Consider the following 144179-nt stretch of genomic DNA (forward strand, 5'->3'; position numbering starts at 1 on the left):
AGGTAAAGAAGGAGGGATCAGGACCATTAGGCCAAAACACACCCAGCTGTGGCTGTACTAAGGTGGAGGAAAGCAGAAGATATTTGGGACTCCTGCTGTGAGTGTTGCAGCCAACGTGGGGCATTGGTTTGTCTTTCTGTTGTTTCTCATGGCTAAAGATCCGTGATGCCAGGCAAGGCAAACAGCACTGGGCATTTTGCTGTGAGAAAATAAGCTTGAAAGTACCTGTTGAGTTCCCTGATAGGTGCAGCACTACTTATGGTGGAAATAATTCTGCCATTTACAGCCTGGAGCTTTGCTCACTTACACAACTTTGATATGCAATGGCTGAAGATGCTTTAAGAGAGTGAGAGAAAGGGACTTTTAATGTTGTATTTCCTATACTCACACTGCTTGTTCTGCACAGAGGCAGCTTTGCCAGCCCACCCATGGAGTCCCTGGAAGTGCCATCTTCTAGATAGATGGAACTGCTGGAATATCATGACTGCAAAAATTGCTTGGAAATTAGATTCAGATAATGTTGCCAGTGCTCAGAGATCAGATTCAAACAGAGGAAAACAACAGACAGGCTAATGCCCTGACATTCACAAGACTATCAGTTTTTACTGCGAAGGTATCATCTTGTTTGTTTCCTTATGATGGTCTAATCAATACTAGCTATGAAAAGCAGCATGGAGATTAATAGCCAACATGACAGTTTTCCAGGATTTTCTTCCATAATAAATTTCAACATGAATTTTGCTTTGTTTTTGTTTTGCTTGTGGAAGACAAAACAAAACAGCAAACATACCACTGAAATGGAAATGAACTTCTCTCCCAGCTTAGAACCCTTTGCTGTTCCCTGAGGAAAATGCCCCCAGCATAAGTCATAACAGTTCAGCTGTGCACAGTAATTCCATCTTCAGGACAGAATACACTCAGGCAAAACATCTGTTTGAGGCTGAAATCTCCCTTCTCGCAGGCAATGCAAAGGTTTATTTCTTCTCTGCTCTTGTTTTCTTTAGAAGACTCACAACATCTCCACTACTGAAGTCTTCAGTGGATAGCAAAGGCAGTGTTTAACAACCTAGATCTCTCAGAAATGGTTGTCTTCTCCCACCAGCATCATCTTCCAACTCCCATGAATTTAAATACATGAAGTGTATCTATTTGGATTCAGAGATCGTAAAGTTTCAGATATATCAGCAATTTAGTGTCTGCCTGTTGCTAGCAGAGTTTTAGCAATCCAGTGCTTTATTTTGGAGTCATAATTTTAGAAAATTACTTTGTAGGGGTAAAAAAGAAAAAGGAAAAGAAAAAAGAGAGAAAGAGAGGAAAAGGAAATAAGTAGGTAGTACAGTGCCACCCAGTACCAGATATTGGTGCAATGGAGAGATTCCCATGAATGACAACCAGGACAACCAGGGGTTGGTGCAGGTGATGGATAAGAACACACTGAGAAGTGGATTCTCTCTGTCTTAGAAGGGAAGGCTGAAGGGACATCTTCCTGTTTTTTTCAGTTGTCTAATGAAAAGTCTTAGAGAAGATGAAAACATGCTGCTCTCAGAGCTGCACAGGGAAAGGAAAAGAGGCAACAGCCGCAAGCTAAAGAAGGGGAAAGGTTAGCTGGTTGCACACAAGTAAAAGAACTCACCACTAGGGTGGTCAAGAGCTGGAACAGATCGTCCAACAGCTGTGGACTCTCCATCTCTGATGGCATCCAAAGGCCAACTAGACACATGCTGGGCAACTGTGATCCTGTTTTGAAGTAGGGCATTGAAGGGATGGCCACCCTTTCTACATGATTCTGTGCTTTTTAAAACCACTGAAAGAAAGGTTTGCCTTTTGCCTAATGCATTCTGATACCCAGCAAAAGGCTTTTAATGTTATGAAAACAACATCAGGTAAATCGACCTTCCCTGGCTTCTCAGATGCTTATTCAACAACAATAAATCTATTAAATGCTATTTTTTCATTGGAAATCCATGAATCAGTGTCTTTTAAAATAACCTATCCATTTTGTCAACCAACTTTAGTCCATCTGGTTTGTGTTAGGCATGCTGCTTTTATTAAATAAACCCTTGGATATGCTATCTATCCAGCAACAAAGAAAAACATTGCTAAAGACAATTGGCCTGGTCTGATCTCGCTGTCTGTGTGTGCAAAGAGCAACTTGACAGAAGTCAAATGAATTTGTGCTGGCATAATAGTGGTTCCTGGGGGAGCAGAATGTATCTTGGTTGCCCAAGGCAGTTTGACCATAGAGGAGAGCAGCTCAGCAGAAGCTAATGATTTTAAAGTGTTTACTTCCATAATCCCTGGGAGGGCTGAATATCTCTGCAGATCAGGATTTCATGCATAGCTACACTGGATCAGCAGCACAAAATCATTTCTGGCAAGAGAAAGACCTGTTCACCAGGTGAAAGTGGGAATAGCTGTTATGAACAGGCAAAGTTTTCAGGGTGTTTGGTGTAAGAAACAATCTTCAACTTAGCTACCTTTCTTTTTTTTTTCATTTCTTATGTCTGCACTAAAATGAGTTAGCTTTACCATTACCTGAGCCAACAGAGATGTCTAAATACAGCCCATACCTGAGGGCACTGCAGTGACCTTGCATGGAGGTAAGGAGAAAAGAAGTCTTTGTGGGATTGTTCCATTCTGCAGGCAGCATAATGAAGAGTCTCCTTGCAGGCTGTTAGTTTACATTATGCAGATTGTGGGTGCTTTACTTTTAGTGAGGTGGCAACAGGAGAGAAGGTAAGAACAATAGCTTGTGATATGTTTCTGGATTGCTTTGAGTTTTCTGCAAAGATTAGGTCTGGTTTTAGTCTATGCGGTCATCGTAGTCATTAGAAATCTAATCAGCTCACTGGAATTGATGAGGGGAAAGACAATGTAAGGACACAGGTTTTTTTTTCTGGTAAATGAGAGCTGAAGCAGAATACAAAGTGCCTTTGCAGGTTGATAGAAGCAGAAGTTTAAGACTAGAACACTTGGACCGTGCATGCAGCCTTGGGAAAGCAGCAGAAAAAGCCGTCACTGTAGGAAATCAAAGAACTTCTCCATATATTAAGGTCTGAAATGTAAAACCTTTACATCAGTTTAAGTTCAAGAAATGTACCGCTTTGAAATTCTGAAAGTCTTCATAAGGAAAAGAAAATGTGTAATGGCATCAGAAAACAGGACTGAAAAACACCATTTTGAAGATCTGTAAGATCTCCTGGGGAGGAGGGAAGAGAGCAGTAAAAGGTTGCCTCCATGAAAATCAGCCTCATCAAAAATCTGCATTTTTTAAACTAAATCAGAGGAAGTTTTGTGTGCCTTTCAGAAAAGACTCCAAACCCTATCTTTATTTTTAATATATGCATTTTTTCAGGCATGTTCAGAGTAATTTATATTACAAAAGGTCCTTTCTGGTTGAACAGCAGCTTTCAGTCTCAAACGGCACCTTTGTTACAACATACAATTCAGGTCTTTTTAGCAGGGGGTCCAGAACAAGCTCGGATCATCCCTAGGTCTTGCACCATGGATCAAGACACAGTATAGAAAATATATATAAATATATATGTACAGTCTTTCTGGTTCTCGTGATAGTTTTTTCCTCACATTCCACCTGCTCTTTTCCTGATGCTGCTCTCCAGCATTCAGTGCCTGGGAGGAGTTTGATCATCACCATGAATGTGTGAATGTGGTGGTGGCTGATGGAAGGGGTCAGGCCCATGCAATGCTGCCTGGTTCTTGTCAGGATATGTATCAAGGACATTACTTTTGTAGCTGGGAGCTACTTGTGTCAACGTCTACAGCTGAAAGCACCCCCTGCCACAGACACAAAGGACTTATCATCATGTGAACAGTGGTTAAGATAGCAAAGCACTGGTTATCCTTGTACAAAACAATCCTAATAAAAGCCAAAGCTGAAAGGCAGCATTTGCATAGAACACCTCAGCTCTCTTGCTAACAATAAGACGTTTTAGAAAAACAATAGCACCTTTGATGTACTTCTTGAGTGCTCTAACAATGCACAGGAAAGAGTGCAATTAAAGTATGGATCCATTTGAGGCTGAGTAATACACCATGTGCTGCTGACAGTGTCAGCCAGCTGTGAAGAGTGCTGAAATGGTGCACTGAAATGGTTGTATGTCTCCACTAGGAATAGACAACAGAACACTGATTTCCACAAATAAAAGGCAAATTATTGGTACCAAGTGCTAACATGGGATTATTAACCAAAATCATTTCTGTTCACCTCAGACCTATTGTTGTAGCAGATAGAAACTGGCCTTTGAGGTTCTCCAACACCCCCCATTTTAAGAGTTTAGCTTCTGTCATCAGCATTTTAACCAACCAGTTTCACCTAATAGATTGCAAGGTTTTTGCACAGAAGGAGGAGGGAAGACGTAAGAATGAAAATCAGATGTCCATTTCTGAGAACTTGATTGCCTATTCTGAGAATTCAGGCAACTTGCTTTGTAGGATATTGTTGGGTTTTGTACCCTACCATCTCAGCTCTCCTGCTGCAGATCCGCTAACAGATCTCTTCAGGTTCAGCCACCGTTGAAAAGCTTCAGCTGACAGAAAGCATGACAAATGAAGAGCTGAGTGTGACCTTGTAATTTAAAATTACACAGAGTGCATATCCAAACAGGAGCCAGTTTCTGCTGAGAAGAGCTGTGGCAGGATGGCACCATGCCCCTTGAGGCTCCTTCTGAGGCCCAGCTCAGCCTGGGTCTGTGGCGCACAGTTGCATATCTGGGTTGAGGCTCAAACTCAGAGCTCTGAAATGTACTTGGTAACTCTTCCTCGGCTTTTGAAAGAGTGAAGATCATCTCTGAGCTGACACCAGTCAGGAAAATGTTGGTCTCAAAGCAGACGTTTTTCTTCACAAGACGTAAAGCCCCAGGATGAGAGAAGAGCTGTTGTTTTGTATGCAGTCCTATGCTCTGTGAATGCAGTTATAGCTAGCAACAATCCTGCACAGCCAATAAAATAAGACACTAATTGTTGTATTTATTCCCCCATGAAGGTATGCTGTGCCACTATTAATTGTACTTAGTCACAATCTGTGCATCACCTACTTGCTCTCCACAGAGCTGAAGAGAACCAAATATTTACCCACATGAATTTATTAACACCAAGTCATGAATCATAGTTCTACTGTATATGTGTTTTTTTAAAGCAAGAAGAAACTGCAGAGAAGGGGATGTAGAATAGCATTGGGGTGTTGGGGTGCAGGCTGGCTGGGGGAAGCCCGTGGGCTTCCTTGAGTGTATGAGTGCAAAGACTCATAGCCTGAGACTATTCCCCAGCTCTGAACCATGGGCATAGCCTCAGCCCTGAGCATAGCAGTGGGTGCTGTGGTCATTGAGCAAGTGGCCTGTTCACACCACCAGTGGTGGCTGGCAGCCTTCTCTGAGGAGGAGAGCATGAAGTTGTCTCCATGCTTTTGTTTCAGCCTGTCTGAGTGCTTAGGGTGGTGTTTCTACTGTATTTATCTTTTGTGCAGATGGGGCTTTTCATTGGCACCGCTGGGGACGCACATTCTTTAAGACTACCCTAAACTAAGCACATGAGCTGGCATTCCACTAATTACCTAGTAGGATTAATTGAGTTTCCCAGCATGTCCTACAGGAAATGTACCAAAAATACTTTCCTAATAATACAAGAGGTAGTAAACTCTGCAGGCAGAGTCCTTGAGTCTCCCAGATAATTACCCTCACCACAAGGCTGTGGGATGGGCTGGAGGATCACATTAATCCCCATTTCCTCCAGATAGATATGTCCCTTTATGCCATGTGACAGATGACTGGATCTTCTGGCAGGGAGAAAAAATCATCTCTTCTCCTTCAGTGGGAAAGGCCACTTACCTTTTAATATGCTGCAAAATGTGTAAAAGCAATGCGCTTCTGTTCATTTATTTTGAAGGACTAGAAAATTCAATTTCATTACAAGTTTTGGGCTTTTACATCTTTCAAGTAAGTTAAAAATAGTGCAAGTCCTTTCTGTAGGTGAGCAGCAGTCAAATTTACAGTCAGAAAGTTGGTATAGGTGCTATTCCTCTGTATTGCAAAGCAAGCTTTGCCCAGGGGCATGTACACTGCAGCCACAAGATGGGATTCTCACTTTGATTCAAACACAGGTTTCATAAGAGACCTGAAATGACACCTACAATTCGGAGTGTCGCTAAGAGGCGTTAGGATCCATGGCGATCTCCTTGCGATCCTGAATTAGCAGCGTTCGTGTTCAAGGAGGGTTGCATCACACAATTTGGCTGCGTTATAGCAGTGTTATTTCCACCTTTGAACTGGAATGACTGGAGCTTTCAACACGTTTAAGGATACTTTTTTTCTTGTTGCTACAGTTTCTGAATACAAATGTATAATTTTCAGTAGAACACTTAACCTCTGGATTGGGGTGTAATGAATTTTGAGAGGATGGTCTAAAATATTTGGCATGAAACCAAGGAGTTCTACTCCTCTTCAGTAATGCTTAATGGCTAGGCTAAGTCTCATGGACCAGTCAGGCGGGCTTGGCACTGAATTACTCTTTCAGAAAGTAAACCAGACTTAATGAACATACAATAAATACCACTTACCGTTATTTCTGCCACTTAGTGAAATTTTTCACTATCTTTCAGGAGAATATTATCATCACTGAAGGTGACTTCTAAAATATAGTTCTTATAGCTGTATTTATTAGAGGATCATTCTTCATTTGCAAAACCCATGGCATATTTTACAAAATAAAAAAGCATTCCTGCACACAGAGAGGCATAAAAACATCCTGTGTGAGCTTACATTTGGTAATTCAACCTCTTTCTTATTCACTTGGAATATATTTAGCTATGAAGGCTCTAGAATACAGAGTATGGAGTACTCTGGTAATCTAGAAATACAGATCTAATATGTATCTAGGAATATTTTTTTTTTCCTATAAATCAGAGTAAAATGCATTTGCTTAAATTACTTAAAACACAAAACACTGTACAACCAAATGTGAATATGGCAGAAGTCCAGGAGATGAAGTGCCTTGCTTCAGAAGTTTAAAAAGATGAAAGGTAGCAGCTTTATATTCTGGTGGTACCTCAGCGCAGTAGCCTCCCCAGAAGCAGGTGAGCTCCAAAAAACAAGTCATTATTTGTAAATACTGTGGGTTGAACTCATTAATAAGGTACTACTCAATAAATTATCTCAATATATCACTAAATTATGTTGAAATACAGTTTTCTTTCATCTCTGGTTGTGCACACCTGTGTAGTATCTTTGGATAGATTACCACCATGTTTCAATTGGCAGTGAAAATATATCACCAAAGTAAAGTTTTCCGGAAGAAAAACTCCCTGGAACAAAAAATAAATAAATAAATAAAATAAAGTCATTACCTCAACAAGTGTCACTTTGTAAAAAGGGGGAAGAAACATGATGGGAACTTTGAGGATATTTTGGTTTTTACTATAAAACCAAGATGCTAGCACATCCAAGTCATTATACAGCTAGTTCACTGAGCATCTTTTGTTTCACAGTCATTGCTCTGGTTCTAGAAAACTTGACTGACTTCTCCAGCAAACAGAACAAATTGTACTATTCCACAGAATCATGGAAAATAGCCTCACAAAGCCTTCAGCATGCCATCAGTTCCCATTTCCCAACACTATGGAACAGAGGTTCTGCTATCACACTGGCATTTCTGACATGATGTTCCCTCCCTCGGTTGACCTACAAATCTTGTCGATGCTGTTATCTTCAGTCTTTGATCGACCACTTTCCTGTTAACAAAGACTGATTTTCTCTCTAAATCTCCACGAGGTATTTTGTTCTGAACAATGTTGAGCTGAACTGAGAGCCAATAACCAGAATTTGTCTTCCCAGCCCTCCAGGTGAGACTTGGAATCAGATCTTTGGATTAACTCAGTGCATCCTAATGGTGCCATCTTTCTCCTCCTTGCTTTTCTTTGACATTTTTGGTTGGTTGTTTAGTGTTTTGTTTTGTTTTCAAAAAAACAAATGGATTGTTCAAGAATTTATTGAAAAATATTATTTTGTGTAGATAAATCCTCTGCTGCTGCCACCAAACACTGATCCAATCACTGCTCTCTAATTCAATGTTGACATCCATTTGCGTACACGATAAGGAAGTTAGGAGATGAATGGGAATTTTTGTTAACTTGCATTATTAAGTCAATTCCATTAAGTCTTGCATCTTTTACTTCAGGGATGTCAATTAGATTTTTCTGAAATGCAAATAATCCTCCTTCAAGACAGGAGCCATTTAAATGTGAAAAATGTTTACTGCTGAGAGAAAGCGGAGACAGTGAAGAATACGAGTCATCATAGCACATGGCACAGACAAATCCTTTGGAAAATTTCTCTGCATTGCCCTTGTCTGGATCAAAGCAACACAAGTTCTTGAGACATCTCTGCATTGTACTAAAATAACACAGTATCTGGTAACAAAAAATATTCCCTAAGCACTCCTAATAATGAGAAGGCATTTGAAAAGTACAAGCGATGTGTGTTTGAAAAAGTGAACAAAACCAGCAACGCGTATTTAGTTTCTAGGTACGTAGTTGTGAAAGAGAGCAAAATGTAGCAGTTCTTACCATGAATAGCAACACCCCAGTTTTTCTGCCCTGGGAAAATAATCCTGAATCTGGTCTATATTGTTGGATCTATTGTCTGGGTTATTCTTTTATTGGTGTTGTTTAAGAACTGCTGAGATGAGCTGTGCAGTCAGAGCATTGGTGACTCTGGGCAGCAGTCTGAATGGAGACTGGGAGCTGAGAGCCAGACTGTCCAGAACTGGCAGCGTAATGAATCCGATCTCGTCCTTAGTCTCCTCATGCACATTTACATTGAAATAATGTGAGTTACCTCAATAAATAAATAAATAATAATGATAATAAACTTAGAACTAAAACTTTTATGTTTGCTGCTTCTTTTTTTTTTTTTTTTTTTTTTTTTTCCATGATACTGTATATTACAGTACTCTCTGTGGCTTACAATTAATTCAGTGTGCACTTGGTACCCTCAGACCCAGGCAGGCAGATTGGTCAGTAAGAAGCATTTCTAACGAGATCAGCTTCTGTCTAGACTCTTGACACTGTTCCTACTGTAGCAGCCAAATCTTGATTTATAGTAACATGAATAATCACTGTGCATTTAACACTGTTCGTTTTTTTTTCTGCCATAGTCACAAAATGCCTTGTCCTGTGGACTTTTTTTGGCATTTCCTTTTTCACTGGGGATTTTCAGTGCCAAATGAATTGCAGTTTTCCAGTAGGTCCCGTAGTATCAGTCTCATTCAATCCTGTAGAGAGGTGAGTTTAACAAGGTTTCAAAGGTGGCAGAAGAGAACAAAGAATTCCTGAGATGACAAGTAAAGCTGATTTTTTTTTATTTTTTTTTTTTTTCTGAATACCTTGTGAAACTATAAGCTCCTGGAAATTGCCATCTCTATTTATTTGAAAAACTGACATACAATTAATAGTTGGGTGCACAATCCTATACCCAAACTTGGCACAAAGCTACAGAGTACCAGAGTTGCACAGCAGCAGCACATACTCTGGGAAGGAAATTAGAGGGCATTAGTAGAAAGCCACATTCTCAGGAATATTGCCCTGGATCAGGCTATTTGGTATCATGACCCATATGGGTGATTCCTACAGTAAAACACAGGAAATAAGAGATAACTGAGAATGCCATGCAAGGCCAAGCTAACTCCTAAACTCTTCTGATCCCATCTGCCTTGTCTGTAATATTTCTTCTTTCTAAGCATCACACTGCCACAAAACTCTTAAAATATTCTAACATGGAAGCTGAACTCCATCAACTCGAGAGCACCGCCACAACTGTAGCGACACATACAGCAGTGGTGGTACCTTTGCCACAGGTATAGAACTCTGGCCATGATATCCCAATGGATCAGGGAGATCCTGCCCCTCCCAGAGCTCTCAGACTGCACTGCTCCCAGGGCCATGGAAACGAATGGTGAAGAGCCAGCATCCAGCACCAGTTTCATAATGACTGACATTTTCCAGATCAAGCTCTGTTATGAGTTATTAGGAGATGGCAATGAACTGCAAAGATGAGATTTCCCATTGCCATGATAGTCCCTCCCACAAAAGGGTAGTAATTGAAATGAGGACTATTTATTAAGATGCTTGGCTCTACTCAGGGTCTCCCTTACAGGAGAGGACTGCTGTCAAATATATATGTGTATATATGTGTGTGTGTGTGTGTTTACCCTCACCTCTTTCCAGCTGCAATGATTTAGGGTATTTATTCCTCCAGAAAGTCCTGAAGATCTGAGGTTCTTCAAGCACACAGCTGGTTATGGGTGTCTGAGAAGGTACCTCTCAGTCTGATAGTTCTATGAAAGGAGGAGGACAAAGTGCTAGAAGTCAAAAAAATTATGACTGATTCATAGTTATTAGGGAAGCTTACTGATCTGCAGCTGGCTTGGGAAACATTTGTGGAATTTCCTTAAGAAAGTGAGAAACGAGGGTGGTCTCACTGGAAGATATGGGCTCACTCAGCTCATGGGAGGTGTCTATTCATGATTACACCACTGCTTTCAAGAGATGAGAACCACTTGTTGGGGCAGCAGGTAAAGCCACACACACCTCTTGCAACTATCTCTGGCCCAGAATTTGACCCTAAAAACCACAGTTCCACAACAGGCATCCATCTGCCAGCAATGAGTGTGGTAAGACCACCCTGATTCATGTACAAAATACATCAGGACCAGAATCCAGCATCCTTCCTCTGGGCCTCGCTCACCCAGCCACAGGAGGCAAGAGAGGAAACCCAACCCACCACAAAACTCTCCTCTCCATGTTTCTCTGGGCTAATTTTACACCTTGCTAGTAGGCAGATACTGTAGCCTCATGACCACTTTTCGTTTTTAGGCAAAAACTATGTTCAGAAAAAAATAGGGGGGGAACAGAAAAAATAGTCAGAACGTTTCTGTGGTTTTGTTCCTTAAAAAAATCATGCTACCACAATGATAGCAGTCCTTCCAAAATCTCTGTGCAACTGGGTAAGGGGAGACATCACCATACCCCATAGCTGAGTGGGATGTGTCCATTAGATAAATTTCAATAACTCTACCAAACCACAGACAATGGCAGAAAGGCCATGTGCATCTTCATGATCTGTTCTTCACTTCCCTGTTGTTCTCTGCAGATCCTGCTCCTTTGGAGCTTATGTCAGTCAGGGAGATGATATTATTCCTGGCGCGCACATAATGCTGGAGTTTCCATCTTTTAAAGCACTTTGTGGAAGTTTAATGCAGTCTTACTCATTTGTATTAAAGAAAATCCTCAGTGCTTTCTCAAAGAAAGTAAGGTACTCATGAAGAATGACTTCGACCTGCTTTATAAAAGAAGGGAAAACAAAAGTGTAAAGTTAAGGATGAAAAAAGCTGATGAAAGCTGCTCTAAACCCTGGTCCCATTGATGTCCAGAATGGACCTGACCCACCCAATTCACTTCACTGATCCAGGTTGTGCTCGTGAGAACACAAGAAATGTCAAATCTGATGGGGGTAATGAATACCTTGAACAGTTTTTGTGATATCTTATTAAGCAACATATGACTCTGTTAATGACTTTGCCGCTCTTTTTCTTTCCTTTACCCCTTTGTTAAGGCTTACATAATAAGATTTGATGCTGGGCATGTATGAAATTGTTGTCATTGTTAGGTCCATAAGGCTACAATTGTCTCTTTTTGTAAAGATGATTTTTCAGTGTGAAACAGCAGCCTATAGCACGTGTTTTGCTACTGGGCTTGTGTTCTTCAAGCCATTTCCTTCTTTTTGTGGGTGTCTCATCACCTTGTAAATGGAAAAAAATGTTCTTGCAACTCAATCCATTGTTGAGATGCAGTTGGTGTGGCACAGGGAGTCCTGCAACCATCTGAAAAACACAAGGATAAGACAGTGAAAAGCAGCATTTGCAGCAGGACTTAATAAGTGATGAGGGTTTAGAGGTTTTGAAGCCCACAGCCAAACAAACACAAGAATAAACAGCAAAGAAAACTTCTTTGTCCAAAGAGTGCCAGCAACCTGTTGATGGAGTTCAAGACTTTACTGTGGAGATTGGATTCTGAGATGAAAACTTTTGTTATTTTCCATTCTGATAAGTAATTTGGGCACTGATTAATATTGAGTGGCATTATACCAGAGGCATAGATAGATAGATAGATGATAGATAGATAGATAGATAGATAGATAGATAGATAGATAGATAGATATAGATAGATAGATATTTCTGTTAACTCTCTGCCTTTTTACATGCCGAAGGTCAGCTGCCAGCTTTGATCATCCAGTCCATGGCTTTGCCTCCCCATCTCAAGGGCCCTAAATCCTACCAGGCTGGTTTGTGCCATATCAGAGCAGTGCCTCAGCTGCCAGGACGTGTTCCTTAGGCATGGTCTCCCACTGGAACACGGCAAAGGGCAATCTTGAGTATTCCCTTCCCTTTGAGTCATGCCAGGCTTGCATCTAATTAAGGGCTATTTGCAGTTGTGCACTTTCAATCTAACCACTTGCATTTTTGTGTGTGTTCAAAGATGCTGTGCAACACTTCAACAGAGAAGAATCCAGTAGAGAAGTACTATCCAGTCACTAAAACTGCTTTTATCAACATGGTGACCATCTCCAGCTGGAATACGGTCACATATTTATTAGTTATGCAAACCCAACTAAAATATCTAAAATGTTTCCCACTTTCAAAATAACCCCAATAAAGAAGTTCACGTATCAATGACAGTTTGGGGTTTTCTTTTGCATTGTTCACTCTGCTTTCTTCCTCCACCAAAAAAAAAAAAAAAATAGGTTGTGGCAGATGGTTCCATTTCTCATGTCCGTCAAGGCAAGAAAGGGAAACAGACATGACAATGAAAGTTGTACAGAAGGCAAGTGTTTCGTATTTTACAACTGAATATATTTTATGGAAGACATTTATGGTGTAGGAGAAGTAAGACTCTCCCATTTATAAAGGAAATGAAGTCATAAACATTTCCAAGTCAGTACAGAGAACCCAGACTACTTTATTCTTTGTTTAAATCGTGAAGAATGAGAAGCTATCAAGAGAGATTGATGTTAAATATAAGGAACTATCTATATACCTTGATTAAATCTGACCTTTAACTAATGGAGAAAGAGAAACAAATTGGAAACACATTTCAAAGGAGACATCCTTAGTCAGGCTTTTCCTTTCACCTAGGGGCTTCATCTACAAAACTTTGAAGGCACACAAGTCTTAATTCTTTGCCTTTATGGAACACAACAACTTAAGAGTCATGAAGACAAATAATGAGTCACTGTGTGACTTAGGAGAAACTTTTTTTTGCTTAATATCAAGTTGGAGTGTTTAACTATGTTTTCTTCAAAGAAAGGATGGCACAGTGCTGAACAATTCGTATCATAGCCTAAATAGTTGGATATCTTTTTTTCTCCCTGATTTATATAACTCGCTGTAGTTCTCCCTAACCTTTCTGAAGATAGAAGACTTTCACCAAGTTTTTGGTTTTGTTCTTTTAAATTTGGGTGACAACTGTAAGATTTAAAAGACATGACCTTGTCACACTGTGTAGCAGCTCTGATATTGCACTGAATGCAATTATCAGGACTTGTGGGAACCAAAGCTCAGCCCACCCTATGGAAATTTCCAATGTCTTCCAGCTTTGGCACAGTCTTGTTTCTGCTTTTCCACAGAATGCTCATGTTTTAGTGCTTCCTGGCACTAAATGTGCCAGATGTTTGTCAGTGTCTTGGCTAACTGGTACTACTGCTGCAAAGAAAGCAGTGCGCACCAGGTGGAAGAGTGTCTGTTTCAGACTATCAGGTAGGCAGAAATGCTTAGGAAAGCCTTATTACATCACTCAGTGTTGTAATTACATCTCTTGTTAATGTTGCCTGTGTGTCCTATGACTGAAATCACAGTGATGACTGATCTGTGTTAACTGGGAGTTTACATGGTATGTGACATATTTATATAATTTCAGTGTACAGCACTAAGAAAACAAATTAATTTGCCCACACACAATATAACAAGGCTTATTAGCTGTAATCACAACCGCTTATGAACACAAACTTTAGTGTATAATGAATACTAAGAGAAAACACCAAAAGCCAAACAATATGCTGTGACAGAAACATCTTATTTAACAGCTAAGCCTTGAGAGTTGAGAGTGAGATACAGCTGATGAAGCTGCAAAAGATGCTCTTTTATATTAGGATAGTCCCACAAAGATGTGAAAGACTTCATTAAAAAAAATAATTATTATTATTATCCACTCGTTTTAATATATATACATATGATTTTTCCTTGAACTGAGAAAAAGAAGACAGGAATGCTTCATACTACTTTAACTATAATTTGAGTGTAACATTCCATTGTGTACAAGTGGAGCTCTGGTTGTCTCAGAGCTAGAGGTTTCACCTTGGAGCCTTACGATGTTTCTGTTGCCTATTCATACAGAAGTCAAACTCATCACCTGCTGTCACATCACTGGTGATACTGTTTGATTTCTTCTCTCTGCTCCTCTGTACCTTGCAAAGTTATAGTTACAGGCATCTCTTCTGTGAGTCCCAGTCTTCGAGGGCTTTCCTCCTAAAGGCAGTCCTGTTCCCATGAAGTTTCTTGTTCCTTACTATAATAAAAGCTCCCTGCTACTACGTGGGGGAGAAAAGTGAAGGCTGCTTGTAAATGCGTGAAGATCTGCCCTAAAATTTGTTCATACCTCTAAGTTTGCAATGTAAGTATGTTCCACAGACTGTACATTAGGCCTTTCCGTAGAACTTGTTTCCACATTCTTCAAGGCAGTTGAATTTGCTGCTTTGAAAAAAAAATCTTTAACAATAATTCTTCTGAAAAACTCGAATTGGTGCTTGGCCAGAGACAAAAGATCTGGAAAACTGCTGATTCAGAAGAGCTCATGTCATCTGTACAGGTACAGCAGGAGCTTGGCCAGGTTGGTGACAGAGAGATGATACACAGCGGCTCCAAGCGCCAATGGAAGTAAGCAAATTGGAGATGGGTGAACCACAAAATCCATAGTTGTCTTGAGGTACCTTTTTTTTTCTCACAGTCTTTTTATACATTTATATGTAAATTTATACAAATAGTTATTGTGCATAAGAAGAAACAGTAAAAAGAGTTTCAGAAACCAGACTGAAGAATTCTAAGGAATAATCCACTACAAAAATAGATTTAAATAGGGTTCCAAAGTTGAGAGAACTGCTTCCAGCAAGAACAAATTATACATTAGTTCTACAGTTATACTCATGGGAGATACCTAAGGATGGGCTGCAGTCCATCCCTGTTCAGTTGTAAACATATCTTTCCATGAGACACAGATTTTAATCCCACTTAATTCAGTAGGTCTTTAGCTGAATAACATCTTATATTTAGAAAATTGCCATTTCCATCAATTCATATACAGAGTTTATTGATATCATCAATTAATAATCCTAATACATAGCAGTATCCTGCCCATGTCTATTAACAACTAAGACAAGATGATCTCTCATGATCATATAAGCCATTACTTCCCATTGAAAATGTAGGTGAAAGAGGTTGGGTGAAGGAACAACAACAAAATATCAGAAAGATTAGGTAAATAAGGTCCAGGTTATTTCAAAGGCTTTTTTATATTATTGTTATTTTAAAGAAGGCCCGTCTCTTCAAAGGATTTTTTTAATTATTATTTTAAATAAGGCCCATATCACTTTGTTTTTATATCAATTATATTGCACCCTTTGGCAGTAGAAAACACTTTTCTGTTGTAATGTATTTAGATGCATTAGGTTGAAAGGATGTGTTCCCTTTTCAATAGCTACCATTTGTTTAGAAATTGAATAAAGAAATCATTTTAATATCTGTTCTTTACTCAAGAGTAACCTCTCATAAATGGTCTATTATTTATTCCTTCAGAGTTTATTAAATATACAACATTGCTTGCATCCTGCAGGTTACTTACTTCAAGTCATTATTAGAGACAAATGCAATTACCTTAAAACAAATTTGATACATACATACATTTTTGAGGACATAATCATTGTCACTGTGCTGGAAAACAGAATTCAGCCCTGGTTCTTCAAAACAGAAACTTCCCAGAGAGAATCACCTCAAAAACTGATGGCAGCTTGGCTTCGTGTAGTGACTTTCAGCAAGTAAGCTAGAGCTGTCTAAGTGCAGCTTTGGGCAGTGGGCATGAACATCCACATTGCAAAGGCACTGGTATTTTTGGCCTCTTATTCTTATCTAACCAAGGAAAGAAAAAAAGACTTCAAGAATGTTTTATCAAACTACCACAGCAAAATAATGATGATGATGATAAAAATAATAATAATAGTGTAAGGATTTCTAAATGATCGATGTGTAGTACTTCAGATAACTGACTCATCTCTCTAAATCAATGCAAGGCTGTTCTGGAGCAGCTCTGTTCTGGTACCCAGTGCCTGGGCATCAACATCCCAACGACCACTGGGTCACAAGTAGTGACAGCCTGCCACTGTCACAAGTAATTTACACAGTGGGATAAGTTTTTTCACTGTTCCATCAGTTTCATCAGTGACATATTTCCTGAAATATCTCTTCCCATAAAACTTTAATTTAGTGAAGTCATTCATCAGTGACAGTACTCTAGCTGAACTTGGAGCCAGCACACTGCAGTTCACCAAAGGTAATCAAGACTTTCCTCTTGCTTCAGGGCAAAGTATCTATATCAGACTTTGCTACAAGCACGTTTCCCCACACGCATTCATCTTTCAGCTTTACTGCATGCAATTTAAATTAGAGTAGCTGTAGCCATTCCACCCAGACCAAGGTAAACCCCAGTACCTCTCACCTCATTGCTTCTGCATTGGCTCAAAAGCTCAGCAGATTTCCCCCTTCTTTGCAGTTATATATTCAGCTAAAAAAACCACAGTTTGGCCCTGCAGAACTTTGGATTTTTAGCAGTGAGAGGAAGACAGACAGACCAGTGGTGACACAAAGACTATACAGAAAAGCTGTGTGAATCATTTTGGAACTGACTCCCTCTAAATGTGTATTACACCTAGAACAAATGCTTAACACCATAAGGTATCATAGCAGTTGTAGCATCTGAAAGTGGCAGTTACATTAAAAATCATCCAGGGAGTGTTTGCATTAAGAAAAGCTTGATAATACTTTCTCTATCCTTCCTGGCTTAGTGCTATCATGTGGCTGTCAGAGAGATTCCCGTCATCTCCAACCCTATAACGCCATTCAGTACAGTCTTTGCCTAGTAAAGGCTCCCCTAAAAAGCACAACAACCCACATAAGTGAAAAAACTAGAAAAGTGAAATATCTTTGTAGACATTTTAATATTTCATTTGCTGATGCATTCTAGGTTTCCACACTAAGATGCAATGAAGCAAGTAAAAATCTATTTTATATCCAGAAAATGAACATTTAAATGATATATATCTTGTAACTCCTTGAGTAATCTTCTTGACAATCAGGATTGCTATAATTAAGGTATCTGGCTAAAACCGAGTGGTTCTGTTTAATTAATCTCATGTACTCTGCGAGCTCACACCAGTAGATTTATTTCACATGATACTTACACTGACATTTATATGTGATGTTAATTTCCTTGTGTCGTGTTAAATTACCTGTGAAATATTGTTTTACAGAATCTGATAAAAATAATGTGATTGGTTAATTTGAAATGAATAAATTGACTTTGTTTTTATGAACTGTTAGCATGACCTGCAAACAGTCCCATCTCATCTGCATCTCATTTGCAGTGCTGCTCTTCACTCTGAGGCCTGTGCACAGCAATGGGAGTCAGAGCAGGTCTTTCCTATGTTATGTTCCCCAGCATGATTGTCTTGTGTAACCTGGGTGAACTAGAGCAGACACATCATAAGATATCCAGAGCAAGTTTTTCACTTAGAGGGTGGTGATGCACTGGAACAGGTTGCCCAAGGAGGTTGTGGATGCCCCACTCCTGAAGACATTCAAGGCCAGGCTGGATGTGGCTCTGGCAGCCTGATCCAGTGGCTGGCAACCCTGCACAGGGCAGGGAGGTTGAAACTGGATGATCTTCAAGGCCTTATTCAACCCACAATTCTATAAAATATCATACCTAAAATCAGACGTTAGAGAGGTGGCTTACAAGCATTTGTCTAGCCTGCCACTATAAAAAACAGCCAGGTCTGGCACAGTGTATTAAGTATCTCCATTATGTACTCAGTTCTTTGTTCACTGGTTGAAATGGAAAAAAAAGCAAAACCAAAACCTGGTGTTTTCTTTGACTCAAAAATGAAATGGTCTGCTTAATTTTCAGGTAGGACTACCATATAAACTTGTAAGCTAACTATTAAATGAAAGTCTGAATAGAAACATAGAATCATAAAGGTTGAAAAAGACCACTGAGATCATTTAGTCCAACCCCAACCCAACCCCACCATGCCCACTGACCATGGCCCTCAGTGCAACATCTGCACGTATCTCAAACACCTCCAGGGATGGTGACTCCACCACCTACCTGAGCAGCCTATGCCAACGTATCATCACTTTCTCTGAGAAGGAATTTTTCCAAACACCTAACCCAAACATCCTCCAGGGGGCTTCTTATCAAAGAAGTCATCAGAATTACTTAAACATAGGATACTTTGCATAGCAGCTTCCTTCAAAGCAGCTGCCAAAAAAGCAAACCATCAGAAAATTAGGTGGAGTCTCTTTACATGAGAAATTCAAATACCATGAGGCACCATCTCTTCTATACTCCTTTATTTTCTTGAAAACCCAGAGATCAAAATCAATTTGCAGATCAAAGTTCGCTGCAAGACCCAAAAGCTGCAGTGTGCAGAGGGAAGCCCATGCACTGGTGGGAATGCAAATGAACTCAAGCTCAATAAAAATCCAGGCTGACTTCAAAAGGTATAAGTGATGGAAGGCTGGAGCAGGGAGTGGCGGGGGATGTTCGGGAAATTCATTCCAAGTTCTACCTGGGGTTTGCAGTGTGTTAAGCTGTAAGGGGCAATGAAGGGAGTTATAACACATCCCTGCTCTTTGTTCCAGAGCTTCTGTTTTACTGACAGACAGCAGGTAAAACTGTGGGTAAGAGCGCTGCAAACAGTAGGTATATGATGAAGTGTACTGAAGAGCTACAGAAAGCACTAACATGACAACTATATAATTAGCAGATTTCCAGAGTTTCTGAACCACAGACTGAAAACAGAAATATGAGAGTCATCAGAGCTGCTCCTGGACTGGGCATGAATGAGAACAGTGGTTTCAGCCATGAAAAACTAGTGTGTGTGCAAGCAAAAAAGTGATTAACAAAACACACCAAGTGCATTCATCCATACGAACAAATTAATCTGAAATTTGGAGACAGACATAATGTACCCCATTTCGGTACATCTCAGTACCCCACCAGCATCAGGTTCCTCACCCACAGGGCTGGTGCCTTCTGGGCAGGAGAACACTTCCCAAAAGCAGTGAAGCTGCCATGAGTCACTGTGATGAACAGCAAAGGGCAGCAGCTCATCCTGTGAAGGACGGTTCTAAAAACGTTTTCCTTTTTCATCAGTAAAATATTGTCCCATTGGAAAGCATTGAATTTTTCTAATAAAAAAAAAAAAGTTTCATGAGCTTGGGGTTGTAGAACACAGTGAGGGCTGTGAACCTGTTTTTAAATGAGCTAACTGATAGGAAACCAAGGTGAGCGTGTTTTCCAAGGGCATGAGGAGTAATGTGATTTCACAACAGAATTTAGGTCAAATCCATCAGAGCTGGTATCTGGTTACCAGGGATCTATTCAAAACAGATAAACCATTGCCATACATTTCATGATTAAAGCAGATTTTGAAGAACAGATAGGAAAAATGCAACACGGAGAATGGGTTGTATTTGATATGGATCAAGGACAGGGAAGAAAATATCCAGCGTCACCCCCCCAAAAAGTTGTGTAGATCTGGTTTTGTGCAGAAATCTCAAAGGTATCTTTTAAATAAGAGGGAGAGGAGAGGAGAGGAGAGGAGAGGAGAGGAGAGGAGAGGAGAGGAGAGGAGAGGAGAGGAGAGGAGAGGAGAGGAGAGGAGAGGAGAGGAGAGGAGAGGAGAGGAGAGGAGAGGAGAGGAGAGGAGAGGAGAGGAGAGGAGAGGAGAGGAGAGGAGAGGAGAGGAGAGGAGAGGAGAGGAGAGGAGAGGAGAGGAGAGGAGAGGAGAGGAGAGGAGAAAAGGAGTTCAGACAGGCCATTGATACTTTAGCTGTGCAGCACCAACAGGAGTCTGAATCTGGGTCTGCTGCATTTCAGCCCTCAGCTCCTTCCCTCCTTTTCCCTGACCTCACCAAACAAAAGCAGAGTGTTTAATCTAAAAGGATTTCCTTCTGCAGGGATCATCATCTTTAATCAATCTACATTTTGTGATGGTAAAGTGCTTCATGTACCAAACCTTCAGCTAACCATATCATTTGAGGAAAATCAAGCTTTTTATAAACTGAAAACCATTCTGAATCAAGCTGAAGACTTATTTTTTCCCAAAGAATATATTTTTAAATTATTTATTTGAATTTCAGCACTGATACATTAACTTATCAGTGATAATAGGGAGCATGTTGCTTCTCATGTTACCATGCTAATGTATAGCAGTTGTCAGATTTGGTAATTTTCTGTTTACAGGAAGCCAACATTTATCAGTCATTAGTCTCTCTTCTTTTCATCCCTTTGCAGCAAGGAGTGATCTGTATTTTCTCCAGTGGAGTCACTGAGGTTTGCAAGCCACGTAGCCTTGAATCTGATATTATTCACAATGGGAACGCTCTCTCAAATTAACTTATTGAAGAGAAATGTAAATCAATTACATTTACAGCTCTCAACAAACAGAATTAAAATCTTCCACCAGTCTGATTCCAGCTTCTAATCATCTGAGTGATTAACCCAGGGCCTGGGATTTGTAAGGGAGTATGAGATGAATTGGCTTGTCTTCATTATTGGACATGGTTCCATTATTCCCAAGGTGTCCTAGGCAAGCAAAAACTCCCCCTTAAAATAATTGTCCTTTAAACAATGGATAACACCCATCACTGCAGCTTAGGGCCCTTGCACAGGGTGCGTGCCAGTCAAAAGGTCACTCTCTGGAAGCTGCTGATGAGGAAAACTCCAGGCCAAGAACGTGCGTATGGTCAGAGCAGCTCTGCTAGTGTGCTCGCAGGAGTCATGGGTGGAGGTGTGATAGATAGAAGTGCAGTTCTTGGAAACAAGGAGAGATGGCCAAAGGGGAAAGCTCACAGTGCTACTACCTCCCCATTACAACATTTTAATATTGACCCAGCATGATCCATCCATCAAGCCCATGGCGGCTGTGCAGCTCACCTCCTCCACTTCCTTACTCAAACCTTTGCTCATTCAGGAGCTCGGAAAACATACAGGCAGGACTGATATCTGTAAACACGGCATTTGCTGGCTTGTCACACTGATAGAATGTCACCCCTTATTTATTTCAACCTTATAATCAGAAAGTCAGAATTACAGTAAGTGGAATCTTTTCTATCCTCTGTTTTAAAAGGTCTAATTATTTTATTACTCGTTGTATGTACATGCAGATAAGTAATAATTATTCTGAGTATTATCCTGCATAGTAGAGGCAGTTAATGCTCAGAGATAATAGCACACAGACAGCTCGTTATGCCAATTTGTACTAAAATAACAGGGAATTATTAATTCTTCTGAAGAAAAAAAAACCTCAGTTGAGTTGGATAATAGCAATTTTCAATCACTTCTTTATTTGCTGGAAAATTAAACCCTGAGCAGCGATGATTTCTGTGATTTCTACATACTTTCATGCTGGATTCAGAGCAGAATTAGCTACCCAAGTGGTATGAGGACAAATTCATATAAAGTTATGCTAAAATAAGGACGACCCTGTTTACAAACGTCCCGCTTACAGCAAAGATCATTTACTATTTTGTGCTGCTGACAACTGGAAAACTGATGAGTGGGGAGGGCAAAGTTTCCCAGCACCACAGAGCCGCTCAAGGTCGAGGTGCAGAAAGCCAGTTGAGTACTGGGCAGGTTTGGCTTCTCCAAGACTGAGGTTATGCCACAAAGCAGGAGAACAGCAACTTGACAAAAATACACCAGCTTTATTCCTTGATAATCCCAAAGGTCTCTGTGCTCCCTGGAGCACCAACAGGGAGTGTGTAAGGGACTCCGGGCTGCACGCTTACATCCAAGGAAGGAAAATAACTCACAGAGGAAGAACCAAAATAAATCCTCCATGGTCAAGGAAGAATTCATTTCAAGACTTTTTGCCTTGGATCCCTTGGAGTCTCATTCTGCAGTGAAAAGAGAAAATCATCACAGTAACAAGCAGTTTCATAGCTCACTTTTGCTCTTGACAAAAACTCATTCGTGTCTTTTTTCTGCACCAGCATCCATCTGTATGCCCAGAGAATGGCACGGTTCCCTTTAAACAGATGAAATACTGTTCCTACCACCAGGCAGGCATTTGCACTTCCAGTCTCCTAACACAGAGGAATGTGAAGTAATTTGCCGTTGGCTTTGCTTTGTTCCTACACCTGCCACTGCAGACCCACAGTTCTGACCCATTTCTTCACACCAACCCGGCTCTGTGTGCATAGGTGAACAGTGCCACCACCCCCACCATACAGGGGATTTATTGGAGGAAAGATGTTTTCCAATTTCCTGGGCTCCAGATAGATGTTGGCAGTGCTGGTTGCAAATCTTATTTCCATACCACTGATGAGTCTCTTTTCTATAGATTACAAAGGACATTTTTATCATCTGAGTTGCAGGAGCCAGCAACATAACTCCCTGGAATACAGTACCTCTATAAATATTTCACTGGAAGATGCCAACCACTATAAATTGTTCATACGGCTACTTCCAAATTCTTCTGAAGCATGTTGCACATCAAATGAATTGTAAGGCCTTTGCTCTGAAGCCACAAAAAAGGAGCTCTCTGTCCCTTATGTTGGCAAAGAGAACACCATCAAGCTTTGCTTAGGTGCACTCCTCAGCAGCACATCATCCTCAGGCTCTGGAGCACCCTTGGATTTTGGTGACTTGCCATCCAGGCAGAGCACCATGGAGAGAGAAGAGCAAACACCAGCCTATGGCAAAGGCTGTGTCCCTTGTGATGAGCTCCCTTCCTTAAACTTGATCCTGCTCCCCCGTGCTACCCAAAGGAATCAGAGCAGGGATGACAGGGAGCAGAAGAGCAGCGGGAAACAGCAGCAGGCCGGCACATCCCACTGCAGCCTGCAGGGCAGATGTGCTCCAAGATACATAATGCATCTTTACATCAACACGGGGATTGAGAATTGCTTCTAAAAAATAGAATAACCCCTCTGTCTGGGGGCTTGTCCAATTTCTTTAAAAATAGTGCATATTTTATGTAAATATGTGAATTTTTAGGGCTATTTTCTTTTAATAGCTGATATTGGATGCCTTACCTGTTGCCCCGCCTTACCTGTTGAAGAAGCCCAACTTAGAAATGCTTTGATCTCAGATCTGTAGGTGCCTGAGAAGAGGCAGCAGTAACACACACTGTCTTACCACATGGGCAAGATTAGAAGAACAGTTCATAGGAAAGGGAAATCTGAGCATACCCACACCAAAGGTAATTTCCAAGAGACTCGCTGGCTACCCATGACAGAGAGATGGGACAGTCATTTCTAACAAACACCTATAGAATATGTTAAAGATATAGGAAAGCTCACAGCTTCCTTGCAGTGACACTGGAGACTCCTACTTATCTGGGCAATGTTGATCATAGAGCCATAGAATCCTTTGAGTAGGAAGAGGCCCTTGAAGACCATCTAATCCAACCCCTCTGCAATGAGCAGGGACACCTACAGCTAGATCAGGTTGCTCAGAGCCCCATTCAGCCTGACTTTGATTGACTCCAGGGCTGGGGCATCCACCACCTCTTTGGGAAACCTGTGCCAGTGCTTCACCACCCTTATCGTAAAAAACTTCTAACCAATCTAAATCTCCCCTGTTTTAGTCTGAAACCATTTCCCCTTGTCCTGCCGCAACAGACCCTGCTAAAAAGTCCATCTCTTCCTTTCTTCTCCCCTCTTCCACATGGGATGGATGCTTCCCAGTCCCCACCACCACATCCTTTGAGCCATGAAGGATGTAGCAGGGCTGTGATCTTCCAGTGATGTTTAAAAAGAAACCAAATGGAACCTAGAGCATATGGTTCAGCTTTTAATGACAACTAAGCATTATGCCTTCTATTCTCAAAGCATCCATACTGAGAAATACACTGCATGGCATGCTGTTAATCATAACAGATATTGCAAAACAGCAGTTGAATTCCACAGGTAGCACTGATATTTCATGTTTATAGGTCTTCCCAATTCCCTTTAGGCAGGAAACAAAGTTCTGCTCTTACAAATTACTACACCATAACTAATCACATAGTAATCTGTCTTATTAGAAGGGTATACGTGGCAGCGATTAGACCAAGCAGTGACTGTACATCACATAATTCACGTGACGCATCCACAGAACTGTACACACATCTCAGTCCACATATTCTCTTCAGGATTAAGCATAACATTATTCTTTGTTCAAATCTTTCTTTCTCAGTGTGGCATAGCCCAGGCATTCTTAGATTTGCAGCATCTCATTTACTTCTAAGAACTTTGTACAGGTGCCTTAAGAACCTCAGTGGTGTTGGTTGGCCATGGGCAGGTGCACCAAGCCACACCACCAGCTACCACCAGAAGCACAGCAGAGTCAGCATGGGGAAGATGAGTGCAATGTGTTGCCAACTGATATAAGAGAAGAGCAGTGAGAAATGAAAGGAAATAAAGCCTGTTGGATATTGGTTTTGAGAGAAATATCCACACTGTATGATTTCAATAGCATATAACCAGCTTTTACAAGGGTTCCTCTAACATCACATGGCCTTAGGCATTCCAGGTCAATACCCCTTGCTTTAGCTCACTGTGTAGGTTTTAATGAGCTATGCAATGAGCTCAGAAATGAGCTTTTATACTGACAGCTTGCAAAACCACTGTCACAGATTGAGAGTAGGAATTTAACCACTAAATTCCTGTAACATGTCTCCTGGCAATTGCTGCTGTTTATTTTTAATTCAGAGAGCTGTTTGCCATACTCCAAATGAGTGCTAGCCAGCACAAAAGGCAGCACATCCGCAGCCCAGCTGCTTTTACTGCACAGAGACCATTGGAACTGCTACCAAATAGCCAGGAGGGCAGCATGTGCTTTGGGAGCCAGCTGGCACCTGACAGAGCCAGTGTGAACTGAGGAAAAGAGAAAACCAAGAGCTTAGCTCCATATGGCTCACTGATCCTGGAGCACCTCCATTTGGTGAAATGCTGCTTCTCAACTAATGCACAAGTACTGGTGGGCAAGAACAATGATTTGGGCATGACCTGCAACAGACACATATGGCCACTGTGATATCAAGAAAACAAAATCTATCAGCCAAGCAGACACAACTAATCAAAATGCAAACTTAAATGTGTTGCACCTGGGTTGAGGCAACCCCCATTACCAATACAAGCAGGGGGATGAAAGGGTTGAGCACAGACCTGCCAAATGGTTTCAAACTAAAAAGGGAGAGATATAGATTGGCTATATGAAAAAAGTTGTTTACAGTGAGGGTGATGAGGCACTGGAACAGGTTGCCCAATTATGTGATTGATTCCTGGACACTTTCAAGTCAAGGCTGGATAAGGTCCTGGGCAACCTGACCTGACTATGGATGTCCCTGTTCATAGCAGAGGAGTTGGACTAGATGAATTCAAAGGCTCCTTTCAACTCTAAAGATTTTATGATTCCACAGAAACTCAAAGCCAATGCAGAGAACATGATAGGTAAAAAATAATATTACCTTCTTATAAAGTTAACATCCTCTAAGGAGATTGTAGAGAAGTGGATGTTGGTCTCCATTCTCAGCTGACAAGTGATAGGAACAGGCTGCCCAGAGATGCAGTGTAGTTGCCATTCCTGGAGACACTTAAGAGATGTGGAAGTGGCAGTAAGGGTCATCATTTTGTGGTGGGCTTTGTAGTGTTTAGATTGATAGTTGGACTTGATTTTAAGTCTTTTCCAACCTAAATGGCTCCATGGCTCTGTGACAAGCAGAAGGAGCTGCTGATGGATCTGGCTAGTTGGAATGCAGCCTTATCACGTGTTCCTCCAGCACAGGGCCTTGATGCTCATAAACCCAAAAGGGATATTTCTCCACAAAGTTCTGGCACCTCTTTGATCTCACTGTGTTAGGGATGTCTTCTGCCACTGCTCCAGGTTTTAAATCCTGTGTCACATAGTAGTTTTAGTCTGGCAGAGTCTCACTCTTTGGTACAGATGCAGCATTTATTGAAAGGGAAAGCTGTTGTGATTAAGACACACCATTTTTTGAAGTCTTAGAGCTGCTTTTTTAAGTCTATTCCTATTCCTAAGCAAACACTTCAGCAATCTACTTATTGTAGGAATATGATCGGGCACACTTCATGCTCTGATCAGCAGTACAGAAGAGCACAGACTTCATGCAGCATCCCTGTATCCATACTAATCACATACCCAAAAAGAAAAGACAACGTGCTTGTGTTTTTTTATACAGCCGTGCAGTTTTTGCAGTAGATTTTGCCTTGGGTAGCAGACTAGCAAGGAAAGACTCTCCCACAGCTATTTAGAAGACTGATCCTCAGAATTCATATCCACGTTGTCTTTAAAAACTGATAATAGAGAAAGTACAGGTAGGTCTTATATTAGAACACATCACGCTGTTCTTTGCAGACACCTGATGATGACATGCATGAGCTGAGAGCCTTGGAGCAGAGGCTCTGGACAGGGAGCTCTGGATCCTCCCATGCCCTGCAGCAAGTGGTTGCTCCTGTGCCCAGTCATGTCCCAGGTCCCCCTCCAGCCCCCTTCCCATCTCTGCAAAGAGCTGTGCTGCCTTTTTTTCCTACCATCTGTGTCCTCTGAGATACTGCTGATAGGACACTCAAATTATAATCTCATGTACCGGAGGCTTTTGTCTGCTTGTTTTTTTGGTTTTTGTTTTGTGGGGTGAGGGGTGGGAGGTGAGGAGCATGGAGATGATACAGATAGAGCAGACACAGAACACCGGAATAGCTGGATGGACTCAGCCCTGTCAAGGCTGCATCCAGAGCAAAGCTGTGGCCATCGATACCACAGCAAACACTCCTACTAAAGCTATGGTTTTAAAGCAGAAGATACGTAGCCTCCGTGAATGTGAGTAAATCATTCTCAGGTATCATCATTCTCACTTCCAACACCATCCATGTGGAATACATGAGCTGAAAAACAAATTCAACTTCTGGTAGCTGTAAACACAAATCATCTGGGCAAAACGGTGATGTATGAAATTACTGTATTATCTTAATGGGTTGTTTGAAAGCACTGTGAATCAACAGCTTTGATGATACTTTCAATTGTATGAGAAGGGTTATGTTCCCCTGAGAGGCTGCGTCTTTGAAAGCATTTCTGGTACTTAGATTACATCTTCAGGTGAATGTAAATGGAATGTTGATTATATAAACATAAAGCCCCTTACCTGTCCGGGAACTGAAAATGGCCTTCTTTTACAAGCATACAATCAGTGAAAAAGAGCCTTTCTGTTTATATACATATCACTGAACTACTTTTTTTTTAACGGAACTGAGTTCTTCTGTGCTTTTAAATTAGGTAATGTCTTCTCTCTATTCTGTAATAATCTGTAATTTGTCAAAACTGTTACAGCTCAATGAGAAGCTGTAATTGTTCAGGTATTTACCTGAGACATAACTGCATGTCAAGGCAGCCACAGCCTCAGAGAAGCTTGATCTTTGCAACACATCATTCACAGCAATCCATAAAATACATCTTTCTCCATGGCAATCACAGCTCTTTCTCTGAAAGAAGCAGACAGCAAAGCATGCATCAAATATAAGCTGAAATGGATGACCCCAGGATGTCTACAGCCATTAAAACTGTAGTCCCCAAGATGTGTTACAAGCAACATAATGCCTGTGAGATCTTCCACTATTGCTTTGTCTACAGAATACACAATAATGGGACAAGGAGTAATGGCCTGAAACTTAAACATAGGAAGTTCAGTGCTAACATGGAAGAACTTTATGGTAAGAGTGACAGAGCACTGGAGAGAACATGGAGTCTCCTTGTATGGAGATATCCAAGACCTGCCTGAACACTCTCCTGTGTGAACTGCATAGAGTACCTTCTTTAGCAGGGGGTTGGATTTGATGTTCTCTTAAGGTCCCTTCAAACCCCTGTGACTCTGTGCTTCTGTGAATAAAGTATATTACTATAGCCAGGGAAGGCCTAACATTGCTCCTACACTGACTGTTCAACGCTGCTATTTGAGAGCCAGTTCTGGCTACTGAATCATCAGTGAATAACCAGCTGCTCATAAATACAGATCCAAGAAAAAACTAGGAAGCCCACTAGTAATTTAAAAAGATTAAAGCAACTCAAAATAGCTGAGAAATGTAACTCCTTCATAAATTCTGTTATCATTACGCTATTTATTTTTAAGAAAGAAAGAAAATTAATAGCTTCTGCTAGACAGTCAGTTAAAAGAAAAAAAAGAAGACAAATTTGCAACACTGGAGTAATAAAACACTGGAGGAATGACTATTTTGTTGTTCTTGTTGAGATCTATAGCTGTGTTTTGCATACCCAAAGTGTGATAATTTTCAGACATATTTCTCAAAGCCGTTTGCTTGCTGATACAACCTCAGCCCACGTGTCTTGCTGAGCCACCACAACCTTCCACTCATTTCCGCACCCTCATGGATGCGAAGCAATCAGTCAAGGAGTCAGCATAGACAAGGTCCTGCCAAGTCAGCCAATGAACTTTGTCACTCACTTTTAGCTCTCAATGGCCAACGAATGAAGGATCACCCAAAACACAAAGGGTCATCCTTAATGGATGAGCTGAACGGAATGAATGAGTTCTTGAACGGGTGGTAGTGGCTTTTCAATCATCATCTGCATAAGAGCAAATGTTTTATACAAAACATAAAAGCACAGTTTAAAACTTCGTACTAATTTCTGATGCAGTTGTAATTATCTTTCATTGTGGATTTTTTTTATTATAATTCATTATATTTTTTATAAGGTAATTAGTATCTTTTCCCTAAGCAAGTATTTTGCCACTTCAAATCAGCAACTGCTTGCAGTTCTGAAGTAATTTTGATGGATGTTTTCCTTTGTTAGTTATCCATCTAATACTGTGCAAAATTCCCCATAAAAAGTATATCATGCCTTCAAAATAAAAGTGCCTGTCACTCCCTGCCTTCTTCAACTAATGGCCATTAATAAATGCATACGTTCACTTGCTGCCGGGATCACAGTATGTCTTACTGCTTGCACTGTCTGTGTTGGAGTCAGCCACCTTTAAAGACACTTTGCTCATTCATGCGGAATTTTGGCTTTTCTCGGGGTTGATTTAAACAGAAAGAACACAAATGCAGTACAGAACACTGGGAATGAAAGAAAAAAGTTAATAGCGAATGGTGAGTGTGCAGATGTTTACTTAATCTCCAACTCACTCAGGACTCATTTCAAGCTTGAATTTTTCATACCAAAGAGCAATTTTTCATTATGAATTCATTTAGCCTCCAGAAATGTGTGTGATCTACATACATACGAGCAGATACAGAAGTATTAGTTTCTAGTATTGTATTTCCTAACTAGATTAATTAAACTCACAAATTGCCTAAAATATGTTAATCGTGGTGCCACATCATAGTATTACAAAGAAATTTGAAACAATGTGGATGCTGAAATTAGTCAAGTGTATTTATAGTCAAGGAGCGGGACCAAACTGCTGCAAAACACCTGAATTGAGTTTTTGAATTGAGTTCATTTCCAGTGAGGAAAGTGCTGGTTACTGTAAATCTGAAGGTAAGTGCAACACAATATATTCTTCTGCCTTGAATTCCAGAGTTGGATTAGATCTTTATAGCCTTTGAAGTATGAAAAGCTTTAGTTACATGTGAACAACAGCATAGGAGAGAGTTTTCAGGCTTTCTGCACACATCGCATCTGATTCTCACATTGTTACTGAGGTGAGGCCAAGGAAAGCAGTAGGTCAGAAGGGAGCTGCCATTCTCTCCAACCATGTCCTTGAAGTGTCAAGACCCAACATTTGGAAACCCCAGCCCTGCAGCCTGGATATCATCTCTGCCCTCTAATCTTGGTTAGGACTAGGCACTCTGCAATCATCCCTTGATGCTAAAGGATGCTCCTATAGCACAAACAGCAGAGCTGCCAGAGGAAGATGTACCTTACACTGGAGTCTTGAAGTTGACCTTTCAATAGAAATGAGCAACCTGCAACCTAAAAACCCAGCAAAGGCTTCAGAAATGGGAAGACAGGTATGGGAGGGATAAGCAGTCTGTCCCCCAGATTTGCCCTGATAAGAACCAAGCATGTAGCTCTGGCAAACGGCATATTGTTACAACTTCAGCCACATGGAAATGTGCTTACTTGTCAGAGCTGTTATTCCCAAAGTGGAAAGAAATTGTGTTGTCTCGAACACTCCACGAGTAATAGACAGCAAAAGGGCCAGAAATAGAACAAAACTAATAATATAAAACTCAGTTTGGAATATGAAATGAAAGCTGTCTTTTTCACAGTAAGAGAGGTGTTACTTTCTTAGCAGATAAAGTAGGATTGTTTTTTTTTCAGTTGCAACAGAGTATTACAATAGGCAAGTATGGTCCTGATGAAGGCTGACCCAGTACCAAAAATCACTGATGTTTGTTACACTGCATTATGAAATGGATAACTTCAATAATTGAGGTGCTCATAAATTCTGCCCTACATATAATGAGTTGTATGGGACACAAAGCTTTTAAAGATTACTTGAACTCTAACTATTACAGAACAAAATAATGAATAGTTTTTTTAAAAGCTTATATGTGAATCACAACTGTGAAGCAAATAAAGAATTTCCTTCATACACCAATTATTTCTTCAAAATCAATTTAGTGATGAATTGCATCTTTTATTTTAAAGTACATTTCACAATGAAACTGAAGAAGAATTAACAACAGTAAGTTTCTAATACTGCCCATTTCTTTCAGTTGAAATGAGTGCACTTTGGCACCATACTTTTGTTCTTTGTCTATTGAACCCACATCAGTAAAAACAAACGTTAATGTACCTTCTCCATCACAGCAGAGTATGATGTTAAAATGGACAGAAGTTTTGCTCTGTGAGTCCTTAGATTAAAATTAAAACCTTCTATTTTTAAAACATCAAATTAACGTTACCAAATTCTTCAAGTCTCCACCTTCCATCAGGAAAACAAAAACATTGCAATTGACATAAAATTGTCACGATGATTCCATTTTACCAGTCATGATTGCATAAGGAGTGAGAGGTACCACCTTCAGAAAGGTTATGGCATCAGCAGCAGCCATCATTCCACAGAAATTACATTCTAGCCCAGTTGGAAAAGGAAGTTTCAAAATGCTTCTGTATGCATTAAAACAAATCTTCAAAATCTTTCAGCTTTTGTGTTCTGAGTCTTCAGAAATGGTGGTTTTTTGCTTAGGTTTGGTAGCCTCATCCATCAGCTCCTTCAGCTGCCCAATCTGTTCATCACGGAAGTCATTAAGCTTTTCTTCTGTGAGTTGGATTCCAAAGACAGTCTTTTTTCTAGAGCTCTGTTTGTCCTCATTAATTTGTTGCCATATCAGCTCTGCATAGTTCTAGGAAGAGAGAATAAAAAGGTCACAAAAATAATATGTGCAGGAATCAACTTCTTTTAATACCATTTTACTGTGCAATTGTGCTCTTACACAACCTATGAAAATGCACTAACAAAATGACAAAAAGAACATTTATTTCAGAAAGAACCACCTCAACGAACCACAGAAGACACAAAGACCAGAGGGTCTTCTGAACATGAGAACTTCTCTTGGCCGTGGTCCTTTAGGATGGGCTTAACTACATTTTCCCAAGCGAACCTCCCCACTGATCTCCCATAGGGAAGCACACACACCAGTCAGTGGGATCTTACCTGCTGCAGCAAGAGATATATGGCTACTGAAAGAAAACAGATAAAACAGATACACAGTGTATCTCAAATTGTTACTGATACAGAAAAGCCATCAGTGTTAAAACATCTCTGCCTTGGAAGCAGTGCTCTCAGCAAAGCACTCCATCATGTGCTGGTATGTAGTCCTGTCATTTAAGATCCAGCTTCTATGCAGAAAATGCACCACCTTCTAACTGCGCATGAACTGTAACGCGGTATTTCAGATGAAGTTTAGAAATAAGTTTAAAAACACAACAGGGGAGAGGGAGGAAGATTATGTCTGCTCTTTTAGGAATATACCACAAAATCTGGTGATCATAATCTGTTGCAGGCAACAAGAAGGAGCAGCATCTTTGTTTTTTCTATGCTTTCCTTAGAACTTACAGACAGAGTGAAAACACAGAGTGTAACTATTTATTGCCAATATTGCCTCCTCTAACAGCGGAGCCAAAACAAACCCCTGCTCAGCCTTCTCAAACAAGGAAAATCACTTCTTCCTTTCTTTTTTGTTTTACTATTTGCTAAAAGCTATATCTTCCAAATACAACAAACCTCCTCTGGCAACTGTGATCCAAACCTATGACAGCTTTTCCAAGGGCATCTTATTCCAGTTACAGTTCACACTCTACTCACAGTACGTGAGAGAGAAGACACAAAGCTGGAGACAAAGCAGCCTGCAGGCACAGCAGAGCCATGCTCAGAGTACATGAGGCAGCAGATGAGAGCAGGAGAGCAGCTGAGCCCAACCATCGGGCTGCCTCAATACTGCAGCTGAGATGAGTGACGTAGATTCTGTAGCTGTCTGCTACAGAAACCCATTAAGGAAAGGGTGTCAGCTTGTTGCTTACAAGACATCAAATGCAAAAATAGAAGCCCCAACTGCCCAAACAAAAGCTCTGCTCCCTGACAGCCAGAGGAACAGACTGCCATCCTGCCCAGTACATGCTGGCAGGCGTTCACCTGATATGCTGATATGAAATGCTGAACAAAATGTATGATTTAATTATAAGCTTAAATAAAAATTAAATTCCCATCTGCACTGGGAAGAATGGCAACCATGTTCTCTGTCTTCTTCAGAGTCCTCCTCAAAGGCAGGCTTAACATATAGAACATTACCTAGAGCCAATGCCTTCATCTCTTCCAAATGACCATCTTCACTTGCAGCCAAATTAATGACAACATTGACCAAACAACAACATCACTGGGCCAGGGCAGAGGCAGCTGCTCAGTGCCTTGTTCAACATCTCAGCCAGTGAGAAGTGGTATCAGATGATTTTAAACCCATTCCTCAGAGTGATATCAGTAAAAATAAGCCTGGCCTGGCAGGCCACCCACATCACTCATTGGAAGTTAACTCCAAATTGCAGCCTTTCACATTCTCGTTCTGTTGCAAAATGTTACACCTGCTGCCAGGGCTGTAGTGTGAAGAAACAATAATGTGAACGGACAGCACAGCAAGCAATGGCCTCAGCTTGGTTTACAGAGATGTTGGATCTATGTTTCTATACACATTCAGACACATTTCTGTAGCTGGCTTACTCTAATGTTTTAATTTTTTTCCCCCCCAAAAAATCTCACTTTGTTTTGCTTTACTTTCTGTTCAGCCAATTAAGCATCAGTTACAGATAAAATATTCAGCAAAGTAGTGTTTAAATGGGGGATACAGCTCATGAAATTCCAGAGCATTAGGACTGTAGCCAGATCTGGAGTCCTCAGCACAGGAGAGATGTGGACTTGTTGGAGTGTGTCAAGAGGAGGGCTACAGACACTCATGTCACTGGTGTAGCACTGCTCCTGCTGGGAGATACTACATCAGATTCCACATGTAGCCATGGACACCATCAACAACTCAGTGGCAGGAGACCAAACACTTACATTCAGAAGCTACAAGGCCCCTGCAGGAACATCATGTTGCATTTAAATAGAGCACTGGAAACAAGCTACCTTCATAAAACTATGGCTAAGCTATAAATTTAGTGCTTATATACAAGAAAAAAAAATAATGACAAGCTGATTTATGATAGAAGTCAACGTTTTTTCTTATGTTTTCTTGATCTAGCATCTCCTTCAATACCAGTGCCATAGTATAGAATCCATTAATAAAATGCCTAGTATTGAATAGAACAGGCAGAGCTGTGCAGAATTACAACAGCAAAGGTAAGCAAACAAACCTTCTTTATGTCCTGTGTCCACACAGTTTTGCTAGAGGTGCAGCTTAAATAAAATCATAATTCCCCCTGTATGCACATGCAAACCTCTACTGCTCAAATAAAGCAAAACATGAACTCCAGCTCTTGGGTAGTGCGAGGAGATGGAGCGGAATCCCAGCACTGCTCATGCAGGCGATGCCAGATTCATTCATCTGCCTCATGAATTACATTCCAGGAGAGCAATTTGGCTAAAAATACTTGGAGATCTACCTACCACCTTCAGAAAGCTTCTACAAGCCAGAAGATCTGCTGTTTCTTTCACATTTCAAATTTCAGACATTCTTGGTCTTTTAATAATAGAGAAGCTAAAGATAGAAAGTTACACTGAAGGCAGTGTGTTAAATATCTAAGTTTTATTCAGAGGTTTGCTGTGTACAGAAACGTGAACACTTATAAAACAGACCAGGTACCTTATAAGACCAAGTCCAAGACGAGCCCAAGAGCACGGAACAGCTGAGAACCCATCCCACCACTGAAGACATCTCATGCCCAAAGGAAGATGTAGGTTGAACAGTATCCTATCTTTTCTAATTAACAGACCAAACCGTATTTAATGAGGAGCTCTAACCACAAGCTGCATGAACAACAAATTCTACCACTTTCAATGGGATTTTGTAAAACTGATGAATGTTACATGTCTAAGAGAAACTAAACATGCAGACCTGGGCTGTGAGGGGTGACATGCTTCTTCTTCAACACATAATGTTGAACCCTAGAGATTCAGGATGGATGCTAAGCCAACCCAAACTTCAGGGCAGTGACCGTGGTTACACAGAGATGCACACACTGCACCCAGACTGAACTGGTACCACATGAGGTTGGTTTTCTTGGTTGCTTGCTCGTTTGCAGCTTGGAAGGAGAGAATGAAAAATTGTACAGCTAAAATGGAGCCAGGGAATGCAATTATGTACTACTTAGTAATCAGCACGGAGAATTATTATTTGATCAGGAAGGTACAAATGGAGTCCTTTTTTAACACAGTTTACTAATATTGTTAAACTGGAAGAAATGACATTTATTTAGAGAAATGTGAAAGAAGTTCAAGAACCAATTCAGCTTCGCTTACGGCTTAAATGATATGCTATTTTAATTTCCTTTTTCATATAAGACTTATGAGATTGCAACCTGAGGTAAGAGTGGAAAGTTTGTGGCTTGACCATCAAGGTAAACATACATCAATTACCCCATTAGAGTACATCAGAGTGATTTAGCTGTCATTTGTGGAAAAACAAGCTGTGATTAATCATTTCTTTCTAGATGTACAATACCAACGTAAGTTTTATGTATCAAAGCCAAAATTTAGCTCTCTAAAAGCATTTTGCATTGTCTGATAGCAGCTACGGCCTTTAAGATCATCTCCACTTACATTAATAAGCTTCAACTCAGGTCTTAAAGAGAAAACGAGCTCATTCAAGTAAAGAAGAACAGAATATTCAGCACACAAGGACCATGAGGATGAGCAAAGGGCTGGAGCATCTCTCCTATGAAGATCAGCTGAAGGAACTGGGCTTGTTCAGTCTGCAAAAGAGAAGCTGCATGGAAACCTCACTGCAGCCTTCCAATACTGAAAAAGAGTTTATAAACAGGAGGGAAATAAACATCTTACACAGTTAAATAGTGATCGCATGAGGGAGAATGGTTTTAAACTAAAGGAGGGGAGATTTAGATTAGATGCAATGGGGAAGTTTTTAACTGAGAGAATGGTGAGGTGCTGGAACTGGCTGCCCAGAGAGGCTGAGGATGCCTCCTCCCTGGAGGTGTTTAAGGACAGGCTGGATGGGGCCCTGGGCAATCTGATCTAGCACTTGATCTAGCAGCTGGCAGCCCTGCTTGTAACAGGCGGGGGCTGGAACTTGATGATGCTTGAGGTCCCTTCCAACCCAAGCCATTCTATTATTCTATGATTTTGTGAGACGCTGGATAGAAAAGCTCCTAAGAAGAAATAAATTCAATTCTGAAAAAAGATCAAACTGAAATGTAAATACAGCACAGAAAATGGAACAGGAGCAACGGACTGGAAGTAAGACCAAAGAGATGGTCAGAAAACTGAGTTCCAGTGGTTCACTGAGCTCCTATGATGCTCCTCTTCCTGTGGACAAGCTGCAAAATTCAAGCTGTAAATTCCCCTTAAAATAATCCATAAAAGAATGAAAGAGGAAGAAAAAGAAAAAAAAAAATCCAACAAAAACCTTCTCTGAAGCACATAGCAGTGTTTAGAAGGCTCTTTAAATTGGTACTAGACACAAAAATACTTGGAAGAGAAATACATGAAAGCCCCACTGTACTTAATAACATAAGAACCAAAGAACAGAAAACACACACACAATAAATCAGTCTAGCCCTTATCTGTAAGAATTATGATGAAATTATACTGTTACTATTGACAAACCCTAAGGCTGCTGTGATGGGACAAATAAGCAAAGGAAAAGAGAAGTCACACTTCTTTGAAGAACACCGTCCCACATTTCTATACAAATCCTACTAAATCCTCAGCAACGTGAAAGATGCTTATTTATCAGCCCAGGTTTGATTTCACACTTCACACAATGCATGGCAGCTCTCTCACTTGTCTCTACTTCTGGTATTTTGTTTGGCAACTCTTGTTCTACAGCCTCACGGAAGAGTCAAGGATTCCTCAAATGCTGTTCATTTAAAGCAGGGCAAGGGATAAGACCTGAAATGATAGCATCAGTACATTGTTTTTAGGAATGAAACTTGTTCAGTACATCAGTTATACTGCAATGTCTCTATTCAAATATTAAGCTAGAAAATCCTGGCAAAGTGTTTTACTGCAGCAAATTCCAAGACAAATATCAGCAATAAGAACAGATGTTTTAGGTTAAAGAAAACTACAGTCTGTTTTAGAACTATAATCACACAACTACAATTAAAGCACACAATAGAAACATCATCAGTTCTTCAGAAGACAAGCACCTTAAATTTGCTATTATTTCTTTGAAAAGTATTACTTCCAGATTTTCAAAAAAGACAATGATTTCATATCTAGGTATTTGCAAAAGCAAAATAAAGCCTGTTTCCAAGACAACCACATCAGTTTCCAGACTTCTAGCTGTAGAATGTTATATATCTTAATTGATTATACTACTGAAAGACCTTCAATGCACATTCTCTTCAATTTATGCCCAATGAAGCATAAGCATCCACATCCAAAAGAGACTTGGTATCCTTATTTTTCCATTACTCGTATTCCCATATGCTCATTAGAGCTAAAACTTTACACTAACAAAACAACAATAAAAAATCTCAAGTATAAACAAAAATTTCATCTGCAAATAGGCGTCTTGCATTGATTTCAATGACACCACAAATAATGTTTCTGCTGAGGGTGCACTGAATTTTTCACTGCAATGGACCTGCAGAAGAATAATGTGATTGAATGAATTAGATAAAACCTCATGGGCAATATTTAATAAGCAAACCAGAAGGTTATTAGCATAAAAGTCAGATCTGTCCCTCAGGGTGGACAGAAGCATCCCCAGTTTCTGCTGAACATATTTTATACTCCCCGTTCCAAAGCAAATTTGGCAGCAGAATATCATAGAATTGTGAATCGTTAAGGCTGGAAAAGACAACTAAGATCATCTTGTCCAAACTCAACCCATTGCCACCATGTTCACTGACCATGGCCCTCAGTGCTACATCCATATATTTCTTCAAAACCTCCAAGGACAGTGACTCCACCATCTCCCTCTACTAACAGTCTGAAATGTACACCCTGCAGTGGTATTTAGGGCAGACAAGCAATGGGTCATTGAAGATTATTGACCAACCTCTCCACCAGAACGGCACACACACATTGCAAGGTATGTTCTTCATACAGCACAATGAAGGTGACTAGCTGCCAATAGAAGAAAGCCTAGATACGGGGGGACTCCTATGAAACACTGTTGAATTCTTATAGGGGAGTTACTTAAGAAAGAAAGGCAGCCAGTCTAGAAATTTTTAAGTCCTACTCTGGAGAGTTAACCAAAATCATCCAGTTAAAATGCAGTCCTTGTTGTTTTTAAATAGCAGCAATACATCATTTCTATGAAAATAAATGCATGCTGATAAAATATTTCCCTTAAAGCAAGTGACAACATACTGGTTTGGATCTGTAAAATCGCACTGCAGTAAAGATAATTTATTCACACTACTAATGTGTACTTGTTAAAAGGCAAAACGATTAACCCACTAGTCTCTGTGCTACATTCTGGGCAAGTTCTTTTCAAGTTCTTGCTGCTGAGCACCAAAGGATGCTAGATGATGTTAACATTTTAGATAAGAAATACACTTTGTACATGTATAAACTTACTTGCATTAAATAAACTGTTTAAAAAACTTCTATACTCTCTAAGTAATAGAATAAATCACAGTACTTCCTTCCTTTTCATCTTACAGCTCTCAAAATTATAATGGAAGGTCCTCTGCTCTGCTTTATTTTCCTAAATTATGGTAATATAACAAGCACGCAGCCAGAAAGTCTTCTGATATAACAGTGCAGACAAAAAGGTCAGAGAAATTAAGTTGCCTTTCTAAACATAACCCTAATGTTGTGCTGGGATTTTTTGTTCCTGTTTGGTTTTTTTTCCCCTGTTTCTGGAGGTTGAGAAACTTGGAAGAGTACAAATCCAGCATGGTATTTAATTTGTGGTCTGTGGATTTCAGTACAAGCCCTGAACTATTTCAGAAATAGCCAGAATTTTTCAGTGAAGAAAGCAAATGCATTGTTAGTATATTTAAGAGCTGCTGTAAAAGAGGACGCATCTCTAATATGTCAAAACCTCCAGATTTGGGGAATAAAAAAAAACTACGTCATTATCTGCAAACCACTCTATCTTTCCATGCAAAGAGGATTTTTAAAGCATCTTTCACATTACAGCAAGTAAGGGCTGAGCTGTCACAGAAGAGCAAAAGATCGGAAAGATGAAGTGCAAAAGGAGCAAGAAAATTTCACTGATTATAGAACCACAGAATACCCTGAGTTGGAAGAGACATACAGGGATCACTGAGTCCAACTCCTGAGCTGATGAACAGGTTTCCAAATTCAAGAAAGTACCTGAAGAGAGAACTAATTTGAAAGCACTTCTGAAGAACTCCATAACACATTTTCTACTGCTCTTGGGGAAATCAAATATATTTGATTCAAATTCAAGTCTGAGCACATTCTTCTATGATCTCTGTACAACACATGCTTCAAAATGAACTCATCTAAATCCTGTTTTATTGCTTCTTTTTTGTTTCTGCCCATGTACAAGGTTTTCCTAACATGAGAGGTGGCTTCCTTTGAATTATTAAATGAGACAAAAAACAAGGTACAAAAATCAAGTAAGTCAGACAGGGTTGTATTTACTTTGAGATGAATGAATGTTCAGCCAAGAAAACATTAAGCTTTCAGAACAATAATTGACTGCCTGCTTACTCCGAAAAAATGTTCAGGCACTTGGTATTGCTGAACTGGAACGTAAGTTAATTTGCTTTACAATTTCAGAGATCTTTAAAAATAAGTGATAACATCAAGGCAACATTTCACAAAAGCAAATACACCATGCTGAGATTGCTCAGACTGGCTTAGATCTGCTCTGTGCCTGCCAGCCTCACAGGTGCTACCACAGCCGAGTGCTGTGTTGTTCAGCTTTAGGTAAGGTATTGACATTTGGAGCAGGAGCAGCTTCGTTCTATGGATGACAGCAGAAATGGAAAGTGCAGTACATCAGTTCTATCCATGCATTGAAATTCCTGACATAAAGTACCCCTACTCTGAGTTAAGTGGTACCATTTGATCATTTTGGTATGGTGCACCTGCAGCTGTTCAAAGGCTCTCTCCTCATTAATACAAAGATATTTTTTCATTAGTGTGAATAACAAACTGCTGCATTTTTTAATTCGTGCCTTATTGGGAAACATGCCATTCTCTTACTACATACAATGACCTGGAAGAAAGGAGTTTTCAAACTGACTACATATCAAATTCTAGAAAAATCTCTATGTGCCATCCACTGGGAATGTGAATAAACCTTGCTCAAGGTTTCTACCATTCAGACAGTATTTCAACTACTGGGATACATCAATTTGTGTTTCAAGACTTCTCAACACCAAGGAATTTTCTCAGCTCATATTATCATGGCTTTACAAGGACTCTGAAGTTGCTTAAAGCAACACAATGCTGTTTTAACCATAAAAACTCTAAGTATTTTTGAGCTGCCTACACATCAACGACTTTCACTTCCTAATCAAGAAAACAACGTTAAAGATATTGTGCAAATTTGCTCACAAGTAGGCAGTTCCATCATAATCACAATGACTTCTTGGCTCACTCTCCACTCCATACAATGGCCTTTAGAGACACCTATTAAATTTAAACTCCCAGCTAAGTGGCTGCTTTTTAGGCACATAATTTACCATAGAGTTAGACCAAGACAGCTAACAGGGAAAACTCTCAATTTACTTGAAGACACCAGCAAATAATCTTAAATAACATTTGCATCATCTGCATCACAGAGATGCTTGCCCTTGAAACATACCGATGGTAACTTAGGGGGTTTTAATTAGTAGTATTTTAATAGATCTAGTCTAAAAGGTCTAGTGATTTTGTATGTGTTATTCAGTTAAATATGATTTATGATACAGAAAGTAAGCTATATTATTAGAAGTAAGCTATATTAACCCTTTAAGGCTAATATACAGCTTTGCATGCATATCCTTGTGAATCCTTTTTTCTTCTTCCCCACAGAAAAGCAATGGGATCATCTGCATTCTACTGCATTCATTTATGAGAAAAATCCAAATTACATTCACTACAGGAGTGATTTTAAAAACAACAGCTTTGCAAAAATAGAAATCTCTTTGCAGCAGGCAGCACAGTGTTTTATTGTATTTGGTGGGTGTAGAATCGCCCTGGGAAAGTCCTGCCAATGGTGCTGCCAAAACTATCACATCTATCTGAAATATCATTAGGACCCCATCTCCCCTCCACAACACTGCCTACAAAGAACCTATTCACAAATGAAAACAAAGAGTAAAGCGAAGTTATCAAGGAAGAAGGAAACCTTTGGTGAGTAACCTAGTTAACATGTGCCTCTGATGGATGTATGGCTGCACCAAAGTCCCTAATCAGCAAATGGGATGGCTAAATAGCACAAGGGGTCATGAGAAGTCATCTGGCACAACTGAATGAGAACATCCAAAGGTGAAAAGAAAACATGAAGCCAAATTAATTCAAAGGGTTCATTTGTGCTATTATTTACAACTAAAAACATTAATACTCTTGCGTGCTTTCTGCTAGCCTACTAAATAAATTCAGATGATTCCAGTTTAGTTAATGCATCCTAAAACTGTAATAGTGCCAACCAACTGGAACTAAGTCATCGATATTCACGGTACTGATTTTCAAACAAGAAGTCTATACAAACATAGATGCTTAATTTAATCCTATCTTTATCTGTTGCTGTGCATTAGAAGTGTGCATTTGTGCAAATAAGTGCCCAAACAAAACACGAAAAAATAACATAACTTAAGAATGGAGACAGCACCCACATCCACTATAACCCTGCTTTCCAAGTCCTTGCCCACTGCCATAAAGGTTCTTCCAGCAGCTGCACTCCACACTGCTTAGCACATTAACCCACGTTTCAGCCACATGTGAAATTTATATGACTGATGTTGGCTCCTTAACACAAAATCTCACAAATTAAACTAAAGCGTATTAAACACTGTCGAAAGATGCAGCCAACATCACGTCTACGCAGTTACATTACATACAAACTAAACAAATAACTGAGTGAAACCAAGCAGTGTGATTTTCAGCTCTTTGGGCTGTTATTCTTGGATGGCAAACAAGCAACGGGCTGTACCACAGGGGAGGCTGACATGTATCTCCAGAGTTCACGCTTGTACTTCAGTACCAGCCCATTGTGAATGCAGATTTAAATTACAGCTTTCTGGCTTTTATCACTGTCATTAATTTTGCTTAAACTCCAGAAGCTCTGGGAATTTTCCCAGTTAACACTGGAAAACTGTAAGTAAAATCTTTTCTCAGAAATCAGAAGGATAGGGCTAATATTATTATGGTTTGGATGTCAAAAGATCAAGTGTTATACACATCTTTCAATGATCTCACTCGGGCCCTCTAGTCCAAGCAGCCTTGGCTGGATCTCACTTGGAGTAGTTTGGGTTATCTATTTAAACAGAATGTGTAAGCCGAGAGTCCGACAGAGGCAACAAAGTATCAAATCAACATTTACATGGAATCAAGCACACCTTCAATAACCTCTGAAAGTGTGATGGGATTCTATCTACCAAGCAAAAATGAAACAGGAAGAAAACTAGCAAGCATTTAACAGATGCCTTCCCTACCTCTCCACATCATGGCTCTCCTACTCCTCCAATAACTCACCACAATGGCTGACAAAAAGCTCACTGGTATGCTTTGCTGCCAACAACCAATTGAATTTAAGAGGTCAAGCAAAAAACTGGATATCATATTCTGACAGACACCTTCTCACAAATTCTACACATTAAAACAAATGCAAACGATGTTAAATAAAGTGACTACATAGAGTAAGGCATGAAATTTCAGCACAAAGCAGAACAAAGCAACGTGCTGGTACCGTGGCCTAAAGCTGACCTATGCTTTCCACATGATGCTTGAGGTGAAGCAAGACTTGAGGTGTCCTCATGGCTCCAGTGAGGACTCCCTGCATGCTCTCACAGCAGCAGATGCCTGGGACTGGAAAGCAGAGAGCTGCTGTGCATAGGAATTTCACCTCTGTGTGCACCCAATATGTAGATAAGCCATGTTCAGGGACAGGGATACACTGGTTCCTTTAATCAGACCAACAACACACGCTAGAAAAATGATTAGTGATCTAGATAACAAGATGAGAACTTAGAATGACTGGCACAGGAAAACAAAATAAAGAACAAAATGCAATACAGTATGCTGAAAACATGCATATATTTTGGAAGGAGAAAGCATTTAGCTAATAAACATGTCAGGGAATTGCCTAAAGAGGAAGGACAGAAGAAAAACAATTACACTCAACTGTTCGATCACAAGACAATGAGTAAAACACTTTGAAGAACTCCAAGAACTGTTCAGCTCCAGGAAAAATAGAAGACTCTTACCATGTCAGTGTCTGTCAGAAACGTACTTATGCACCAACAGATATTAAGTTTCTCAAATGTGGTGAGGATTTTTTCACTTCAGTACAGCAGTGGCTAGTGCAGGGTGTTTATGTCACATTAGTTTGCTGTAGCAGGTTTGACTCATCTACGGATCCAGCTGGGAGAAGTAATCTGAGTAATGTGAGGGAGGTAGGAGCAGATTACGAGAGATATCTCTATGGAGAGATACAACACGTTTCTCAAACAGAGAAAAACCAACAGCGGGCTTCGGAAAAGCAAATTTCAGCACTATCAGGGGTCAGCAGGTAGAATGCCAGGAAACACAAAGAGGGATAAAAGAATGGTGTGCACCTCCTTTTGTCTGATCAGAGGGTCACCACCAAACATGGCAAACTATCTGGGTAGGTACCAGCTTTTGCTGCTGGAGTAGCAAACTACTCTGATGCAAATCAAAACCAGAAAACATCACTAAATATGGTTATGGCCCCACCAGGTAGAAAATACAGTGTAATTTTTGAATTAAAAAGACTTTTCAACATTTTCAGCAATATTTTAATGTATTCTTAGTTTTCAGTAAATAACAAGAGTTCAAGCTATGAAAAATTAACCGATTTATATGAGGAAATTCAAAATCCTACTTGTTTGTAGAAGATAAACGTGACTTATAAATTTAGGTATTTGCTGCCACCATGTGTGTACTTCAAAAACTGCAGTCTTATGAAGCATAATCTTCTGATGTATCCCGAAGTCTAAAATCAGCTATCAAACTACACGTGAGGGCACTACAGACAGAAGTCAGAAGGTGACAAGGCCTGAAAGATTGCTAATATAGTACGAATTCTTCCATCAAGAGAAACTACACAGATGGTACTACCATGCCTCAAACAGCACACAAAAATCAAGTCAATTATATAGCCCATACATCTTCCACTGTGCAACTGAAAATGCTTGATTATGAGCCAAGTGGCATTTGGTGGTCTACAGAAAACAAACTACTTGCTCTGATTCATTATATACAGATTTTAATACCAACAATGCTATTCAGTACCTTCAGTCATGACAGCTCCAAAGAAGCAACGGTCATGGGGAGTTGTATTGTTCCCACCCTTTCATCATGCTTCTTCTGGTTCAGATTCAGAAAAGAAAATAGTAAAAAGAATGAAGAAAAAAAGATAATATTGCAGTGAGCTCATCACCTGTTAATTTCCTCTAAATTGTGGAGAATAATAATTCAGGAAAGAAAAAAAGCATAAAATTAGTGTATCAAATTTGTATCATTCAGGGAATCACATGGAACAAGGGAACGTGCATCTACTTTGGGAACTGGTTTTAAACTAAGAGAGGGGATATTTATTATTGGATACAAGGAAAATGTTTTTTAAGATAAAGGAAGTGAGGCACTGACAGATGTTGCCCAGAGAGGTGGTGGATGCCTCAGCCCTGGAGACAGTGGAGGTCTGGCTGGGGCTCACTCTAAGCAACGTGATCTAGTTGTAGGTGTCCCCATTCATTGCAGGGGAGTTGGACCAGATGATCTTTAAGGACCCCTTCCAACTCAAATGATTCTATGATTCTACTGCACTAGCCATTCTTGAAAGATGGGTACAAGATCAACCTGGAGGTTTAGCCTGGTAAGGTAAAAAGTGCATCATCCCATCTTCTGTCTTTGTTCTGTCTCTCACTAGTGTCTCTGCAAGAAGAAATGAGCATACTATCAGCACTCAAGCTCCCCACAAGTCACTAAGCTTAAATATAAAATTCATTAAAGCCTGTTTGTAGCATTGCTTGTAAATTACTCCTAGTATAATGAACAGTTCATTTTAAAAATCTCATTGATGTTAACTTCTGGAAATGACCTTTAAAAGTCAATAAATTCAAACGTTGTCAGACTCTAAGATTAAATAAATGTTTCATATCATATCCTTCAAAAATAAATAAATAAATTAGATTTTAATTAGCAGCTTCCAGACACAGAAATAAAAATGTTTTGCCAGAAATTTGCTGCTCAGTGTATTCCAGGCGTGAGTTGCAGTATGAATAGTAGGATATCAGTTAGAAGAGGCGTAGTACATACAATCAGATTCCATTTCCATTCACAGAATAATATCAATGTTGTGTCTGCACACAAACAGAACAGAAAAGCATATCCATACAGTACACGCAATTACAGCACTCATAATATTCCTGCGGTAATTACAAAATATAGTACTTGACAACACTTGTGGAAAGTTGGCAGTGTTTATACAATGTTGACAGTGGAAATGCATTGAAAACATAGTAACAGCTACCACGCTTATAAACCCTACAATCTGTCGGTATTCAAACAAGTGCCAAACAAACACTAGAAGGAAGGTATCAATTAAACATAAACAACCAGAAATTCTTATACATTTACAGATGCAGTTTAAACCTGGTTTGTCTGTTTGACCTGCTGCACTGTCTTAAAACACAAGTCCAAAAGACTGGTGAATATATTATCGAGGTATTTTCTCCATCTGCAACCTTAACCTGGCAATGGTTTCTAGACCTGTATCAAATTAAACCTTTTAAAATGCCTGTCACGGAACATTAATAAAGCAGAATCAGATTAATTTGCAGCAATTAAATAAACTGCTAGAGTCAAAGAGTACTATCTGAACGCATACCATTAATATAACTGATCCCTGATTATTATAACCCCAATATAAAAAAATCTGGAGGCTCTCAGAGTTACGTGCTGTTAAGCACATAATTTACATCCTTAGGCTTTTTATTTCCTAAGTTCCAACCACATACACAAGTATTACAATGCTCCGCATACCACAGTCATGTACATGCTGTGCTTCCCTTGGCTTAGACAGAATTTTATATCGCCACTAGATGGAAACCTGAATTACCTTTTAAAATCACAGTTCTGCAAACATCCCATTCCTGTGTGTGCTGCTACAGCGTCTGACATTTCTTGCCATGTTCTTATTAAGACATCTTGTCACAAGCTGGCTGCTGCAAAGCTGGAATCATCAAAAAAGTTTCCACGAGCAGTCAGCCACAGAGCTCCCTCTGATGCATATGAATCTACGAGCACTAACATAAACATCCTTGCTCATCTCCTGAGCAAGTGCCATTGAATGCAAGGAGTGAAGTGTTATGCATGTTAGAGATTCAACCTGCTTATACAGCAATCTCAGCTTCTCTATCAAAATTATAATGAATAAAACCTGCCGTACAGTTCAGGCTTAATTAATCCCACACAAAATATCAAAGGCACTGCAACTACCTTCTGAATGTATACAATGGCCAAACTATCTAAAATTTACAAAATTTGCACACCATGTATTTATATAAAGTTCTACCACTTCAGTGGCATTTACTCCACAATTTACAATAACGTGAGGTAACTGGCAGCCATGGCCATCTGCTGTGTCCCCAGTAATTCACACAGTGCTTCTTGCAGTGTCAAAACAGCTGCAAATAAAAACTGCTTCTAGCAGACTGACGCAGCTATCAGGACAGCCATTGCTCTAGCTACGTGCACAGACACAACAACACATATCATCATAGAACTATAGAATGGTTTGAATTGAAAGAGACCTTAATGATCGCCTAGTTCCAACATCCTGCTGTAGACAGGGATGCCAGTCACCAGCTCAGGCTGCCCAGAGCCCCATCCAACCTGGACTTGAACACATCTAGGGATGGGGCATCCACAGCTTCTCTGGGCAGCCTGTGCCAGTGCTACACTATCTTCTGAGTGAAGAATTTCTTCCTAACATCTAATCTAAATCCCTCTTCTTCTAGTTTAAAGCTGCCCTCCCTTGTCCTCTTATTATCAGACTGTGTAAAAAGTCAGTCTTCCTCCTGTTTATAAGCTCTCTTTAAGTTCTAGAAAGCCACAATGAGGTTTCTCTGGAGCCTTCTCTTATCCAGGCTAAACAAGCCCAGTTCCCTCAGCCTTTCTTCACAGGAGAGGTGTTCCAGCCCTGTGATAATTTCTGTGGCCCTCTCTGGATCCACTCCAACATCTATGCTATGTACACTAGGCCTGAACGCAGAACTCCAGATGGGGCCTTGCAAGGGCAGAGCAGAGGTGAACAATCACCTCCCTCTCCCTGCTGGCCACTCCTCCTTTGATGCAGCCCAGGATAATGTTGGCCTTCCAGGCTGCAATTGCACACTGCTGGCTCATGCCCAGCTTTTCATCCACCAGAACCCTTCAATTCCTTCTCAGCAGGGCTGCTCTCAATGAGTTCTTCTCCCTGAATCCATAATCGTACCTGAGATTGTCTCAACCTAAGCACAAAACCTTGAATTTGCCCTTGTTGAACCTCATTCAGATCACCTTGGCCCACTTCTAAAGCTTGTTCACATCCCTCTGGATGGCATCCCTTCCTTCTGCCGGATTAACTGCACCACTCAGCTTCCTATCATCAGCAAACTTGTTGAGGGTGCACTTAAACCCACTATCTACGCCACTGATAAAGATGTTGAAGAGCACCAGTCCCAAGACTGACCCCTGAGGGACACCACTAGCGAACTGCCTTCACCTGGACATGGAGACCTTGACAACAACCCTCTGGCTATGATCATATAACCAATTCCTTATCCAGTGAGTAGTCCACTCTTCAAATCCATATCTTTCCAATTGAGAGATAAGGATTTGGTGTGGGACCATATCAAAACCTTGCACAAGTCCAGGTAGATGACATCACTTGCTCTTTCTTTGCCCACCAATGCTGTCAGTTTGTCCAGGAAGGCCACCAGAGTGGTCAGGCAAGATCTGCCCTTGATGAAGCCAATCTGGCTGTCTCTGATCATCTCCTCATCGTGTATGTGCCTTAACTAAGCCACCAGGAAGATCTGTTCCATGCTCCTCCCAGCCATAGATGTCACATCTATGTGACATCTCAGGCTCACCAGCCTGTAGTGCCCCAGGTTTTCCTTTCTCCATTTCTTAAAAATGGGAGCCATGTTTCCCTTTTTCCAGTCACTGGGGATTCCACTCAACAGCTATAAGTTTCACAAATATGATGAAGAGTGGCTTGGCAACCACATCTGCCAGTTCCTTCATGCATGTTATCTGGTTGCATGGCTGGCATGGTAACATGATAGAAGCATTAAGGATACCAGTGTCGAAGCTTATGAATTTGGAAAATACAGTAAAGGTCTGCAACAAAATCTCAGTTTTGCCTTTAAGTTTTACTTTCCACTAAGTCCAGACCACATTATTACTAAAACAGGAAAGAAGAAAAAAAAAAAAAAAAAAAAAAAGGTATATTTCCATACAAGTTAAACCAAGTGACTTAATTAAATGGAGCACCACACCAGCCCAGAGCCAGAAACACACAAGGAACTGCTGGCGTCAGAGTAGGCAAAGGAATCTGATGGAGAAAACACTGTTCTCTAGCTGACAAGTACTCAGCGCCCATTCCCATGAGGTGCAGACCCCACACATGCCAGGCCACTCCTCTGCATCAGAAATCCCCCAGGCTGTTGGAGCCTTAGCAGAAGAGAAGCAGGCTCCCAATCCTGCTTCTAATCCTATACTTGAAGGAGCACTAGAAGGATGGGAGTAAAGCCAAGGAATTTCATTACCAAGAAGTGCTGTTATAGGGATCCATTTTGGTTCTTCAGTTATTTGGTTTTCTTGGGTTTTTTTGTTGCTTTTTGGCTGTTTTCCTTTTGTTTGTTTGTTTCGTCAGAGGGATCTTCGCACATAAAAGCTGGTTCAGGGATCTCACCAAACCCTGGGAGCCCCAAGAAAAAGCTGCCATCTTACACAGGCAGACTTCAGATCTGGCTCCAGAACAGATCAACCCCACGTGCAAGGTCAGGGCAGCAGGATGATTCCCTGCATCTGGCCATATTCAAATCCCACAGTGCTCCTTCATTTATCAGCCATAACCATTCAGCTTTCAGAAAAGTGAGAAATTCCTTCCCGCTTCTTGAGAGATATCAAAGAAAATAAAGGAAACCGTCTCCAGTTCAGTGCTTACAAATTAAGACTCGGTGGCTACCCTAAGTCGCAGCTAAATACACAAGTCTCAATAGGAATTTACTCTTAATAAGAAGGTTTTCACCCAGATAGTCATAAAAAAACACTATAAGTGAATTCCAACGTATCCGGTAATGTTACAATGAAATATTACTCTTAAATCCTATTTCCCAGTTTTCATTAAAGTCATAAAATGGCAAAAACCTTCAAGTCATATTTCACTTCCCAAAAAATGTACTTCCTTGTCAGGCAAAGAGAAGACCACTTCTATAATGTACTTTACAGAAACTTAAAGCATAATACAGAAAGTTAGCAGCAGTTTCAGACTAAGGCAACCCATATGTTCCAATCCTCTCACAGTCTGATTCTAGTGCTGGCAACAGCTTCCTTGTCTGCCCAGTCAATTTGTTTGGACATTTGCTCTTCAAACACTCATTTCAACTTCTCAATGTGCTTTTGAATGCCAGAAGCTTAAAAATAAATCAAGAAGGGGGAAGGAAGATGATTTTAGCAAAAAGAAATAAGAAGCAAAACATTTGTTATACCCAGTCACCAGCAGAAAGAGATGCATCGTGACAGCTGTGTCCTGAGAGATATTATGGGTCCAAGCCACAAATCATTCCAGGAAATCAAACACTGCAAGTGCCAGGCAAAACTGAAAACAAATTTGATGAATGACAATTACTTGTATCATTTCTGATATCACGTTAACTAGAAAAATTAGCCATTCTTGAGAGGTTAAGTGACCAGTTCCCCAGACAGAGAGATACAGTTCCATCTTAATTTTGCCAATATAATGCCCAGCCATATTAACAGCAATGAAAAATAGTCACCTTTCTTCTGAGTGAACAACGGCAGATGCCAGCTCCCCAGTCAGTCTCAGTTAATTTGAAAGCTTATAAAAAGGCTTTCTGAGTGAAAAGAGGCCAAAGCATTTTGAAGGCAATTTATTCTATCTCTCTGATGTGAGAAAATGTCACGTAATTCCGCAGAACGATTCTGCTCATCTCAAGATAGTCCAGACCTTCCACTCCACAAGGTAAATGGGCACAAGGTAAGTATGAAATTACCTATTTCAAAATTAAAAGAAGAATTTCTTACATGATGTAAAGCAAACAAATACTTGAATTACTTAGTTGAATATTCTACATTATATCAGTTGTAATCTCAAATGAAGCAATAAATATCACCTTAATATTACCTATTCTTATGTAAGCATTCTCATCAGCTACCATACAATTTAGAAGACTGTTGAACTAATTCACTTACCATATCTGTCAGCATTAATTCAATAGCATTCCAAGGTAATAATCACTATCAATCTAATTATATCAGCCACCTCCTGTAAATGAGTACCAATTATTTTAATTAAAATATTAAATATTTAGAAAATAGGAAGGAGCATATATTAATAATTGATATACTTAATTTGAATCTACCTGAACAGCCATAATTCCTGAACAACAAAGCTTGCTTTCTTTGCAGCTCCCTTTAATATGTCCCAGTGGGTTTCAAGAAGCAAAGCATTAACCCAACAGAAATGATAGGAAAAACACGATTTTCCTATTTTGTAAACTCAAACAAGTCAGTCTGGATTTGTCATAAAATGGTATTTTCTACCAACACAAATTGTGATAGAACAATAAATCTCCCCCTTTCACTATAAGCCAAACAAGGAGTTCCTTTCCTATCTCCGTTAATGTTAAGTGATACTGCAGCAATATGAGGGCAGTACAGGAATTCTTCCAGAATCATCCATATACTGAGACGACGCTATTTGGTGGTCTTTTCAACACTTATTTCAATTTCTGTTTAAACTTAATCTAAGAAATCTCTCTTCAACGTTCTACTTGTGCTCCTGTGCACTGTAAGTATGTTCAAAATGGCTGCACCCATTTGAGGATTAGAAGGCCCGTCCTGGTTCTTCACTGAGATTTGGGTTCTTCCTCACTGCAGTGTAACAGAACCTAATATTAAAGAACTACAGCAATTTTAAAGGCCATGCACCATGAAAATAAGCTTCCTTTTAATGGCTCTTGGATTAAGCATCTTGTTCTTGCCTAATCCATGTCTTCTACAAAGTACCTCAGCTACCTGGTTCAGACCTTCAGGGGCCGCAAACCACAGCATGCTGTGAGAGGCACAGTCCCAAAGGCCAGAAATGTGAAGGTCTGACTTAGAAATTCCACCCTTGAAACAGATAAAAATCTGGGGGAGAAAAACCCAGAAAGAAACAAAAGATTAAAGGAAAGATGAGAAGAGCCACATTAACCACTTGCTAATACATCCCAGCATCTTGTTAGAAGAAAGGTGTATTTGCAAAGTTCTTACTGCTCACTCACTCAAAACAGTTATTAAATTAGTTTCATTTCTTTGAATGTATCATAACTAGCAGCAATGCCAGGTTTCAAAACTCACATTCTGTTCCTTGTAATTTCATTTTTGCCACTTTTCTCTGTAATCTACTTCTAAAACATTCTTAAACTGAGAAAGGTGTTCACTATTTGTTCACTGCACAGAAATGACTAAAAATATCTCAGTGTAAACACTGTTTTCCTTTAAATATATATATATATAAGGAAGATTTCACCACTAAAAACATTAAGTCCTAGAGTCTTTTGAGTTGGAAGGGATCCTTAAAGGTCACCTAGTCCGACTCCCCTGAAATGAACAGGGAAACCTAAAGCTCGACCAGAGCCCCATCCAGCCTGACCTGGACTGTCTCTAAGGACGGGGCATCCACCACCTCTCTGGGCAACTTGTTCCAGTGCCTCACCACCCTTACTGTGAAAAAAACTTATTCTTACATCCAATCTAATTTTCCCCTCTTTTAGTTTGAAACCATCTCCCCTTGACCTATCACAACAGACCTTGCTAAAGAGCCTTCCTTCTTATATTCCCTTTAGATACTGAAAGCTCACTCAGACCTCCCCAGAGCCTTCTGTTCTCCAGGCTGAACAGCCCCAGCTCCCTCAGCATATCCATATAGGAGAGGTGTTCCCTCCCTTGGACCATTTCTGTGGCCATCCTTGGGATGCACTCCAACAGGTCAGTGTCTCTCCCGTACTCAGGACTCAACATCTGGATGCAGCACTCCAGGTGAGGTGTCACAGCTCAGAGCAGAGGGGCAGTACCACCTCCCTTGCCTTGCTGGCCATGCTTCTTTTAACAGCCTAGGATATGGTTGGCTTTCTGGACTGCAAGGGCACACTGCTGGTTCACATAGGTATGTCTCTCATCATCATCTGGGTGCTCTAACTGAAAGCTCTTTTCCTTCATGAACTATCTGTATCATTTCCCTGTACTGTGGACTTTCTTAGGGCTTACTGATCTGTCAGTACCTGACTGAACCCAGCCACCTCAAGAGTCCCTTCTCTCTGGTGCTTGTGAAACGTCACAGAATACCCCAAGTTGGAAGGGATCCATTCAGTATCACTGAGTCCAGGTCCTGGTTCCACACAGGAGCATCCAAAATCCAAACTCTGTGCCTGAGAGCTTTGCCCAACCACTGTTTCAAGTCCATCAGGTTTGCTGCCTTAGGAACTGTTCCACAGAGGCAACAATACCACTCAAAAATGAAATACAAGTTCATGTGGAAGCTATTTACACATGTATACGCAGTTAATTGTAATTACACAACTAGCTACACGTGTAGCTATATATATATACATATTTATGCAACATATATGCAAATGACACCCCATAATTTCGCATCTGTTTTACACGCATAGATAACTAATGATATAATTGTTACACTTTGGTGTGCGCACAGTTGTGGTCACACGCCTACAAGGCAACAACAGACCCCAGCACTGCTCCGGCCCCGGGCTACCAGCGGGGTGCTCAGGACGGCCCGACCCGCCGCAGCCTCCCCCGCCACCCGCGGGGCCGGGCCGTGCAGCCTCTGAACGCCGCTTCACCGGGCACTTGCCTCCCATTCCCGCAGGAAGCGCTGTGCCTCGGCGGGCCCCGCGGCCTTGTGCTTCCTGAACTCCTCCTTGACGTAGCGGTCGCCCAGCTCCCGCAGGGCGGGCGGCAGCGCCCGATGCAGCAGCAGGATCCGCCGGTAGAGGCCCCGCGCGCCGCCCGGCATGGCGGCCCTGACGGAGCCGGCAGGCGGAGCACCGGGGCCGAGCTCCGCCCTCGACGGAAGGGGGGCGGTGGGGGTGGTGTTCAAAGCGTCCCTGCAACCTCTGGACAAACTCTGTTGCCTTTCCCTGCACTCACTCCAGGGCCTCCATGGCTTCTTTTGTAGTGAGAGGTCTTTTTCACTAGGAGAGTGGTTAGGCCCTGGAACAGGCTGCCCAGGGAGGTTGTGGGTGCCCCGTCCTTGGAGGTGTTCAAGACCAGGTTGGACAGGGCCCTGGGCAACCTGATCTAGTAAAGGTGTATGTTTGGTGGCCCTGCCAGGCAGGGGGGTTGGAACTACATGATCCCTGAGGTCCCTTCCAACCCGGGTCATTCTGTGATTCTGTGAGGCTCAAAAGTGAACACAGTACTCAAGGTGCAGCCCCACCAGTGCTGAGTACAGAGGGGCAGTCACCACTCAACTCCTGACTACACTATTTCTGATACTACCAGAGGAAATAACTCATTTTACACCTGGGCAGAATATGGAGCAAATGAATTAGGTTGCTAAAACCAATGTTTCTCAGCTTCAGTTTTGTTTATCTTTATTTTGAAGCCTGGGTCCTGCCTTCCTGGGTCTGCCAGGGCCTTGTGCCACCCCATCACTATTGCCAAGCTCCCATTTTCTGCTCCCTCACACAGACAGCTCTGCAGCTTGCGGTGAAGTTTTCTCAGCTGTTTAACATCACAACCAACCCACCCACATGGAAAGATCTTCAAATATCAATAGTCGCGGGTATCTTGAAAAAAGAAAAAGGGGCTGAAACTCAGGCAACAGCAGCAGCAGTGAACATCCACAGCATAATGATGGTGCCCTGTTAAGCTCCAGCCAGCCACCTGAATAACTGACTTCAAAACAAAAGGGAAACATTTCCATAGGCCCAGGGAGCATTAAACTTCCCCCAGGATACTGAGAAATGTAATAAAAATATACTGCCTTGTCAAAAGCCTTGTCATTATGCCCAAGCAACACAAGAAAAGAGTGAACTACAAACTATTTCACTCCCTAACATTATTTGAAGTTTATTTATTCTTCTAGGCACTTCAAGGGAGGAATGCTGAGGTTCCCCAGTATCTAACTCAGAATGATGGAAGGCACAGACAGCTCATCCAGTTCCCATTCTCCTCACTGCCTCTGTCCTGTTCTCTCAGTGCCTGCTGGGCAGTCCTAATCCTTAAATTAATTGGGGTTGCTATATTTTCAAACCATATTTCTGCAGACATTTCTATTAGGAAGGATTCCTAAACACTGTGCACTTTGTCTTTACCTGTGTCTATCAGGATGTTCTTTTTTTTTTTTTTTTTTTTATGTTTGTATAAAAAAAAAACTAAATAGATTTGTTTCTTCATTTGTATTTGCAATGATGCAGTTCCTCTGAATTACACCAGGGTGCATTCAGCTGAAGAACTAATTTAAGTATTTTTTCTTGTGATCACCTTACATGACACACTGCAGCCTTACTTGCATTGCACACTGACAGACTTCTTGCTACACTCATTGCACGTATGTCTGGGAGTCCTTCAGTGGCCTACTGAAGCCCTCTACTGGGCACTTCCTTTCTGACTCAAATATTAATCAGCAGCCCACCAATAGCAAGCAGAAGACAGATTTTGACCCTGTGAATCTACCAGATTGACTGTTGTGTGCTCCATTCCTATCTCAAAAGGCAGGAAGAATGGAGGAACTCTTCCATATTTGTTTTTATCCTTTTATCAGTAATGTGTTGACTAGAGGAGCTGAAGCTGAAGTATTTATTGAACTGCTATAATTGCTGTAATTTAAACAATTAGCAAAAGCATCCTAAGAAGATTTCTTTATGTGAATCAGAATAAATAGTTAAATTTAGAATGCAATGATGTGATGCACTTTTCCTGTGGTAGTTCAGACAAAACTAAGCTGTATTGTCATCTGTTTTAAAAATAAAATAAAATAAAATAAAATAAAATAAAATAAAATAAAATAAAATAAAATAAAATAAAATAAAATAAAATAAAATCTACAATTTCCTTTTTGACACCATAGGTTAAATGTTAAAGTACAGAAGCCTTGGGTGTCTAATTTCCTGCTATGGACAAAAAGAACCATACAGTCATGTCTTATGTTTCCTGTCTTTTCTGTGTGCAGAGCTCAGTGCAGTTAAAAGAAACAGTTCCTGAGGAAGTGTCACTTGCCTCCTGCAGACCTGAGGGATGATGGTTGAATTGCAAATCTGAAAGAGAATTTAGCTGCCATACTCCATCGACTTCCTACTTGAATGTGTGCGAATGGCGCTTTGCAGTGAGCCAAAAGTAGGCAGGTTCACATCCGAGGAGGACTACTGGCCTGAACGTGGCTCCTCCTCTCCATCTCCCTGTCTTCCCCTCCACAACCTTCTTTTCCCTATTCCAGAGGCAGTTTTCAAGTCTTACCCCAGAACAAAGACACCAGCACTTCTCAGGTAGGTGTCTGTGAAAAGAATAATTACAAAGGACCTGTGAGTGTTTCATCTAATGTCATTTTCAGAACATCTACTATTTAGCTGAAATTTTCTATTTTCATATTCTCCTGTTAGCTCACATGAGCACAGTTTGAAAGAGCACTTTTTGTTATTTCAAATACCATGTGAAGCATGCAACATTCATTGGCAAAGCCTTGTTTTCCTCGTCTGCTTTTAAGTCACGATAAAACTTCAAGCTCTGCAAAGATGCTTCCACAAATGCATTAAAATCCCTTCTAGAGCACACAAAAAAAAAGAGCAAAAAAGAAATTATTGTTGATGGTTGGGGACAAAGTGGCCAAAGCAAATCAATAAATACTTTGAAAAGCTGCAGAAAGGACCATGTGTGTGAATACAAAACAGCAGTTTAAGGCCCTGAAGTCAGGGCTGTACTGCTGCTCCCCTGCTTTCCAGGTGATGCTCACTCAGATCCCCAGTCCAAACTCAAGGAATGGAACTAGCCAGTCTGTTTTTAGCCCAGCTTTGCATTAGCCCGAGGGGAATTTAAAACACAACATAAACATGTGTTTAAACGGAGCTAGAAGAAAGCTTATTGTCCTGTCTCCTGTTTTAATTAAATATGTTTTATATGAAAAGCATAGCTTACAAATGCAAGCTATGTGGTTTCTCTGGCAGCACTGCAGCTCTAAGTAAATATGCCATAGTATTATTTTGTTTGCTTTCTTCCCTAATTAAGTTTTAAAAGTTTCCTCAGCGCTCTGTGTGGCTGCTGCAGTTTTGGCAGCAGCACTGTGGTGAAGGGGACTGGGAGGAACACGCGTTCTCTTTTCCTCCCTCTCCTCACCAAGTAACTAATCTCAGCTGAAAATCCCGTATCTTTTTTAACCATCTACACTCAAGGAACAAAGCATCGACCCTGTTGTACAGCCATGAGACCCCATGCATTGGCAAGGCGAGGTGCAGCTGCACTGCGCCACACACTTTGGAGAAGAAATGAGAGCTGTGCTGCAAAACTGGAATCCAAATATGAGACTATTCCACTTTGAAGGTGTTCGGATTTATCACTTCAGCGTGAAAGCACAGAGATCACAGAGTTAGAAGCTGAAGGTTCCCAGCTATAAACATTTCTTATGAAACTCTTAGCATTTGAATAATCCCTATCACTGTCAACTGTTTAAAATGAAATATACTTTTTCCAGCAGCGCTTATAGTTTTGGCATAAAAATATGCTATCAGAAAAACATTTTTCACGTTTCATATTCTTTCTGTATCTTTGATAGCTCCTTGCATGCACCTAGTTTGTCTAGGGCAATGTGACATGTCAGCCAAGCACTGGAATACTTCACTGACCTTGTACTATAACGCTTCACCTTTGATGTAAGGTGACAGATAGGAACATTTTGTCCCCCTCCAGATGTTGTAATCAAGCAAGAAACAAATGCAACGTGGAGCAGTGTGGTGTTCTGCCTCTGCTCATTTGTTGTTCCCTACCCCAAAACTGAGCACCACGCTGCAGACTGGGGGGTATCACCGTGGTGGTTCTTCATCCTGTTTTTATTATTCACTGGATCTGGTAATTTTTGGAGTTTCATTTCTTGGTACTCAGGATTTTCCTTTGTGGTTTCTTGGTATAACATCACGTATTCATGGCAGAGCTTCAGGATGGAGCTGTAGGATACCACATGAAAAAAAGTGGAGCTTTAACATAAATACTCGGGTTTTCTTGAACCTGTTTCATGTAACAGCACTATCAGCATTCATCAGTTCCTCCCTCTGCCCCCCTCCCAAATCACCTGAAGGCAGGACTGGCAGCGATCAAAAGACATGCAGCGTTTCTTAGCACTGAAAAGATCGCATCTGTGAAATATGGATTTTAATAATGAGTTCATTGCCGCTCGCTTTGTGAGTTATGGCTTTGCACTTCTCCTAAACCAAAACAAAAGTTATTTACAAGGTGCCACGAGAACAGTTTTCAGACTGAGAAACAAGTAAGTCAGCAATCACAAGCTCCTCACTGGTTTGTGAAAGCGGTGTCGACTTTTTACTTTCCTGAGATTTGCTTTGACTCTGAGGAGCTGAATGTTGGTTTGTTCCTATACACTATGGAGCAGTAGCAGCTGTAGGTGTTATGGGAAGAACAAAGCCCTTCCAGCTGCCAAAGCAATCTGCAGGAAAAAAAATGTTTGATTCTTTCAGGCCAATGTGTTACAGTCATGGTTTCTTCAAGAAAAAAAGGTTGGAGACTTTGCACAGGTAGGGGGAAGGCACTACAAACTGTCACAGCATCCTCATGATTCTGTTTTGTTTATTGAGCAAATGTCAGTTATAACACTTCTGTATTAATGAATGGAGAAAAAAAGGTAATCTGTATTTGAAGACCCTTGACAAAGAGTTTTCCGTGTAGAGTGCTCCACAGTGCAATGATGCACTGCTGAAGTTCCTGCTGAAAATGGTGCTCTAAGGGAAGGATGATTTTCCTGTGAGCTCTGAAATTCAAACGTTTGCCTGGGTCACTCTGAGAAACTGGAGAATGCCATCCAGGTCTGCAGTTCACCCGTCAGGTCATTTAAGAAACGGATACCCAGAATGAAGCCCACACTTAAAAAATCTTACAGAACTAATATCTAGGAAAGTCATACTATATTCATTGTCCTATATGTGAATGAACACTAGGATATGAGTTGTACTGGAGGGGATCAATACTTCAGAAATTCTTTAAAAGGACAAGATTCGTATCCCATCTGTTTTTCAGTTTCATATATCAAAATTGTGCTCTTCACAGCTTCCAGAGGGCTTTGCTCTGACTCATTTACTGTCTTCCTGCATTCTGCTTTCAAAGTTATGCCCTGGGAGCAAAGCTGCTCATTTAAGAGCTGGATTTCAAAGTGCTCTAAAATCCACAGGCATCTCCGACATGTTTTGAAAATTGTTATACCTCATCAGAGCCTGGGGCAAGATTATCCTTGCAAGTCTGCAGTCCTTTGGTCTAGCAGGTCTTCAGACAATACCATCTCTTTCCAGCCTTCCCAGGAATGACTGCATTTAACATGCAAGCTGCTCTGAGATCCACCGGGATATGATTGTCTTGAAAACTCAGTCACGTCAATGACTGCAGGACGGTTTGCAATGCAGATTTGAGGTCATTGCTCCCTCCCCATTACTGCTTATAGTGATGCTTTTTTTCTTGTTTTCTTTTTTTTTCTTATTTTCTTTTTTTTTTTTTCCATCAACAGCTTAGAGAAATCCGAAGCTCTGAATCCCATGAAATATACATGCATGTGATGGTCTGATCCTGAGCTCAGCTCTTCAGTTTACCAGACAGATATTACTGAAGTTCCAGCCAGTTTAGAAATACTTAACACCACTGATCGACTGGAAAAACTGTAGACCAAATTCCAATATTGTCTTTAGGATTCTGGAACACAGATCCCTTTTCTTGCTGCCAGATAGTGCTGGAGATCCTTCTCAGCTATTGTCTGTATGACACATGTGTTGTCATGCAAGCAAAAAAAGATATGCCATGAACCATGAGTGTATATATACATATACCTCTTTTTTATGCATGTGTGTAGACACATACATACACCCATACACTTCTCCAAGCACACATATGTTTGCCCATACACACACACATATATGCATGCATGCTTGCACATAAAACTGTTTTGTTATTGTAGTGGTCTGAAGTAACTTACCAAAATCATATTTCCCTGCTGAACTTTGTAATCAGATTTTTTAAGGCTTATAATATGGTGATTTTTTTCTTTCTTTGTGATAACACATCCCAGCAGTTCCCACAATATAAACTGTGCCCTGTACTCACTGAGTGCTTTACATGCTTGCATTTCAAAATGTGCCTTTAGCTACATCCAGATTGCCTGTTAGTCTTGCATCCCCATTCAGAAGATGGGAAACTTGAGAAACCGAGACACACTGCACACCCATCATTCAGTAAAACAGTGGCAGAGACAGGACAATAACTGCAGGCATTCCCGGGTCTCAATTCAATTCTTTAGCCAATAGCTCATATTGTTTTTGAGGTTTGCGTAACTTCAAGCATTAATCCACACTGTGTCAAAGTGATGGCTGTTCTTAATAACTTTTTGGGCAATACTTTGTCATTACATGGTAAGTTACCCACAAAACCAATGGCAAGTTTAGTAAAATCTATCTATAGATGCTGTCAAGGCTCTCCTAACAAAGGGAACGTGCAGTTATTGAGGTCTGAAGTCTTAACCCTAAAGTGGACTGAAAGACGTTTGTTCCAACAGCAGAGCTGCAAATGCTAGAAAGACTTGAAAGATGCTGGTTGACTCTGACTGACACTGAGTAACAGAAATATGTCTTAAGGCAAGGTTAAAACATTCATTAAAGGGGGAAAATGAAACGGCACTACAAAAACTGAGGTTTCCCCCTTACGCTTTAGTAGTTACAAAATATACTTCTGGCTCTTTAATTGCAGTTTGCAAAGGCTCTATTACTGAGTCATTGAGTTTCTGTAAGTAACAGCCCTGTCCTGGCCTTCTTCTTGGCATTTACTCCTATGCCACCCACATTAAACTCCAAATCTGGATCCAAGGATTGCTGAGCTGTGAACACTGTATTTGTATAATTCTGCCAGCAACTACCCATATAACCTCAGAAGAATCAAAGAGAACTAAAGATATGCTGAAACATTCAAAAGTTGTTTGAACACCACCTACTGGCAGACGCTTACAGGACTGAGGGTATTATGCGTATCCCCTTCCCTGGTTAGTCTTTTCAGTGTAGAGAAGGATCAGAAAGGGTCAAAAAATGCCTGTTGGGAAAGGCTTTGTTTTCTGTACCTCCATCACACCTCATGCTGCAGGACTAGAGGGAGACATCTGTGCATTGCCACAGGGTGAAAGAGCATGGTTAAAGACTAGAAGCTGCTAAGAATAATCAGCATGGCTATGCTGTTTATCCATTCCACAGTTCATTCATTCACTACACATAGCAATCACTTGCCTGCTTATGAAAGAAAGTGGAGAGATGTACCAAGGGAAAACAGGAGAGTTCAATCACAAAAGCAAAATTCCCTGGGCACCCATGGTTTTTGTGTTTGAGAGTTTTGTCCTCAATCATCCCAGAGTTGCTGTACGGCTGGAAAGGAAGTACTGAACACTGCTGCTGGCTGAATTCAGTGTCCTAAAGGTGGCTCCCAGAAAGTGTGTGTCTCACAGAGGGCACCCAAAGGAGAAGAGCAGAAGCCTGCCCATAAGATATCCCCACACGGAGACTGTAGCTCCATACACATGAAGTTCTGTGGCTCACCAGTAGGCCCATATGGGAAGATCTGCCTCTATACATACATATATGTAAGCAGACTTCTGTACTGAAGCCAAGACAACAAAAAAATGAAGTAACGGACTCCTCCAAGCTCTGTGACTGACCATGGCATCACTGGATATACCTGAAGACAAGCGTGTTTATTTACCCATGTTTTAAGTAGGGTGCTCTGCACTTCCACTTCATTTCCTGTGATTTCCTGAACATTTTTCTAGTATCAAATGGCCTTTCTGTATTTCATCATTATCACAGAGCAGACAAATAATGTGGACTAGTCATTAATTTTCTTATCCTGACTCCTACGTGCAAGCATAAGGCTTCATCGTCCAAGATGCACTGGCCAAAGGGAAGATTTGCCATGAGGACACACCGTAATCCTCTCTATCCACTGCAAATGATAAACATAGAAATATCTCCGCAGGTCTTTGGTTTGTTAAAAAACTGTGTTTATAGTTGCTATTTTAGCTCCCAGCTTGACGTCACAGTATCCCTTAAAACAAATAACCCAAGCACTGCAGTTCTTTCTGGTGGGAGAGCATAGGTTACCACTGAGTGTCCTCTTGCTGGTCAAGAGATTCAGCAGATTTTTTTGGTTTCAATGAAAAGAAAACAACCAGCATTTATTATCTGAACAAATATTTTTTCTTGACAGTTCATATGTCACCAAGTACATGGGAAATGCACATGGAAGTCAAATACTGGAAGGTGATAACTAGGTGGGCTTGGAGAATGATTATTACCCAGAACCAATGCAGAACATACCCATGGGCACTTATGCACACATGTGCCCACCTGCAAGTTTAGAAGGCAGGAGCTGTCTTCAGGTTTGTGTTAGCACTAACCAGGGACGCAAGTGTCGCTGTTCTGAGGCTGCATCTTGCTTCGTTACTGCAGCAAGAAAATCAGTAACATGCACAAATACTTATAGAAGTTGTGGGTGCTGTGGTAACGTAAGGCAGCATCCCAGAAATCTGCATCTGATTTATTTTTTTATTCATTACTAGGTGTCACTGTGTTTAAAATGAAAGTTCACATCCCACAATAGCTCTCTTTAAAGAACATGCACAAGACAGAAAATAGGGAAAACATTTTCTTGCTCTTGAGTTTTTTCTCTCCGTACAGTATAGCCATTCAGATCCAAAGCCCAGGATGACACATTCAAACAAGCAGCCAGCAAATGCATGCATTCCTGTTTCATTCTGCGTCCTGAGTGTTGCAGTCAGGAACCAAATGCCATATTCTGATACTCTGAAATGATCTGAGGATGGAAATTCAGCCCACAGTTGTCCAATTATTAGCCCCCCAGCATCCCATACAGGGATGTCTGATTCTGATGTACAGAGAGATAAATATGCTGTGTATGGTCTGGTAAAGAACTTTCTGTAATATTTGAATGTCAGATCACTTTTTTAATCACAGATTTCTATGTTATTGCTCTGAGGAATTTCAAACCTTTGTAATAGCAGACTGAACTTGTTATATGCTATCATTTTTTTCTTTCCCACATTTTGCCTTTTCTCCTTCTGTCCTCTCTTCCATACAAACCCTCCTCTTTCTTTTTCCTTCCTTGAAAACAGCACTGTGAAAAGCCCATTGTTGAGCAATACGGTCAACTGAAATTAGGGTCAGTTCCTCATCCCTCTGCTCAAATTCCCTTTTCTGCTCTGTAAGGAAGAGAACACTTGCACAGTCTTGGACTTCTCATTTGTACCACAAATGGAGGTAATGCTACAAGGTGATGCTCCACCTTGAGCCCATTCTTGTCTCCCACTAAAACCAACACACAACTGTCCACCAATCATCTTGGATCAGGATGACTGTTTTGGATGCAGAGCTTTATACCAGCCCACTGCTCATCTTCACTGTTCCTGCAGTGAAGGAGGAGGAGGTGCATTTGTTCGCATTGGGTGTTCTTGGAGGATTTCTGGTGGTTAAGCCCAGTGCACGTTGCTTTAACTCCTTTGTTCACCTGACAGCCAACTCTGAAGACAATAGAGAAACTTTTCACCATCTGAGGATTTGGCCAATGGTTTGTTTGTTTGTTGTTTTTTGCTCGCAAATAACAATATACAAATAATGTGTAAGTAGAATATCTTATACGTTATGTTTCACAGTTCCATTGTATCACTTGATTTTACGCCCTGATATTCCGACGTATCGCCCACCATCCCAAGGAGACGCCATTCCCCTCTTCTCGCAGGGCCGGGTTTGCTGGTTGTTGCCAGCTCCACTGCCAGCCCACAGCGGCCACCAGATGTCATTGTGTCCCCACTGCAAAAGCACATCACACACATCCGTCTGGCTGCAAATACACATCCAGTCCTGCAAACAATGCTGTTGACTATTTAGGACTTTTTCAACCTCGAGGCAAAATATTTGTCAAAGATGCTTAGCCAGAAAAGAGCAAAAACGAAGTTCCAAGCACTTGGTAGCTGTGACCAACTAGCCAGAATACCTTCGGTCTCAGCCAACAGAGCTCCAATGGAGTTACACAAACACAACTTTCTCAGCAGGACACAAATCACTGTTAATAAATTATGACAAAGGATAGCAACACAAGAGAGCAGAAACTGTGTCTCATGGATGAGCCAGCTTCCTTAGGTAACCAGCTTTCTTTGCCGTGAGGTCATCTGCTCTTCAACATTCAAAGAGACGGGATTGAGGAGCTATACTTCAAAACTTTCTAGACCTTCAGAGCGTAATGAGAAGTGGCTGCAGCCTGTTATTTTTCAGCTATTTTATCTTGGGCTATGTTAACAGCTTCTTAATTTGCATGATATAATAATATTTGTGATGTAATTAGAAAGTTCCATTCGAGGTCAAAATATGGTAGCAATAGAGAAGCAAAGGCTTGGCAGCCATCCCAGAGGTAGGGTTTTCCAGAAAGTCTGACATATTTCTTATCAGCAAAAACTCAGGAGACATCATTGTAAGTTCTAATTTTAACCATCTTTCACAAACTTAATTAATTTAAACTGCCTTTGATATCTAAAAGCTACATTCTCAATTACAGAATCTCATTTTCCAAGTCAAAGAAGCACAAGGCAAAAAGAAGTCAGCTTATAACTTCCATGCCCAAAATGGCAGCAACTGGCGATGTGCCCCCAGTTGCAGTGACAGGGGACATCCTTGACAGTTCCAGCAGAGAGCTGGCCTTTGGCAATGTGATTTGAGACCCTGAGGGCGGCCACAGTAGGGAGTGAAGTCAATGGAAATCCTGTGCTGGTTGGCAGTGGGCTGAAACTAAGCTATGAATCATGAATTTCTGGAGGCCGGGTGCAGCACATCTGTGTTGGGGTGAGGCAGCTGAGAGGAGTGTGCTCAGAGGGAAAGGACAAGACGAACCCCAGGGGCTTAGAGGTCTCTCCCTGCTTGAGCTTTGCCATCTTAGGAAAAACCTGGGACGCTACAGTGATGAAAGCTGCTCTTCCCTTGCCTAAGGGAGCTAAAAGAAGAGCAGTTCACCCTCTTGCTTGTGCATGGAAACGCCAAAATCCCTTTCTGACCTAGGAGATTTTTGCACAGGAATGAGCTGTAGCTGTTTGCAATCTGGCTGCAAGGCACACTGTAACTGAGAGCCCTTTGGCTGTCCTGACAGCAAGACGGCCCTTGGTTCTGTGGAAAGATTCCCAATGGACCCAGAGGTCCTGCAGCCGCTTCCTGCAGGCTGTAAGACACTTGTGACAAATTATGTGACTGCTCATCAGCCAAGCTGCAGGAGACATTCCCGTTTCCCACATCCATGTCACGGATGGCTGCTGGTTGCTGGCTGAGACATGCAGAAGAAGCCCTGCACTTGGTCTGCAGGGCTTCCAGAGCTGCCCCAGTGCACCTACACATTTAGTTGGTGTTTCTTATCTCAGTGAGACAATTCAGCATTGCCTTTAGGTAACCTTTTTTAATCCTCATCACTTGATTCCCAAATACGAAATAAGAAATTTGCAGCTCCAGCCCTGAAAGGCTGTAGTCCAGCTCCCTGCTCCCCCATCCAAATCCTCTCCATCCTGTTCCCTGTCCCACTGGTCAGGCATGGCTGGCACATAAGGAACTTTCCCATTTTCAGTTACACACTATTTTCTGGCAACCTGCTACTTCATTGTGGTGTGGTGACGTCAAACATACACACAAACCCAAAGGGGAAGATGTTTTCTCTTTGCCCAAGGACACTCACAAAGAGCAGACAGCAGCAAGTGCCCCAGTGGGATGGGTGTGGGAGCCCAAGGAGCCGACGTGCATCTGGCCTCCAGCAAGTCTCCTCTGCCTCCCTCATCTTTCCATCTCAGACAGGGGAGGTAGTGCTATTCATTATCTCATTTCACCCTAGGAAGAATGTTACCAAGATTGGTATGGTACTTACACAATACAGACACTGGAACAGTCCTGCAAAAGGCCTTTGAAGAAATGACTGACCTTACTTGTTGCACCAAATGCAGTAACCAACACAGGATCATTAGTGTAAAATGACATGGAATGACGCTGACTTATTTTATTTCTTAAGCATGGCCTGGACACCCTCGCCAACACAAATGTTCCAAAAATAAACAAAACAAAAACAAAGAAATGAACAAAACTAGTATGTGATGATATAATTTAAATGTAATAATATGTTTAAAGCATCTCCCTGATGGAAGTGTGATCTTACAGATACTTTCTGAACTTTGAGCATTTTGGTACAGCCCAGGGTTTCTCTGCAAGAGCATCACTGGTGGGACCAGCATCATAACCTCATGGGGGCCTGTGCACCCAGTGATCCTTCAGAGATAGAATCACAGAATTAAGGTTGGAAAAGACCACTAAGATCACTTAGTCCAACCATCAGCCCATCCCCATCACATCCAATGAACACTCAGTGCCACATCAACAGGTTTCTTGAACACATCCAGAAATGGTGATTCCACCACCTCCCTGAGCAGCCTATTCCAATGCATCACCATACTTTCTGAGAAGAAATTCTTCCTAACAAGGTATGCAGAGCACTTGCTGCACACCCTGGCTTTGTGAGGCAATGGATCAGTAAGATATGGCAAAAGGAGGCATAAAAAGAGAGAGATTAATTTACAACTTTGTTTGTTTGCTTTTCTTGTTTTACCCCATATTATTTCCCTCTGTCATGGCATGCTCTGCACTTCCCAGCTCAAGGCTAGCTTTAATTCATCCTCAATCTTTTGGCTATTACAAAAAGAAGAAGAAAATCAAACCTTGCAAAAAATTAAGCAGGAAACCCACCTGTGTTCACATACAGCAATTCTTTTCAGCTGAGTAATTTCTTTTTTTTCAATAGTGTTAATAACCTATTTATTCTACCTGTTCTTAGTATAGTCTCATCACAAAACTCTCTCAGTGTGCTCAGTGTGGAAAGTCAGCTGAGATGCTATAATGATGTCGAAATGAAATGCTGTCAGCACAAATCCACAAAATGACATAACGATGTCAGAAATGAAAGGGAATCATAGCAGAGTGTGTTCCAGCATCGCTCGAAAATTTGCTAGAGGAAAGGGTGCCACCATTTGGGGACAATATTTGTTATGACAGAAATGCTCAAACAGCTTAAAAGGGAACCTGCGTTTGCCAGCCACGTCGCTTTTTAATCCAACGGATTTATCAAGAAGTTGTGTTAATTTCCTCTATAAATATCTCTGTGAGTAGAACGGTGCTTTGTGTGGTAGAAAGTGGTTTTTAAGTAGTCACAACTCCACGTTTCTTCCAAAATGGAATAGGAAGGGTTGTTTCTGTGTTCACTTAAATAAACGGGCATTGCTCCTTTGAGAGAAGGAAGAAGAAAATCCCACATTTGGTGATCTTCCCCAGGAAATACACACCACAGTACTGTCACACTCTCCCAAATAAAGAGTTAAGGTCCATCCCCCGTCCATTTGTTCTACTTTGTGGTGGTATCAAGTCCCAAAAAGCTCCACTGTCCTTTGAGAAAGGATCTGCATTTTGCTGCTGGTCACATCCGAATTAAATAGTTGGCAGGAATGCAGCCACAACATTAGCACTCAGACTGTGTTTATACCAGCATTCACGGGCATCCTAAACAGTTGACAATGTTCTTGGTATCAGCAGTAGACACACAGTGATGCAGCTGCCTCATGATGCCTCTCCCAGGAAATCACAAGTCCTTATGAGGAGCAGCTGAGGGAGCTGGTATTGTTTAGTCTGGAGAATGAGACCTTAGAGCTTCCTACAACTGCCTGAAAGGAGGTTGCGGTGAGATGGAGGTTGGTCTCTTCTCCCATGTAACTAGTGATAGGACCAGGAGGAATGGTCTCAAGTTGCGCCAGGGGAGATTCAGGTTGGACATTTGGAAAAGCTTCTCTGAAACTGTGTCAGGCTCTGCAACGAGCTGCCCAGGGAGGAGGTGGAGTCACCAAACCTGGAGGTGTTCAAGAAGCATTTAGATGTTGTACCGAGGGACATGGTTGAGTGGGAACTATTGGTGATAGGCAGATGGTTAGACTGGATGACCTTGGAGGTCTTTTCCAGCCTTGGTGATTCTGTGATACTGTGATTCCCCTCAACATATCCATCTTTCTCCACCTCAGCCATGGGAGCAGAGGGTCTGCGCTCAGAGCTGGGACCTGACTTTTGGATGACAAAATTAGGTGAACTGCACTCCGTGTCAATGAAACTTACTGAGCTGTAACAGCCTACATTGATGCTCGAGGGTACAACCTTCTCACTGCCTAACATTGCAGCTGACTGGAGGAACTTCTGAAAGTTCCTATCTGCTCTAGGGGCTCACACTCTCTTCTCCAGTGCCAAGTTTGAATAACAAAGTGCGTTCAGATGAGTTGTTTTCATACAAAGTTGTCTTTTAACAAAACCTATAAACTCGGTCACTGTAAGATATTCCATGACTTCACCGGAGAGGACTTTTCTTTAACTGCTTATGAGACAAAACACTCTGGAAGCCTAAAAATTCCACACCGATATTTCAAAACACATTTTCTTTCTGCAATTGTAAAGTGTTTTACATTTCCTTTACACAGAACTGAAGACCTTAAAGAAAAGTCAAAGCCAAAGTACGACATCTAATTTCAAGTCAAGAAAAATGTATGTTTTATATGATCTACAAACTAACCATCACTGTTGCTCATTTCTGCAACTCTCTGAATAAATACTGAGTGATCATGAAAAAGTTCTTTTTTAAAGATCCATTAGACCTTCCATTGAAACAAAACCCTGCCCAGGCTGCCCAAACTGCTTTAAAAGTAGTGACTACTTAGCACCAATGGCTGAAAATTGAAAGCCTCATCAACAATTTCAAGTGAAAGAGATTTTTCTACAATGAATTTTTAACCTGACTCCGCTTTAGAAACAGTGCTGGGAAAAAAACTTTAACTCCTTTCTAAGAAGACATTCAAGCAGACCAAACCTCCTCAAGAAACCCTTGAAGTTGGTGTGGATTTTGCCTAGAAAACATCTTTCAGATATTTGCAGTCCTGACAAAATCCATTCATTTGACTGGAATAAATTATTAAGCTTTCACTTGTGTGAAATTTGCTCCGAAAAGCAGTAAAGAAAGTGCAAAATAACGCTTCACATTATGGCTAAATGCATTTTAAAGCCTTTCAATTAAAAACCTGGATTTGTTTAGGGAAGGTTCAACACTCTCGTTTTCCTTCTATAAACAAGATTTTCACTTAAATGAATGCTCAGAGGTCTTCTGCACATTCATATATTTTAAAAGTAAGTCTATTACTATGTCAAATGTGTCTCACTGGAAAAAGCTATTGACTATTCCATTCTCTTGCTTTAATTTTCCACTGCTCTTGTAGTTGGAATACTCCAGGTGGGTACTGTGCGTGCTCCTGATTATGCTGTGTTACACAGCAGGGAAACCTCTTATCTCAGACTGGTTGCCTAGTTGAGAAGAAAAAAAAAAACACATTTAAGGTAGTAAACACAGCTGTGGAAGAAGTATTTTCTATTTCCTTGCTGTTTGTTTTAATGTTCTAAAATGACATAATTATGGAAGTTTGCAAAAATGCCAAAATGTAAAACACAATCATCATTCCGTGTGTGTTTTCTATTATAGTTTATGTGTCTTCAGATGTAGCTTTAAAGAGTCCAAGGAAATCTTCAGAAGTGCGTTTTCTGCCTCGCATTCTGTTTTGCCATGATAAATAAAGCACAGGATTTCAGAGAAAAGGGAATTTAGAAACAGATCGGTGGTTGTGCTGGCATTACGGAGTGTTCAAGTCTTGTTCCTGCCGCTTTCATGCCAGCTTGGAGCTTCTGGCTTGAAGAATCTCGTTCCTATTGTTTCCTCTCTGACTCTGTGCAAACTCTTTAAAGATAGGAAATGTGCAGATCTGTGAAAATAACACAGAATAGAGGTTTTGTAAATCTAACCACCACGACTTCATTTGAAGAAAATGAAATCTGAACTCTGAAAGAGGACAATGCCTTTTATTTGTTTCTTCTTCAGCTTACAAAGAAATAGAGCAATGCAATCCCTTTTATTTCCTATTCAAATGAGGCTGAAGTGTTTTCTTCTGTGGTGTGTAAATTCTGCTTTGCAAAGAATAAATTCGGAGCACACATGCTGTATTTGCCGAGAGCACCGGGCTTATATTGGATGAGTAAACAGCGCTATAATGGAATCATTCAGACTAGGTATTAGGAAGAAATTCATTACTGGGAGGGTGAGACACCAGAACAGGATGCCCAGAAAAGGTTGTGATGCCCCTTCCCTAGAAGTATTCGAGGCCAGGCTGATTGGGGTTTTGAACAACTTGGTCTATTGGGAGGATGGAACAAGATGATCTTAATGGTCCCCTCCAACTCAAACTATTCTTTCATGCTATGGTTCTATGATTATGAACATAAAATGAGCAGTGACTCAAAATGTCATTTTATTTTGACTTCCAGAAGTCCCTAGTGGGAAAAGATGAAATGCTGAGCACCCACTGAGGAGCTCTGCTCCCTTCAAAACCACTCTCCACCACCAATAGCGCACCAAAAGAAGCACCAGGCTTCAGAAGGGCTCCTCAGTGCAAACTCTGCCCACAGCTCTCTCCCCTGAAACACTACGGAAGGTAACGCTGATAGCATCCTGGCTGCTTTGGTCTTAGAAGTGTCTGGTTTTTATATCAGTATTTTTTAAGACAAAAAGGGCTCCTGAAGTTCTGCTGAATGCAGCTGGGAAGCCTCAGGCTGGCACCAGCACACCCTTGGATCACGCTGTGTCCTCCTTTCACTCGGCCCAGAACCCTCATTGTGTTGCCCAGAATTGTTGTAAGCTGACTGCCTCCCTTCGTAACTGCTGCATGTTATCTAACTCCTCTTCCAAAGTCAGAAAGGGGAATTGCTGGCCCTTGTGTAACACTGCGGCAAAGCCCAGGACAGCCTGGGAGAAACAGCCTGCTGAAGCCAGCAGTTCTTCTGTTGTCTTCAATGGAACCTGGAGGAGCCTTGCGGGTCGTGACAGGTAACTCTCACCACCAGGCAGGTTCCCCACCTTCTTTTCACCTTCTTGTAAGGTGCCCAAGGGTTCACCAACAGCCATTCAAGAGATGGCAGGTACCAAAACCAAACACAGGCATCATCACATGCCCATTGTGACTGAGGGAGTCTGCAGTCAAAGTGGTGTCACATTAACCGTGAGTGCTTCTTGTGGCAGAACACGAGAAACAGGAAAGTGCATTTTTTAATAAAACCAGTGAAAACATTACTAAAAATTACACAGATTTGAAGGCCAGAAAGAAGCACAGTAGTCATTTGCTCTAAATAAGCCTTTCAACCTTATTTACTAATTTCTGTGTTGTTCTTCCACTATGTGCTTGCTCCAGAGACCTGACCTGAAAGAGCAGCCCGTCTCCATGAGAAAATACATGTCAAGAGGAAGCCACCATAACCCTTTGTTTTTTCCAAAGGTTGACTTACCCTTTTAGTAAGAAGAAAAAAAAGAAGATAAATTGTGTCCTATTCCTTATCCAAATGTATTTTCAGTGAAAGGTCTTTGATGAAAATCCTGCTGTAGGTGTTCATCCAGGTGGTATTTTACTGCACAGTACTTGCCTGCCTTTAAAATAGGGAGTGATTCTTAAGAAAAACACCTTATTTCTCTGTCCCATGCCAAGGCATTTTCCTAATAATAAAAGAACTAGCGGGCTCACAGAAGCACAAATGACACAGCCCCAAGAGCTATTTTTCAGCCACCAGCTAGAGAGCATCGTGATGAAGAAATCTGAGCTGAAGAAGAAAATAACCTCCATTTTTCCAATAAATGAGCATCTTCACAAGAATGTAAAATGAGTGTTAAAGCGGAGCATCCTGATGTTTCTTCCAGCAGGGCCTCTCGCAGGGACAAAGATGTAATTCAGGCAGGGAGAGAAAAGAAAGTCTTTTCCGCTGTGCTTATGGCTATGGCAGTGCCCTCCCTGAGCCCCTGGAGCAGGCAGCACCAGCACTGTGTTGAACACCGCCTTGACAGGCAGTGTGTCCCTGCAGGGCTGCTCCCAGCTGCAGGCAGAAGGGAAGGCTCCCTGTGCTGCCTGCGGGGCCAGCATTTGGATTATGGCATCATGCATTTCAGTGAGGGATGGGTAAGTCATGGAAGGAGATAAAATGAAATAATACAGCCCTGGAACTGCAAACACAGGGAAACTCTTGTATGCATTCACTTATTAAAAAATAAAAGAAGACTGAGTAGGAGAGGCATGAAAATAGGTGTGATTTTGCTGTTTTGATCTTTAACCTGCAAGGTATCCTGGCTCATTGTTGAATGCTACTTCTCACACTCGCCTCCTGAGCAGCCTCACCGCTGTGTTTTATCACTGCATTGATTTGTATGCTTTAATGCTGCCTGATTTGTGCTGATTGCCTTTGAATCTAGCACTAAATGTCCCGAGAGCTTTGCCAAACACTGCCATCATCCCCAGTTCCATCCAGGTCCAAACTATAAAAGTTTGGTTGACCTCTGCAGGATAACAAAATATGAGAGACTTATGGAAAGAGCAAAGTGACAACTGTAAGCTTCATTCTCAAGGTTTCGAGGGAAGATCCATGAGCTGTGGGCCTTTCAAACGCCCTCTGCCAGCAAACATGCTCTGCTCTGCTCCAGTGACAGCAGAGCGAAGGGGATGGCAGCCCTGCAAAGCTCAGGTGCTTTGATCAGTCATCTTTTAACGGGCATGTCAGTGACCTGGGAAAGCATTCCTATGGCACCGGGATGCAAAGGGATTTATCTAACCATCTGAAGGCCCACAGAGCAGCGGCCCTGCTCCTGTCTGAGGCCGAGGAGTGAGTTATGGCTGAAGGAGAAGTGACAGGCGGCGAGAATAAGCAGAGCGAGATGAATCAACCCTCCTCCACCTCCAGGGGTAACTGCCTGCGACTGCCTAGAGCTGAAAGCCGCCGCAATAAATTTTCAGGCCTGAAAAGATCATTGCAGTCACCCAGCACAGCTGTCCAGCCCCGCAGGATGCCGGATTTCCTGCAGTCCTTCCTCCTGAAGGCCTTGGAGCGGCAGGCAGCACCTCAGTCCCCCTCTGCTCATCCTCTCACTCTTCATGGCCATGCCAGGCCTAGGCCGGGCAGCCCCAGCACCCCACAGCAGCTCTGGAAAGGCAGACAGTGCCAGCGTCATCTTGGGAGCTAACCAGCATCATCTTGGGAGCTTCCCTGCTGGCCTTCACGGCCTGAGGGAGGTCACAGCCTTACCCCATGGCGTGAGACAAGGGCTGGAGGTGGGAAGGGGCCTCGCCTTGCCACCCAGCCCAGACAAGGTCTGTGTTCCTATAAAGAGGGGCCTGTATGTGCCAAGCTGAACTGCCATTTGGGGGAAGCAGGTGGGAGCATGAGCTCCTCACGTCAGCTCTTGGGCCAGTCACAAACACAACTTGCACTGAGTTTGTTAAAGGGCAAATTCCAGTTCCATTGGAACTAGGGATTCCTAGGCCATGGTTTTTCTGTGCAACATGAAGTTCAGGGCAGGCTGAGCCCAGTGAGCCCAGACCATACGCAGCAAGCAGCAGCCATGCCCAGGTGGCAGATAGTGAGCTGCCTTCAAGGCAGGGAAGGGGAACACGGGAACCCTATTGATCCCATCCTACCTGAGTGCCCCTTCCATCCTGACCCCGCAGTGCTGCTGAAACCCCAACAGAAAGTCCTGCACTCTACCTGGGTTTTCTGCCAGCTTTATTTCTCCTCCCCGCTCCCAATTCTCTTTTATTTTTCCTCTCAAATACTTTCCTGCATCCCCTCCATTCACCACAGCCCTCTCACACTCGCTCGGGCACCCACTGCCCCTCTTCCTCGCACTGAACTCCACGAGATTCTTGCTTTGAAGGAGACCGCATTTGTTTCCAGCCTCAGGCAAAGCATGAGGACATTGAGCCCCTTTACCCCTCGCTTTGGAACTGCCCCCCGGGTACAGAGCACGAAGCCCGGGGCGTTGTGCTGGAAGGAAACCCTCCGTTGTCCAACTTCTTGGGAAATCTCCATTTTCTGCTGCTGTAAAACATGAGTTAATCCATGTTTCCACCGCGGAGGGTTGGTGGTTTTTTTTTGGTTTTTTTTTTTTTTTCCTTTTTTCTAAGGGGGGGGATGGGGAATTCCTTTCATTCTTTGCCAGCAATTTCCATGGAAATACAGTTTCCAGAAAAAAAAGAAAAAAAAAAAAAAAAGAAAAGAAAAATAAAAAACTTAGTGCCCGAGCTGGAATATTTTCTGCGGAAAGTCAATGATTTTTGCTCTGAACAATTGAAAGATCGCATCCAAAAGTCTGAGAGGCTTCATCTGAAATATTTCTCTCGTTGGCTGCAAACAAAGCCCCGAAGGGCGCGGGGAACGGAAACGCTCCCTAGAACCCCCCGGGTTCCCATGCGGGGGGCACCGCGCCGCGGGGCGCTCCCACGCCAACGAGGGGAGGGCGGTGCCGGGGGGGACGGCGCCCTCATCCCGGCCCGGTCCCGCGGTGGGCTCCGAGCCCTTCCACTCGGGGCCGGGGCTGGGCGCCCCGCTCCCGTCCTTCCCCATCGCCGCCTCCGCGGCATCTCCCCGGCGCGGGGGGGAACAATCGCCGCGTTGTCCGGCGGCGGCTCCCGCGCTCTGCTCTCCGTGCCCTGCAGGGACAGCGCTGCCGGGGCCGCCCGGCTCCGCGCCCGCCGCCGCCGCTCAGTCTGGGCCCGGAGGGGGCGGGCGGCGGCGGCGGGGCGGGGGGGCCGCAGGTAGCGCGGCGCCGCTCCCACTCGCGGCCGCAGCGTGGCGCTATTGTCACGGGCACCGCCGCGTCGCAACGCGCTCCGGGGCTCAGAGCGGGTGAGCGCGGGGCCCCCCGGCCCGGCACGGCACGGCCCGACCCGGCCCGAAACGGAGCAGCGGGAGCGGGGAGCGTGTGCTGGGAACAAAGCGAGCATTGTGGGGAGGAAAGCAGGGGAAGGCTGTGTCTGTAAAACGCGCTCTCCCCACCGGATGTGTTAAATAAAAACCGCTGGGGAAAAAAACAGAGGAAAGTCAGGAAAATCGGGTTCGGGCCGAGAGGAGTGGGGGGCTGAAAGGCCGCGAGTACGGGGGGCTGTGTGAGCTCGGATGAGGCTGCGGCGGCTGGGGATGCCTTAATAAGATAATTTGAGGGAGGGGGGGAGGGTTTATATCTGGAGAATGTTTCCCTTTTTACTTGAATATCGAACAATTTTCCCTCTGCTTTGACTCGGAATAGAACAAGAGCAAAGTTTTGGTGCTGCCGTTCCAGTCCCCAAATCCCAAATCCCAGCTTCTCTCCTCCCCGCATTCAGACGGCACCGTCCTGCCCGGACGTGTCGGAGTGCAGTGCCCTGGAATTTATGACAGCGCTCAGCTTAACCCCCCCCCCTCCTCCCCCCACCCCCCGCTCTCCCCTCTTCGTGTGTTTCAGTGCGAATTGGGAACTTTCATAAACACGAAAACGCTCGTAGAACCCCACGGGACCCCCCCAGGCCCCCTAGGATTGCGCTGCGAGGGGACCGGGGGATCGGACGGGGGCCGGGGGGTTCCGTGGGTCGTTCCCCATCTCGAAGCAGTTCGGTCAGCGCCGTACGGTTAGGACGTTGCTGTCTGTATTCACTTGAAAAGAGCTTGAATGGGACTTCCCCCCCCTCGCCCCCCCTCTTTTTTTTTTCTCTTTTTTTTTTTTTTCTTTTTTTTTTTTTAAAGCCAAAGCTTTGTTGTGCTAAACTAGTTGGACGAGTTAGGGTGTCGCTGCTCCCGATTGCTCTGGCCAATGGAACCCGATCCACCCTGCTGTGCGTAAGAGCGCAATTAAGGATTTAACCAAGCCTATGCTGCGCCCCAGCCAGCAGTCTGCCGCAGCCGCCGCGCCGAGCCGCCTCCCCCGGCCATGTCCGCCTAGAGCCCGGCGATCCGCGCTATGACAGCAGTGTTTGACAGAAGGGTCCCCAACATCAGGTCCTCCGACTTCCAGCCGCCTTTCCAGAGCTCCGCAGCCATGCACCACCCGTCCCAGGAATCTCCCACTTTACCGGAGTCCTCGGCTACGGATTCCGACTACTACAGCCCGACGGGGGCGGCCCCGCACGGCTACTGCTCGCCTACCTCGGCTTCCTACGGCAAAGCGCTCAACCCCTACCAGTATCAGTACGGCATGAACGGCTCCGCAGGCACCTACCCCGCCAAAGCCTACGCGGACTACGGCTACGGCAGCCCCTACCACCAGTACGGAGGCGCCTACGGCCGCGGGCAAAGCAACGCGGGGCAGCCAGGTGAGAGAGGGGCGAGGGACTGGGGGACGGGGCTTCCGCGGCCGCGAGGAAAAAGAGAATAATAAAGAAACGATAAGAAAATAATCGATGAATAACAAAAAAAATAAAGAAACCTTTGAGAATTATAATAGAAAGAAAGAAAGTTTGTAAAAAGTGGAACGCCGGGTCCGCTTTTCCCAGCGCAAAGCCAGTCGGAAAGGGCTCCGGAGAGGGGCGGCCGTCGGTCAGCCTCAGCAGGGCACCGCTGCTGCCTTCCCCCCACTCGGGACGGGAGCACGGCCGGCTGTGGAGCCGAGGAGCTGCCGGAGAGGGAGGGGGGGGAGCGGAGCGGGGCCGGGGGGTTGTGCCAGATTTTAGCGCTCTTCGTCGCTTCTTTGTAAGAAAAGATATAATAAAAAATACAAAGGAGGAGAGGTGGGGGTAAAGAAGTAAGGAAATAACGAGAGCACGCCGAGCGCCCGGCGCTTGGTTCGGGACGAGAGCGGCTACGGCGGAGCTCGGGACGCTGCGCGGTAGCGGTGCGGGGCCGGAGCGGTGCGGAGCAGCGAGCGCTGTCGGGCCCGGCCCTTCCCTTCCCTTCCCCAACCGACGGAACGCGAAGCCGGGGCCGCGCGTGGGGCTTCCGCAGCGCCCGCCCCGCGGGGAGCCCGGCGGGCAGGGAGGGAGGGAGCGGCCCCTCGGCGCGGGCGGCCCGGGGGGAGCCGCGGGGGCCCGTCGGGACGGCGCCGCCGCCCGGCCCGCGCCTTAACGTCTGCGTGTGTGTCTCTCTCCCGCCCTTGCGCCCGTGCAGAGAAGGAGGTGGCGGAGCCCGAGGTGAGGATGGTGAACGGCAAGCCAAAGAAAGTGCGCAAACCGCGGACTATTTATTCCAGCTTTCAGCTGGCGGCGTTGCAGAGGAGGTTCCAGAAGACCCAGTACCTTGCCCTGCCCGAGCGGGCCGAGCTGGCCGCCTCGCTGGGACTCACGCAGACGCAGGTACGAGGCTCGGGGCGCTGCGGGGCCGGGCGGAACGGGGGGCGGGGGGGTCCCGTAGTGATCCCCTGTACCCGCGCCCGGCCCTGACCGTGTGGGTTTCCCTCCCGTCTCCCCCTTTCGCAGGTGAAAATCTGGTTCCAGAACAAAAGGTCCAAGATCAAGAAGATCATGAAGAACGGGGAGATGCCCCCGGAGCACAGCCCCAGCTCCAGCGACCCCATGGCCTGCAACTCCCCGCAGTCTCCAGCGGTGTGGGAACCTCAGGGCTCGTCGCGCTCCCTCGGCCACCACGGGCACGGCCACCCGCCCGCCGCCAACCCGTCCCCCGGCAGTTACCTGGAGAGCCCCTCGGCCTGGTACCCCGCCGCCAGCCCCCTCGGCTCCCACCTGCAGCCCCACGGCTCCCTACAGCATCCATTGGCGCTGCCCTCCGGGACGATCTACTGAGGGCCGAAGCCTTCTGCTTCTTTTGTATTCCGCTCCCCGGACTCCTGTGTTTTACTGTTAAGGAATAATAAGGAAAGGAACGCGAATGGGGGATTTGGAAAGGGAAACGAAACAAACAAACGACGACAACAACGAGAAAAAAAAAAAAAAAGAAAAAAAAGAAAAAAAAAAAGGTTAAAATGTGTAAAGCTTGTGCATGTAACTTATTGCATTTCAAAGGAACCCTTTTTTTATACCGTGCGGACATTTTTCGGCTCAGCTGTGGACACTGTCAATGGTGCCTTGAAATCGATGACCTCAACTTTTCCAGAGACTTGGTTGTTTTGGTTTTTTTTTTTTTGGTTTTTTGGTCAATGTTATTTTAACCCTTGTAAATAATTGTAGATAGAGGAATTAAACTGTATATTCTGAATAAAATAAAATTATTTCGACCACGAGAAACGTTCCCAAATTACCCCTTTGGAAAAGAAAAATAAGAAAGGAAGAAAAAAGAAAGACCAGATGTGGACGGAGGGGGGACCTGGGGGGGGGGCAGAGGGGAGAGAAGGGGAAAAGGAGGGTCCCCCTCATCGTGTTCCTGCGGGTTCCTCCATGGCAGGGATTCTCGCGGCTCCCGCTGTGTCTGTGACATCCCCGGACCCCGCGGGGTGGGACGGCGGCGGCGGAAAGGTGGAGGAGCACCGGGATGCGCGGAGACCTCGTAGTGCCGGGCGCGGAGGGGCCGAGGGAGGATCCCCGCCGTGCTGTGCCCGGGCCGTGGCACGCAGCTGGGGGGCGGCAGGGCCGGGGGCTGCGAGCCGGGAGCGGTGCGGCGGGGCAAGCGGTCCCCGGGCTCTGCGGGAGGTCCCGGCTTTAGGATTTAGGGAGCGACTGCGGAGCGGCTCGGCTTTGTCTCTTCAGCCAACTTCCACCTCCTTCAAAAAAAACCAATTCAATGAAGAAAAAAGACAAAAATAACCCGACTTTTTCATTTTCTTCATCTCGTTTAGCGTTAGTCAAGCAGTATTCTTTTTATCATTACTATTCTGTTTGGAACCTGCAGCCAGAGCTTCTCCTTTACCCGAGCTTTCTCCCCCCGACCCCCGAGGTGGCAGCCCCGGGTCGGTCCCTCCCGGCCAGTCCCTCCGTACTCGCTCCTTCCCCCCCCTACCGGGAGCCCGGGGGAGGCGGCAGCGCTGGGAGCGCCGGCATTGCGCCCCGGGCGGAGGCCCCGAGTGGGAAACGCACAGAGCCAGAGCGCTGCCCCGCTGCCCGCGGGATGCGCAGCCCAGCGCCTGAAGGGACGCTGCTGTGCCCTGTGTTCTGTGCCCTGTGCTCTGTGCCCTGTGCTCTGCGCCTTCAGCCCCGTGCCCGGCGCCTGTCCCGAGGCCCGGCGGCGGCCGGAGGGAGCCCGGGAAGGGGATGGGACGGGATGGGATGAAGTGGCCTTTGTCTGACGCTCTCTTTGGGCACGGCGGATTGCTGCCTCGGGAGGTTTGGGGTTTTTTTGTTGTTGCTTTATTTTTTTTTCTTTTTTCTTTTTTTTCATTTCTTTCTTCTTCTTCTTTTTTTTTTTTTTTCTTTTTTTTCTTTTTTTTCTTATTTTCCCCCCCTTCTCGCTCTCTCTTCCCCGCCCTTCTCTTTTCCTGGCGGCCACTTCCATGAGGAGCCGGGGCAGCTCGGGGAGCCGAGAGGAGCCGCATTCCTGTGGGTGCCGAGCGGCTCCAGGGCTGAGCCGCAGGGCCTGACACAGACACACACAGACACACACACAGTCAGACACACACACACACACACACACACACACAGCCATGGGCACCAGAGAAAAGCCTCCCCAGTGGATCCCAGCCACCTCTGCCCCCCTAGGCACGGAACGGCCTCCTTCGCCCAACCCCGTGTCCCCCCCACCCGCAGCGCGGCTCCGCGGGCACATCTCGTCCTCTCTCCCCATCCATGCCCATTCCGTGCCCGCCGCATCCCCCCTCCATCCCCTCTCCGTGCCCGCCCCGGGGGCACCGCGCATGTGGCAGCGATTACACATTCCCGTGATTCGTGCCACGCGATTGATAGACTGAGGTGGTTGTGGGGGTGGCTGTAGGACGGAGATGTGCTGCTTCGGGAAAGTCGGGGCGGAGGGGAACCCCCCCTTCTTACTCCCAGCGCTCGGAGCGGCCGCCCGCAGCGGGGCAGTGACCTGCCCGAGGGGTCGGTTGGGGGCGGTAGAAATAGAACTGTACAGCTCGCACGGAGCCGCCCTTCCACTCTGCTTTTTTTTTGGGGGGGGGCTGGAGGGTGGGAGAGCCTGTGCTCCATCCTCGGCTTTGCCCTTTGTTCCGCTCACAGTCCGCTCACACGGCGGCGGGGGCCGAGTCCCTGCCCTCCCCTGGTGTCTGCTTGCCCACGGGGCCGCGCTCCGCTCCGAATAGCCCCTGGCCTCGTACTTTCCCTCCCAGGTGCGGGTCCGCAGCCACCCACCCTCCGCCTTCACTCTTCCTGGTGGGGAGCTGCATGAGCGCGGACTCCCCGAGCTCTGCATCCCTTTCCTGGCCCCGGTCAGGCAGCGGAGCCACACTCCGCTCTGGGAAACCTCTGCTCTCTCCTCGGTGCGCACCGCACGGCGCCTTTGCGGGACTCGCGCTACCCCTGGACCACACCTCCCCTTTCCTTCGCACCGCTCCCATCCATCCCCGCACGAAGGAAAGCCCCCTGCTGCAAGAGCCGCAGCTCCCCGGTCTCCATTGGAGCCTCCAGCCACAGTGCGGCCCTGCGCCCACCATCCCCGGGGTTCACAAAAGCGCATCGGGAGGCGAAAGGGAACCACTCCGATGCGCGAACCCCGCGAGCCGCAGGTAGCCCTATTAGCCGGGCTCTTTGGGCTTAATTAATGACAATTAGCAGGTTGAGCGCTAATTTCCCTAAGGGCCTCCGCCTGCTGCTGCTACAGGGGTGCGGGGCAGAGCGGAAGGCAGCTCCGCACCTTGGCAGAGCAGGGGATGCGCGGTACCCACGGGCAGCGGGCAGAGCCGCAGTGCGGGGCCGGGATTCGCCTCGCCGCCCCGAGCATCGCCCCCCGGAGCCCGTCAGCGCCCCGCTCCGCTCCCCCCGGGCCCCGCACCGCCGCGTTGCGCTGATTCGCTCCTTTCTTAATTCCCGCTCCTCTCCTTCCCTCGGAATCAAACACTCTTTTGTCCTTCGGAGTTTGATTTGATCGCTCCCGTTCGCGTTTCACTTTTGTGTTTCTCTCTCCCTATACCATTACTCATTGAGTGCCCCGCGAAATTACAATCGTACATTTTCAACTCAGCAACCCATTTGCAGTGCAAAAATAGGGTCTGAATAATGGCTGAATGAGCCCTACTGGACAGTTTCAGATGTAACACTCCGTAATAATTACATCTCGGGCTGGATTAGGATGCTATTATCATAATCTGGACGTTTACAATTATCTGTAATTTGCAAAGATGCGCCAGGTCTTGATTACAGCCGTTTTTTTTATCAAGCTAACCATCACTAAACAGTGACAGTAATAACAGCTAATTTTGCTGGCAATATAAGAGGTGCCGGGGTGTGCAAACAATTTCACACCTGGATGTGCTCACTCAACCACGAATATAGAGAAAGCGCTTCTGCCCTGAGCCGCAGAAAAATACCCCGCTCTGCTCGGGCTCGGTGTACGCGCGCAGCCCCGCGCCTTGCCGGACCCACCGGGCACGGTAAGTGTGGGGCTCCGCGCTCGGGGGTCTCTCCGCGCCTCTTCCCCGCTTCCCCCCGTGGTTCCGCCGTCGCTCCCCTCGCGGTCCCTCGGCTCCGCGCATCCGCTCCCCGCACCGTGCGCGGAGGGAGCCGCGGGCACGTCCGCGGGGCGGCGGTGCCGGGCGGGAGGGCGGCGGGCACCGCGCGGCTCCTGCGGCGGGCGGCGGCCGAACGGGGGCCGGGATACGGGCGGGCGGGCGGGAGTGCCGCCGCTCGGTCCATAGATGCCGCTGTTTCATGAGAGTCGGCCGCCTCGCGGGTGGGACGCGGCTCTGCCCCCGCTGTCACTCGCTGCCCATCCCGCCTGCGGAGCGGCCTTCCCGTGCCGCTTCTCCCACCGCGTTACGCTCACCGGGCGCTTTCTTTATTACTTCTTTGCTCGTTCGCCGTCTGGCTTTCCCCAAATCCCGCCCTCGTGGGGGTGCGGGGATGGAGGGGGGGAATGGGGGAGGGGGGCGGCTTTCCCTTAGCCCGCAGCTCCCGCTCGGGGCGGCGAAGGAAGGGTTAAAACCGACTCAGCCCAACCCGGCCCGGCCCATCCCGGTTCGGCCCGGCCCGGTTCAGCTCACCCGGCCGCTCACGGCGCCCCGAGTCCCTCTCCCCCCTCGGCCCGCACTCGGGGCCGCCGCCGGTGTCATTTGAATAATGCGGGGAGCCCCGCTCGCAGCTGTACCGCTGAAGCCTCTTCCATTCTTTTCAGCATTATAATTTGGGTTAATTTTCAATTTTAGGCCCTACGTCTCTGCAATTTGTGTATGAATAACAGAATAATTTTCCTCTTTTGTTTCGCCTTTCCTGTTCCCGAATCTAAATAAAGATGGCTTTTTAGTATTAAAAGTGGAAGAAAATTACAGGTAATTATCTTTGACGGTAAAAACGCTGTAATCAGCGGGCTACATGAAAAATTACTCTAATTATGGCTGCATTTAAGAGAATGGAAAAAAACCTTCTTGTGGATAAAAACCTTAAATTGTCCCCAATGTCTGCCTCAAATTGGATGGCGCTGCAGCTGGAGGCTTTGTTCGGGGCTGATCCTGGGGAGCTCTGAACCCAAAGTTTCACAGTGGGAAGGGGGAAAAAAAGAAAAGAAAACCTTTTTTTTTCTTCCTACTGTAACAATGCGAATGGTAGGAAATGACAGGACCGAGCGGCTCTAAAGCACTCCCGAAGACTGACGGAGCGGGGATGTCGATCCAAAAACAAAAGCAAAAACAAACCAAAAAAAAAAAAAAAAAAAAAAGCCAAAAAAAAAAACCAACAACAACAAAAAATCCCCAACCTATAAAAAAAAAACACATCACCCCCCCAAACGGGGTCTCTGGGTAAGTAGTCTTTGCTTTGTGTCTAATTACAGTGAGTGTCCTTTGCACGCCTGTGTGTAGCTGTCATTAGATAGAGCGCTCCGTGGGTTCTGCCGGCCCCGCGGTTGTCCCGGCGTTGCGGGGCCGGGGGTTGCGGGGCTCTGCCCGTCGCGGGGTGGGCGCTGCCGTCGGGGGGGCTCCGGGCCGGGGGCGGCACGTTACTCCGCGCGGGGAACGGCGGAGGGGCGGCCCCGGGACCGGCCGAGGCGCTGCCCCCGGGCTCGGTTGTGCGGGAATCCCGGAGGTCCCCCATCCCCGGCGCGGGGCAGGGGCCGGGCTGCGGGGCAGAGAGACGCGAGGCGGGCGGGCGCTTGGTGGCTTTTACTCTAGATATGAAAGGAGACCAAACCATACAAAGTATTATGTACAGCTAAAATTCAACAATATATACAGAAAGGTCGCTCGGGAGGGAGGTCCGGCAGCAGGAGCGGGATGCCGGGCTGCTCCGCGGGTCCGGCTGTCTGTCATTCCGGCTGTCAGTCCGGCTGTTTGCCTGTCAGTCCGTCCGTCCGTCCGGCTGTCGGTCCGCCGGGGCTCGCAGGGTGCGGGGCTTCTGGCGGCGCTCCGTGCGGTTCCCGTCGGGCTGCAGCCTCTTTCCTTACGCGTGCAGTCCGCGCTGCGTGGCCGTGTTCCGAGCTCGCGGGACATTTTCATTCGCAACCAGTTCTTTTTATTTCATATTTTTCCCCCCTCTTCGTTTCGTTACCCCTCCTGTTCTCCCCCTGCTTAATTTTCCCCCCCTTCCGCATTCGGGGAATGACAGTGAGGGAGCTCGGAGCAGCGTCTCTCACCGCGCGGTGTCCATAGCTCACGGAACACAGAGAGAACGCTGCGGTTCGGGTCCTTCTCGAGGGTGAAGTCAGCCAAAAGTCCGCGCTCTCCGCACGGAAAGAGGCGGCCGGGCCCCGGTGTCCGTGTGAACATAGAGAAGCGTCTCCGCCGCGCCGCAGTGGGACGTGGCTCGTTGTGCCCGAGAGCGATCGCTGAGGTTACTTCAAAAAAGGGAAACAAACGAAAGGCGAAACCCCCCCCGTACTGCCGCTCCGCTCGGGCCGGGCCGCGCCGGGCGTCCTCGGGCCGTGGGTTGTCTCGGACAGTTCACATCATCTGCGGTCTCTGCATTGTGTCTTGGTGTGGAGAGGAGTACCAGTGGGAATAGCCGGGCATGTAGCTGTTGGGGGGCATGTTGACCCCCTTGGCAGACGCCGAAACGTCCCAGACCGGCGGCAGCGCCGGGGAGCGCGGGGACAGCGCGGCGGAGCCGGGCAGAGGGTCGCTCTCGTGGGGGTTGCTGCCCTGCTTCAGCAGCTTCTTAAACTTGGAGCGCTTGTTCTGGAACCAGATCTTCACCTGCAAGCGAAAGGCAGCGAGCGTTAGGGCTGCGGGAACCGGGGCCGTGAGGGGCTGCGGTGTTAGCGCGGGGGGCAATGGGTGCGGGGCCAGAGCCGGGACGGCCCGGGGACGGGGTGCGGCACGCACGGAGCGGGAGTCGGTGCGATGTGCCGGTGTATCGTTCCTAATTTGGGGGTGACTCCATCACCTGGCGGCTGTTGTCAGCCGCGGGCATCCGCCTGGTTTGGTGCCAGGAGAGAGGAGCCAATGGACAAAGGGCGCAGCGCGCTCATCGCGCATCCCAAAGCGTGCGCGGGTCCTCGGGGGGGGCACAGCGGGGCCGGGCAGCGACTTTATTGGAGCAGTTCTTGATCAGGAAATGGAAATCCTCGTTTCTCAGAGAACTGCTGGCTGTAGGAGCGGCTCTGGGCCCCGTCCCACCTCCCTGACTGGGATCAGCACCCGGTTCGGGCCGCGGAACTCACAGTTGTTACAGAAATTACCAGAAGGGAAGGAAAATGTGTGTATGAAACTATATGTCTCAAAATCGAACAAAGGCGGCTCCCAGTGTTGATCTGACCTCGCGGACTCGGTAGATTAGGATCGTTAGGACTACGATAGTCTGCCCTGTCAGCTCGGGCCCTTACACCTGCTCTAGGGAAGCAGAGAGCACCGCACCCATCGCTGCGGCCACGGGCTCTGCCTCCGTGCTTCGTGTTTGCGGCGTATTCCAAACCCGCTGTCTGGAAGCAGCTGCTACCGCTGGTCACGGCAAAGCACGGCCCAAAGCACGGCCCCTACTCGCTACCTCTTCCCCGGCCCAATCCCATCTGCTCGGTCTTCCCTCTGAGCCCCCGCTCGGGTCCCTCCAGCTCCGCTCCCCGAGGCCGAGGTGGGCCCGGCCCGGCTGTGCCCCGCTCTCGGCCCAGCGCCGCAGCTCCGCTCACGGCCGCTCCGGTCCCCGCATCTCTCGGCACCTCCGCAAATTCTGCCCGGCGGCGAGCACCGCGTTGGCGTCCTCCATCCAGGCGCAAATACCACAGAGCTCACAGGTATCTCCTAACGTGTTCCCGCTTCCCCTCTGCCTATAGGTCGCTGCGTGGCCCCGCTCTCAGCCCCGCACCGGGCCCGGCGCCTCTGCTTTGTTCTCCTCCTCCAGCCTGGCAGCGCTGGCGCCGCGATCGCTCCCATCCGAACAGAGAAGCAACTCCAGCACTTTATTGTGGCGGCGGAAGGGCCGAAGGAAGGGCCCCGCTCGGCTCCTCCGGCTGCGGAGCGTTGCGCGGCGGTGCGGGGCCGGGCCCGGGGCAGCGGGCGGTGCGGGGCCGCCGCAATTACCTGCGTCTGGGTCAGGCCGAGGGAGGCCGCCAGCTCGGCTCGCTCCGGGAGAGCCAGGTACTGAGTCTGCTGGAAGCGGTGGTTTAACGCCTGCAGCTGAAGGCTGGAGTAAATGGTTCTGGGCTTCCGGATCTTTTTCCCTTTCCCGTTGAATCTGATCTCGCCGTTTTCGATCACCGTCGTTTTCTGCTGATCTGGAAAGGGAAAACGCCGCAGCTGGGAGCTCGGCCGCAGATCCACCACCCCCAGCCTTTCCCCCGGGCCGCGGCCGCCACATAACATCGCGCGGCCCCCCCGTGGGAAAACATTTAACAATAAAAAAGAACGAGTAAAACAAAAAACGAAAGCGGAAGGTTTGGGAGCCGGGGCCCCTCGGCCGCACGCAGCTCATCGCCCGGCGCTCAGAAGGCAGCAGCCCGAGACCTGCAACAATGCTTTCCACCCCCCCCCACCACCTCCTCGCTCCTCCGCACGCAGCGTTCAAACATCGGCTCCCTGCGAAAAACAGCGTTAGGCGGACATAGACCAGACGGACCCGCAGCGCGATGAGACCCGCAGCTTCGGGGCCGCCCGCCCCGAGGTTTGGGGGGGGGGAGGGAGCACGGGGAAGGGAAGAGGCGAGGGGGGAGGCCGGAGCGCCGGGCCCCGCTCACCTGCGTCGTCCGGCCGCGTCTGGCTGGGCGCGCCGCTGGTGTGGTAGGACTGCAGGTAGGGGCTGTGCTGCGAGTGGCTCACGTAGGGGTAGGCGGCGAGCGAGCGGTGGTTGTAGGAGCCGCCGGTGCCGGAGTAGGGCGAGCTGTGGTGGTGGTGCTGGTGGTGCGGGTGCGAGCCGGCGGCGGAGTGCAGGCAGTGCAGCGGGTAGTGCGCCCCGGCCATGGCCGGCGAGCTCTGCTGAGAGTGGGGCGGCGGCGGCGGCTGCGGCGGCGGCTGCTGCTGCCCGAACTCCATGAAGGCGGATTTGGAGGAGTCCTGCGCGTCCAACCCGTCAGCCATCGTGGTCATGGTCATCATCGACGGCGGGGAGGCAGAGAGCGAGGCTCTCCGGCTCGCCCCCCGCGCCCGGCCGCCCTGCCCGGCCACCGCCGCGGCACCGCTGGAGGCGGCGGGTTTATTTTTTTAAGGCTCCCGTAGTGCGAGAGGGGCCTTGTTAACCGAGGGAGGGGAGGAGAAGGGGAGGGCTGTGTGCGGAGGGGGGGGGGGAGGGGGGAAGGGGGGGGGCAGGGCTACTCCCGGCGCGTTTTGTCCCCGCTCCTCATCCCCCCGCCGGGTGTTTTTGGGGGCTGGCGGAGTCCCGGGCGGAGGTTTTAAGGTGGCTTCTGCCAAAGTTGGGCTCCGGCGCCTTCGGCGTGAAGGGCAGGGACGCCACGAGTCGAATGGTTCGGCTCCGGAGGGCAGCGCTTCCCCATTGGTCACTCGGCCTCCTGACGTCACCGCCCCTGCGCGCCGCCGAGCGCGCAACCCGCGGGGGCGCGCAACTCCCCGCCTCCCCCCGCCCTGCGCGGAACGAGGTGCGCGCGTTGCGCGCTCTGCGCGGGGCGGGATGAGGCGCGGGGCGAGAGGATGCGCGCCCTCATCCCCCCCTTCCCCCTTCCCTCGCCCTTCAATTCCGATTTGCGCGCTATTTTCGCTCTTGCGCGCCGCCGCCGGCCGCGCGCGCGCTCCCTGCGCCTTCCCCCCCCCTCCCATCATTATTATTATTATTTCTTTTTCCGCCTGCGAGCAGCCGGCTCCCGTAATCGCTTTCAAATATATGCAAATGGCTACGTGCGGTTAGCGGTTTTGGCAAAGCTTGATTAGGATATAAACGACCCAAGGAAAAGCGCCTTCGCCCTAAATTTGTCTTTAGATTACAATTCCGGTTGATTTTATTTTATTGTCAACATTGTTAATGATAAAAATAGAGTCGTTTTACAGTTATTTTTACTTTCTGGAAGGAGGCAATTAGACTTCTAATCAGGAATACACAAAAATCTCCCATGATTAACTGCAGTACTTTGTTCAAATTGCTGCTATAAAATTCAGAACAATTTGCCTGTAATGATTATGGACTGGGTTTATTTTGGGAGGTGGAATAAAAGTGGATATAGCATAAATTATCCTCTAATTATACACCAGTGTCGCCTCAATTATCCTCTTATCAAAATGGTTGTCTAACTGCCGCATTTAGTTTCAATTCTCTCCTTTTTTCTATAAAAAGAACTTCATACCTTGTTATTATTAATCCATTTATTATTTGCAAGGGGATTTATATCCGAGCATCCAGGTGGTACTACCACTTCTCTCTCAAAGATGGACCGGGGAAAGACATTAACTTTGATCCGGCACCGCGGAGGATCTCTCTCCCCTCTCTCTCCTCTCCCTCTCTTTCCCCCTTCCCCTCTCTCGACTCTCCTCTCGGGCAGCGCAGCTCCAGAGCCGACCCCAGCGCGGAGGACTGAGGTAGGAAGGACACGGCGTAGCGAAAACCGAAAGTTTCCGCAGCGGGAAGGGGCTGCACGGATGGAGGCTGCGGGCTTTGAAAACCAACACCGGCACCGGGGGCCGCCGCTCGCGAAGCCCTCGCAGCCCGGAAAGCCCCAGAGCAGCGCAGGTCCCGACACTGCCTCGCACCGCGGCTATCCCACAGGACGCGTTCATTGAATATTTTTTCCCCTTTATTCTTCTTATTATTATTAACGCATCGCTCTCGGAAATACTCAGACGGTTATTATTCTTGTTACTATTGTTTCGGATTGATTTTTTTTTGCTGATTTCCAACTCTTCATTTCTTTTTGCTCTTTGCCTCCCCCAGCCCTCAGCCCGGGCTGCGGGGGGTGCAGCCGCCGGTGCCGGGGGCCGCGGGGTTGCGGGGGTCGGGCAGGAGCGCCCCGGGCCCGGAGTTCGAGGGGGCTTTTCCCTGGGGACGGCGGGGGTGGGGGGGGAGGGGGTCGTATCTCCCCCCACAGCCCAAGTCGGTGTTTCACTTCTTGAGCTTTCGGAGTCGGTTCAGTGACTCTGAATGCGGCTGAAGTGTCCTGCCTTGTTCTCCGGCTTTAACACGAGTTCCACTTGAACCCGCGAAAGGGAAACCTGAGCCGGCGCGTACAGCCCCACAGAGAATAAAAATCTAGAGAACGGGGAGAGAAGGGAGAGAGTTCATTCTGGGACTCTGTGTGCACGGCTGTGGGTAACGTGCTCCATGGCACGGGTCCATTGGGCAGCGGTACTGCTGTCTCCCATCCAGCTCGCTGCTAACATCACCCAGGCGCTTTCCCGCAGGTGCACACATTGGCATTTTCTCCAGCAGCCCGAACACGCGTAACAAAAGGTGTCAGAAAATGGTCCGGAGGGTGATTGCGACACGGCGCTTCCTTATTTCGAAATAATTCCTTCTACACAATAGATGCTAGCCGGGAATCGGGACGGGCTGGGCGGTGCGGAGAGCTTTGCCTTATAGTATCGAGGTGCCTCCTCGCAGAAAGGGTCGAGGAGTCTAAGTCAGAAACCGCGGAGCAAAAAGGACAGGGAGAAGCGGAGGGAGCCCCGCGGAGCCGCTTCCCTCTGAGGGTCCCGGGCCCGGCTCAGGTGCCGCAGGGAACCATCGGTGGGCGCCGGCGGAGCGGGAGCTCTCGGGGACCCCCCGGCACCCCGCGCTGCTCCCCCCACAGCGCTCAGCCCCCATCGGGACAGCTGACTCCATCCAGCCTCACACCGACCATTTCCCCCAATTTAATTAGGCAAATCTCCCTGTATGGAGCTGTCGTTGATTGGCCGATGTTAATGACTCGGCTGCAAGGAGTCACGCTGCTTGTCAATATTTATTGTTTTCTTTTTCTTCCCCCTCAAACCCCTGCTTTCTTCGTGTCCTCTGGCACGAAGGGACCGCACTTCGGTGTCGTGCGGGAGGCGGCGGATGCGGGGGTGTTTCATCTCCCACGGGCCCCAGGCTCGGCTATGTCGGGGATGCAGGGGATCCAGCCCGCGCCAGCCACGGGTTGAAGGAATGAAACCTGTCAATGGATCTGAAGGCAGAGGGGTGAGCCTGGCTGAGCCCCGCTTTGCTTTCCCCATGTCGGGCTCCCCGCAAACCCTCACGCTCGCCCAGGGGAACGGAGGCCTCCGAACCCCGAACCGGCTGCGAGCCGGGGAGCAGCGAGGCCTCGGTGCCCTCCGTGTCCCCGCGGTCACGGGGGGAGAGCGAGCAGCGCGCACCGGGCCGATCGTGACCGGGACGGGGTGACTTCGTGCCGCCGCCGCTCCGTGTCACGTTAAGCCGAGTCGCTTTAATGATGTTTGTGGGTAAGGCTTTCAAAAGACCAAAGCGTATGCGTGGTTTAAAGCCGCATTTGCTAGTCGAAAGATGTCACAGAAGACACAACGGTTAGAAGGAGCTGACGAATAACAGGAAACGGGGTTCTATTTTTAGGGTATAAAAGGAAGTTAATATAAGCGGCCAGAGGCTTCCTATATGCCTCGAAGCACCTTCTGTTCCATTCATTCATTCGTTCATTCATGCGTTCAACAATAACAACAGGGGAAAACAAACATTCCCCTTTTCTTTCTCATCCCCCTCGCAGGGCTTTGTGCGGGTGGGCTCTGCGCGTGGAAGGATCCCGTGCCGGGTTGTTCCGCGCGTGGTTTGGTGGGGGGGCGGTGGCTGATGGCGTTCCGCAGGAGTGGGCTCGTTTGGTGCGAGGTGGCAGAGAGGCTGAGGGATGCTCGGCTCGTATCCCCTCACCCCAGTTCACATGAGGGCCAGGGAGAGTGTTTTCTGTCCCGTCCCGAACAGGGAAGAAGCGTCTTTCAGGAATGACATCCCTGTGCGCGATTTTTATTTCCGCGAGAACCCGCAAGCAATCCAATCTCGTAGTGCTGCTTTTAAAGGGGACAGAGAAACGCTCAGGTTTGGTGAGAGGACGAGGCTCGGTGCCTGACCCCGTGCTTTTCCAACAGCAGAATCGAATGAACAAAAGAAAGGGCAGAGCGCTGGGGTCCCCGAAAAGCGATGGGTGGGGAGAGGTGGGAAGCAGAGGAATATTCCTGCTGGCAACGAGCTGCTCCAGACGCATTTTTGCGGAGCGGCTCCCACCGCAGAGGCACGGGATTTCTCCCTGGCTGCAGAGCGGCTTCCACTCCCCCGAAAATCGCACGCTCGTGAAAATGGCACGCTCGTGAACACTGAAAATCGCACGCACGCGTGGCGCGGCTCTTGGAGCGCTCCTCGGGCCACGCCAAGCGGTCGTGCGGAAGCGTTTGCCCTGCGGCGAGCGAATGCTCCCGACCTATTTTAAGGAGAGCCTCTGGATTTCAAGCCGCTACCATCGGAACAGACAGGCAGGCGTCGATGGCTTTCCATACCGCGAGTGTGAAGGAAGTGGCGGGGGCGGAGGGGTAAACCCCAAGCCCGGCCTCGCAGCTGGATCCCACACGCCGCTTTCTATGTCGGAGCGTGGGTCAAAATAATAGGAGGCAGAAGGGGAAAGATCCAGAGGGAACCAGCCACTGTCTCTTGTACAGATTTGTAGCGAAGGCTTCGCTGTAATTAAAACCTTACAGCCAGATTCGTTCAATGTGTTGCTCTGCGGAGAGCCGGGGGTTGGGGCTTTTTGTTTGCTTAATGTTTTGTTTTGCTGTTGTCGTTGGTTGTCTCCCCCGACGGGGTGTGGGATGGGGGCGGATATCTGCTTTGAAATGGAATTCGGCTCCGGGCTGCGGGAGGGGGACGGGACCCCGCGGAGCCGGGGCAGAGGGCCGTCCGCCTCCCGCACCTGCCCAGGTATGCGCCCAAGCAGCGGGGGGGGGGGGTAGAGCTGGGGGGGAGCAGGGGAGACCCTGCGGAGAGTTCTCCCCTCCCTGCGGGTCACGGGGCCCGCGGGGGTCCTTCCTCTGCGGGGAGGGGGGAGCACCCCCCGGGGCAGCCGCGGGTGTGCGGAGCTCTGCCCGCAGGATTTCGCTTTGGCTTCTACCCCGGCGGTGCGGGAGCTGCTGAAATAGAGATGTTGGTTTTAGCGGAGACTCGTGTTGGTTTGTTTTCTTTTCAATTGAAAGAAAAAACAACAACAAGAACGAACCTCTTCTTCTGGCAGCAGTAGAAGCCATCCAATTAAAAAAAAAAAAAATAGAAAAGAAGAAAAGAAAAACCACCGCTCTCAAGTGCCCATCTTGGAAGGGCTCAGGGGTGGATGGAAACCCGAGGCTCTTTCAAGTAGGGGCAGAGGCTGCAATTTCTGCTGTGGCAGCGGCCGCCTGTTCCCGAGCCAGAGCCGCGCACCGCCCGCAGCGCGGCCCCGTCCGGGCGGCCCCGATGTGGGAGAGGGGCTTTAACTGCGGCAACGAGAGCGGGGTCCTCTCTCTCCCTGCAGTCTGATCGCCGTCGTTTATTTTTAGTACGCTCCAGATGCCTACACGTTTCCCTTGTTGAGATCAGTGCAATTATTTACTCTACCTTTAGGGATGCATTTACCCAAGCGCCGAATGAAAATGTAGTAAACACCGCGCAAAGTCAATGCAGTTATTGAGGTTTATTTAATAGGTAAAGAAGTAAATATCCGGGCTTCGCTCGTTCCTCCAGGCAGCCTCGTTATCTCGAGTCGATTGCTAGGAGGGCTCTTCGCTCGTTGCCGTGTAATGAGATTGCCCGATGGGTTTATCTCGCATCTCCATCTCTCTACAGCCTCTTTTGTCAGGGTCTCAACGGACTATAAAAACAAATCTAGAAGTTAATTTAGCAAGGTAATCCGGAGCGATCCATTATCTGATCTCTCTATAGAAACCCATCTATAGGCGAGATCCCAGATCTGATGGCTTAAAAAGGAACGGACTAACAGAACACTGCCGCCGGCGGCTGTGCTGTCACCCCGTACCGAGCACGGTGCCACCGGCCCCGGGCAGCCGCTCCGTGCTGGCGGTCCGAGGTTCACCGCTCCCCGTCCTCCCCCCGATTAGAATTATTTTTATTATTTTAAATTATTTTATTTCATTTAATGTTATGAGAGGAGCCGGCCGACTCTCCCCACCTGCCCGACCCACGCCCAGCCCCGCCACAGCCGAGGAGGGATGTGGGGGGGGGAGGAGGTGGGAGCTCCGCAGAGCGGGATGCGGAGGCAGCGGGTTCTGACAGCGGGGCTGAAACGAATCAGCTCGGGATTGACTTCCCCGTGCTGCGAATTGCAGCGAGCAGCCCTCGCCCGCCCGCCCGGGCAGGTTTTGTTACACGTGCCGCTATAAATATACGGTCCCAGCCCTTCCTCCTCGCCGGAGAGCTCTATTCGACAAAGCAGAAAGCAGAACGGGGAGAAGCGATTTTCTTTTTTAAATGAAGACATTCATAAGTAACCTAATTTCGTATCTTGGAAGTGAATTTCATGCTAGGATATATTTTGCACAACGTGTAATCTTTTAGAGCCGGAAGACGTTTAATTAAAGCCACATTCTGCGCGGCACAGCTCAGCAGCAGTCACACGACCCGTACCTCATTCACATTCAGGATCCGTCGCGGATTTACATTGTTTTAACGCGGGACACCGCGGCTGTGACAGAGCTGCGAGGCCCGAGAGAGGCACGGGGTTCCCATAGGGGAGCTCCCGGCTCCGCACAGCGCTGGGGCAGGGGGAACGGTGCCCGAGGACGGGCCGGAGCCATGTGTTCGGGGAGCCCGAGGGCCGAGCGGGCCGGGATGGTCTCAGGGAGCCCTGCTGAGAACCAGCCCTGCGCGTTCCTCCGGCCCCGGAGTTGTGGGGGAAGCGGAGAGAAATAAAACCCAAACTGAAATCTCAGCCCCGACCCTCCATCATAATTCCCAGTCTTTCCGTGAGAAGCCCCTCACCCCCCACCCCCCACGCCGCTCCTCCCTCCGCCGCGCTGCTTCGTTCTGCGGGTGAGAAAGCGCAGCGGGCAACCCAAAGCGGAGGGGCTCTGGTTAGTTTCCCGGTAGGGGTAATTAAAAGTATTAATTGTCTGTGTCGACAGCTTAAACAGACAGGTGCTGCGGAGAGGCCTCGTTAATCTTCCCGTCGTCGCGGAGCTGCGGTGGGAACAGGCCGGGGGAGGAGGCGCAGGTGCGGCCCGGGTGCCCTCCGCGCTCAGCCGTCGCAGCACCCCGGCGCTCCGGTAGCGGCTCCCGGCCTTGTCTTCCCGCACCTCCTCGGCCTGCGCTGAGACAGAGCTCGGCCAGCCCCACAGGGCTCCTCCTAGTCCCTTTCCCTCCAGGCACGCACTCAGTCAAAGCCTGTTTGCGGGGTCGGGACGGCCGCACCTCCACCGGAGCATGCGGAGGCCCCGCGCACCGACCGGCCTCTGCGGGCGGCTCAGAGCTCGGCCCCCCGCGCTGCACGGGCTGTGCCTGCCTCCATCAGCGTGCGTTTTGTTCCCCTTAGCTCTGAGCCAACAAAACGCAGCCTTACCTGGAGGATCGCGGTGGGTTTTTATTTTCATAACAAGGGATATTCCCTGCGTTACACACACATACACAAGGCGCGCACACGCACTAACCAATGGAAAAGCAAGATATGAGGGTTTGATGCTCTGCTGTGACACGAATAATTGTTGCATCGCGTAACTTCCTATATCTCGGTTTTAATTTGCGGCGAAGCAAACAAATATATTTGCGATTCTTTCAAATAAGCACTCCGTGGAATAAATGGGAACATTGTGCATGAATGCCGTTTCTTCCCCTTTTTCTTTAGAAGACGTTATTAGCTCTGACAGCATGCAGCTCAGGTTTGGAGGAGAGGATTTTGTAAAGGGATGACAGACAGGAAGGGCAGCAATCATGGGCTTCTCGGGCTAAAGCTTTTTTTTTTTTCCCCTTCTTCTTTTTTTTATCAGAATGTTCTGTTCGATGCCATTTATCCTTGATGATAGAAAATTGCTCTGTTGCCAGGACGCTGCTGCTGAAATAGAGGGCAGGAGCCACATTTCCATTTTGCAGCTTGAAAGCTATTCAAATGAATTTGCAGAAAGGGGGGAAAATCCAGAGATAAACAAATGAGAATAAATCGAGTTCCCCTTTTCCTTTTCTTTTCCTCCCTCTCCTTCTCCCTCTCTCCGGCCGCGTGTGTTCTGTTCTGTGTGCGCTTACGAGGGAAGCGCTCATTTTCTACGGCCGGATTTTGGTTCATCGTTGTTTGCGGCACCTGAGGAGCGCTCTAAATCAGGGAACATTTATTTGCTGCCGATCCGGCCCCTGAACGTGGAAACATATTAGAGAAATTTATGGACGCGTGTGTGTGCGCGATCTGCAGCCACCCACTATTTGCTATGCGTGTGTACGCAGACAGAGCCAGAAACGCGGTGTTTGTGTGCGAGGAGAGAGGAAATCAAAAAGCACCACATCCTCCTCTTGTAGGTGTGATCGCTCCCACCGCTGACGTGTCGGTCCTGGTTCAGAACAATTAAAACCTGAAAGGGCTGCAGCCGTGGCACCGCGCTTCTATCCCGACCAACAGAGTGGGAGACCCCGGTTTCCCACCCGGTCCTGTCGGGTATTTCCGGAGTCCCGAAGAGCAGCAGCACCGCGTCTGGCTGCAATCCAGCACGCGGATCTAGGGCTAATTTTTAAGCATTTTTTAATGCTTAATTTGAATAAAACAAAGCCAGAAACATTATTTGTACATGGGAACGGATACAGCAGAGAGTAACCGTGCTTCTGCTCCGCCGGTGACTCAAGGCTCGGCTGGGCTCCTCGGTTCAAACCCGAACAGAGGGAACGTGCGCAGGTTGTTAAGCGCTCCTCACCTCGCCCCCTCGGCGGGGCCGGGCGGAGATGCTGAGCTCGGGGCTCCCAAAGCTCGGGGCTCCCAGAGCTCGGGGCTCCCAAAGCTCGGGGCTCCCAAAGCTCGGGGCTCCCAAAGCTCGGGGCTCCCAGAGCTCGGGGCTCCCAAAGCTCGGGGCTCCCAGAGCTCGGGGCTCCCAAAGCTCGGGGCTCCCAGAGCTCGGGGCTCCCAGAGCTCGGGGCTCCCACAGCTCGGGGCTCCCAAAGCTCGGGGCTCTCAGAGCTCGGGGCTCTCAGAGCTCGGGGCTCCCAAAGCTCGGGGCTCTCAGAGCTCGGGGCTCTCAGAGCTCGGGGCTCCCAAAGCTCGGGGCTCTCAGAGCTCTGGGCTCCCAAAGCTCTTCCCGTGGCTCTGACCTCAGCTCCCCCAGCACAACCCGCTGGCAGCCGGTCACGGCGCTGAGGGAGTTATGCGGTGTCCCCCGGAACACGGGATTTCAAGTGTCTGTGATCTATGTGATGACACGCTACGTCTCATCGGCGTGGATATATATATATATACATATATATTTCGCCGTGTCGTTCCAGCCGAGTTTTAGCTGCCATTAATCTTTAATGAGCACGTTGGCTCCTGGCACGGTGTGTTAGATGTGGTTCCTTCCGAGAGGGAGAAAATTCTGGGGTGCAGAAAGCAATGGGACAGAGGCCGGAGGAGGAGGATTGATTTATCGGACCCGGCCATAAGCTGCCGAGCAGCCGAGCGTGCGACTTCATTACTGATCTTTAAACCTCCCTTCGGCGGCAAACACCGCCTAAATCACCCCGAACACGGCCGCCATCGGATCAGGCCGGGCTCCCGGCCGCGGGGGCCGGGTCCCTCCGTTCCCTTTGCCCCGCCGCGCTGTGAGGCGGTGCCGGGCTGCCGGGGAGCGAGGCGCACCTGGGGGCGCTGCCCGGCCCCGCGGCCGTGGCGCCTGGCGGGCGGCGGCAGGGAGCCAAGCGGGAGCGAGCAGCCGCCCCGCCTCAGCGCCCGCCCCGCCTCACCGCGCCCGCCCGGCCCGGCCCCGCCGCGGCCTGCCTGCCGCCGGGGCTGCCCGCAGCGGTCGGCTGCTGCTGGCGAGAGCTTCCTCGGAGCTCCGCTTTTGCCAAGCTCTGAGAAGCACGGCGCTCAACCCGGCCCGATCCCTGAAGGGCGATCCCGGCAGACGCTGTTCCCCCCCCCTATGCCGGCAGTGCCTCGGGGTGCCCTCGCCGGGTGTCTCGCTGACAAAACGCCGCCTTGAGAGGCGACATTAAATCCTGGGAGCCCTCTGCCCGGGCTGCCCCCGGCATCCCTCACCTGCCGGGCTGAGGTGGGCTGGGGAAGCCCGGCATTGAGGTGATCATGGCAGTCAGGGTGCGGTGTGTTCCTGACCGCAGGCCTACAGCGTGCTGGAGGTTATTGGGGTCTGCTGTTGGGGAAAACTTTAGGCCTAGGTGAGTCCGTGGTTGTTTTCGAGTTAGTGCCTACTTTGTTCCTAGGGCTGGAAATACAAAGATAGCCAGACCTGGGTGTAAAGTTTCAAAGGCACGAGGCTGAACAAAGAGATATTTAGAGAAGAGGTGACAAAAGCCACGGAATTGCCAGCAAATGACACCGTCCCCCTCTTTCCAGCCCTCCCCCCCCAAAAAAAAACCAACCAAAAACACCCCAAAACCAACAACCCAAAAAACAACACAACGAAAAACCCACAACAACCTCCCCCCCGGTTTTGTCAGTTCTGCACTCCTAATGTGAACCAGATTGCCGCAGAAACAAAGCAGGTCATAGGCTAGGGAGCAACCTTGGCTGCAGCCTACCCCTTTTTGTCAGCGATTCCCCTCATGTCGTGCTCTGTGCTGCAGCCCGCTCCCTTCCCTCTCTGCTTTTCTCCTTTCATGCCCTCAGAGCAGGCAGCAGTGGTGCAAAGAGATGGCACAGAGCAGTTCCACGGCCTCCTGTCTCCACTGTGCAGGACAGCACTGTGCTGTGCTCTCTGCTTCTTACCATGTAGGCTGGTCAAAGTGTCCTTTGTTAGGACTGTCCAGCACAGTGTGCGGTGGTACCCTGTTGTTCATTACTTCTCTAGTAAGTCAAGCCTTGGTTATCATTGTCCTTATGGAAAAAGTGTATGTGGCCACGTAATTAAAGCATGTCTAATCATGAACTCCTATGAGGAACTAAATTTGGGTTGCATATGTAACCTCACGTCTGGCACTTTCTACCTTTGGAGTGACTAACTTCAAGATCTCATTGTTCTTTTAGCTTCCAGGTATATGTGTGTGAGAAAGATCTTTATGTAAACCAAAGCAGAAAGTGCAAGCCCGACATTCTGCAAAGCCTTCTGAAACAGATTGTCCACGGTTTGGGTTCGTGCCATGAGAGCAGAAGTGCGTCTGCTGTTGAAGTTCTGGCAGACACTGTGCTTAAAACTCTCCTCTCTGTTTTGGGTTCACACATAGCCAGGAGTCTCCTGAGAATGGCTGGAGACACAGCGTGGTTATCATTTGATCTCTGGCGCCTTCCCTTCCCCACAAGAGAATTAGAATGCCTCTTTTCTGATTGCCCTCATTGGAGAGATTAGGTGTTGGAAAAATTAAAAAGAGAAACATTCAAATATGCATCTGGCTCCTTATTACCACTTTAAAACGGGTAGGTTTTAATGGGACATTCCATCTCCAACCCATCAAGTTCAGTATAAAGCCATAAGGTTTCTGCTGAATAGTGTTTCCTTTTTAAAAATGGATTTACATTGTTCATGCAAGGGACCAGAAATCCACTAATCCTTCAGCTGATAGATCCCATGAACTGTGAGAGGTTTCTGTCACTGACTTTGTGATGTTTGTGGGTCAAGAACTGCAGGACCACAGTGTGCGTACTGCAGTGCTTTCCCAGTCTGTAGGAGCAGGAACCAGGCTGCGAGTTCCTGAACTCCCTTTGGGTTTGCTCTACATTGGTCAAAATGTAGTCAGATTGGCTGACTTTAGGCAGTACAAACTCATGCACATATTATTTCCTAAGTATTCAAACACTGCAGAGTTAAAGAAATTCATCTAGAGTTTATAACGATGTTTTTCTTTCCCTGCAACATACTGAGCAGCTCAGTAAACAAAGTGATTTTTCATAACCTGTTAACGAAGGATCTTCCCACCACCCATCACATGAAAATGATTTGACTGATTTTCTTCATCTTCTATGGCAAAACGCACACGGAGGGTATTTTGCAAAGGCCCGTTGCGACACAGGATGCAGCTACTGTGCCACCTACACAGAGTGAGAGCTCACACTTCAGGTTAAAACCTGAAGGATTTTATCAGTTGGCTCAAAGGAAAGACTCTACTGGAGACAGTAGGAAAACCACACGCTGACTGTAGGGGTGCTTTCACGTGCTTCCAGATGATGGACTGAAAGCTTCATGGGCAGCTCCTATCTCTGAGCTGACCGTTCCCAGCCCTTGGCTGAGGCAAACCAGCTTCCCCTCTGTGGTCTCCATTTCTGTTATAAATGTGAAGGGAAGTGTAAGGTGGCTTTTCTATTTGTATGATATGAATTCACCGAGGCCTGACCAACTCACTCTACTCCATTTGAGAGGGCAATAACTCAGTACCTGTGGGAACACAAGGCTCAGTTCCCCAGCTGCTGAGTGGGGAGCTGGCACACTCTCATCTGAGGGACATGGTACAGAAGTGCCGGGCGAGTCATTAACTGAGAGCACACCTAGATAGCTGGCTGAACATCAACAGCAGTGTGACCCTACATTTATGGCTTTGAGGGGACTACTCATGGATATCAAAATGATTCTGACCACGCAGCAAGTGCTGCTCTGGGGCGGTCCTTCTGTTTGTGCAAATTGACTGTTCTTGTTGAGGTCTGTTCAGATATGCTGGTAAAAACTGCTGGGATCAAACCCTCCATACTTACACTCTAAAAAAATATCCTTTTTTTTGTAGATGTGAAGTCTATTTAAAATCATTTTCTAAGCATTAGAGAGACCGACTGCTGCTACCTGTTTAGAGGGTTGGAGTAGCTATGCCCATGCACTGCAAAAAGCAGTTATGACTACTATATGGATTATTTTATTTAGGGAGGGACTTGCCATTTGGAAAGGAAAAATAATCACCTATTCTCTCTGCTTTTTACAAAGCCCATTGAAGTCAATGGGAGTGCTGGCATTGATTTGTGTAGGCTTTCATCAGGCCATGTATATGCAGGACTTTAAACTGGAGGGTGAGAAGGCATACGGTTAAAGAGAAAAGATGAGGGGGGAAGGGAGTTAAGCACAAGAAAATAATAGAAGCCTTTATCTGTTAATTAGAGTTTACACGGCTTGTGGAAAGCAGCATTCCTCCAGCACATCATCCCTTTGCCCTGCTGCTTCATTTTTACTTTTCCTGGGTCATTTGTAGAATGCTAGTAAACCGTGCCCTGCATAGCACTAACCACTTAGCCACTCCAATGCAACAGGAAGGAAGGAAGGAATGGAACAAACTTCTCCAGGCTAAAAAGCACATCTCATTTCTGAAGCTGATAACCACCCATTGAAATACGTTGTCTGGAAGCAATACCTATCCCTCTCACAAGCACTTTTTGCTGAGTTAACCAATAACATCTATTTGCTCGCTGCCTTTGGAGACGCAGGATCTGGTAGAACCACACAGTTTTCCTAATGAAGCCCTGCTAGAATGCTTCAGCTGAAGCTGGAAGGGCTGATTGTACAGTCTCAGCTCACTCCCATATCCGTTTTCTCCTGGTTATACCCACCAGAAGACAGTGACAATTGGTTGCAATTAGAGAGGAAAAGTGCCATTGTATTTGACGCTAGGCAGGAGGACTCCGGAGATGTTGTTCAGTCGCTGGGTGTGTCTCAAACTGCTGGGTGACCTCGGGTAAGCCATTTGGGACTCAGACTTATGATCAGTTTATGACAATTTAACAAGCTATTGTGTCTCAGTTGAACGGCAGTGACTGTCCTTGTGTGCACTCTTACCCAGGGCACACACAAATCTTCCAAATTGAAGATATACCAGCAAATTAAGCCAGTACAACCAGCTCTGCTGTCATGAGATTGTATTCCTGACAGGAGAAATAATCTGGTTTAAAACGTGGAAGGTCTTTTTGGTTTTGCTTTTTTTTTGATGGGTTGCATTTAACCTTAACCTGTTCCCCAGTGTAGGTCTTGCTGCAGGAACTGTTATTCTGGGAGGGGAAAAAATGTTGGGCATACAATGGCAGTGCTAGTTTAGCCCGTGTTGAAAGAGGTCTGGTTGCCTTGTCTGTACTGTGCAGTACAAGGATGTGCTGGGTGCGACAGATCAGTTGTTGCTTGAAGATACTTTAAATAGTTGTGAGTTTGACCTGTTAGATCCAAATCAGCAAAGCACCTGCATACCTCTGTGGATTAGAACATTTGTTCCCCATGTAAAGGAGGAGGAAGAAACGTTTCCTCTATTCACACCCACCTCCGTTTTCTAACCATATGGTAAGCCATATAGTGGAGGTGCTCTTACTCCATGTTGGTGCAGAGTTCAACATAACGATGCACTGATCTTATCTGCCTACAAGTAAAAATAAATCACAGGAGTAATAGAGGGAGCGGTGCGCTCATCTGTCAGCAGAGAAAAGCAGAAGGCAGCAATCAGCTCTGAGTTCATAAGCTTTGCTGTATGCCAATTAGCTCTGACCTCAGAGTAGTGATAAAGGTATAATCCAGCCCCTTGTGAGTCCCCTTTCATAGGCTAATTTCCCTTAGTAAGACTTTTTATTACTGTCCTAAGTGCTGTTTTTATAAAGTAATGTCTTTGCTACAGAAACATTATCTTAATAGTCCAATAACATCAAGTTGCTATTACACGCAATAAACAATTCCTGTTTTTTAGGGTAATGTTGTAGTCCAGTTTTTTATTTCTTTTGCTGGGCAGACAAAATGACACATGCATGGCTTCTCTGAGTTAAAGAAGATGTTGGATTTGTGAGCACAGAAGGATGAAGAGAAAAGAGAGCTGGTGGAGAGGACAGGTGTCTGTTACCGCAAAGAGGAGACAGCCTCTCAGGGGCTGCAAGGCCCCAGAGAATGAGGAAGACAGAGCCCAGCAGTGCTGGTCAGGGAAAAGAAGCCTCTTCTTGCACAAGGAGCTGTACATCAATTTTACTACAAAGGCTTAATTTCTTGTCTGTGTGTAAGCTGAACTGATAGACATTATCTTTAGACAAATTGTTCTTTGCTCAGCTGGCTTGCACCCAAAAGCAGAGTATTTGCAGTTTGTTCTTACTTTACCACGGCAGTAAATATTGGAGATAAAAACTATGTGCAGAGAGTAGGATCTGGATGGGTCACAGCCAGGCTGTCACCTGACTCCTCCAACAAGAGCTTCACACCAGCATGTTCCAGGCCCCTGAAATGACTGCGTTTCTGATGTAGTAGCTACTAGCTAGCAATTAAATTGCTGTCTATAGAAAATGAGTCCAGCTGGCTCTGCTTCCTCTCTCTTGAGAGACTCTTCAAGGTTCTAGGTTCCCACAGCCAGGCTTCCATGGCTTCAAAGGCATAATTTGGCACATGCCCACTGGCATGCGTATGTCAAAGTACACGTACAGAATTTCACTGTTGAGGATTTGTGCCCCAGGGAAACTTCCACTCTGAGGTGAAATTACTTCTTTCCAAATGCCATACTTGAACTATGTAAGTACACACCCTTCAACATAATAATAGTGACTTCCAAATGCAAAGACATAGCCTCTGATTTACAGCAAGCATACCCGCCACAGATTACCTCTTAAGATATCTGAAGGCAAAGTGTTCTAGCAAGAGCTATTTACCCTAGATTCTCCCTGGTTACAAATCATCCTTATACATTATGTTGGAGGAACAATAAAGCAACCTTGCATTACCCCTTACAGACTGGCAGACGGATCGAAACGCTCTGGTTTCCTACTGCTCCTCTTTCAGACAACCATGTTGCTCAACTCTAACCTCCTAAGTAAGCCACACCTTTCTGACATGAGTTCTCATGTTTCTTTTTTCACCAGACAGAATTTTTTGTGATGGAGGATTACTGAATGACAAGTAGTGTTCCTTCATGGAAAGAAGCCACAGAAGGTTTGCTTGCCAGATGAGACACCACAGAGGCTTGACCAGCGGGTATCTTTCCTCAGACTGTTCTTATTAAGATGTTTTGCTCCCACAATCTTGCTCCCTTTGTCAACATCTTTTCTGACATACCCAAGGAAGGTTACATGAACAGCATCCAAACCAATGACACTCCACACTGGCAGTGGTAACACATGCAAATGCAAAAGCAAAAGGTGGCAGAAGGGCAAAAAAAGGTTATGCCTATGATACCACAAGTGACATGGGGCCTTATAAGGGCAGAGTAGAAAGGGACAATCACCTTTCTCACTCTGATGACTATCTCTCTTTTGATGTTGCTCAAGATGCAGTTGGCCTTCCAGGCTGCAAGAGCACACTGCTGGCTCATGTAGCAAGCCAGTCTGCCTCTATAACTGTAAAGGAAGCCTGGGAAACTGAGTTATGGTAGATGCCTGACACTTTGACAGCTAAGTCTAAGCAGTTGACTCTTATCCAAGTGAATGAAATCAAATACGTACAGAACAGCTATGCAGCTAGCATAAAAAAATCCAATTGTGACTCTGTGTTTGGCATCCTACAGATTTTCTTCTGTGCCTGGGTTCTGAAGGATCAGGGTATCTTCCAATCAGAACAGTCTTGTAATTCAGTTTCAGCTGTGGAAAGGCTTTTTGGTTTTATTACTACAGATCCGAATGAGGGCCTACCCAGGAAGGCAGCGTGTGCTGCATGGTGCTACCTGAGCAGTGTAATATATTCATCTCAGGTTACTGCAGAGGTCATGCTAGTCATCATGTGTCCAGACAGTTTTCATCTCATCTGAGAGCTTCAACAGAGAGCTTGCCCAGGACAAGTTGAAACCAGCAAAATAAGCCCATTGCTATTTTGTGTACCACAGGGTATGTAAAATTTGGTTTAATCAGTTGTTTCAGTGGAAGGAGTGGATGGGACCTTCGGCACCTAATTAGGGCTCAGGCAAGGACAAGGCCTAAGTATCTACATTGTGAGTCCAGAGGCAGTACTCACAGGATGCTGCTGTAGAGCTCACATCTCTGTTTGAGCTCATCAGACCAGAACCTCTTGTCCTGCAAAGCGCTGGCATCTTCTCAGGCTCATTTCGGAGGGCTGGCTTAAGCCTCAGAAGAGTTTTCCTTATTGAAAAATTGCTAGTGTTGAGTTGCTATCTGAAAGCATTTTGCATTTGCAGTAATTTCTGAACATGTCACTTTAGATTCATTACAACATAGTGAATTTAATTAATTACAATGAAATTTAACTCACTGCAGCATCCTTAGCTTTTTCTGGACAGCATAGGCTCCTTTTAGCCTATTTCACTACCTGTAAATGTTCCTTCCCTTGGCACAAATGGCCACAGATTTTGTTCTGTTTGGGAAGCTAAGCCATCAGTGGAATCAGGCCTTTCCTGCATGCAGCGCTACCTACTTACAAAGAACATGAGAAGTCCTGTTTTTCAGTCTTCAAACGTAATCAAACCGCCAAAGATGGTATCTTTGCTTATAGTACCACATCTTTTCATCCAGTATCTCTGATAAGCTCTGCCTTTAAGCGTTTATGTCTAGCTACTCTCCTTTTAGCTGTTGTGTTTAATGTTTCAGCTTGTTTGTTCTCTTGTACATGCATACACACAAATACAGTGTTCCTTATAGAACACAATAACCCGCAGTACCATCTCAGCACATTATTCAAGATTTAGGGTGTACTTTTGCCTGGTCTTGGAAACCTGTAGTACCTCATCAGAGAGCTTTCCTGACTGCTAACTCAAATTAAGTGTGGTGGTTGTTTCCATGAGCTTCAATGATTCTTGTCCCAGCCCCTAACAATAATAGAACATATTCACCCTGGTTTTACCCTTACAGGCTTTTCTACTTGTCTGTCTTTCATTTATTGCTTTATGTGGCACTATAATACAGAACAGAGGTTCTGGGTCTGGATTCTTCTCTCACTGACAACAGTTCCACAATCATCTCTTCCCACAGTTGCTAGATAGTGGAGATGCACTCAGTGCGTATCTTTTAATGAAAGAGGAAATTGAGCCTTATGTTTTCATCACTTTTGCCAACTTCTGCTAAATTGTTTGTTTGCTTATTTATTTACTATTACTCTCATACCTCAGCTATTTTTAGTTGACTTGAAAGAAAGCAGGTGACTTGTAGGAGTGCTGTGTGAGAAGACAGAACTGTCTGAGGTCTGCAAGGAAATTGCACTGAAGTGAAGAGTGTAGGAGTTAAAGCCAGGTTTCTGCCTATCAGTCATCTCTGGAATTAGGCAGATGATTCTCACACGTTTAGGAAGATATTAAATGACGAAGCTTTTAGCTGTTTCTCCTGTCAGACAACACCTGATGGCCAACAACGACGCTGACAGGGATTCACTTATGTCACAGACTTTCTTCAGGGTGAACTACAAAGAAGCATATGGGTCAGTGTGACCCATCCCTTCTTTACAGCTGTGGAAATGCATTTTTTTTTTTTTAACAATAGAAAAACAACTCTGTGATACCTTGATTGCTGAAAACTGCAATTATCATCATTGTTTATGCATTAGGGAAACCTCATCCTAAATCTGGCACCATATGGGGGTGAAAAGAGCAGCTGCTGACATTTCAGGATAATCATTATGATCTAGCTGCAGATATGACTCAGCATGATGAGTCTGACAACAAGAACGAGGAGGAAAAAAGCAAAACAGCACAGGCAGGTTTCAAATGTCGCTTCAAGGCATCAACCCAAGTGCGTTTTCAAGGGGAGAGTTTTTCAACATGCAGAGTGGGACAGCTCCATCCCAGCTCTGAACGGGTAGACTAGGCGGAAATGTAGACCTGCATAACCAAAAGGCTTGATCATGTTTGTGTGTGTTGTAATTCAAGTGAGAAAAATAATAACTGTCTGGAAGTGTTTGGGGATATTGTTATTCCCCCGCAGTTTTGTGAAAAATAAAGCTATACCAAGCCAGACCATGCAAACAGCCCTGCCTCCCTGCTTGCAACCTCTCCTGGAAGGGCTGGCTCCTCAATTTCCATGAGTTTGGCATTCAACTGATTCATTTTGATCAGAAAAGTAACAGAGATATTTGGCTTCTTCCACGCAGCTCCAGTGGTAATCTTTGGCTTCCCTGTATTATTTCCCTGAACATATCCACTTTTTCTTAGAATGTGTACAGAAAATTTCACTGCAGATGACCTTTTAATGTATTAAATCCCCTGGATATGTTTTTGACTTCCCCAAACAAGGCTGCTCCTTTCCTTCATACATCTGAATCACATAAATGTTTTCACTATCACGAATGAATCATGTATGACACTACTCATACTGAAGAAAATTAGTACTAGAATCTCATTTCGTATCTCCAAAGCCAAGGTCTGGTGCATTAGATTTGTCAACAAATAATAACTGTGTTTACTCCATAAATGTCTACTCCAAATATCTTCTGTCGCTTGTAGAATTTTTGTTGGGATTATGTCTTCTTTTATGGAGGAATTCATGCGCTATCACCTCTGACATGATCCATTAGAGATGCAAAATACAAATGCTTCCTTCTCAAAATGCTCATCTGGGGAATAGATTAGAAGGTTACGCAGTGCCTGTCTCAAGACTGAGATTCACTCATACTTTTATCATAGGATTGTTCCCATTTTGTGAAGAGGCAAGCCTGAATTAGCATGGATGCGATTCCTTTCTAGCAATAGTGTCGAGGCCATAGAACCCTGAGCTAAAACAATACTAAGACCAAGCTTCTGCGCACCTTTCACCAGTTCAGCAGTTTACAATTCATCACCTTCCTGTGACTGAGGTCATCAGTGAAGGACATGGCAGCAAAGCGTGGCTATTGACTGGAGTAGTTGATCTGGCTTTTGGAGGTTGGCCAAGAGGCAACTCAACCTATAGCGGTTGGGTATTTCTCCTTTATTCTAATAAAATCATACATAGGATCAAATCAGTAATAAATTGTTTTGTAGGTACAAGCTACACTTTTCAAAGCATTGCTGGGTATTGAGATGTGTCACAATCTCTATTGTCCTGTTTTGAAATACAGTCACTGCTGTTCTGGCTGGTTTTGTAGATTCTTTCATAGCTCAAATATTCTCTTTGTTTCCAATATTATATAAATTCTCAGATATAAATGAGCAGCCTGACAATCCAAATTCCTATGATGTCAATTTGAAAAGATGGTATTTATCATTTAATAAATACATTTATAGTGTGTTCCTATGGCTGTAGAGAAGGGAGATGAAGCTGAAGGGTCTACGACCTGTGCTCTTCTTCTCTGGTAGTCAACTGAATATTTGTGTTATGATGGAGACGTTCATGGCTTAGTATTGCTGTCTGTACTCATTATCGCTGTTGTTATCATCTTCGTTATTTCACACTCTAAAGATCAAACTCCCTCTGTACTAGAATCTGAACAAGAAAGTGAGAAGCCCCGCTCCCACTCTAATCACCTCTGTTCATGTTTTGACAGCACAAGGAAAGATGGGTTCCTGCTGTGCTGTGTGGAACAGCACCCATCTGATGAGGATTGGTGTGTGAAAACAATACTGTTCTCCTCCTTTCCCATGCTCTCTAAAAAACCCTTCAAATAACATGAGAACTTGCACAGCAGCAAGCCAAGGGCCATGGACTTCTAGGCAGGAGGCAGCCTGCAGATCCTGGCTGTGCTGGCACTCCTTTATTACTGGTAAAATTTCATTTCTTGTCTCAAAGAGGTCAGCAATACAAACGATTTCCATGCAAAAGATGTATTTTACTTGCAAAGTAGCCTCTGAATCTACAGTGTTGGACTTCAGAGATGGAAGCCGTGTATCAACTGAACTAGCTCTATCATATTGTTTACTCAGTTATTTGGAGAGTGTGGTGATGGCTACACCTCTGCAGATGTCTGGCTACATCTCTGTTTATATAGATTTGACTTGATTACATGCTGTATTGATCACTTTACTGATGACCCATGGGTGACTTGGACACTGTCTAATGTATTGCACAAAGCTGCGATTTTATCTCTGTAAAGTCCCAGATGACTTGATCAAAATCAGTGTTTTTTTGGACAGAATTATCCACAGTTCAGAAGAAGGGATGTTGTTGTCTTAGTGGTGCTGAAAGTTTAGATCTAAATTGATACTGAGTTTCTGTCCCATGTGGTGTGTTGCAATGAGCTGATGCTTCACTGCTCTTCTGGAAAATCTGTTCTTCCATGATGCTAGCCAGTTTTCATGCATAAATACAATGAGCATAGCTTTTCTTGCGGAGGAGCAATATGTGATTTGAATTAAATATGAACACACTGGATATTTCCTCTTGTTAGTGCTAGAAAGCCAATGTATTTTCTTCAGATGATCCATCATGCAGTCGAATTGCCACTTCCTGCTGGAAAGGCCATTCTGATAAAACTGATGTGCACTGCAGAACTGTGAACTCAGAGCTGAAATACAGTTATGACCGAGGTGCCTTGAGCAGCTGCTGTGTCAGCCCCTGAGGATTATCGCTTCATTTACCTCTTGAATTTTAGTGTGATCTGTTACAATTCTCGATCCTTAGTTGTTCTGCAATAAAGACTGGGAAAAAAAATTACAATGCATTTGATATAAACTCCCATACATTTCAAACATAGCCAAGATCTTGCCTTGTGTCTGGAAAACGTGTTGTCTGAACAGTGAAACTGCAGTGAACAGCATAAGATTTTTGCTGTCTGTCAACAACGTTGAGAAGCTATTGCAGCATCTTAACTAAACCTTCATTCTCAGTGTGCTCTTACGCACTCTAGGTCTCTACAGGATACAGTGGGACAACTGTGTGCATTGCAGCCATGATAAGAAGACAGATGTTTTTCCAGCTAAGATGTTGCAACCATAACTTAGAGGCCAAAACAGAAAAAGATGTTTTGTTTTTTTTAAAAAACAACAATGGTAGCAAAACTACCCTTCTAACAAATATATGGTATTATTCCTCAATTCGTTTTCAAGACATGATGTTTCTCTTCCTATTTAACAGTATACAGAAGGAAACAATAAAACTTGCATCACAGATCTGAAGAGTAGTTTTTGGGCCGTGCCCTCATGTTGGTCTAGAAGAAAATAAGGAGCAGAAGGCTAAGCCAAGAACATGTGTGGGGACTGGCACCACGAAAATGCTCCAAATTCCTGGTCAGATCCCCTCTGTTTTTTGTACGCCCATTCTAAGCAATGTGACAATGTGTTTGCTTACTGGTTATATCACCACTGGAGACAGAATGTCCTCTGGGGCTCCTCCAATAGGAGGATGATTTGTTGGTTTAGCAATCATTAACTCATCCCTATTTTTTTAACGCAAATTAAAGTTGGCAGTAGAGTAGGCTCATGCTGCTCAGTGGCAGCTCCTTGGCAGCTCCTCATACTCTCTGGTTAGGTCCTCTTTGCCAACCAACACATGGACTTCAGCAATTGTTTGGAGTGCTTCAGCTGGCTTGTAATCAGATTTATCTTCTCCGAGCTGTACTGGCAGGTAACTTAAAGGCCTCTCAAAACATCTAGGGCTTTTGCTGAAACCACTAATGCACTCACTAGCTGAGCTATTTGTAACTGGAAGTAAGTAGCTGGATGCCATGTCTGCATGCATCGAATCATCTAGTAAACCAAAAGCTTTAGGTTAGAGAACATTTTGAACTGGAGAGGTACATGCAAATACTTCCAGCTTGGGATGAGGTCAGTAGTCTCCACTGGTTTCTGGGACACTGAAGCTGGGGTATTTGTAACGTTCAAAAGGCTGCTGACAACATCAATCAAAACCTATTATGTGACACATTATTTGCTTGGAGATCTGCTGTATTAGGATGCCATGTGGCTGGAATCAGATAATTTTAATTGTTATCATATGTAATTGTCAGCCGCATAATCGTGTCTGACCAAGCTTTAACAGTGCTTGTCTTTCAGACTTCTTTCCTGAGGCCTAAAGTTTTTTGTGGATTACTTCAGCAGTCTTTAATACCTAAAGAAAAAGTTTTCACAGGCTGGACATAGTCAGGATCCTCCATCTGAACAATAAAACGTCTGATGTCAAACCAATTCTGTAATCTGACTTCCCCAGGATTTCAGAATTCATTATGAAATGCTATCAAGCTGTAATAGCAGCAGTGAAACTTTTTGTTCCAATCACGCAAAAGCAAACAGATTCTGCTTTTAGTCACATTGTTTTGAATGGATTTACCCTCTGTTTCTGCTAATATAACTGGCTCAGCAAGTTTCTAGGAGATAAAAATATACTACAGAATGGGAGAGGAGGGGGGATGCTAACAGTTATTAATTATTGTTATTGAAAGAAGTAGAAAGAAGCCGAAGTTCTACTGTGGTTCTTATTATTCTAAAATCAACACCGAGGCACGCTGTAACGCCATTATGTTCAAAGCATTTGTGATGGTAGTATTTTCGTGATTAGTCTGATAGTATTTCCAAAGGTAAAATTAGTTGCATGTCTTCCCAGTGTTTTACTTCAGGTTTATAGCTAACAAATAAGGACTGCTCTATCTAGCAACTTGCAGCCCTGCAAGACAAGCTTATTGCAGACTCAGTTACACATACTAAATATCTGATTAACTTTTTCTTTCATAATATCCCTTAAGGTTAGATTAAACAATGATAATCCACCTCCTTAGAAGGCAGTGGTTGATAAACAATTGCCTTGATAAGAGACTGAGAATGTGGTAAGAAACAAATAAAGTCTGGATTCCAAATGTAAAACAAGCTTGCAGAGTTTTGCTTGAACTCTTCCATAGACAGATACAAGAGTAAGAGATCACTTTTCATTCCTCATAACAGAGGCAGAGGAGGAAATGCTGGCTCTGGTAAATCTGTGTTGATCTGTACTCATGTGTGTAGATCATAGAATATGATTTGTCTGCTTGTGTGTCTCTTTGTATGTCTTTATGGTTATTCTTATATTAAACAGAAAAGACTCTTTTGTATTGGCTAAAGTACGTCTTCCTCTTGGAGATGTTTCTATGACTATTGCTGAAACTGCTAAAGAATATTAGGCCTTGTACAGACCCCGAAGGAGCATTGGGAACATTCATTCAATCTCAATTCCCAGCTGATGCCTGGTTTTTTAGATCTGTCAGCCAGTTTTTAATCCATTTGATATGTGCTTTATTGGTATTGCACAATGCTAATATCATAATACTATGTCAGTTTCTGTGGATATTAATTTAACCCTTCATTTTTCCTTCTGCACTACTGCAGTATCAGTTCTTTTCATGTAGAATTGTGGTGGTTCCTCCATGACAGGCAGTTCAGCTCCACCATGTCACTTTCTCTCCCTCTCTCCTCAACAGAGCAGGGGAAAAAATACACCGAAAAAAGGCTCATGGGTTGAGATAAGGACAGGGAGATCACTCACCAGTTATCATCACTCAGCTTAAGGGAGATGAAAGTGATTTATTGCCTACTAATAAGAGAATAGAGAAGCGGGAACTAAATGCAAACTCCAAGCACCTTTTCCATATCCACTCTCTTCTAACTCCTCCCCCGCATGGTGCAGGGATATGGGCAATGGAAGCTGTGGTCAGTCCATAACTCTTTGTCTCTGCCTCATGGTTGCTCCCTGCTCTTGCTGCAGGGTGGGGTTGATCCTGCATGGGCTTCCCACAGGCTGCAGCACTTTGAGCACTGTTCCAACACAGCTCTGTACCATGAGGCCCATCCTTCAGGGGCAACCTGCTGAATTTCCTTCCAGTCTTCACCTTGATCTGAACAAAGTCTTACAATGTACATCCAGAAAGTATGAAAAGAAAAGCCATTAAGGGGAGACATAAAAAAACAATCCTATGTTTTAAATTGTGGTTCCAGATTTCATAGTGAGATGAGTACAGTGTCTGATGCAAAAAGCTGATCCATTATAAGTGCTGAAGCCAGCATAGCTACTATTGAAATCGGGAACCTATGTTGTTGGTATTCTTCAAGTTATATAATTGAATGAGACATGCGTAACCAATTTTACTATAATGCAATGACAAGGAAATTAGCTTCTACAAGCATTGACTATTCAGTATGTTTAACGTACCTGGAGCCCCAAAATACATGTATTTATTACCAAAGCCTGTGGATAGACAGAAGTAAATAGGCCCAAAGAAAACGTGGTGGTGATGGTATTCTGTAGCTGGCATCCAAATAAGTTGTTTTTCAGAGTAATTACTGCATAGTATCGTACACAGTCTGAAAGATATTAAATAGAACACTAAGTTAGTAATGTTGGAAAATTCAGTCTTGTACCTAGTATGTATTAATTCAAACTGCATGGGTGATGTAAATATGCCTACATACAGTGCAGTGTATGAGTAATTTGTATAAAAGTATTTGAGGAGTGCAAAAGGAGCTGGGAAGAATCAAGGTAAATTAACAAAGTGAATTAAGACAAGGTCTGGGGGAAAATGTTGTTTCAGCCTAGACCAAAATCTCCACTTTGTTGAGTTACAGATGGCTTTTCAACTGCAGCAGCCTCAAAGGTGGACATGAGGCAGATCAAACGACGACTGAACTCTGGAGGGCAACGCCAACTTTGAAAATAATTAGGGATAATGTTGGGATATTGACTACAGAGATCATTTTCTTTCAGATCACTAATATGAAAGGGAATTCTTAAGAAAACAGAACTGTCTCCACCTTTAAATGGCAACAAAAAGAAATGCAGCAAAATGGGTAGTTGGTTAAATTCTGTGTTCCTAGACACGTGCCATTTCCCATTTGTAATCAATGAGAAGCTTCTGTACGCACCTAAGGGCAGAATCTGGCTCATGATATGTAACACTTTTACATTGATTTAGGATGATTAATGGTCAAGTCAGTAGCTGTGTAATATTTGTGAATTCGACTCTATCACTACTTAATTTTATATGATTTTTAAATTTACAGCTGCCATGGAAAATGACCAGAAATCTACAATCTGAGAAAACCCATCCATCATCTTCAGGCACTCTTCCAATCTGTTAACTTCAGCTGCTACTAAGAGGTGTCTGAGTCCAGGAAAAGCAATTATTACGATGTTTTACAGAATAGCTTCCAGATAGTGGATGATGTAAACTGCTCTTGGGCAACATTTCTTCTGAGCAAGCAGGCTTTTTTTTTTCCCCTTCAGTAAGTGTCTTTACCTACGTAAGCATGATAAAAGCAGAGGTAGGGAGACAAAGTCTTAAGTGTTGGAAATGGGGATTGACCGTAGCTACTGTGCCTGTTGATACTGTTTACACTTGGATTGCTGTGCTTTGTGAAGTTCTTGTTACAGCTCGGTCAGCTCAGGAAGGAGGAGTTATTATTGCCTGGCATGGAGATGTAGTGGTTAGCATGCTGCACCACACAGTGCCAAGTCAGGCATCCTGGTTTGACTTCAAGTTCCCTTCCAAAAAGTTACATTTTAGCAAACAGAACCAGCAATGCAAACCAAAGCCAAACTAGTGCACCAGGATCTCTATTCTGTTCCTTGCCATTCTGAGGCCCTAAATAAAAGTGCAGCATTGCTGCAGGTGGCTCCCAAGTAACACCTCCCAGATCATTACCTCCCCAGAGTAATTGCATTGTTGAGTGACTGAGGTGGATATCCTGCAGACAGAGAGAGGACAGAGGAGGAACTCCTTCACAGGGAAGGAGGTCAAAGGAAGAGTGGATAGTTTTATCTGGGACAGCTTTCACTGTAGCCTGATTCTATAGTGAGCAAACTCTGGCAAGGAGTTGAGGAAAAAAACATGAAAAATCAATTATGACAACAAACATAAATCAGCAACATTTCTACATTAGGACCTCGGAGCCAAAGCATGCAGGATCAGTCAGAGAATGACACGGTGGCATCTCATCAAGCCTCTCTGATTAGTTTCATGGGCTGGTTCCTATCACACTTCTGCAGCAAGTTCCTCGCTACTAGTTGCTGGCTGCTCACTCACCCTTGCTGGCAGATGTTGGCTTATGAGTAACTCTTAAATCATTTCAGTCTGCCACCACTAGACTCCTTGATCCTGATGGCTGTTTCTGGCAGATGACGTTCATCATGCTTCAGACACTTATCTAGCTCAGTGGACTGGATGACTTGTCTACTCAATTCCACTTTTGAAGCATATCAAGGATCATCTTGGCATTTTTTTTTTATTTTTTATTTTTTATAAATTTCTTTTTGAGTTTTGACACTAAGAGGGATTGTGTGGTCTGGATAACTTCTGAAACTTCAAATTAATGTGCTAGATCTTTCTGCATAGCATGTAGCCCAAACCTAGTTACCCATTTAATTTGCAAGCAAAAATCTTGGTCTTGAATACCATCGTTAAGTTGTTTGCTAGGAGAAAGGAGATCATTGTATCCTTATCATCTTTGACTGATGAAAGAACTGGAAAGATACATATATTGGAAGGGCAGAAATTGTAATTTGCCTTGCTTAAGAAAAACTGTTCAGTGCATCAAGGTATTTTAAAGCATCAAAGCTTTTTTTGCCAGCAGATGCACATTGACACATAGTATATATTATTAAAATATGTGTAGGCATTCATCCTAATGCTAATTTTTATATACATCATATGATTATAATCTGTATTTTTATTCCTTATGTGTGTGTAAAATTCCTTCTTATATCTACATTCACTTACATAGGTTTATGTTTCTCTTCAGTTTATTCTCACGCCTTTAACTGTTGAAGACTGATGAATGCCAGCAAACACCCTGGTTTTGGTCTCTAATAAGAGGGTAGGGTACATTGCTGAAAGGTCATCAAGTGGTGTTTGGGAATTCCTGGTCTCCCGGACACTCTGAAGATTACTGAGTTGAAAGGCTGATCATATGAAGCCATATGACTTATGAGAAGATCGCATTTTGGCTCTATGAAGGCCTATACCTGAAACATTCGCTGGGTTAGTTACACGTGCCACTGTTTCTCGGGCAGTGGTCTGCTGCAATGTTGGAAGGTTGTTAAAAGTCCCTAGGGAACAAATGTTCTCATTCTCATGTCTTATTGGTTTTTTGTTGCGTTTCTTTTTTGCTTCATGTGAGTGGTTTTGGTCACTAGTGATGTAAAGCATTAAACTGTGATGGTGAAATTATGAGCTGGAAACATATGGTGGCAGCTGCTTGATTATGGATGGTGTCGTGCTGCAGGCAATGATGAGAGAGGTGAAAATAAGAATGTTGTTTCCAATTTGTCAGATGGGTTGTAGCACTGACAGAAAGTCCAACAGTCAGACAATTTCTAGGCTAGGAATTAAGAGCCTATTGAACTGGAAAAATGCTACATCTTAATACCCATTATGTCAGAAGATTATTTTAATTAAATATGTAAATTAAGATGTGTTGAAGCAATGACTATTAAATTTAAAGACGTATTTTTCCATTAGTTAGAAATCAGAAATCGTTTATTTCCTAGAGACATCCGTTTGCAACAAGAATGGCTCTGATCTTTCTGGTACTTCTCTGCTGTGTTATTTCACAGCGATGTGTTCAGTCTGTAAAGCACAGACCAGTCATGAATATGGTGCTTTTTTCATCCAGATCCAGATTTTTTCATCTTGGTCTCTAAATCTTGTCAGACCCATCACGCAGCTCATGTAACAAGTGTCTGACAGTTATAGAATCATAGAATCACAGAATGACCTGGGTTGGAAGGGACCTCAAGGATCATGAAGTTCCAACCCCCCTGCCTGGCAGGGCCACCAAACATACACAATTACTAGATCAAGTTGCCCAGGGCCCCATCCAACCTGGCCTTGAAATTCTCTATCTCTTCCTGAAGTGAAAAAGTCAGAGGGGGAAAAAAACAGGAGTTCTTATGTATAAGAATTAGATAATTACTCTGGTCTGGATGCTGCTAAAGCCGAAAGTAACAGCACATATTAAAGCAACAACAGCAGCCCAGCAGCCAACACGTTACCTGTAGAGCACAATGTTCCAGATGCACCACACTGAATTCAAATTCATATGAGCCGGTTCACTGAGTAATTTGGCTGAGGCACTGGAAAACAGGTGGCTTTTTTTCAGCTTTATACTTTGCGACTCATGAAGGTCCCCATAGTCACGTTTCTGTATGCTGTTCCTTTGTGCCTTCCTTTGGGCTTCTCAGAAGGGATGTGTGAATAAAAAGAAACCTGAGTTCTGTGTTGCTTGTAGGGCTTGGTTCAAAGAGGATTGGCAGCCACAGAATGACCTCACCAAGGCTTCCAGGACTTCCAGTTACGTCATTAATGAAGACCTTCTGAACATTTTGATCTTCTGCCTTCCCTGTGAAGAAGAATAATGATCCTGCCTTTGAGAAATGTTTTGAAATTGTCAGGGATTTAGATATTAATCATTCTTATGCCTCTTTAGAGGCAGTAAGAAATGAAACAGCATTTACAGAAAGACTGTGTTTTATTATATTTACAACAATGGAACTGGAATATAACCTTTTTATTTAAAAATCAAGCTGCAGATTAAGTTTTGATTGCAGTATTTTGTACTGAAAATAAGAATAATGGAAGCAATTAAGTATTCATATTCCTGCTCTCACACAAACACCTTCCATGGTGAGCCTGTTTATGCAACTGCGTGTGCCATACAATTGTTTTTATTACCTTCTTATAAAACAGCCTGTATAAAACACTTTCTTTTTGATTGTTTCTCTGCGTATTGTTGAGCGTGTTTGCATTCTAAAGGGCTTTGCCTCATTAAAGCAATTACTGTAAACTTGCTGTAGTTTGTTGCTTTTTTACCCCCCCTTCTCCCTCTGAGCACTAGAAATATCCATAAAGAGCTCTTGCCCAGTCAGGATGTGCTGTATCTACCAAAGCTAGCAGTGGGAAGCTTCATTCTGAGCACAAAAAAAATCTGCAGAGATTTTCTTCAGCTGGAGGATCAAAACAGCAGTGAGCCCAAGGGGGGATGGAGCTGAGCAATGCCTGCTCTGGCAGCTCCCCCTCCCTCGTTCTGACACAAGCACAAGAAGAGCAGAGATTTCCAAATGCAATCTTTCCCACATGAAGGGAGGAAATTAAAGTGGACGAGTTTGCAGTGGGGCAAGATTTGGGTTGATTCTCTTACAGGTTTGTGGTTTTAAATAGGGTAGAGCCATCTGTCACCTCTTCCCATGATAGATCCCAGCGTTAGCCCACATCTAGGACTCATTTGATCAGATGGAAGGGACCTTCAATTTCTCCAATACCTCCACTCTGCTGGTGAGGAACAACATATGTACAACACCCATAAAGGGCTTCGGCAATTTGCTTCCTCCTGGCTGCTGGGAGTGAGGAGAGATCTCCCTAAGGCTGCAAATAGAGTAGCACAGCTATAAGCTGACCCTTCAGCTGGGGAAAATAAAAGGATGGCTGATGCTGTAGCAAGGCTGAAGATGTCTCTTATAGTTTGCTTAGAATATTCCTAGGGAAATGAAGGCTTGCAAATGAAGGAACCTTCTGAGGATCTGCAGGCAATGGAGAGGGAACACAGATGACTGAGAGCTTTAGGAGAAAATGTCGTCTAATCAGAAAATGCTTATTTGACAAAGCCAGAACTTTTAATGGGAAGATGTGAACTGGTTCAGTAAATCTCTGGTCTTAATAAGTGAGCTCTGTTTGCTGCACCAGGGCAGCCAGAAGTTCCTATGTGGGATGTTCAGATCCAAAGCAGCACACCACATGTTGAGTTAGAGACTCTTTCAGTTGCCCCAGGGCCATGAGAGCCAGCACTCCTCAGTCCTGGTAGGTTCTGGGCTGCTGACTGTTTCAAAATTAGAGTTTCTCCCATTGGAGATGCTCCAGTTGATATGAAGAATAACATAAACATTAGGCAAGAGAGTGAAAGAGCCTGGGCTGGCAGTGCAGGAATCAGATTACTGTGCAGGGAGGAGCAGGTGGAAGTCTACATCACTTCTCAGGTTGAAATGCTATCATCGCTTTTGTCAGTGGAACGGCTTCAGCCAGGGAAATGAACAAAAGCACTGTGCCCTCTGCCAACACACTGAGATAATCTTGGGCTGTAGCCAAGAAATTATTCTTATTTCTGCAGAGAAATGCTTAATTTACCCAGTTCTCCAACACCTCCAGTGACTGCTCTGAGCAGGAGGAGACACCAAGGCTGGCAGTGTGGTTATTTGAAAGGTCTGGTAATAACCTGAAGTAGAACATGGACCTTCTTGAGGCCATGAGATCTTTCACTCTGCAGGTAAGCCATTTTTCCTACCCAGCTCTAGTAAGGGGCAGGCACTACAGCACTCCATAAAGGGGCCCTATATTTTCAGGGGTACATTGAAGTAACCAATATGTGTCTCTTGATATCTATAGAAATGCTAACTAGAGCCTCAGGGAAAAGAATTAGTGAGGGATGGAGCATTGTGGTGCACTCGGGGCAGTTCCAGGAGAGGCAAGCTGTGGTTATTCCTACTGGCAAGCAACACGCACTGCCACATCCCATTGAATACAAGGTTTGTCCCATTGGATCACAACCCCAGGCAGCTGGAAGTGCCCTTCCCTGCCTGTAGCCCTCAAGGGGAGGGTGCATCTAGACGACCATTATCTCCTGGAAATTCAGGGCTGCAACACATGTCTGTGAGGTGCCACATTCATTTTATATGAAGCTTGCAAGCTCTGGGGTTAGTGGCCTCTCCTCTCCTACTCTGCTCACCATGAGGGTGCTGGGAAGAAACATGTGAGGCACGGGGCCACATGGAAAGCTTGGCAGACTTCATTAGGAATCCTGGGGAGAACCTTCTGCGCGCAAATGTAGGAGAACAAAGTTAATCCTTCTATCCAGTTTCATGCAGCTCACTGAAATCCTACCACAATACATTCTGCAATAGCACCACAAGCAGTAGAATCACTGCCTGCCAACCACACACCTTCCAGTGTTGACTACAAAGGGTTACTTCTGCAATCCCTAATCTCTCTCCATTCCAAACAGCTCTGTTCCCACAGCTGGCTGTGATACCTGGAGGTGCTGAACACCCACCTTTCAGCATCCCACTCTCAGTCTATTCTCTTTAAATAAACTCAAAACGTAAAACCAATGATAATTATTTCTTTCTGATCATATCACTTCTCAGAGAAAATAATTCCCTTCAATTGCCCACATCAGTTCTAAGTTTTCCTGAACATTGTTTTTATGGCTTCAACGCAAGACCGTGCGAGACATCCGCATTGTTATCAGTGCTGCAATGATTTAAATTCCAGTAGCTGCGAGCCTGCCCTACAGCTTTAAAAGCACTCAAGTCAGCCTCACCTCTGCTTATCTCGACACCATCGCACTGTTCCTCTGTGTCTAACTCTAAAGAAGTGGTTTGTATTTATTTGTTGGTTGTCTCAATAATTTTGGAAGCTGCCACTGACTTTCCTAATTCAATAATGCTGCTACTACAGTATTAATCATTCGTCATAGCCTGAAAGCAAAAGTGTAGTGATTTAAGAACAAAAGGATTTAAAGAAAAATAAACACATGACCCACTGCGGCTGCTCTGGGGAAAGTAGCAATATATGCATGGCAAAGGCAGTAATGAATAGCATCTGCTTTATCTGTGGAAGAGCAAACAGTTGTAGACATTGATCATTTCTCAAAAAGAGTGGTGTTGACCAAAAACATGGAGGAAAGCCATCCAGAAGCTATTTTGTGCAAATGAAGTGCAGATTTGTGTATATAAGTCGATACCCCATTTGCTGTTTCCTTTCATTAAAACCACAACATTAGCACTGGAAAATGATTATAATGGTTACAGTCAAAGCCACTGTAATGCTCAATTCACAGAGAACTCAGTGAGGGCAGGGGAGGGAAAAAAGATCCTTGAGATCTTAAAACAATGGGCTTTCATGCACTGAAGTCCTGGTGGAGCAGGCTCTGGTACTTTACCTTGTTGTGCTCTCAGCAGCCTGTTGTGTCAGTCACTCATTGCATCCTCAGGGCCGCACAGAGGCACAAGGCCATTTTTCAGACTGAGTGCCCTGTTGCCACCTCACTGTCACCGGGGCCAAATCCTGTTTGTTGCAAGAGCAGTTCCAATGGCCCAGTTGAATCCACAGTGTGCCTTGGCTGGCTCTGTTCTGAGGGTTCATCAGCCCCAGTCCAGAGCCCAGTAGCCCCCAGTACCCCCATGTCTGGGCTCTGGCCAGTGCTTTGCTTTGTCCCACTCTCCATCCCCCATCACAGGTGGGTGATCTTCCAGGAGCTCAGACTGGGGGAACTGGCTTTGCTTTGCCTCCTGACAGGCTTCTGTGCACAAAGAAGGATTTCTGTTCAGGCATAAGTACCCAAAATTCCTATTCATCATTCAGTGTTTGTGTGAAATACCCACAGAAGGAGGACTGCAGTTCATGCATTATGACAGCAATGCTCAGCTACTGTGATGGAGCAATTATTTTTTCCTTTACATTGCTGTCTTGGTGTTCACTTTCTCTGCTATCAGGCATCTCCTCTGAAGATTACCTGTGCACTCAGTGCTGCCAAGCTGCCCTCAATAGTGTGGGGCATGAGTCTACTGCTGCCTGGAGCAGCCCTCCTCCCACAGCCTTTCCAAGCCATCCCTTTCCCTGGAGATGCCCAGCACCAAACCAACCTGACTCTTAAACAAATCTCTCAGTCTCTTTCTCTGCATCTCCCAAAGTCCTTGTTTTCTCATGCAGCACCTTCTGCTCAGTATCTGCTCACTAATGAGGGACCGTTCAGACACACAGATCATAATTACACTTTGAAAGCAGGGATGCAAAGGATCTATTGACCAATTTGTTACCTAGGTTGTCTTCCCCTTCCCTTGTGAGACATCTCTAAAAGGAAAAGGGAAAGAGAGGTTCCTTGGCATGGCTTTTAAATGGAAGTCATTCGGCTAATAGCTGGTCCTGAGAGCTGCCTCCCCTCGCTCTCCTATAAAGCTGCAGCCCCACATTTGAGCATAGCTGGGGTTTGGCACACTATTGCTCTACCTCTGCATTGCTGGGAGAGGCCACTGAAAATATACAATCCCCAGACGGGAGCAATTTAGTGAAATTAAAACCAGACAGGGGGCACTGGAACAAGGAGGTGTCAAATGTTCCCCCTGCCCCACGAGGAGTTTGATGTGGCTGCTATGTATACCTGTCTGTCTCCTCCTCACCGCTGTCTAATTTTGAAAGTTAAAATGCACAGAATGAGAGGAATTAGAGCAAAGACACACACACAATCACAGACGCGCACATGCGCTTTTAATTGTGTGTTATTACCAGTTAATTTTGCCTTGTCCAAAGTCAGGAGGAAAACAGCCTACAGTGGGGCTTGGGCCTCCAGAGGTATTGTAAAACACAACATCCAAAGGACTTCCTTGACTCCATTGCTTCCCCTAGACTGCAAAGAACGTATTGATTCACATTGTTTGATTTTTCCAAATGCTGTTGCTTTCCCACTGTCGTCCTTCTACTATTGTTGTTGTTGTAAAATAGACTCTAATGTACAAGTGAATGAAAATAGTGCTGCCTTTTAGCAAAGAACCAGCAAGAGGAAAATTAGGAAGTCAAGATCGCTTTTTAAAGGCCCGAGTAGCTGAATATCTCAAGAAGGATGAATAAAAATGTTTTATTTGAATATATCTGACTCTTGAAGGCTTTGAGGGAATCAAAACACTGCTTGGAGCTCAGAAAGATTCTTATTAGATGAGGCTTTGGACAGTTATCTGTTCTTTCTTAATAGTGATAATGACACAGAATGTGAAACAAAGGTATCACTGAAGGAAACTGGTAAGTGAAAGGCCAATAAATTATCATGCACTACGAACCTACTGCTGCCAAGTGATAGAAAGCAAACATTTATATTCCTTATTAAAGATAGGAAGAGAAAAAAATGTAGGAGAGTGGAGGTATTACATTTAAAGCATTGGAATAACGCTTACACTACCAGAATCTTAAAAAGTAAGGATGTACTGGGATTTATGGACCAGCAGGAATCCTGTCTGCTACTATTAAATTCATCAAACGGCAACAATGGTAATGGATCAGGAATATGTGAGCAGATAAGGTTTGGCATAGACTTGTTTACCTCCCTAATCTCTCTCATTATTTGCCCATGCCCATGGATGCGGGCAGAGGCAAACTGGGCACCGTGCTCCCAGCCCCTAACAAAGTGCACATGCAGAGCTGGGAAAAAGCAAACCATCATGCAAGTCAAGCTGAATCTTTCCATCAGTCAAAGCTGGCTTGAACACAGGAAGCAAAGTACTCTTTATACCTAGTGAATAAACAATTACTCACACAGGGATTAAATGGCCAGCTTTTGACAAAGTGAAAGGTTTAGCATTGAGATGCTCCGTTGTCTAGGGATCAGTGCCATTACCTACTTACTATACTATTATTACTGTATTACTGTTACTACTACAGCTGCTATGCAAGTGGGCAGTATGATGAAGATGAAGCGGAGGACACAGCATTTATTTCACTCTTTGTAAAGAGCATTTTGAAGATATTCATGTGGCTACAAATAAACCAATGAGTGATGAAAAGACAGCTGGAATCCAGTATTTATATATTCTATATAAATAAACCTAGGACAAAATATCGGGGTGCATAAAGGACAAGATAGCAGGATGCTGTTATGCTGATACCTGATAGAAGTAGAAGAAATAGTCAACATAAACATACATCTCTCATACACAGCAAAGAGTGGATGTGATGAAAGTGGAAGGCAGCTAACAGGGCAGCATAGGAAGGTGAGCCTCCCCTCCCCTTGGATGTTCCCACTGCTGCCAGACTGTTGGATTCCCCAGAGGAAAACTCCAGCCACAGACACAACCCCATCCAAAGAAGCACTGAGCTTTCACTTGGATGATAAGTTTGTATGCAATCATGGTAATTAACGCTGAGAAAATTACTGTTAGAGAAAGATAAGGAAGTTCATACTTCAAGTTGGTCACTCAGTATCTTAGGGAATTATTTGGACATCTTCGTTAGCCTGTGGATGGAACAAGAAATGTTTCTGGTTACTGTGAACACTCTCAAGTACAGGACAGTGAGCAGATGAAACCGGGAGCTATTCCAGAAAGGTAATTCTCATGTGATTATCTTGCCTAAGCTATAAACATCCACTTTTGTAAGGCCATCTGATAGCAATCGAGTGTCAGCTCTAACAGCTTTCCTCCTGTATTCTGTAATACATTTTTACTAAGACATAAATAACTAGGATTTTCCAGGCTGAAGGCTGGGCATGATTCCTGTCTGGAGAGCTGCTGATAAATACACATATTAAATATTACTGACCTCCTTCTAGAATCAGGTTGTTTCATTAGACATTGGAAAATGGCTCAAGAAAGGCATGTGCTGCTTTAAGCCCTCTGCTTCTGTCTTCTAACATTTTACAACACACAAGATCTGGGATCCAGACAGATAGGACTCTCGGTATCTTTTATTTTCTTCAAATACTCTGCATTTAAAATACTACTCCAGTGGTTTCTGACAACTGCTTAGGGCAATTTTGCTTAGCCTAGCGGAATGTCCTGGAAACTACTGGCAATGATTTAGCTCCCAAAATTGGAACACATTTAGCAGAGACAGAAAGCCTATGAACAAATAATGGACAAATGCCAGAGTAAATAAATGTGGTTCATGAGCTGTGGTCAGAAATGTCTCTCTTTCAGTATGCAGTGCAAATCTTTTGCCAACATTTACCATAAAGTTATTACACAAAGCAGTTTTTCCTCTCAGTAAGACAAACTCAATGAAAGACTGCTCCTAGTCCAGCAGCCTGCCATTAGGGCTGCAATAGCTTGTCATACCAGAAGGAAACCTGCATGCAGAGGTCCCATCTCAAGCTGCGCCTTTTGCTTTGTTAGCTGGGCTCTTATGCAAGGCAGAGGGGGAGCGATGGAAGGGCTCCCCATGGTTCTGCACTCCTGCAAAAGAGCCTCATGTCCTAATCCCAGTTCTAGGCTCGGCTGCTAAAGTCCTTACCAAGTGCTTTGTGAGGCTGAAGTTGCAAAGGGAGGCATTGCTGGCATCACTACCATCCCGCAGCCCATCTTCCCTGAGGCATAAATTGGAATCATGCTTTTGTTCCTAATTTTTTGGGAGCCAACTCCTTCTCTCCATTTTTCAGGATAGCATCAAGCATTTGCACTGTGTAGCCCCTGTGTAGTCTTTCAGTGCAATGCTCTGACTCCTGCTCATGGGTGTGAGTGGATGGGACTTTATCTGCTCTCTCACAGCTGTAGCCATCTTGGAGAGGTGACTGGTGGCATCTTCACTATTCTACAGAGAAACTGAAGAATCTGCAAAGCCTCTCTTGTCTCGTTAGGAATCGTGACTCAAAAGCTCCTCAGCCAGAGGTTGGCTGCATTCCCACCAAAAATGCCCTTCCAGCAATTAACTTCCCACTGCAAGAACAGAAGGAAAAAAGTGTGGAGGAAGAGTTCAGTCTGGGGCTGAACCAACACCAGGGTTAAACAGATGAGGAACCCAAATCACATTGTTCTGCTCTGCATAGTTTTCCTGGTAGTAATAGCTGGAATTGCAGACACAGAGCCTAACTTCATCTCTGTGGGCTGCCCATCGGTTCTAAGTCCAGGCACAGCACCACACACAGCGATTATGAGCTCCATCTCTTGGCATGGGGATGAGAGAACATCTGTTTGAAGGAGTGAAATCCTAATTATTGTTTAAAACCTCTCCCTACCTTTTCTCCCCTATAAGCAGATACATGACCACACACTGTACAGTAAAAGCTAGAGGAGCTTATGCATTAAAACAGAAGAGAAATCCTAATATGAAGAGTTAATAAAAACCTTGCAATTTGCAACTTTATGAAATTATTAATGTCCTAACAGCTTCCTGGATTTTCACCACTGTTAGAATCCAGGCAAACAATGCTAAATGATTTCAGTGACACCAGCCAGAAGCTGAACTGAAGTTACAGGGTTAGAATTCGTCCTATTTGTTAAATCCGGAGAACTTCTGTATATGAAAATCTCAGAGCCCACTCAAGCTGTCTCTGACTAGAACTGAACGAATTTGCTTTACTCTAACCCTATTCCTTTAATGAACATGCATCATTCTGTTCTGTGCCCGGCAGATGTAATAATAGCAATGTCTGGCGAGCTTCTGCAAGGAGCCCTGCAATAAAAGCACCTTCCCCTCCCGCCAAGTTAAAAGAGAACAGGCTGACATGTATTGGAAATGCACGGGCAGTATAATGATAGCAAATTGCTTTGAAAAGAAAAAGGTTCCGCGGCGCACATGTCATTTCAATCCACGGCTGCGAGGCAGTGCTTCAGCTCCATCCTTTGTGCTTCCCCGCAGCCCTACCCCTCCCTCGCCCTGCCTTTGGGGAGAGCTGTCCCTATGCTGCAGATCAAAAGCGAGCATCTTCTCTACAAAGGAGAAGATAGCCTGCAAATCCCTGCCACCTCTGTACCCAAAAAAGGCCAGCCTCGTCCCCCCCTTCACTGCTATTTTAAGACTGCATTGGAAAAATTCATTCTTTTCGGTGCCTCCTGATGAATTCCTCTGACTGGGATGTTCCTGCTGGTGCCTGTTTTCCTCCTAAGCCCCATCCAGGCTGTGCCATGAGGCTTTTGTCACAACAATGGTTCTTCTGAGATGGTGACAGAACATCTTCTAACACCCAGAAAAGTGGGGCTTAGCCATTATTGCTAGAATATATTTAAGCCCTCTGGGAGATTGCTATTGAAAAGGCCACGGATGCTGATGATTGTTTTTTTATGCTGATGTCTAACAAATATAAAGACGGTCTGTAGCACTACGGGTGAGCTTAGCTTTCACTATGCCAAGTGGGCGACCCAAACTGTTGGGCACGAAGCGGGAGATCGTGTTATCCTCTTATTTATCCCTCTGTACTCTATCCTCATCCACCCTCTACTTCCTTGACCCCTGGGCTGTGTTTGTGCAATTCTGAATGCATTTTACAAAGCACTGTTTTTATTTTTGCTCAGAACTGTGAGGCTTTTTCAGCTGCGTGAAAAAAAAACACACCAACCCAATTGCGAAATGGTGTAAATCACACTCACCCACCTTTCTGATGTGTAATGCGGTCAGAGTATCTGGACATTGTCAGGGCATTGTAGCGCATATCCCAGAGTGACTTTGTTATAAGAAAGGAGTTTAATTTTTTTCCTCTTTTGTAACCTTGTGAAATTTCCACATTAAAAAGCAATCACATCTTTCAAACCAGCAATGATTGTGTTTGGCATAATGGCTGCAAACCCCCAGCGTGCAGGGCTGAGCTTGTTTTCACTAAAACGAAATCAGCTTTCAAAATAAATGATCTGCAACAACATTATATTCCCCAAATCTTATAATCCTATTAACAGGGTCGATCTTTTTTTTTTCGTTGCCACCAGACTGACAAGATTGGCCTCGTTTCAAGGGGGGAGAAAAAGAAAGTCAGTTGAGGATGCAGCCAAGACATGCACTGCGAGCCCAGACCCAGCCCTGCCAGGGCCTGTGGTTAGAAGCTCTTAACGACTATTGTAAGCCCTTAAATATAATCATCTGTATTTCACCTCCACCTAATGTGCTTCATGTGTAGCATGTTTATCTGTCCGCGCAGCCTTTCGAGAGGCTCAACAAGCGGCCTGTTGGGCAGAGGAGAGGTGAGCGGGCGGCCGTGCCTCTCCCGATGAATGTGACTTCTATCCAAACGACACTGCGGTGCCAACGTGGTGCAGGAAAATGCATCCAAATTAGCCCAGGCACAAATCTCTTTGCCAGAAGTGGAAATTACGTGGTAATATCAAAAAGGCAACTTTACTTACATGTAATTCCAGGTTTCTCCGCGAGTGTTTTTTTTGGAAGAAAGCCAGGAGGGCTGAATCTTGTGCTGCTTTCACTGGTCTTGACCGCCATGCCCGCGCAGCCAAGGGATGGGGCCCAGTCCTCCTGCAGGCACAGTGCACCTCAGAGCACTTTGCTGTCTTGCATAGTGGGCAAAAAGCTCAGCAATAGGCCTAGGCAGGAGAAATACTCATCATGATGCGAGACCCCTGCACTCAGAGGCTGCTGGAGTGAGCTGAGCGTGTCTGTCGTGGTATGCTGTGTTCTGCTGCTGCTGATACTCCATGGCTTGTTCAGAATGGCTTGGTGACAGCTTTATGTGAGATTTAAAACTGCAAGGTAAAAAAGGTATTGAGGCAAAGAAATGAGATTATAAAAGTGAAAGAAAAGATCATTAGTAGGTGCAGTCCCCTCTGAAACATTTCCAGTGATCTGCAAGATGAGTAAATCATCAGCCTCAGGCCAAACCTGCTGCACTGACACCTGGGGAAGTGTGCTTTGGTGGTGCTGGGAGCCACTCAGTTGGCATCATAGTCCCAGGCATCAGAAATCCAGTGCTGAGATCCCCAGGATAATCATGAAATCTAGGAAACAGGGCCTTTATTTGATCTTATTTCTGATTCTTAAGCCTCTAGAAGATTATATGGCTGAGCTTTTCTCTGTAACAGAAGATTTGAGCCTTCAAAAAATAAACAACGGGAGGCTAATATTGTGCCAGAGTGTTTCTGCCGGGAGCTTGAATTTCAGCAGGGCAAGCAATCCCAGGGCTTGTGATGAAACGTCCGGGGCTGCAGCATGAGCAGGTCCACAGCCTGATAGGCATCTTCACATCTGGCTGCAGTTCTGCAGATATATGACCTTATTAGGAGCAGTGTGCATGTTCCTGGCCCTCTGGATGTGGATGGCATCTGGTTTGAAAACTGCAGTTCAGGCAGGTAACTTTAGAATCAGATGCAAAAATTATTGCAGCCTCTTCCACTGTTACAGTGACTGCAACTAAAGGTAGGAACGGTCCATGTGAATTGGGATGTGGTTAACCTTCGGATGATAAATACGTCTATGGAGAATGGATCCAAATTGCATGGATTCACTGTCTTCATTAAATGCCCTCAGTGATCCTCAGGCATGCATCCAGATAATGAAATTAGCAATGTGAGTAAGACAAGGACTTGCCTGCAGTTCCCCCAGTGCTCTCTGCTCGGGCATGGGTTCTTTTCTGACCAAATATTTCACTGCAGTGTAAAGACAGTTTCTATTGATGCTCTGAGGCATTTCTGCACATGGATTTGCCTACATTTCCCTTGCAGACCTCCTGGTGAGATCACAGCGAGGATTTGTTTGGAAATTACAGCTAGATAGTGCATGTTACATAGCTTCCTTTTTTTTTTTTTTTTTTTTTTTTTTTTTACAAGAGAAATTTCTCAAAAGGCTGCCTGGTTTCAAGTATTGAAACTTATTAAATCCAGTAACACCATTGGAGCTTGATGCGAGCGCCTAATGGTGTGCATAAAGCAGAGCAGATCCCTGCCCTCACTTCAATACAGTGCTGAGAGCTTCTGATCACTGAACATCCGTGTTGGTCAGACACTGCCTCATTGCTCCTCCTGCCAGAGCAAACCCTGCTGTGTATTTAACACTGGAGGGGCAGAGCGAATGCAGACTGCTGCATAGGCAGGTGTTGGGATAAACACCTCGCTGATCTGGAATCTGCAAAGGTTGGATGTGAGCACTGATGTGCAGTGCAGATGGCGGGGCTGTGTGAGCCTTTCCTTCATTCTCTACATTTACCATGCAAGAGCCATGCTGCAAAAAGAAGTGGGTGTAGGCAGGCAATGACATGGGGAGAAATCTGGCTGAGAGGAGCAAAGGGGATTGAGATGCAGCAGTCTCGCTTTTTGCTTGGGATTTGGTAAGCTCAGGTCCTTAAGCAGATGTGATAATCATGGAGTCACAGAATAATGTCAGTGTGATGCTAGTTCCTAACTATCAAGGTTTTACCATAAACAATGGTAGGGAAAAAAAAATTGAAAAAAGTACAGGAATAATTATGAAAAATATACTGCCATTTTCCTTTTAAGAAACTTCAGCTTTTTCCTGAAGAAACAGTTTTCCAAGGCAATTTAGTCAGACAATGATAGAAGTGTATTTATGTAGCTGAAAAGATTAGTAACTCTCTTGAGAGAAAACAACAGATTCCTTCTACCCGTCAGGAAACTGCTGCAAGCTGCAGCCACAGAGTGGGGGGACTGGGCCCAGAAACTGGACCTGGAGATTGGACCTTACCCTCAGCTGGGCAGGCCCTCCTTGCTCCCAGCTGTCTGTCACCGGCAGCTCTTATGTAGGCCTCAGAGGCCATGACTCTAAACGAGGAGTCCAAGGGCTCATGTTTGCACTGCAGAAGTGTTCAGTCAGCACAGCATAAACTCGTGAAGTGCTCTCCAAACAGGCAGAGGAAGGCTTGCTGAAGTTTCCTCTCCAGTTGTTCCGAAGCCTCGGCCAAAAATCTCAGTGGGATTTCCCAGAGGAATTGCAGACGGAGCTCCTTGGCACAGCAGCACAGTGCTGGGGCTGGAGGTTTGGGCATTTACTGCCTCATTGGAGAGCCCCTGGGGCAGATCCTCAGCACCCAGGACTAGGCAAGGCTGTCCCCAGCCTCACTGCACACTGTTTCCCTCGCCCCCTGTCTCCCCTCTCTGCATTATTTCCATCTTTCTCTACATGGTAGAAATCCTGCAAAGGAGATATTAGTTGAATCTCAGTGCCCAGAGTCACTTAACGATGAGGCAATCTCAGCTTTTGTTAAAAATTAAAACTCTGAGCACTTGTGATTGTAGCGAGAAGGTTGTGCATGCGAACACTGGGGCTTGTCGAACGCAAATACAAACATCTAGTGCATATATCTTGAATGTCATGGTTTGGGGCTGGAAGATCGATGCTTCTGGTATCACAAGATTGTCAGTTGTCTACTTGGTTTCAAACTGAGCCGAGGAGTTGGTGTTTGTTTTTTAACATAGTTCCGACAGGATTGATTTTTCTTCCCTCTTGTTCATTTCTGGAGCCTGATGTGCTTTGTGGCTTGGACTGTGCATCTCTCTGTACCATTGTAAGACTTTATTGGTGCACATACAACTATTGGGACAACAGCTGTAAACCAGAAGCAAATTCCCATTTTCTTTTTGTTTCATACTCTGGCACGGTAGACATTATAACCTTGGTATTTTCTGAAATAATGCTTTTAAAGTCTTACATTTTCTGGTATGAAAAATATGAATAGAAAAAACAAACACCTCCAACCAGTAGCTTTTTTGGTTTAATAGCCCTTGCTGGGGTGGGTGCCTTATACCTCTTTTTGCCTGCAAAGCTGCATATTTCTTTCTGAGCCTTACTCTAAACGTAGGGGTTATATTAGGCCAAAGCTGGTTGTCCTCAGCTAGATTTTATCTGTGTTTTGTGGTGGGAGAACAATCTTCCAAGAACTCTGTCTGGAGCACTCACTACCTTTCTGCAGCTTTCTCAGCTTACCCGTTCACATTTTTCTTCTCTCTCTCTCTGTTTGAAATACATGGTAGTGCTTTTAAATGATGACAAAAGTCAGTTTTTCATTACAAACGCAGGTGAAATAACAAAAAGCATAAGAAAATTCTCAGCGAGGAGAGAGGGAGAGGCTCAGGTTGTACACCTCACATGGGCTCCACAGTCAAGAATGACAACTAAAAAGCTTCAGAGGATTTTCCATGATGTGTTTCCACCCTGCAACCCTAATTAGAATTACCACAACTCTTCCCCTGTTTGTTGTTGTTAATGTTTGATTTTTTTTTTTTTTATTGTAGATGCCAAGGTGCTATTGCAGAGCAGCCTGATGTCTGCGGTGTCTGCATCCTTCACAGCAAAGCTGTGCCTCTGTGGGGAGGATTGGGACCTAGGGTATTTCTTACTCTTTTTTCTCACCCCACAAATTGCTGCTTTTCAGATAAACTTGTTGATATCCAGACACACTGGAATGGAATTATGAAAGGTCAAGTGGCTAAAGGTCTTTACCCTCCATTAACTAAGATACATGCTACTGTAATTAACCATAGATACCTGAGCTCCAGCCAAAAAAGACCAAGCTACAGGCTATGGACACATAAACATGAAGAAACTCCATAGATATGATAATGCTTAAGGGTCAATGTAGCAGGAAGTAGCAGGTATCTTGTGATGGAAAGGTGAGTATCAGCAGGACACATCCAGCTGAACAGAGGCCACCACGAATTCCGGGAATTCTTTAATTGTCCTTTTGTTAATGTCATCTGCTTCCAACCAGACACAGTCCTTTTCATCAGGAGGTTTGGTATCATGGTTTTACCCCTTCACTAGACTGGCTGTGCCCTGCCCTACCTCATTTTTCTTCCTGCTGGCTTTTTTCTGAGCATGCAGTGCAGCAGAGATGCAGCTCTGGTGGTGAAGCACTGGTCAGGGTAGGAGTGAAGGATATCCGTGTGGGTGACACCAGCCTCTATGGGAGATGTGATTTATTGACGCACCCTCCTTTTCCACCAGAGTGGTGGAAGGAAGGCAGACCACAGTGTGCCTGAAAAACATTCTGAGAAATCTTGGTAAGTGGTTTCTTGGCCTCAGTGTGGGCTTTTTCCACTTAAAGGTACAATTTAACACTTAAACTATGAATTGCTTGGTTCAGGAATTTCTGCCTTATGCCTTAAACATTGATGGCACTTAATAAATAAAGTGCAGCCTCTCTTCTGCCCCATTCTCCACTGTTTTGCTTTTCTTGTTGCTCACTCCCTCTCTCTCAGTACAGCTGCAGAACTCATATGGTTTCACTCCAGGTTACCTGGGATCACCTCTCAATCTTTCCTCGTGATAACTTCTCCCTCCGAGTTTTAATTTTCAGCACAAAAACACACAGTACTTGGAAAGTGATGATATGAAAGCAGGACGACTGGAAGAAAGGTAAAATTGAAAAGGCATGGGATTGGCTGTGTTGGCTTTTATTCGGTACACATTTATTAAAGGCATTATTTATTTAAGACATAGAGGAAGCTGCTGCGGAACGTGGCACCTCCTTCGCAGATAAATCAAGACTCCCAAAACTTCAGTTGTTAAAGTTGGTTTAAAATTCTCATAGAATATGTTCAATTTGGAGTATATTCATTAATTTTAGACATAGCTTCTTTTCAGTTAACTTCTAACTGGTTGGCATTTATTGCTACTTCACTATGACTAAAATACTCAACTGAGATGAGGCTTCCTTGTACCTGATGATGAATAGATGGGGAGTTCTCTGTCCCCAAGCAGCTTCACCTCTAGATACTCAAGGCAACACAACTTGGGGAAGGAAACACTGGGATAAAGAAATGCAGGAATTTGTCAGGATAGTGATGTGATGAGAAACTAAGTCTCCTAATGCCTAAGTCTGTGCCCTTTCCACTGGGCTACAGTAATAACAGCAATGGGTCCTGCTAACAAGGAGGTAATTTTGGTATTCATAGCAAGATTAACCAGTGCACCATGTCCAGTAGAAACGACTCAGAATTCATACATACAAAGGGCACATTTGTCACAAATTCATTGAATCCTTTTAACCTTTTTCCATTTATGTCTGAATATTAACACTTTGAGACACGCAGAACTCGGGCTTAACAAGCTGAAAGAGTGAGATTATGGATGTTACCATGCTCCTTCAATTTCATTAAATAGCAGGCAAAGTAATTACCAGTTATTGAGTTCCCTCTCCTCAGAGACAAAGCAAAGGGGCTCAATTATTGCTGTGAAACCTGTGAGGGAAAAGAAATGAGACATATTAAAAAAAATAATAGTAGCAAAACCACTGTGCAAGTTTGCATTTCCAAAGGGACCATGTGCCATGCAGCCCTACAGAGAGATAAGCAGTGACTCCATATGGATGTGCACATACTCTGGTCAACACCCAAGACCTTTGGAATGAGTCATACATAATGTCCAGCGAATAGAATGAACGGAACTTAACTGCTGGATTTGACACAAGGAAACATGTATTTCCTTTGTTTCTTCTCTTGCAGGTGAGGCAGAGCACAGCAGATTGCTCAGTGGTCTGGCTTGCAAAAGAATTAGAGCTTGTTGCCAGCTTGGCAAGTCTCCATGTGTCTCAGTGTTTAGCTCTGTAGTAGCTACATCCTCTGCAAGGACCTTGAGGAATCTACCTGAGAAAGCTTTGTGCAAGTACTCCTATGAATGTGGTCTGTTTTTTTTTTCCAGGAAAAACTCAGAGCAGAACTTTCTTTTCTTTTCTACTGATGGTACTGGTTGTGTTCTTGATCAAAAGATGCATTTTAAAATGAAGCTTGTGTTATTTTTCTTAGGCACAAATAAAGCTTTTGACCATTTCCAGATGACCATGTATAAACAGTACTGTAAGGAAAATGTCAGATTTTGAATGTGAAGTTTCAAAGAGCTTCTTCACAAAGGAGAATCATCTTAGTTTGCCTGCGAGGAAATTGGAGGGGCAGGGCATGGCCACCTACCCCTGAATGCTACTCCATTTTATATGTCTTTTTATCCTTTCCTTCTGGCAGGTCATTAGTCACTATGACAAAAGTACTTACCAGATAAGTTGAAACAGGCAGCATTCACAGCAATAGGGAGGAATTCTACAAGTATTCCAAACCAGGAGTCTTTCATCTGAATCCCTTCTCTTGCTCAGTGTCTAAGCAGAGCTGCTTGCACTACAAGGACAACTGCTGTGGGTAAAACTCCTTTGCTGGCAGAGTTACCTAGATGACTCAGTAGCTCTTCTTCCCTGACAAGTCTAGCCATTTTGAAGCATGCACCTGAGCATGCTGTAGCAGTGCTAAGAGCTCTTGCAAGGAGCCGTGTGTGGTGCCTCCACGCCTGGGTGGAGCAGTGCAGAGGTACAAGAAGAAGATGCACCCAAAATATGGCCCACTCTCCTGTGGGAGCTGAGCCTCTTGTGAGGTCTCCTTGGTAAACCAAAACAATTCTGCAGAACTTCAGAGCTTAAGGGTCTCTCAGGACAAGGACGTATAGTTGCCATGACCACGTATAGTTGCCATGTAATGAAACTAGGTAGGAGTATTGAACTGAACAAAATTTCTCCCTTCACATCCTCTTTGTCCCTTGTGGATGTTTACTGTGAGGCCATTTGTTCAGGTGCCTGTATGAATTAGCATGTAGACACTTAAGTGTGAAATTCTGTTTATAGAACCTGATTTCTCCATTAGAGGTGCTTTTTTTCCCCCACTTTAAGTACAGGCTCATAATATTCTCATAGTGAAAATTAAAGCTCACTTCCAAAAATGTTTCCTGCTGAAGTTGTATACTGTTCTCAATACCATGACATGAGATATTTTCCATGTTGCATTGGCTGAAACTACTATAATAGCGATCACACTTTATCTAGTGTATTTACCATGGAAAGATGGCTAGACCACTAAGAAGATGGGAATACAGCTCAAGGGCTTGGGTGGTAGGTCTTCAGGTTTCATTGTGTACATACAAATAGTCCTGAAATAAACTGTGAAAATTGCGAAGCTTTATGAAGGCAGCTTCAGGATCAAAACCCAGACACTAGACACTCCTATGGACTGCCCTGCCCCTGTCTTGCCCACAGCCAAGAAATCAAGAGGAAAAGGCAGATATCCAGCTCCAAAGCCTGGAACAGCCCTTGACAGAAAGAACGTACTTGCAGCTGTCATAGCACTCTGGAGGTCCGAAGACCTTGTTTCTCTTCCTAACATTTGGATGCTGATAAGTCCCTCTGTCCTCCAGCTAAACACAGTTTTCTCTGTGAAAATGGGAGATAATGCTTGCCTCTGCGACAAGAGGAAAATCTGCATGAATCTCAACTTCTTTGATAATGATTGCTATATTAAAGCCTAATAACCAAAACTTCTGGTGCACACCCACAGTTCTCTGCAACTTTCTGTATTCATGCTACTTGGTTGAAGGTAGAATTCCACAGAGAAGCCAGCTGCATGGTCCTAATGTGGTAATTTAGGGGTTTTTGATGGCAAATGGTTCCTTTAAAAACAAACAAACAAACAAAAACAAAATCCAAACAGAAAGAAAGACAGAAGAAGAAAAAGAAAGATAAAAGAAAGAGAGAAATACTGTTCTTAATGCATGGAAAACCAGTCACTCAAAGGCCAACATTCCCTAGTTTGCATTAAAAAAAGATGTACTTGTAAAATGGAGATGATGGGTGGCTTTGCTGTAGTCACCAGTCACAGTAGTAAAAGCACGAAGGGAGGCTCTTTGCTGAAAGCAAACACCAAATATCAGACAGGTTCTGGCTCAAGACCACTTTAATTGGTGATTTAAAACATGGCACCTTGCTCATCAGCTCTTGGTTGTCATTTAAACTAGAATCAAAGTTAATCTGCATGCCAGAAGATTTCTACATTTCTGAATTGATTTTTCTCCTACCTTCAATTTCCTCCAGTTAAGATTCACTATTATTTTATCATATACTTATCCTCTTCTTTAACTTTCAGCTACCAGCATTCTTTCTCTTATTTTTCATCTACCAGATCAATAACGGTGGCAATGGGGTCTTCCCTTCATAATTCCTTGGTTTATGTCAACAGCACTGGGGATCCTGAAGTGGTCTTGCATCCCAACACTGTTCAGGGGCAGAGCATTTAAACTTCTAACATCAGGCAAAGATGAAGCCATTATATCCGGTAATGCTAAGGCACAAATAAGATTAAGGTAATAAATATCAAATATCAAAGCAGCTTCAACACAGCATCAGCATCAGAGTTGTGGAAAGAAAGAATTTTTCTGATTCATCAGCAGCTCCAAAGAATAAAACACTTCCTGACCACTTAAATGAGATGTTTTGTTTGATCCCCAAACGAACTGTTCTATTTTGAAATTGAGATTTAAGAAAATGTTTTCAATTTTATTTCAAAGAAAATGGAAAGGCGTCTCAAAACAAACAGTTGTTTTGCAAAAAAAAAACCCCAAAAACAAAAAACCAACAACAACAACATCAACAAAAAAAGACCCCTCTGAAACTTTAATTTCAAAAATCTTAGCACAGAAGATTTTGATTTACAGGGAATTTCTTAGTTTGGTATGAGAAAAAGTGGAATGAGACCTTCCTGGAAAGCTTCAGTGTTACCAGGTTTGCATTTTTCATCCATAGAAGGCCTGGTGAAAAAACGTTGCCCACTCGAATTAGTCCATCATTTCATAAATCAGATACCATTAATTCACTTTTCCAGTAGCATTTACATTTGAATGTGATCGTAATGCTTTCTGCAGAAGGGGACAGCCCTCCGAAAGACAAAGTCCTAAGCATTGCTGCATTCAAACCCAGCACGACCACATGCTATTGATGTTCCATTGACTCCATGGAAATGATGCAACTCAAGATTTCTATTTATTTATTATTATTTATTTATTTCAGATGGAAGCTCATTAAAAATGCTTCCTAGTTTGAAAGAAAGCATGTAAGTCATCAGCTGGCTCAAGTCAGTCTATCTTCCTGTTTCTCTTATAGGCCTGCTAATACCTCTAGGCCTTAGCGGGACTGCAGTGTGCCCCTGGACTTGCCACACAGACTCAGTTCCACCTCAGCCAAAGAGGGGCCCACAGAGGAACAAACCTCAGTCTATCCAGGAAATGTAAGATGATGCTGCACATTTGCCTCACTGTAGATGATCATGCCCTGCTTGCAATAGAAAGTGAGGATTCACTCTCTATTTGGCATTATGCTCACAAACGTCTCTGAGAGCAGTAGGCAACAGCTGCTTTCCAACTTTGTTTCTTTCCTCTGTTTCCAGGAAGAAATAGTTAATACGTAATTAGTGTAATTTATTTGTATCAAGAATGCCGATGTGAGGAAGATCTACACTCAGATATATATATTTATATTTATCAATGTTGTGTCTGTATGACAGAAACACACCCTAGGCCATTGTATTATTACCACTCAGTCTCCCACCCCTCCTGGAAAGGTTTGGTTGAGTGCTGGGCAGCCTGGAACCATTATTGGAGTCTCATTTGGTACCTGTAGCAGTTGCTTGGTCTTTCAGCAGGGCAGAACTGGGGCTCGTGAAGTCTGTATTGCCATTAAGGCTCCAGAGACTGTTTCCAGGACTGAAATTGGAATCTGTCAATCATGTCCAGCTCCTAGGTGCATAAAAAGAAAGAAGCCTGCCAAAATCCCCACGTCTGCATGTGCTTTTTAATGACCGAATATCAAAGTATTCAAACTTAATCCTGTAACTCTTCCTGCAGGACAAACAAGCCTCTGAGTCAATTGCACATACGGAAGAGAAGCTCTTCCCCTGGAGCTGGGAGGTGTTCAGCAGCAGCAGCCCTGCCAGCCGCACGCACGTCCATCCAGCAGCGCACTGAAATCAGAGAACAGCGGCGCGGGCTTTTTTTTCCCCTCTTGCCTCTTTGGCAAAACCAGAGTGGGTGGAGACAGACACTTTGGCTCCACGCTCACCTAAAATCCCTTTCAGACTCCCAGAGCATTGAGCAACGTGAAGGCAGCAGGCTCTGTCCTCATTGCTGCATGTTGACAGCGTGAGATGAGGATTTACCTGGATCAGCCAGTTTCCTGTGCAAGGCATGACTTGAAGGGCTGTATCAGCAGTGAGGTGAAGCAGTGAGCCAGCACTGCTGTGACACTGGGGACATTGGGACGTGTTTCATGTGGATAAAGTTGGAGCTGCTGCTCTGAATCCCAAACTGAATCCAAGCCCGGGGCCGCCACATTAAAGCAGCGCGAGGCTCCAGATCTGGCTCACACCATCCTGCAGCACACAAGAGATCACCGTGTGAGTGGAAAGCCTCAGGAGCTCCAAGCCACAAGAAAAATGGCTGTGCTGTGAAATTCCAGCCAAAACCACTTCCATACAGCGCCTGTTTACAGCGTCTGTGCTCCAATAGTGTGATGTCCTGACCGTCTCCGATTTCATACCTGTTTTCAACCAAAGGAAGATTTGTGTCATTTCCATGCTTGGATGGCCCCAGGTTGACCTTTCCTACCCATGTGAAGAAAATGGTCAAGCCCAACAAGTTGTGGTTCAGGGTACATGGAATTAAAGCTGGCCCCCAAGTGTTAAACTGCAACGCGCTGCTTTCTTCTGAGACAGATTTGCCAAGCTGAAAAGGCTCTGGAGGCAAACGGATTACACCAGACGTGAACCTGTCTTGCTGTGTTTTGTAAAATATTGGGTGTGTAGGATACAGCTGCCTTCAGGCACGTTCAGCCTGCAGAACCTGTTCACCTTGGTTCTAAATAAGATTTACTGCCCTCAACTACATCACAGGAGCTCTGCTCTTGATCAGGGACATATATGTGATATTAAAAACATTTCTAGCATTGCTTTAAACTGTTCAGAAGTGAAAAGAGATGATTTCCTGCTTCAGAAAGCATCTGAGGGGAGCCTGAGGACAAAGGCACGATGCCAGGGTACAGTACTCAGCTGAGATTCGCTGCATTTGCAGTGGTTTAAGATGGATGTCATTTCTTACATAAAGATCACACAAAATTCACTGATATGTCAGGCTCAGTACGACTGTTCCTTGCAAATGGAGCACCTGCTACTGCCTGTTTAAGCACAGAAGCCCACATGCACGTGGATGCCTGCATCTACTCATGGACACCAAAATATTGCTGACGCTAAAAGTAATCCTGAATGACTGAGATTTTCATTCCATTTCAATGGTGAACAAAGAACACCAGTAGCAAAAGCTCTTGCTTATGTTCTGTGGTCATAATGTACTTCTCTGTTCCAATCAGTGCCGGGTAGATCTGTAGATTCGTAACCATGATTAAACTATAAATAACCTCTCCAAATCCCTAATTAAGTTGTTTGTTTTTTGTTCACTCGGATACATCACGTGACATCACAGATGTAAACTTTTATGTACCATTTCAAATGTTTAATGTACTTGGAAATCCTAAAGCAAAGAACTACTGGGAAATGCAGACAGAAGCAGTAGAAAAGCCAGATCCAAATATCTGAGCAGCTTGGCTATAGCTGGCCCAGTCTGCAGCTATCTCACAGGGCAGCTTTGAGATGCGAGGTGTTTGGTGCCGCGTCCTTGAGATCATCAGGTGCACTTCCCGCAGTGACTCACTGATGCGTTTGGACCTGAGGGGAGGAGGTGAAAGGGAGAAGGGCTGTGTGTATGTGTGGGGACATGCACAGCAGTTTGAGGCATGTAACGCAGTGATGAATCAAGACAGGAAGAGTATTCCATGCAGTTACCAGAGAGCCGTCAGCACAGGGCAGCTTGCTCTACTGCAGGTCACTTCATGGACAGCCCTGGGCAGAAGGAGTGCTTTCAGGTAGGATCTGGGGCAGCAGGCCTGGAGGTGCAGGGAGTTGAAATCCTCGCTGGGAGAAGTGGGATGCTTCATAAAGCAGTGGGTGGTGCTGAAGGCGAGGGCCTGGAGATGAGAGTTTGGCAGTCTTTTAGAAGAGTTTAAGACTTTGCTTCTAAATCTGTTACTTGTTACTGACAAAGAGGGCAAGAATGAGATTCTGATCTCAGTGATGTCTCTGCAAATATGGGTATCTCCGCTGATTCCACGTAAATCTGGAGGAGATAATCTTGCACCACTAAATGGTGAAACTCCCTATGATTCAGTAGAGTTGAGAAATCAGCTTGCTGAGGCTCCAGAAGCACAGTCTCAGTGTGTCAGGGTCCAGCTGTGTTCTTGCCTGGATCATGATCAGTGACTTTCACCCAAATAAGATATACTATAGTCACAGCTAAGATCTGGGCTTGAGTATGCTTTGAAGTGAGACTGTGCTTTGGAAATAAACACTCACAGAAAATCATAGAATCATATAATCATTTGAATAGGAAGGGACCCTTAAAGATTATCTAATATATAAATTTAGCTTGTTCTTGCATTCCACTTGACACACAGGACAATAGGATGAGAAAGAATCTTCCAGGGCCACCAGACCCAGTTGTAGGCAGTGCTTCAAGGTCTGTCATGAAGAGGGGAAATCAAAGTTATCTCAGTATTTGAGATAAAATCTCAACAAGTACTTGTAAAATTTCAATAGTACATCCTCATCCCCTTTAGCCTCTAGTTAATATGGCTTCTGCAAACACAGACGCAAATAGAGTGAGAGCACTGATTTGGAGTCAACCCGAAGCTAAGTGTGAATGGCACATGGATACTATGGGTAAATTTATGGTGTTTGAAAATAGTTCAGCTTCTGTCAGTATTTGTACTTCAGAGTATTCAGAAGATGAGAAGGCGAAGTCTTGGTGTTACTTTAATTATAATACACTGTGAAAAAAGATTTCTATTATGATATTAAGATTTGATCCAGCATTTAAAATGACCAGATAACAGCTGTTCTGTTATCACACCATCTGTAAAGCTTCTTGAATAAACTGTAGTCAGCAAAGCTGATAGCACCATTAACAGGCCAAGAGCCTAGTATAAAATCCATCTGTCTATTAATTATCCCCTACACTTGTAGGCAGCTGTCTAGGCCAGTGCTTTAATTGAGGGATCACCTTTCCTCTTTAGCATCCTAACTTCTGTGCTGGAAGGACTCCTGCAAAATTCATAAATAATAAAAAAATTCATCTTAACATCTAATCTAAGTCCCACCTCTGTTGGTTTTAAGCCATTTCCCTTTGTCCTATCCCTATCTGTACATGTAAAAAGTTGCTCTACCTCCTGTTTATAAGCTCCCTGTAAGTAATGAAGGCCACAATGAGGTCTCCCAAGAGCCTTCTCTTTTCTACACTCACCAAGGCCAGCTCCCTCAGCGTATCTTTGTAGGAGAGCTGTTCCAGCCCAGAAAGGTAAGGTGAACATTCAGCTCTGATGCCACTTACTTTCTTACTTGGACACTTAACAAAAAGAAGAGAGTTAATTTAATTGAACTCAGAGGCTGAAAGAAGGAATTTATTCTCCTACAGAACTGGTATGCAGTGAGGTTGTTACAGGCCAAGATGCAAAAGAATTTCAGCAGCATTCACACTCTCAGGGTCACTCCGGATCATCCCTCAATACCAGCAGGGCAGTGTAGTGCTGCTGCCAGCCCCATCTTCCCACATGCCCAGCTGGCCCAGCGTGTCCTGCGTCATCTGGTCTGACAGGAGGCTCATATCATGGAACGAGATAGCACAGAGATTGTGTCATTCTCATTGTACTCAGGGCTCTTTCCAGCCAACAGGACATGGCTGCCCCTTAATGACTTCTCTGACCTTCCTGGTGCTGGAAAGGAGAGTTTGCTGTACAGACATGAAATATGTAAAAAAGGCATTCACTTGGTTGATCACGGACTCACATTGTCTTCCCATGACACTGGGGAATCTACACCGCAAGCAGAGCTCACTAGAGCCCATCCCATGCAGCACATCACCTGCTCCCCAAAATCAGATGGGACACCTGAATTTATAACTCCCTTTCACCTTATTTGTAATCATATTAATTAATAGTTATTGGACTAGAAAGTGTTTGTGTCTTTCTTGGGATCCAGAGAGAAGTGGTACCTCCCAATATGCAAGAAAAAGGAGGGGATGAGAATAGTGGAGGAAGAAGAAAGGAGGGAAGACACGGTGTGTCCGTCTCCTTGGCAGGCTCCAGCCTTCTTGAAGATGAAGCTAGAACCAGTAACAAAACACCTTTAACATTTCTGTGGTGTTTATCCTTCTTTGCAATAAAACTTAACAAGCATTTACACAAGCTGACCTTAAACAGTTTTACAGTTTCCATGCATTCCTGTTTTATTTTGTATCTTCTGATGGTTTTCTTCCCACTTCACAAACATAACGTCACAGCCCAAGTTCTCTTTGATGGCATCGTGTTTCCATGTAGTTCCCTTGCCTCTCCTGGCAGCAGGTGACATTGTCCATGCATGCCAGTAGTGATGGTGACAGCTCTTCTGACCCTCGTCATCAGGGTAGATGAGAAACTGAGGGCTGAATATTGTGAAATCAGTGCTCACTCTGGGAAAGCATCTGTAGAAGAATGTGGGGAGCTGCCTTCCAGGCTGCTATGGCTCCAGTGACAGTGACATGGGCTACTGCTGGTAGCAGCTTACACTGCCACAGCAAGTCCTGGTTCACGGCAGGTGACAGAGGAGCTGGAAGGCTGAAGGCTGGCTGACACAAGCCTTGCCTCACAGGAGCACCTGTGGCAATGACTGTGCCACGTTGCAGAGGACAAAAATGCTGGGTGGAGGTCGCTGGAGGCCAAAGGAAGGTGTGCCTGCGTGTCACAGGCACTGCCCCATGTGCAGGCCTGAAGCCTGACCCATAGGGTGAGGTTGTCCTTGAAGCACTCCAGAGGGGAGGCCAGGTGCTGAGCGAGGCCACATACTCACTTCTGCAGACATCTGGCCCATGAAAATCTCCAAGTGACTTGAACTCAGTTTGTCCTGAGTCCCATTCAGACACCCGAGCTCCCACCTGGTGAGCCCCATGACAGCAAGCAGCTTCCAAACCAGGAACCTCTGCAAGTCATGGCCTCCATTCTCCACCACCATCTACCATCTACCATCTACCACTGTTTCTATCATCCTAGCCACTTCCTTGTGCATGAAAACTGGTTCTACTCTACTGCTTTACTTCCCATTTTAGGTGCTGAAGTGCAGGAGTATCCAGGCTCCCCCACAGCTCTTCCTAGCGACTGAAATGAAAATTGAGATTTCTTTGTCCTTTCACAGTCCCCGTGTCTTTGTAATGCATGGGAATCATATTTTGAGAATGATACATATCATGGCGCTGATGGTTATTTACATGCATTGCCTAGTTAGTTTTATTTGCATTTGAATTTGTGGGCTAATTACATAGACACACGCACACAGACAGAAACCACTTTGGCCCATTCCCAGAGATAAAGTAACCTAAAGCATGTATTACCAGCATGCTCAAAGGCTTGCTCTTCCATTTATCTGGTTGATCTTTAAAATAAAACGGTTTAATGTACTTTCAAATGAAAATACAGAACCACCATAACATGGGTTTCTATGCCAAAAGCAACCAAAGCATCACACATCAGAGTCTTTCTCAGAATGTGTCATGGTACCTTAGGGTGCCCATCAGTAGTTTCTCCAACCACAGCTCTCCTCATACATGGATGCTGGCACATCATGGGGCATTTCTCATCCTGCCATGGTCTTGGCATTCTTGCCTACTCAACGCAAAGATAGTTCCGTGTAAGCAATGATGCTTCATAGAGTGTCTGAGAAGCCCTGGGAGGAAGGTCATCCACATTGAATATGATGGGTTTTAATACTTGATGGCATCACAGCTAAAGCTATTATGGATGTCTTCAAAAGACAGAAATTGAAGTGATGAAAAATACACTAAAAAGAAGACTGTGAATCAAAAACTCAGATATTTCTTATTAAATAATAATAATCAAGGCCTGAAGAAGCAAATAATCATTTGGAGTGTCTGGTTCTGCAGGGACCTGGCATCCAAAATTGCCAATACTTTTGCAAATAGTCCCCTTGTTATATACACACCTGTACATATATCCACATATAAATAATAGTTTAGACAGAGCTTAATAAAGGAAAAAAATCCCTACTTTCAGAGCTCAGAGTTTCATGGTCACTGGAAGTAAAGAGGAGCCTGTTCAAGACATTGTGTCATAGCCATCCATTGGCATATTTTGATCATAGTGAAGGTTAAGTATATGTACATATAAAATATTTCTTTCACTTTATGAAATAATTGAAGACCGCAAGAGGTATGTTATGGTTGAAAATGAGTGATGTATTATGTTTGAGGGCTGGAACTCTTGGAGGTTCCTTCCAATCTAAGCTGTTCTAAGATTCAGTGATAAAACTGAAAACAAGGTATACAGATATTAGATACTATTTCTGATAATCGGTGTTTGTTTATTATTGTAATAGAGGAAGAGAGCAAGTAGAGAATGGTTCTTTTCTAAACAGTTGTAAACTTTCAGCCAGAATCTTTATAAGATGTACGGTTATATCCTTACTTTTGTAATGTGTTTAATGGGGCATTTCCTCAGACTCATACCTGAGTACATTTCTGGTTCTTTCAGTCATCCTTAGCAAGATATGTGAACTGATATGTATCTAGAAAGCGGATGACTTTAAGAAAAGCATTCTTGGAAAGTTAAACTATGAGCTTGTTTTCAGATCCGTGACCACACAATTAACTGCTCGGGAAATGGGTACAGTGTATGGTGATGAAACCATCTCTGTGATGCCTATGTTGAAAAAACATGTACTTGTGGTGAATTCAAGCTCAGAATCATCCTTGGGGGATCTGAATTTAGGAATACTTAGAAAAATACAGGAAAATAAAGTCCTCTCAAAGTTTAATTTTGTAGGGTGCCATTTTTTAACCCATAAAACCTGACTAAGTTCTATATCTCACATTATGGTGAATGGAATGTGCTTTATCCCCGATATTAGGAAGTGTCAGGACAACTCAATCTCCAGACAGTGCTGTGACCCTTTGAAAGCATTTTTGTGGTCAGGGTTTGCTTCTACATCTAAAATTAACTTCAAAGTAATTTCCCCTCTTTTCCGAAAAAGCCGGGCTTTAGGTTCATAAATAAGTAAGCGAAGGCAAAGTAGAGGAGACAAGATCTTAGCACTTCCCAAAGCGAAGGAGATTAAGAAGTTTTAGAAAACTGCTTTATGAGCCACAGACTCACGGCCTTCCCTTGATCTGTGTGTGCACGAGAATGAAAAATGGCATATCTAGCTGGAAAGATCTTTTTTAGATTGCGAGATTCTTTTAACATCATAAACCCTCTTGAGAAGGCAGACTCCACCTTTCCCCTTCTGGGTCATGCTTAATGTACTGTTGGCACTTAATGCTCAGTACTGGGGACTCTGGACCTACGTTTTCATCTCTTAGTGGTGGCTCATTACCATTTATCTGTGTGAATTCCACACTTCCCAACCACGAAACCTGAGATTTGTATAAATAATAATGGAAAGGCTTCAAATTCTCCCCCTCCACTTTTGCTGGCATGCACTAATGTAAACAGGAGCAATTGTTATTACACAGTTTTGAGCAATTACATGATAAAAATGTTCATCTGGAAATGGCAGTGATGTGTGCAACGTGATTTGAGCCTGGGGACTGCAGTACCAGGACGGATAATTTACAGTGTTAAAAAAATAACAAAAAGGAAACTAGAGAGGTTTTGCTCTTTTGTGATAGCACAAAGACTCTTTAAAAAGATGGCCTGTAATTCCAGCGGCAGGCAGGGACTGAAGATTGAACCAAATTAAAAGTCCATCTGAATGGCAAGACTCCCGTTCCTTAGAGGTGTTTTTGTCTCTCTCAGGTGTCCTGACAGTAATCCCGCTGCCTGTTTATTGCAGCCACTTCTTTAGGGTAGCCTGAAAAGCTGCCCTGCAAAGGCTTTACATCCAAACTAAGCAGAGGGACTGGAAGGGAAAGGGCTGGAAGGGTCTTAGAAGGCAAACTCACTATGTACGCATGGTTCTTGAGAGATTTGTACCAGTGATTTGCAAGACGTGTAGTACTGGGTGCTCCAGTGCTTTTCCAGACAGCGAACCTTGGTGCTTCACTGTCTGCCTGTATTGTTAGGAAGGTATTTCC

General features: G+C 44.7%; 3 protein-coding genes and 1 long non-coding RNA gene across 9 annotated transcripts; 2 read left to right on the forward strand and 2 right to left on the reverse strand.

The window, feature by feature from the left end:
* Nucleotides 1-30965: 30965 nt before the first annotated feature.
* SDHAF3 (succinate dehydrogenase complex assembly factor 3) lies at nt 30966-53469 on the reverse strand. 6 transcript variants are annotated; one of them, XR_014943048.1, is made up of 5 exons: nt 53278-53469; nt 46252-46365; nt 44991-45065; nt 44424-44498; nt 30966-31710 (listed from the first exon to the last, which is right to left on the reverse strand). XR_014943048.1 is itself a non-coding variant. In XM_085538604.1 (3 exons), exons 1-2 carry the CDS (start codon nt 53437-53439, stop codon nt 44430-44432), a joined length of 231 nt encoding a protein of 76 aa, XP_085394730.1. In that variant the 5' UTR covers nt 53440-53469; the 3' UTR covers nt 30966-31710; nt 44424-44429. The 6 variants fall into 6 exon arrangements, 3 of the variants coding, with proteins under 3 accessions (XP_085394730.1, XP_085394729.1, XP_015709134.1); XR_014943049.1 differs by lacking the exon at nt 44424-44498; XR_014943050.1 differs by lacking the exons at nt 44991-45065; nt 46252-46365 and adding an exon at nt 43376-43546 and having other exon boundaries at nt 31573-31710.
* A 21895-nt stretch (nt 53470-75364) lies between these two features.
* Nucleotides 75365-77793, forward strand: DLX5 (distal-less homeobox 5). The gene is made up of 3 exons (XM_015853569.3): nt 75365-75930; nt 76721-76905; nt 77029-77793. The coding sequence occupies exons 1-3, from the start codon at nt 75579-75581 to the stop codon at nt 77350-77352; spliced, it is 861 nt and encodes a 286-aa protein (XP_015709055.1). The 5' UTR covers nt 75365-75578; the 3' UTR covers nt 77353-77793.
* A 4958-nt stretch (nt 77794-82751) lies between these two features.
* On the reverse strand, nt 82752-86490 carry DLX6 (distal-less homeobox 6). The gene is made up of 3 exons (XM_015853652.2): nt 85769-86490; nt 85116-85309; nt 82752-83795 (listed from the first exon to the last, which is right to left on the reverse strand). The coding sequence occupies exons 1-3, from the start codon at nt 86124-86126 to the stop codon at nt 83544-83546; spliced, it is 804 nt and encodes a 267-aa protein (XP_015709138.2). The 5' UTR covers nt 86127-86490; the 3' UTR covers nt 82752-83543.
* A 48633-nt stretch (nt 86491-135123) lies between these two features.
* Nucleotides 135124-137443, forward strand: LOC116653027 (uncharacterized). Its single transcript, XR_004306405.2, has 2 exons — nt 135124-135247; nt 135864-137443. It is a non-coding gene; the product is annotated as an uncharacterized LOC116653027 (long non-coding RNA).
* The last annotated feature ends 6736 nt before the right edge of the window (nt 137444-144179 follow it).

This window comes from Coturnix japonica, chromosome 2, assembly GCF_054131305.1.
Source record: "Coturnix japonica strain WE chromosome 2, WE-NBRP24, whole genome shotgun sequence".
Taxonomy (NCBI): Eukaryota; Metazoa; Chordata; class Aves; order Galliformes; family Phasianidae; genus Coturnix; species Coturnix japonica.

Coding starts and splice junctions, on each gene's coding strand:
- SDHAF3 (XM_015853648.3), bottom strand. CDS start 53,439: ATGCCGGGCGGCGCGCGGGGCCTCTACCGGCGGATCCTGCTGCTGCAT. Junction 31,711..53,277: donor GCTTCCTGCGGGAATGGGAG/GCAAGTGCCCGG, acceptor CTCTCTTCCTAG/AACTATGCAGAGCTGATATG.
- DLX5 (XM_015853569.3), top strand. CDS start 75,579: ATGACAGCAGTGTTTGACAGAAGGGTCCCCAACATCAGGTCCTCCGAC. Junction 75,931..76,720: donor AAGCAACGCGGGGCAGCCAG/GTGAGAGAGGGG, acceptor GCGCCCGTGCAG/AGAAGGAGGTGGCGGAGCCC. Junction 76,906..77,028: donor TGGGACTCACGCAGACGCAG/GTACGAGGCTCG, acceptor CCCCTTTCGCAG/GTGAAAATCTGGTTCCAGAA.
- DLX6 (XM_015853652.2), bottom strand. CDS start 86,126: ATGATGACCATGACCACGATGGCTGACGGGTTGGACGCGCAGGACTCC. Junction 85,310..85,768: donor GACGCGGCCGGACGACGCAG/GTGAGCGGGGCC, acceptor TTCCCTTTCCAG/ATCAGCAGAAAACGACGGTG. Junction 83,796..85,115: donor TCGGCCTGACCCAGACGCAG/GTAATTGCGGCG, acceptor TTTCGCTTGCAG/GTGAAGATCTGGTTCCAGAA.